Below are 135,360 nucleotides of genomic sequence, written 5' to 3' on the forward strand. Positions count from 1 at the left end.
CCGCCGTTCCACCGGAGCAGAGAACAGGAACGCTTCCCGAGGCCAATGGGGATCCCCGCGCGCTGGGGAACAGCGCCCACAGGGACCCTCAAGCGGTACATGAGGCCGAAGCACGACACGGGTCACTTTTCAGCCTTCACAGTTTAACTGGAGAATCTAATGCGTCTGACAAAACCGCCTGATTTCAACGTTCTCACCTGTAAACACCCCGGGACGGTGCTCTCATCCGCTCGCCGAGCGCCCCTGTGGCCCCTGCTGCCGCTGTGCCGCGCCACCCGCAGGCCAGTCCCGCAGGGACACCGGGGGGCCAGGGGGCGGGGCTGCTGTCCCTCAGTCCCGGGGGGGGGCTGATGGCCACCGCGGCCTCTTCCCAGGCTGCACCCCGCGGAGGAAGGGCCGTCCGCGCGGCGCGAAGAGGGGCTAGCTGCGGTCCGCCTCCGCCGGGGGACAAGCTCGGGCGCGGTCGCCGGGGTCCCTGCCGCCAGCTTCGGAGCAGGACCACGCGGGGCCTCGCCGCGCCCACCTCCAGCCCCTAGGCCAAGCGCACTACAGAAAAGTCGCGACGCTCACACACCGGGGCCCGAGCCTAGAGGCCGACCTTCCTCGCGGGCCTGAAAGAGACCGCCCTCTGGTGAACCACCCTTCCCGCCTTCCCCCCAGACACGTGGCCGGCGCTTCAGGGAGATGCCCCTCACAAACATGGCCGCAGCCCCTCGTAACCGCCGTGAGCGCGGAAGCGGCCCGGTAGGTGCCCCTCACAAACATGGCCGCCGCCCCGCCCCCTGCGTCCATCGCAGACTTTGTTGGGTCACATGCCTGGGGACGCCGGGCTGTGATTGGCCAGCCTTCCGGTGGCGTCAGACGCCGGGGCGCGGGCCGAGGGCCGCGGGGTGCAGCTCCTGGAGGAAGCGTTAGGCCGGGACGCGGGGATTTGGGGCGGTGCTGGGGGCGGCAGCGCGCCGCTCACACTCATGAGGAGCCGGAAGGTGAGGGGCCGAGGCCGGGTGGGAACTGCGCCGACGAGGCTGGCGCTCCGGCTACCCACCTTCTGGGGGAGTAGAGGAGTGGCCGCAGTACGCCCAGGGCCGAGGGGCGGCCTCTGGTCGGCACCCCGTAGGCCGCCCCGGGGTAGGGGTCTCCCAGACTACGGCCCTGGGTAAGGGGGTTCCCAGACCGCGCCTCCGGGTGGGGGCGGGATACCCTGGGTTACGCCCCCGAGTAGGGGGCTCCCAGATCACTGCCGTGGATGCGGGGGTTCCCAGAGCACGCCACCGGGAGAGCGGGGTATCCTGGGTCACGGCCCTGGGTAGGGGGCTCCCAGACCACGCCCCGGGGGGGGAGCCGGGGGAGAGCATCGTGGGTCACACCCCCTCCTCCCCGGGTAAGGGGCACCCAGACCACGCCCCGGGGGGGGAGCCGGGGCAGAGCATCCTGGGTCACACCCCCTCCTCCCAGGGTAGGGGGCTCCCAGATCACTGCCCTGGGTAGGGGGCTCCCAGACCACGCCCCGGAGGGGGAGCCGGGGGAGAGCATCCTGGGTCACACCCCCCTCCTCCCCGGGTAGGGGGCTCCCAGACCACGCCCCCTTCCCCCCAACCCCGCCACCCTCCCCCCGGGTAAGGGGCACCCAGATCACTGCCCTGGGTAGGGGGCTCCCAGACCACGCCACTGGGGAGCGGGGCATCCTGGGTCACGCCCCCCAGATGGAGGGCTGCCAGACTAGTCCCAGGAAATACCGCTGCCACCACCGAAGCCCTCAGTTCTTCAGCTTGGCCGCAGTCAGCTCAAGTGCAGAGTGGGGCGGGAGGGGACGGACGGGGCGCTGGTTCGTGCGCTGGGGACCTGGCGGCGGCCCCGGACCCACAGTTGGGTCTTGGGGTGGGGGTGGGGGTGTTTTGCCAGCCTGACATCTCTGTGTTTTATGGAATTGTTTGGCCTGTTCACATTTGAAGTTACTGATAAGACTTGGATGCACATATGCCATTTTCCTTTTGTTTTCTTTAAACATTTCTGTTTCTTGTTTAAATGGGTTAAAATGAATATTTTCTAATGCAGCATTTTAACTTCATTATTTATCCACTATTTTTTAACATTTTTCCCCAGCAGTTGCTCTAGGTTTTACCACACGCGTTGTAACTTAGTGGAATCAGCTGCAGATTTGTAGCCGCTTCATTCCAGGGAGATAGTCCCTTTTCCCGCGGCCTCGGGGTGTTGTTAACAGATTCCATCTCTTCGGTGTTAGGAGCCCGCAGTCCCCGCTCCAGTTCTCCGTCCATCTGTGGGCATTTCCTCAGCCCAGTGCAGCCTTGCTCCCACCCCTGTCCTTTGTGCTGTCGTTGCCAAACAAGGCACATTCCTTGATGAGTTGCATACTGTTATTGTCTACAGCTGCTTTTTACATCAGTTCAGAAAGGAGGTACATGTGCATGTAAATGGGGTTCTGTAGGGACAGAACCACTTTCCTGGTGCTCTCGTTGAAGTTGCATTCCCGTGGGGATCGCGGGACCTCCTTCAGTATCCCTTGTAAGGCGGGTCTGCCGGCAACAAACTCCCTCAGCTTACCTGAAGTGTCTGTTTTGCTGTCCTTTTTGAAGGATAGCTTTGCTAGAGAGAGGGTTCTTGGGGGATGTTTTTCTTTGAGAACTTTAAGTATGCTTGGCTGTATCCATTGTTTCTGCTAAGTTAGCAGTTTATTTATCTAGCTCCCTTGTAAGTGAGGAGTCGCTTTCTTCTGTTTTCGAGATTTCCCTTGTCTTTAGCTTTCGGCATTTAAACAGTGCTGTGTCTGTTTATGGGGCTCGTTGCATTTCTCCTGTTGGGAGTTCAGTTCTTGGAAATTCCTGTATGTGTCTGTGGTTGTTTCTCAATAAATTTGGGAAGTTTCAGCGATTATTTCTCTGAATATCTTTTCTGCTCCTTTCCTTCCTGGTACTCCCGTTACACGTATGTTGGTGCACTTACGTGTGTCCAGTGTTTTCTCAAAGACTTCCTTTTTCGTTCTTTTTTCTCTCTGTTCAATTCTTTAGCTGTGCTTTCTTTTAGCTCTTGAACATGTTCATAATGGCCACTTTTAAGGCTTTTTCTGATAAACTCAACCCTGGTCACTCTCATGGGCACTTCTGTTGCTGGCTTTTATTCCAGTAGAGGGGTCTGCTTTCCTGTTTCCTTGCATACTCCATGATTTTTTGTTGAAACTGGACATTTCAGATAATATAGCAATTCTGGGTTCCTGTCTCCCACCCCCACCCCCATGGCTTGTCGTTGTTAGTAGGCTTTGTATTTGTTTAGTGACTGGGCAGATTATTCTGTTGGTCTCCTGATTTCCCGGCTCTCACCAGGCGAGGGTCTGGTTGGCCTGCCCGGGGCAGCCCTGGGCACGCCCACATTCACCGTGGGTGGATGCTCTTCCTCTCCTCCCAGATCACACCTTGGCTGTTAAAACTCCCATTAAATGCCTTTTGATTGCTCAGTTGTTTTCAGCAATAGCCTGGGGCATAAATTGCTCTGCAAACTAATCTGTCACTGGGTGGCTTCTTTGAAGGCCAAGGCCTAGTTTCTATAGTCGTGTTTGATACCTGTTCCGACCCCAGGAGGGCTCCTCCAGCTTTGTCATTCCCAGCTTCCCACCTGCGGACTATCTGGCCTAAAGTTTATCTTGATTCTTGTTGTGACTGCCTTTTTTCCACATCCTCTACTGTTCTTGAGAGCCCCCTAAGGCCAGACCTTCCTGACACTCCTGCAAATGAAGTCAGTTCGGTTGGGAAGAGATTAAGAGCTCCCTGTTTTAATGTCTGCCTCTCCCTCAGGCAAAGTCTGTGAGTCGGTGCTCAGTCTCAGGACAGCGAGTGACTGGCTTCACTGCAAGACCCCTCTCATTCGGAGTGCTCTCAGAGAGGCACCGTGGGGGTAGCAGCCTGAGATCCCCTCGGCTTGCTTCTCCAGGCCTGGAGCCACCTCCACAAGCCAGGGGCGGGGGTGATGGGGCCCCAGGCTTCTTGGTGCTCTGCCCAGGGTGAAGCCTCTGTCCCACAACTGGGGTCTGGGCAGAAGGAAGCCCCCTCCTCTCAACCACACCCCTCCCCCAGGACTTAGCGTCACAGCAGGTAGGATGGGGGCAGAATGAGAAAGGCTGACGTCCAGGGGCGCCTGGGTGGCGCCGTCATTAAGCCTCTGCCTTCAGGTCATGATCCAAGGGTCCGGGATCCAGCCCCGCATCGGGCTCCTTGCTCCACAGGGAGGCTGCTTCTCCCTCTCCCTCTGCCCGCAGCTCCCCCTGCTTGTGCGCGCTCTCTCTCTCTCTCTCTCTCTCTCTCTGTCAAATAAAATAAAATCTTAAAAATCATAAATAAAAATAATGGAAAAGACTTTTTAAAAAAAGGCTGACATCCTGCCCCGAGTAGGGGGAAAGCCCTCTGTCAGCGGTAGGGCGCCCTGTGTTCTCGCCGGTGTCGGTCTAGAGTTCACATGCCACTGAGTTTTGTAGGTGGTCTTGAGTGTTTCTTCATTTGCTCTTTGCCCAAAGGACCATTTCCAAAAGCCTTAAATGGTTTTTCATACTTCTGCCAGTTCTGTAGGGGGTCAGCAGGGTTCCTCATGCTGTCCTGGTGGAGGTTGGTCTTGTCCTGCTCTTCTGGGAAACCACATTTTTGCCTTTGACATCCCAGTTTTTAACAGTCTTGGAAGGTGGAAGACCTCAACAATGGGAAGCTTTTCATTTGGGGATTAAGTGGAAGCAACCAGCTCTCCAAGGCAGAAGAAACTGCTTGATCCTTGACGTGTGGGAGCGGGCACCTTGGAGGGGGTTCCACCGTGATTGAACTAAAGCCGGCACGCCGCCAGATTTGTCTGCATCTCCCGAGTGGGTGACTGGTGGGACCCAGAACAAGCACAGCTCCTGAGTGTTGGCCTAGACGCACCAAGTTTGCGTCTTCGGGGGCCTGGAAAGTCGGAGATGAACACGCCCACCCGGGGAGCCAGGTGCACCCCGAGACTACAGTCCCTGCCTCAGAGATGAAGACAGAAGGCATCTAGAAGCACACTGCCTTGGAGAAGACCCAGGACAGCTGCCCCCCCACCCCAGCCCCCACGGAGCAGCCGAGCAGCTTCATGCGGGCAGCTCTTGGAGTTTGTATGAGGGAGAACCGTGCGAGATGACGCAGGGCAAGGAGGACTTGGAGGTCACACATCACTTGGCTAACCTCAAACAGGCTCCTCACCGGAGCCATCCTCATCTTAAAGGGGGGAGGCTGCTCTTTTGGAAGCTGTTTAAGCACCAAGCACAGCACCTGCTACATCAGTACTCGGTGATACTCGGTGATAGCAGCAGCTGTCCTCAGGGCCAGTTGTCCATCCGTCTGTCCGTCCCCCACCCCCAGCCAAGCACAGTCACACGGGAAAGTGTTGGGAGGAGGACTTGTAACAGAGAAGAGAAGACAGTTGGTGGCCTGGACGAACGTGGCCATTCCCTCCTGGAAGGGAGAGGGCTTCAGGAGGTGTGCTGGTGCAGGCAGGGAGGAGGGGCATTCTGGAACCTGTGCAGGCTCTGCTCCCTGTGTGTGGCTATGACCCCACCGCGGCCAGGCTTCAGCAAACCCTGCTGTTGACATGACGTGGGCCCAGACCCAGGGCACCCACCCGGCAGGCCCTTTACCTGGTCCAGAGCTCCTTGTCCCCACTGTGCGCACAGCTGGGAGGGTACCCTGCCCTCCCACAGGCCACTGCCTTTCCTTTTCCTTGCATTTTGAATGCTCTCTGGGAACACTCCTGGTATCTCATAGCCTGGGTGAGCTGCCACCTCTCAGGGCCTCTGGAAACCTCTAGGGCTGCGGGCGGGGATGGGGGAGACACCACTGTAGAGATTTCTAAGCCAGCTCGTCTCCTTTTTGACCACTTTCCTCTTCTTTTGAGCATGCTGCCCTTCACCAGTTCTGGGGCCTGCTGTGATGAGAGCCCTCACGCCTCCCACCTGCATGCCCACCCATCCTCGCTCACTACTCTGTGTGACTCACTTTTATTGTCAGCTTTCAAGCTGAGCTTTAAATGTATCGTTTTCTAAGTGCATGCATTTGGTATCCACTCCAGAACGGAAAAAGGAATTAGTGGACAAACTGGTGAAATTCAAATCAAGTCTGTAGTCTAGTGAGCAGGGAGGGCTGCACCAATGCAGACTTCGTTTTGCCAGATGCACCATGGGTTATAAGTTTTTTACTGTTTTAGTTCATTCCTTCCTTATCATTAGAAGACTACCTTGCATTCGGAGTAAAATGGACACAGACTGTTGATAAGATTAGCCAGAAGTTAACTGCTTTAAACCAGTAGAATCAGGACTGTTTTCCACGTATAATTTGAGGAAGGGTGAGGTGTGGGGGTGGCTTTTGTTTTTCACGTCACCTTTTATCAAGAACTTGGACACCATGTAAAAGTTAGAAAACGTTCTGAGAAAGGGTATGTGCTGCTTCTAAACACATTTGAAGTTGACTTAATATCTACTAACTCCCAGATGGAGGTTCCTAAAAATGTGTAAGGTAAAGGAGACAAACCACCCCAGGCTTCCAAGACTGTAGGAAAGAGTAGATCTGCGTCTTTTACCCAAAACAGTTTTGTTTGAATTTGCACAAGGCCACAGGTGTTTGTTTTTGTTTTGTTTTTTTTCGGAAACGGGGGTGGGAGGGACTCTCCAGCATTTTCTTCAGGTAGGAAATCCCTGTGTCCATGCTCAGGTCTCCTAAGCGCACTTTCTGACACTTTGGACCTGGTCTAGCTCACAGGTGCAGTGCGGTCCTCAGCGCGCCTCCGAGCCCGCCGTTGCTCAGCCAGGTTGGCCTCTGCTCGGGAAGCCGGCACCGCCACGTCTGCCAGGACGGTATGTCAGGTGAGCCTTGTTACCACAGAGGTGCCAGGACTTGACTGGTGGGTCCATTTTTGTACAAAATGTTGGCCCTGAGGTGTATCCGGGAAGAGTTGTGTTGCTCACACCCCAGAGAAGGCAACGGTGCTGTGATCGCTTTCGGAGAAAGGTCTGGGGCTGTGCCTTTGGAGTGCTCACCCCTCAGCGGGCATGCATGTGCCACCTCCGTCTCCACATGCACCTTTCCTAGTCACTCTTGTAATGCAGCCTCCTGCGTGAGGTCAGTTGGCAGGGGGCCACGCCCCTTCACCCCTAAGGTCTTTGAGAGGAAGGTCTGCCCACGTCTGCCGTACAGTTGCCAAGCAGCCCAGTGCCCAAGGTTGCTGGAAGGTTGAGCTCCCTCAGGTCATGCTCACGGGTCTGGTTGGGACTTGGTTTGACACCAGCAGCTAACAGTTCCACTTCCGTGCACTGCTCTAAAAACCATGAAGTCCCTTTAACAAATAATTGCTGAGCCCCTGCTCTGTGCCGTAAAACAGATCCTGCCTTTGTGCAGCTGATGTTCTAGCAGAGATGCATGGAAACTGGATGTTTTGTTGGCATTTTATAATCTGTCAATACCTGCTTCTGGAGTGCCCTCAGGAACTGCAGCGCCCTTGGGGGAACTGGCGGCGGGTGTGTGTCTGGATCTCCCCCACCCTTTGGAAGCAGTGACCTAATAACCCTATCATACGAGTGTGGCAGCAGCACCTGTATTGTTTAAGGGGTGAGAAGGAATCCTGGCCTCTGGGACTGAGACGTTCTGAATTTGCTGTCTGCCTCATAAGCCTAGATGTGTCTGGTTTCCCCTTACACTTTCCTCTTGACAGACCTCGTCACACAAAGCTGCCGACAGGCGAACTTCCAAGAAGTTCAAGTATGACAAAGGTCATCTCGTGAAGGCAGAATTACAGAAACTCGTCCCTAAGAGCGACAGTGCTGCTTTGCCCAAAATACCACCCGAGAGCCCTTGTAACAATGAGCCTCTGGGGTTTGCTGAAGACCACGTGCCGCCTGCAGGAAAGGGAGCTGGTGCTCCCGCACAGCCGGAGACCGCGGGGCCCCCCCTCGGGCCCCGCACAGCTGTGGGTGACCCTGGCCCGGCAGAGACTGAAGACGGCCTGTGCCTGCCCGCCCCCGGGGCTCTTACAGGGGAGGAGCCGCACGGCAGCCGCGCGGCGCGGGGCGGCTCAGCGCTGCAGGGGGAGCAGGCCCCGAGGCCCCCGCTGCAGACAGATGACAGTGTCTTTCTGGACGAGGACAGCAACCAGCCGATGCCGGTGGGCCGGTTCTTCGGGAACGTGGAGCTCATGCAGGTAAGACAAGTGCCCCCCCGCCGGCTGCACACTCACGGCCTGCGTGTGGCGCTGCCTCAGGACAGACTCGTGTGCCCGCGAGGGGACGACACCCCGGCTACCCGGGAGCAGCCCCACCCTGCCCTGAGCAGAGGATCCTGCCAGAGCACCAGCGTCTGCTGGGAGGCCTCTGCATCCTTGCTCGGCCCTCGGGGTGCGGGCTGGTGTGTGACTCTGGGCTCCCCCTCAGCTGTGGGCAGGACGCAGCTGCCCCAGGCTTGCTGGGCATCCTCTTCTCTCAAGTCGGCTGGGGGAGCGAGCCCTCACCCCGAGTGCTGACCGGTGCGGTGCGCTGGCCGTGCCTGAAATGTGTTTTCCTCCCCCAAGGACCTTCCACCGGCGTCTTCGTCTTGTCCTTCGATGAGCAGGCGAGAATTCAGGAAAATGCATTTCAGAGCCAAAGATGATGAAGATGACGATGACGGCGCAGAAATGTAGAGAATAAAGTACGTGGTGATTTCCTTGCATATTTAATACAGTTAATAGTTTGACAGTTTAGCAAGTGACGAGATTTATATCAGGTTTATCTCCCAAGAAAATGTATTCTGAACCAGACGTTGGAACAGACCCAGGAAAGTCCTCGTGCACAACACCAAGTACCTGGAGCGTTGACACTCGCTCCCCAGAACCATCTCTGAGTCTGCGCAGCCGCTGCTACACGCACATGCATTTTCCTGTGTCTGTGTGTCCATGATGACGGTTTGAGTCCCCCGAGGGGCGCGGGGTTCAGTGGGAGAGACCTTTCTGAAGAAAACTCCTCACTTAAGCCATTTGGTTTTGATAATACACAAGTTTATCTTCCATTATCAAAATTTGATCATTCTTGTGATTGAGTCAATGCCAGTTCTTAAAGAACTCTCCTTTATTTCTGTATATGAAGCTAATGTTTACCTTGAAAATTTTGCAAAGTACATATGAGAAAGAAATAAAATATATTTTGAAAATATTCTTAAATCTTTATGTTCCTAAAACTCTATTCCTTTCAAAAATGTTTGTGAGCCAAGTGCTCACAAACGAATCCTTTCCTGTGTTCTGTGTGTAAGGCTGGGTCACCAGCAGGGAAGTGACACCCTTGAGTGCCACCCCAGAGTGGAGAGCTGAGGCTGTGCACTAGAAGGGATGCGGCACCCCCCGCGTAGGGTGCGGGGTTCCTGAGGCGGCACTTTCGCTCCACGCAGTCCTCGCCCCGTGTGGTGACGAGGCCGTGCGCTCCTCGTGGTGTAGCGAGGTACAGAGGTTGGGGTGAGGGAACACCAGGGGGGAGCCTGGCTCCCCTACGGCCAGCACAAGGAGAGAAGCTGCCTGCAGTCAGGAAGACGGGGGTTGAACATCCTCTCATGAGGAGCAACAGTCCCTTCTTGAGCTGTGGTTGTGCCCCCGCCGCCAACCATTGTCCACGGTCAACCGCGAGAGGCGAATGTCCTCCCTGTGACATGTCCTCAGAAGGTGGGCAGTAGCCCAGTGCTGTGTCGCCTGCCCACGTCGCTCACGTCCATCTCCGCACGCAGGCGATCATCATGTCACATCCTCCCAGGCCCGGGAGAGCGGGAGGCCACGATCCTCTGACCTCACGGCAGCGCGTTGTTAGGATTGTTCTGGGTGACTCTTGGTTCCTTCCTGTGCCTCAGTCACACTTTCACTCAATCACAGGTGTGTGTTCAGAAGAGTTAGCACCTGCAGGGTTCGGGACCAGCTGCGCTTGCAGGCATCCACTGGGGGTCTTGGAAGGGACCCCCCGCCGATAACAGACATTTCTGGTTTAGTTATAACAACCTGTGAAAATGTCCCGTGAGGCACGGAGGGTACCTTACACGAAAGATCGTTTGGTTCACACAAGTAGTGAAGGTTCTCCAAACACCCACAGGAGAGGGCTTCCCCCGCGGCCCCTCCACTTCTGATGTGATCATCTTCCCATTAGCAGCTGTGACTTCCACCTACTCTGGATAATTTGGTGGTTTATTGATCAGCAAACTACTCTCTTTAATCATTTGAAGTTATTGCTCCTAAAGGCATTTTGATGGCAGCCAGGGAAAACAACTAACTACTTGAGGTTACTGTAGAAATAGCTAGTAATCATGGCACCTGGGTTTGCGGTGACCAGGCTGCCTCAGATTCCAGGAGTCTCTGTGCCCACGTACTGGCTTCTGGGAGAAGCATATGCCTGAAGCAAGCACACCCGCAGGAGATGTGTGGCCACATTCCCACCAAAATGCAAAGTGAAAACTGCGTGCTCCTAGGGGACCAACCCCTGCTCATGCCACGCGAAATCATCTGGTGTTGGGAAGATGGTACAGGTGTGTAAGTCTGCTGGTTACTCCCAGGTGAGGGGGGACGTTAGCAGGTGTCCCCTGCGGAGCCGGCACCAATCGGCGGAGCTCACGTGCTGCAGGACAGCACAACAGAAATGTCACCCTGAGGCCTGTGCGGGGTGACGTGGGCCATATGGAAGGAAGCAGGTTCAGCCCTGGGGACAAAATGAAGTTTCAGGAAGCCTATTAAAAGAGCTGTCAACTCTCACCCACTTTAGTTGTGAGTGTTTGGTGATCTGTCCTGCCTCGGACGTCTGCCAGTGTTTAAAATGAATGCCAGCTCCAGGCCCCGTTACACTGTGAACACTGTGAATTTTTAGAAACACTCTAATGTGGGTCTTCACACAACGACGGGCCCGTGGCTGGGTGAGCGGCGTAGGAACTAGGAGAGCCGCCCTGCCGCGCTGTCTTCAGCGGCCGTTGGGCAGGGGACCCTCAGACCCGCTCCTACAACTCTCAGGACTCAGGAGAGAAGCCACGACACGGTCCCGTTTATCATGGGGAAAGCACACACGGGGCCCAGTGCCGAGGAACGGCCTCCCACGGTGTCTCCCAGTGGTGGCACAGACGCGGGCCTCATTCTCCAGCCACCCGGGAAGCTGCCCCAGGCCTTACTGGGATCAGCCTCACAGGCTTGGAGTGCGCCATCTGGGATCGAAACCCCCTTCCCCCGGTCTCACCTCACCAGCCCCGGCCTTGCTCACACCCCTCACTGGCTTCCTTTGGCACTGACCCCCCCCACTCTGCGTGGCCGGCTCCCTCCTCTGGCCTCCCTGCCCCAGCTCCCCATCCTGGCTGCCATCAAAGGCTGACTGCCAGCCGCCCCCTCCCGTAAGCTGCAGGACTGGGGTCTGGAGGTCCTCCCTCTGCAGCCTTGCCGACCAAAGAGCCTGCGGCAAGTGGAGGGCCTGCCAGTACGAGGGACCTCATGCCCAGATGTCACGGCAGTTCTGCACCTGCATGTCACGGCAGTTCTGCACCTGCATGTCACGGCAGTTCTGCACCTGCATGTCACCAGACCCTACACTCCCAGCTCCTAGATTTTTCTTCCCTTCTTTTGTTGAGAACAGACTGCGAACCCCTATTTTGCAAAGAGGTTGTGCCACCAACTCTATCCTGGGAGTCTGAGGGGGATATAACTGCCTGGTGACCCCCTCCCGTCTGTAACAGTCACCCAACACCCAGGCCAAGGGCCCCGAAACAAGTAAACTCAACCGCATCGCAGCCAGGAGAGCCTCACAGCTCTTGCTCAAGTCAGACTGGATTTCCGCATCCTGCATCCCGAGGGGATGTAAGTGCCCGTCAGAAAGGTGAGCAGGAGCTCGCTCAGGAGCAGAGGGCAGTGGGGGAGGCAGCAGAAGTCCTAGCAGATCAGATCTCAGAGCCCAGCCGGGCGGGCGGCCCCTGCCCTGCTGCTGGGCTGGAGGACGGCCCGCAGGACAGCTCAGCAGACACAGTATCGGGCTCACGTCCCGACCCCCCACCGACCCCCGCCACTGGTGCGCTTCCTGCGGGGCCAGGTGAACACCACATGCTAAGGTCCCATATGCAGGACTGGCTCATCCTAAGACATCGCTATTTCAGTGAAGAAAATGGAATGATTTGCGTCATTTTTTAAAAATCACTGACCCTTTATTTTTGTCCTTATGATTCCCAGCAAACTTTTGACACGTCTACTTCTGAAAAATCTTTATTGGTTTTTACGATTATACAAAAGTAAAAATTCAAATATTACAATCTGTAGGACTTTAAAAAGTAAATTTTAAAAGATTATGAAGTAAGTGCTTATTTCAAAAACTTCCAAGTTTTATGAAATACATGATTTGGAAAATTAGCCCTTTATAATCCAGCGCACCCCCACCACGGCCCCAGGGTTATTGCTGTCCAGATGGCACGTTTCCTCGCAGACTGTCCCACGTGCACTAACACACACGTGCGACACACGCACAGGCAGTTATAAAACCAGCAGGTCACACTCCAAGTGGTGAAGCCACTGACCGCCTTGTGCACCTGACGCACAGCCCCCCGTTTCCATACTGAAACACACAAAACTGCTACACAGCTTCACATAACGTCGATGGGTAGGAATGAATCGCGACATCTGACCATTTCTGATTTACAAGAACAGCAGTTTCCTGTGGTTCAGCACAAGACCACAGAGAGCCCTTCCCCCACGGACACACATGTGGAGGGTCTCCCACTCTCTGCCATCATAAACGACACGGCAGCGCGTGTCCTTGCACGTGCTTTGTGGAATACAAACGTTTTACCCCAGATGGGCTGTAACTTGGGAGCAATCAGAAAAGCCCAGAGGATAGAGCTCTGCATTTGTCGTGGGAGTGGAGACCCACCCGAGAGCTGACACAGACTACTTGTCCCTCCAGCCAGTGCAGCCACGTCTGGCCCGACGCCGTGTCAGGCGGGGCCCCTGAGCTGAGGACAGGGCCTTGTCCCTGCAGACCCACACGCGTCCTGGCCGTGCACCAAACTGGTCCCCTGGCGCTTGGGCTCTCAGAGGTGCAAAGGCCGATTCAGAAATGCAGTGAGGATCTCTGAAGTGTTTCCAGGAGCCATCAATAACAGCCACTGGAATCCCACGCACCCAGGGGAGGAGGCACGTGCGGCCTGTCACTGGCACTTGCGGGCCGGCCGCCGCCTCTTTGGCTTCGTCTGTGGTTTGTAGATCCTGCGTGGGTCACAGCTGAGCTTGTGGGTGGTTTTCTTATGGCAGGCAATGTGGACCAACTTCAGGTTCTCCGAGGTGAAGAGCAGGCTGTAAAAATACTCCCAGGCCACTTCTCTGCCGTCTCGCTCTGTGACAGCTTCAGCCAGTGCGGGGACCACCGTGCGCTTCTTTTCTATTCTGCAAAGGAAGTGAAAGCCGGTCACTGTGCGCCATCGCCGTCCCGCGGCGCTGCCAGGGCGCCTGCCGCGACAGCACAGAGACACTCCGTATGGCTTCCGTGCGGCCGCTGCAGCTGGACCATGAACCGACGTGGGGCTTACAGGCACAGTGGTCCACACTTCAAAAGGAGCCACGCCTGGAAGCACCCCAAAGGGGCAGCATCTTGCCGTCGGCAGGAGGAAGACTGGGTGACAGTCCTTCTCGGGGGCATCACCGCGCACAGCCACGCCTGCCAGCCCGGCCCGGTACAAGCAGCTTGGCTTGTCTCCCGAAGGATGGCTGGGGCTGTGCACATCTTTAAGTCCTGGGAGGCACGCAGAAGGAAAGGGGTGGAGCCCGGTGTCCTCAGTCCCTCCTCAGCAGAACCCCAGAAATAAGCCTTCCCCCTCGTCCTCCCTGGAGAGTGCCGTGGTGAGGGCTGACGTCTGTCTTTCCAACCCTAGCCTCATGCTTGTGTGCATCCATACTGCTTTGTGTAAGCCTGTCTCACTTATAAACCATTCAAAGCCCGTGTACTAATGGGGATGGAAGCCTGCAGACCGACAAGAAGGAATCAGAAGTACCACAGCTGGAGGACCAAGGCACACAGACTCATGTCCCCACAGCACAGAGAAATGCTGAATAAAAGGGAAAAGAAGTACATACTTGAGATCACAAGAAAGAAGGGGGTCCCCCCTGCCAGAAACAGAGATGTCCATGCTTGATCTGCAGGGGTGAGCCCCCGTCCTGCAGCCCACTAGGGCTGTGGTCCAGAAAGGGGCCCAAGGGGAGAGCCGGGGAGGTGGGACGGAGACCCCACTGCAGCCATTAGTGTGGGAAGGGAAGTGGCAGGGAGCCCCGGGCTCTGGGGAGGGAGAAAAAGCCACCCCATCGGCTACCTACTGCTGCATGCCAAGAACAGTGGTTTGTGGGGGTCGGTGTGGCAGGGCTCCTGCTGACCCTGACCCACTCCTGTGGCCAGAGGGCTAACTGGGGGCCAGGCTTTCTCCCCAAGGAGCCAGGTTAGGCCCCTCCCTGGGGATGACAGTGCCCAGAGAACAGGCCCCAGTGTGCAAGCACGTGTCCGGCCTCCGCTGGTATCCAGTCTGCTGGAGCCACGTGGCCGAGCCTTATTCAGTGATGGGAGGGGTCGGGAGGACACACACTGTGCAGGGAGCGGGAGGTATGATTCGGGGAGCACCAACAGCATGACCATTTCCACGGTCACCCAGAAAGCCAGGACCCTCAGCTCACTGTTCACAGACACACAGTCCAACCTCCCGCTGCCACACATATGGGAGCCAAGCAAGAAATTAATACTCAGTTGTTTCAGAGCCACTGAAAGCCCTGGGTGTCCGGCAGAAACAAATGCAAAACCACTCTGTGGGGAAGGATAAGCCAGCACACACAGGACGTCCACAGAAAACAATCCCACGGGGCGCCTGGGGGGCTCAGTCATTAAGCATCTGCCTTCGGCTCGGGTCATGATCCCGGGATCCTGGGATCGAGCCCCGCATCGGGCTCCCTGCTCTGTGGGGGGCCTGCTTCTCCCTCTCCCTCACTTGTGCTCTTTAGCTCTCTCTCTCTATCACTCCAATAAATAAATAAAATCTTTAAAAAAAAAGAAAAGACAAGAAAACAATCCCGCTGAGGATGAACTCGGAATCCAGACACACCAACGTCACCGGGAGCACACAGCAACGGGCAAGGACCCCCGAGAAGGACCCGGGCTACAGCCTCTGAGGCAGACCACCAAGAGCTAGGGAGGGCTCCCCAAGACCACCCCTTCTTCCGACGCCAACTGTAAAGTCCAGGGCTCCCTGAGACCTCTTCCAACGCCAACTGTAAAGTCCAGGGCTCCCTGAGACCACCCCTTCTTCTGACGCCAACTGTAAAGTCCAGGGCTCTTGGAGACCACCCCTCTTCCAATGCCAACTGTAAAGGCCAGGGCTCTCCAAGACCACCCACAGGTTTGAGAGTTTGCTCAACAGGCTCAGAAGCCCCTGGACACTGTTACACTCACAGCAGTGGTTTATAATCATGAGAGGATGCAAATTAAAATCAGCCAAGGGAAGGGACTCACGGGGTAGAGTCCAGGAAAGTTCCGGATGCAGAGCTCCCGCCACCCTCTCCCCACGGAGGGCACAGACCCCCTTCAGCAGTGGCGGTGAGCACACGCGTGGGGTGGCGCCAGGCAGGGAAGCTTCCCCAGGCTTCGGTGTCCAGTCTGTCGGGACTCGGACACGTGGGCATGGCTGGCCACCCAAAGAGGAGCCTCATCTCCGGCCCCCACGGGACCCACAGCCTGCACCCCAATCACACTGCTAGACCGCACAGTGAACTATGGCCCTCGGGAGCAAGGACCCCCTACAGGACATTCCGAGGGCTTCGAGGTGACCTCCCAGGGGTCAGGGGCCGAGGCCACACCTCTCTTTGGACACAGCTCAATTCCTTACAGCCATAAAACAAATATGCTTAAAATGAATAAAGTGATGTAAAACAGAAATAATAATGAAAAAGGCTGCTTGGTCAGAGGGCATGCAACTCTTGGTCTTGGGGTTGTGAGTTCAAGCCCCCCACTGGGTGTAGAGATTACTTAAAAATAAAATCTTTAAAAAAATAAAAATAAAAAATATATTGAAAACAGATTGGTATGGAAAGGCTTGTTTTACAAAGAACGCAGAAGCACTTCCAGGAAGGAAATATGGACTCAGTGGACAGACGGGAGGCACCCCAGCTGCAGAGGGAACAAGTGAATGAATGACAGGCAAGCGTCCAAGGCGGCCCAGGCGCATCACAGACACCACGCTCTGGGGGTCCAAGCAACAGACGTAATTTCCCCAAGTTTGGGGGCTGGGGGGCCGGCTGGGGCGAGCTGAGAGTCCCTGGCTCAGAGAGGCGGCCTCTTTACTCACAGGACAGTCTGGCGGGTCAGGCCTGCCCTCGCCACAGCCACCCTGGGGACCCATCCCCAGACACAGTCACGCTGGCCATCAGGGCTTAGACGTACGAACGCGGGGCCACAGCTCAGCCCGTGGCCGGACGTGGCCAGGAACACCCCAGCAGATCTGGAGTCTGAGCCGATGCAGCCCGGGGGAGCCATCATGAGAAGGCCCAGCACGCAGCCGCGGAGAGTTCCAGAAGAGCCGGACAGGAAGAATCCGAGAAGTTGTGACTAATAAATGCTTAGGAGTCTTCAAAATCCAGGAGGAAGTTGGCTCAGAACAAGGAAGACAAGTCCCAGTCAGAATGTGAAGGCAAGATCTGCCCCCGCACACGCTCCATGTTCCCGGAGAGAGAGCCGCTCGAAAGCGGCCACCGAAGAGGCAGAAAGCAGCCGGCGCCCGGAGACCCTGCTGCCCCACCTTCCAGGTTCTGAAGGGGGACCCCTGACGCCCCAAACAAGCACGCGAGAGTCCAGGCTACAGGGACGTCTTCCAAGACGGAAGAGCACAGAGTGCCCACAGACCCGCACGAAAGCCACGCGTCTGAAATCAGAAAGGAGGCCGGAGGTCAGATGCGCAGAGAAGTCAGCCGGGTTGCTGGAGGGTGTCAGTGCCATATTTACAGAGAGAAAATATGACTGAAGCCACCGGTACTCCGCTTCTGCTGCCTCGTCTGCACACTGCTCCAGGCTGGCCTGTCCCGCCCTTTAAAGCTGGGACCCACCCCTCGATCCATGTCCCCATGCCCCAGTGAGTCACGGAAAGTAGCAGACGATGAGCTGGAGAGCCAGAGGTCATCTTGGGGTGCTCGGTGCCCTTCAGAAGGGGTGAGACCCTGCGCCCTCCCTAAAGGGGAGCTCACTCCGCGGCTCAGGCACCAGGACAGTCCTAGTACCCTGGAGGTGCGCCCCCCTCCCCCGCACCCGGGTAATGGCCGGCGGGGCCCGAGAATCTGCCTTCCTGACCAGGCCGCAGATGCTGATGCAGCTGCCAGCCCACAGACCACACCTACATGGCCCAGAACCGGAGACCATGCTCACCCCAGGCTGTCCTGTAAACAGTGGAAACTTAGACGAGACACGCCTACCAGTACAGAAATGCAGGTTCCCGAGACATTCTATTCAGAGAGTGAAGTGCTCACAGATGTCCCAAAGCTCATCCCCGTAAGCATAACGTAGGATGGCGAAGCACGGTGTGGCATCACCACGTGTGACCCTGTTACGTCCGTTCTCAAACTCAGACCTCCCAGGGAAAGGCTTGGAGCCTGATACCTATCAGAAGGAAACGCACAAACCTCAGAGGAACAGCTCCTGTGGGCGGAAGGGAATGGACCCAGAAGGGGTGGGACGGCAGCCTTGACTGTCCCCGGAACGTCCTGTATGCGCTCAGTACCATCTGACTCCCAAAAGCGGTATGGCCACTTGAAGGGCATTGGAAGACCTCTGTCTTCATAAAGCAGAGACAAGGACGTCATTATATTCCAGGAAAGCGTCTCCATTAAGATAACACAATTTTATTTCTGCCGTTTCTTAAAATGAGCTGGTACACATAGAAAAACAATCCTGCTGGCCTTCACTCATCCGGGTGAAAGCAGGAAATGCCCTACACACTGAATCAGAGCTCCTGCTCTGAGCTCATCCTGGTTGAGGAAGGAGACCCCCCCACCCCACTGAGTGCGCCCACTGGGCCCCACAGATGGGAGCTGGACGGGATAGAGGGGGCATGCACCAGGTCACACGGAAGTGGACAGGGATCTGGACCAGCTCCTCTCAGAGCCCGCCACGGTGAAGGACACCTAACCACACAGGTTAGGAGGGTGCATCTGGCAGCCCACCTATACCCTACACACTCAGAACATGGTTGAGTCCATAACCCACAAGCTCAGCACAGGAAACACAAGGCAGCCTGCCAGCCACGCATGCCACGGATGCCACGGCTCGGACAGGCCCCAGCAGCTGCTCTTTGGGTCTGTGAACTTAGTTCTCAACAACAGTCCTGAGCTCTCTGGAACCCGTACTCACATGTGGTCCAGGTTCCACGTGCTGAAGAGGACCCGGCTCTCCCTGTTACCGTAGGGGTTGATGGAGTGTTTGGATGCACAGGTGTCCACGTCAAAAGGACCCTAGGTCAAAAGAGAATGAGGTCCACGAAGTGAGCCCACTTCTTACCCACTGGTCTCCTGTCAAGTTAGAGGAGCTGAGAAGAAGGTCCCGCCCGGTAGGGGATTCAGTCTGTTTGGGGCTATCAGGAATTCTGTCTTTGGAATGGTCCCCCCCTTTTCCCTCGGGACCCCCAGGATGGTACCCCGCATTGGCCACGGGGACAAGCCAGCTCCTGCTATTGTTAGGAAAGCCAGCTTCCCGACCGTGCGCCTCCTGGGTCCCCACACCCCGACAGACCCACTGTGTCCAGCCCTGCGAGCACACACCATCACCCGCCCTCGTGGGGAATGAAGGCCCACGGCCGGCGCCCACATGCTGGCTGCTTCCTATCTGCTCCACGTGCCTTCCCGGTATTTCCCTACAATCCCAACGCAGAGGCTGGGCACCAGAGACATCAAATAGTCTGGACTGCCCGGCTTTGGTTTTCCTGCGGTCGGCATTCCTGGCCATGCCACGCCTTCAGTCACTCCCTCACAAATGCCTGCTGAGCACACGCCACGTGCTGTGGCCCCCACCCACTGTCCTGTGTTCCAGACGCCCCAAGGCTCGCAGCTCCCCAACAGAGCGCACTGCCCCCACCTCCCCACCCTCGTGCCCCCTCGCAGGGTCACTTGTCCACTCCCACCACACTGTTCTAAGGCGTCACCTCCTCCTTGAAGCCCCCCGCCCACCCCACCCAGGACTGGCCTGCTCCCCAAGGGCCTGCACAGCCTCCCAGCTCCAAGCCCACTGCCCTCACTCGCTTACAGGCCTCGGGCCTCGAGCCTCCCGATGATATCAGGGTGAAATCTTTTGTCTTTGCTCCTCCCCTATGAAACACCTGGGCTCAGGCGACTCTCATGGAGAGTACGCATGAGGTCATTCAGAGGCTAACGTGCAGTTGGTTGGGAAGGAGCAGTGTTCTGCTGGTCTGGGCCCATCACCCACGGAAGGAACTGCCCAGGCAAAAGCACTGGGAGCCCGTCTGTGGGAGGGAGGCCATCCCGGCCTCCAGGGTCTGTACCCTCAGGCCCCCAGTGGGGGGAGGAGATTTTACTGGAAATGCAAAGGGGCCCAGGTACTCGCCGGAGCCCTGGAGGCCAGGAAGGAGGCATGGGCAGCAGAACAGCCCCTGCCCGTCCTTGCAAAGGCCACCAGCTCCAAGCCCCGTGACTCGTGACCCTGGTCGGTAGCCCCTGTTGGACAGTGGTGCCTCTGTAATTTCTCCGAGTGCCCAGGGGGAGGTCCGGAACGCTGCTTCCAGCCACTGCGACCCCACCAGGTCACATCTGGCCACAAATCCTGAAATCTGAGCTGCCATCCAGAAAGCTTCCCCAGGGGGACACGTTTCAGCAGCTGTGAAACTGTCCTTGTCTGCCCATATCCCCCTCCTCCCAGCAGGAGCCAAGGGGAGGCCTCCACTCCCGGGGCAACCGCGCTCTCCCACCACAACAGCGGTTCTCAGAGGAGGGCCCAGACCAGCAGCGCCACCAGGGACGCTGTCAGAAGGGCTGCTGAACCAGCAGCTGGGGGCTTGGAAGCAGGGCGTCTTATATCGACCGTCGGGTGGGGAAGGGGGTTCCAATTCCACTGCAGTCAGAGAACCACGGGCTGAGCTGACCCTTCCCTCACACCGACACCCGGAGGGAAGCCACGGGAGGGCTGGCTCAGCAGCCGCCTGGGTGGCCCTGGGACCCATGGCGCACCTGGCAGCAGAACCAGCCTTCGGGCGTGCAGAGCCGGCCACCTGCCTTGGCGCCTCTGTCGAAGTAGCTGCCGTTGTACTGCGCCGCCCTGAGCTCCCGGCACATGATGTCCACGATGCGGGAATACTCCTCCTGAGCCTCCACGCTGACCACGGAGGCGTAAGAGTTCACCTGGAAGAAACCAAGGGCCATGGCTGAACGCTGGCGCATTATGTCCCAAAACCCACAGTCGGGCGGGCTCCACGGCCTCCGCCCCTCTGCCCGCACGCCCGCGCACCGACCTCTCTCAGGTAGCTCCGGATCCGGCTCTCGCAGCTATACCTCAGGTACCCAGACTTACTCCTGAATCGAGACTCCAAACCTGCCAGGAACAGACAAGGGCCTTCTGGTGTCCGCGGCCACAGGCTGGGCACACCGCCGGCCTCACCTGAGAAACGTGCAGTGTCCTGCTCGCAGGCTTCGGTTCTCTCTGCCTGGAGATGGTCCCCTGGCCCCCCGCATAGGCATCTAGAGGCCACGAGGGCCTCTGCTCCTGCCCCCCCCAGCCCCCTCATCCACGGAGCTGCTCCAACCTGCTTAAAGGCCAGCCCCGAGGTGGACGCACCACGTGTCCATGGCCAGGTGACGGACAAGCAAATGTGGTCCAGCCACACAGGAGAATGTGAGCCAGCCTGAGGAAGGAAGGAGGCTGTGACACACGGGACAGCACACATGGCCCACGAGGGCACGGTGCAGAGTGAAACCGGCCAGGCTCGGGACACACCCTGTGTGATCGCAAGTGAGGCCCTACGGGAGTCAGATCAGAGACCGGGCGAGTAAGCGCGGGCACCAGGGGCTGCAGAGTGGACGTGGGGGCTGGTGTCTAACAGGCCACGGTTTCAGTTGAGGAACCTGAGAAAGTTCTGGAGATGCTCAACCCCATTAAACTATGCGCTTACACATTAAAATGGAAAATTTTATGTTACGTCCACTTTTCCACAGTTCAGAAATAAAAAGGCCAGCCCCAGGGCTGCAAGAGCAGAGTAGCCAGGCAAGGCCTGGCCCAGGAACTGCAGCGGGATCAGGTCCCCCCTGCGAGGGCGGTTCTGAGCCAGCCCTCCCGCCCCCAGCCCCCTAGCTACCTTCGAACCACGGCGGGTCCTCGGCCCTGGTCTCGGCCGCGATGTTCTCGCTGATGGTGTGCAGGAGGTCGGCCAGCAGCTTCTGCCGCAGTGGAGCCTGCTCGTCGGAGAGCAGCTGCTGGGCAGCCTGGATGAGCCCCGCGTGTGGCTTGTGGAACGCGCTGAGGAAGCGACTGATGTCACTCACATCTGCCACCAGAAGGGGGACCGACAGAAAGCGAGCAGTCTTTGAGGGCCGCCACAGGATGACACGGAGCTGCCGACCGTGAGAACGGGCTCTCGCACGTCCAGCACCTCCTCGCTTCCGGAACTGCCCGACCTCAGGGATGCCCTGGGCCCCAGTCCTTGCCCAGATACCAGTGAGCCGTTCCCCTGGGCCTGCGCCTGGGTACCCGCCCCGCAAGTGGTGCGGGGTCGGATATGGAGAGGACAGCATCCAAGCAAGTGGCTGCCCTTCTCTTCCCCAAGCGAAACCTCCCACATCCTTGGGCTTCCTTCTAGACCTCCCTCTGGGTCTCCCCGCCACAGTGCTGCCCCCGCGGAAGCCTCCCCACACACCCCTGCTCATGGCCGAGCAAGCACTGAGGACCCAGTGGAACCAGAGTCTGAATGATGCCCCACACCCCAGTGGGGCCGTTCCAGGGACAAGGCTGTTCAATGCTCGAGAATCAACCAGTATCATCCGCCCTTGATGAGCTAAAGAAAAATAATCCCATGATCACATCCACTGATGCGGGAGGCTGCAGAGAAACTCTTCCAGGCCAAGGACTTGGTGAGAAGTTTCCAGAGTTCACCTGGAGAGCACGAGCATGGAAGGAAGCACGGACAACGTGGGCTTCATCAAAATGGGAAACTTCTGCTCCGTCAACGAGCCTGTTCCGGGGACGCAAAGACAAGCGACAGAGGAGGAGGAAATGCCCACATGCCACACACCTCACAAAATACTCGTATCCAGAACACATCATGAGAAAAACCCAAAACTCAGCAGTTAAAAGCTCCAATGAGAAGACAGACAAACGGACAAAGAGACACTTGCCCAGAGAGGACAGACGCATGGCCGACTAGCCCAGGGAAAGGCAGCCACACCGAGACAGCCCTGCACACCCACCAGGGTGGCTGGGACAGAAGACAGCCACACGGCCTGAAGCGGGACACGGGACGGGTGCCGCCACTCTGGAACACAGTCCATTTCTCTGTTTGGGAAAAAACCACTTGATTGAGATGGGGTCCCCACCCCTCACAACTCACCCACCCAAAAGGTACAACCCTGTGCTTCCTAGTTTGTGAAAAGATGGGCAAAGGTTATATATTCCACCGTGTGAATGCACCACACTTTGTTCACCCGTTTGTCTCTCAGGGGACACTATTTGGGGTTCCACCTTTGGGCCATCATGAATAAAGCTTCTATAGATCACGCGCAAGTCTTCATGTGGACGTGTGCTTTCGTTTCTCTGGGGTGTGCACTAGGAGTGGGACTGCAGGGTCGCAGCTGATTCTGTTGACTCATCGGGGGGGCCACCAGCCTGTCCCCCACGGCAGCTGCACACTTCACACCCTCCAGCAACGGGCAAGCGTTCCGGTTCCTCCACGTGCTGCTCACCAGCATGTAACTAGCCCAGCGGGTGTGAGGGGTTGCCTCACTGTGGGTGTGATTTGCATTTCCTGGTTGACGAATGATATCGAGCATCTTTCCATGTGCTAGTTTGCCATCTGAATATCTTCCCTGCAGAAATGTCTATTTCTGCCCGTTTTTAAATTGGGTTGTCTTTCACTGTTGGGTTGTAAGAGTTCCTTATTTACTCTGGATACAAGTCCCTTACCAGATACACGATTCGCGAATTCCTTCGCCCATCCTGTGGGTTGTCTGTTCACCTTGATGCTGTCACAAAAGTCTTACATTCTGAAGTCAAATGTATCTATCTTTTTTCTCTAGTTGTTCACGTTTTTGGTATCATATATAAAAATCCTTAGTCAAATTCAGGGTCATGAAGATTGACTGCCCTGTTTTCTTCTGAGGGTTTTAGATTTTTAGCTCTTGCATTTGGGTCATTTACCCCATTTTGAGTTGATTTTTGTATATGGTGCCAGGTGAGGGCCCGGCCCACTCTTCGGCATGTGGATGTCCCATTGTCCCAGCACCACTTATTAAAGAGATTATTGTTTCCCCCACTGGATGGTCTTGGCACCCTTGTCACCATCAGCTGATCACAGACACATCAGTTCATCTCTGGACTATCTTCTAGTCCAATGTCTTGACTACTGTTGCTTTGTAGTAAGTTTTTAAATTAGGAACTGTGGATGCTCCTCCTATGTTCTTTCTCAAGATTGTTTTGGCTATTTTGGGTCCCTTGAAATTACATATGAATCAGGGATTAGAATCAGCTTGTCGGATTCTGCAAAGGAACCAGCTGGAATTCCAATAGGGACTGGCATGATCTGCAGATCAATTTGAGGAGTATGGACATCTTAACAGTGTTAAACCTTCTGACCCATAAACACAGTATATTTTCCCATTCATTTGAATCCTTATTTTCTTGGAACAACATACATTTTATACTCTTCAGATTATAAGTTTTGCACTTCTTTTGTTACATTTATTCCTAAGTATTTTATTCTTTTTGATTCTACTGTAAATATAACTGTTCCCTTAATTTCATTTTTAGGTTATTCATTGCAAGTATACAGAAACAAAGTTGAGTTTTGTGTATCGATCGTGTATCCTGCAGTGCTGATGAACCCACTGATCAGTCCTAAGAGTTTTTTAGTGGATTCCTTAGAATATTCTATACACAAGATCACAGTGTCTGCAAATAGTGACAGTTTTACTTCTTCCTTTCCAATCTGGATGCCTTTATTCTTCTTGACTAACTGCCCTGTGTAAAACCTCCAGTACAATGTTAAAGAGAAGTGACAAGAGTAGACATCCTTGTCTTTAAAAAATTAAACACACACTTACGATACGACCCAGCAACTGTACTCCTGACATTTATTCCAAAGAAATGCAAACTTATGTCCGCACAAAAACCTGTACCTGACGGGCCACGTGGGCTTTATACGTAATAGCCCCAAACTGGAAACCAAAACGTCTCTCAGTAGGTGAATGGGTAAACGAACTGTGGCACAGCCATGTCACGGAATGCCACTCAGTGATAAAAAGGAACAGACTGCCGGTACACACACCACGTAGATGGCTCTCAGGGGCTTACTGCTGAGTGAGAAAAGCCCCTACACCGTGTGATTCCATTTCCCTCGTGATCTCGAGATGACAACGCTACAGAGATGGAAAACACACCAGTGGTTGCCAAGGATGAGGGACGGCGGGGCTGGGAGGGGCAGGCATGGTTATAAAGGGGCAGCGTGCGGGAGAACTTTGTGGTGGGGGGTGGGCTGCTTCTGTACCTTGACTGCAAACACACAAGCCCACACAGTGATAAAACGACACAGAACACATGCCCTGGACCAAGGTCAGCCTCCTGGTTTGGATGCAGCACTATGACTATGTCATCTGCACCCTTTAGGGGACACTACCTTTGTAACTTCCTATGAATCTATCACTATTTCAAAATAAACAATTTAAACTTTTTTTTTTTTTAAAGAAGTTTACCAAGTAAAAGGACTAGTGATCTCAGTGGAGAGAGGGGGATAAAGTGCCAGAGAAAGACAGACAGAAAGAAAGAGGGGGAGAGAGGGAGAGAGGGGAGAGAGAGATGGAGGGAGGGACGGAGGAGACAAGGAGGGGGCAGGTGGGAGCGGGGACGACAGCAACCCAGCCTGGTCTGCTCTCAACTACATCATGAAGTGGGAAAGGGAAGGAACAGCCAAAGATTCTCAGGACCACAACCCTGTCCTGCCCAGTCCCCACCTCCTGCAAGAGGCCATCCCAGGTGGCATCACGGTGACTCTGCTTTCTGGCTGCCTCCTCCAGAAGGACAAGGCCCCACAGAGAAGGAGCACTTGCGACCTCGGAGCACACACTAGACGTGTGACCCCTCACTGCTGACAGGAGAGTCCCGACCGCAAGGCAAAGCCACACGCACACTACTCTAGGGCGTCCTTCTGGCCCTGAGGCCGAGGAGGCAGATATCTCCATCCTCAGGGCTCCCACCTCCTTCCCCGGGCACCAGAAGCATCTCCTGAAATGTAAGCCACTTCGCATAAGAGCCACACAACCGTCCTAGGAGAAGAGCACACAGGCTTTGCCACTGGCCTACGGCTGCAGTGGGGAACCTGTCGTCCAGCTGGTGCTTAAATACAGACACCCCTAAGGAACCACTCCTGGAAATAATTGCTCTGATAAGGCCCCCAACGTGAGAGCATGCCAGCAAGCACCCACACAGAACAGACACTGAGCGCAGCTCCAGCCACCCTCGGAGCCACACGGCCCAACCGCATGGAAAGGCGTCCCTCCCTCTGGCTCTGCCTTGCCCACAAACCCATGCCCCCCAATCCCTCCCTTCCGCCCTTGGGAGTTACTAGGACAATGAACAGAAAATTTAAATAACTTAGAAAAGAAGACAAGACACCTTAAACACCCAGCTGGACAACTGGGGTCCTGGGCAAGAGGAGGGGCAGCTCCCTCTGATGCCGGGGGCTTCCCCCTTTGGAGTTCTGGGCAGGAAGACCCTCCCCTTCCCCGCTTCCCAGGCTGGTGTCCATGGCAGGCCCCCAGCACCTCCAAAGCCAGTCTGGCTTCCCCGCCAAGCTCCCACGTCCCCGCCACTTACAGCCTTGCCAGGTCTGGCCCGAGGTGAGAAGCACCAGCTCCGAGTTGTCAGGGACACTCCAGAAGTAATCTCCGGTCAGCTCCGTGCCATCCTCATAGAGGCACAGGCGGGAGCCGGCGACAGGGAGCTGCGGAGAGGGAGGGCAGGGAAGGACGCTTCTGTGTTGGGTCTCAGGCGGGCCCACCCTGGGAGCAGTAACCTGAGGCCCTTCCGTCTGCGGTCCTCACAAACGTTTTAAAAGAATCAAGAGCGGGATGCTGTCCACATTCTACAGGTGGACGAACACCTGAGACAGTGCTGGGGTCTCAAGTACCCACGTGTCGAAACAGACACCTCCTGCAGGTCGTTCTAAAACACAAGTCGTGTAAAAATGTAGACACAGTGGGGACGACTTTGCAGAATTCACCACACAGACCTTTTCGACAGGAGCTCCTGAAGGGCACTGAAAATCCCAGCCTGTTGCAGAAAAGACGCCTGACCACTTCCACGAAGCCCATAAACACAACCCCATCAAGAGCGCACGTCCCCTGTGACTGGTGTGGAGACACACCCACTCAGCGCACTCTGCATCCTAGTCGATGATTTATTAAGGAGAACATCTTACTGAAAAGGACTCAGGGCCTCTGGCTGACAAGGCGTAACCAGCATGCGGCACCACTAGTCCCTAACACTTGCTGGACGCTGATCAGCCTTATGGACGTTGATGGCAACTCCGCGCGCACCTGCACCCAACACATACACACACCCACACCCCGCGCTGCTCCAAGTCCAAGTCCAGCCCAGAAAACAAATGCAGTAAGAATCCAGTAGGAATGATGCCTGGAATCGCTGGAACAAGAGTGCTAGAAGGGCCTTCCGTGGGCCTCTTCGCTCAAGTCTTTCATCTTACAGAAGGGGGAAACTGAGGCCCAGAGAGGCCACAGGGCTGTGTCCCGGAGCACACAGCAAATGAGCAGCCGTGCGCTAGAACCGGAGTCCCAGAATCTCAGGCCAGAGCTGCAGCGATCCTCGTGGTCAGGAGAGGGAGCAGTGGTCCCAGAACCCCTCCACAAAGTCCCGCGGAATGGGGCTCAGTAACTAGAGGAAGAAGTTAGAGGCGGCGCCCGGTCCCCGGACCCTGGCCACGGGCAGCTGCACGTGGAGGCACCCGGTCCTCCCCCTCCCACCCCGCGCCAGGCACCTGAAAGTGGAGGCACCCCTTCTGCAGCACCTCCGGGCAGCTCCACCCCGCCACCCCAAACTTCTTCTGGCTGTGCAGAGCCCGCAGCCTGAACGTCTTGGGCTTCCGGAACGCGGCAAGCATCCTCAGGGCCTGCGACCCCGCCGGCGGCACCTGCTTGGCGGACCAATCAGGCGGGTCCTCGCCCAGGCCGCAGAGATCAGCTGAGCGGCGAGGGTCCTGCGCCCTGCGGGCCCTGCTTGCGGGGACCAAAGTCGCGCGGAGTGCCCCGGAAACTCCATTACCCAGAAGGCCCGGGGAAGCGGAGACGCGGCCCCGCCTAGTGCGCAGGCGCCGTCCCCCAGAGACTCCATTACCCAGAAGGCCCGGGGAAGCGGAGGCGCGGCCCCGCCTTGTGCGCAGGCGCCGTCCCCCAGAGACTCCATTACCCAGAGGCCCGGGGAAGCGGAGGCACTGCCCCGCCTTGTACGCAGGCGCGGCCTGGCCCGGGCGGCCTGGTTGTCATGAGAGCCGCGGCCGCGGCCCTGGCGCTAGGCGCAGGAGGCCGGGGCTGCTCCTCGGCGGCCGCCGCCGCTGCGGCTCGGGGGTGCGGACCGGCCGTGGACGGCGGAGGAGGCGCCACCTGAGCTCCGCAAGGCGCTGCCGAGGGGAGGCGCAGGGCCCTGGGGACCGTGCAGGCGCCGAGGTCCGGGCGGGCCTTCGGTCCTGACAGGTACCCCGAACCCCGACAACGCGCGGACCCGCGATGCGGGGCCTGGCGCATGTGGGTGTGGGCGCGGCCGGGAGAGTCGGGGGCCGGGGGCTGGGCCCGGGGCGCGGGGCCTGCCGGGGTGGGCGCGACCTAGGGGCGGGGCATCCGGCGGGGGGCGGCGAGCCAGTGCGGAGGGTGCCCCTGCGGCGGCGGCGGCCTCCGCACGGCCGGGCCTCCCTGTTGCGGGCGCACGGAGGGCCCCGGACCCTACCTGCGGCTCCGCCCCTGTGCGGGTCCCGCGCGTCCCTCCCCCTGCCCCACTGCGGTACCTGTTCGATCTCGGACAGGCTCTGTGGCGCTTTCAGGCTTTGAGATTACTTGACCAAAGGTTATTTACTCTTGAAACGTGTAGGTTTTCATAAAAAGAGAAAGTGGAAACAAGGTTTTTGTCAACTAGTCTTGTAGCAAAATTTGGGAAGTCGCCGAATTGTTGCGGTTTGATCCATAGACGTCCACGATCCTGATTCGTCCCTGGAGGGGACTTAGTGATAGACTTGGGGGAGGAGCGCCCGAGCCTCCTGGGTCCACGCGGGCGCCTCGCGTCGCACGGCGGCCGTGGTCAGCAGTTGCCGCTTGGAGGCCTGCTCGCCGGGAGCCGAGTGCTCAGCGGGGCCTTGACTCTTCCCAGAATGTCCGTGGTGATTTTTATCGTGCACTAGTAGCGTCCTTCAGTGACACCGCCAGCATCCTGTAACTCTGGAGGGCTTCCTCAAAGAGGGCGCTCGGGCACAAGGTGGAAGAGCTTCGGGAGAGGGTAGCCAGAAAGGACTCCTTTCCAGCTACTTAAAGTGAGGTGACGATGTTGCCTCTACGGTGCCCAAGCACGTCTCCTACCTGGTTCCTAAATGCCAGCGCTTTGTTTTGGATATTTGAGGCCATATAGCATATGGACACAACCTTCGTTTGGACTTCAAAGGTCCTATTTTAAGGCCTAGAACCTTGGCAGAGGGTGCGGGTGAAGACCAGGGCCTCTGGAACCCAACCAGCTGAAAACACTCTGGCTCCGGGGCTCACCAGCCGTGTAACCTTGAGCAGGGGCCTCCCTGTACCTCAGTTTCCACAGCTCTAAAGTTGTGTGACAACAAACCTATATCACAGCTGTTACGAAGGTTTAAGTGTGTATCTAGGGCTGCGGACAGTCCTCGGCACACAGTAAGTGCCGTAAGGGTAGTGTCCCAATGCAGGCAAGAGTACTATGTAAAGGAATACATGTCTAAATACAAGAGGGGCAATATAAAGGGTATTTCAGATTTTAGAATTTCGAGATATATTCACATTCAGTTGAAAACATCTAATAAGGGCCCCTGGGTGGCTTAATCGGTTAAGTGTCTGCCTTCGGCTCAGGTCATGATCCCGGGGGCCTGGGATCGAGCCCCACATCGGGCTCCCTGCTCCGCGGGAAGCCTGCTTCTCCCTCTCCCACTCCCCCTGCTTGCGTTCCCTCTCTCTCTGTCTCTCTCTCTCTCTCTGTCAAATAAATAAATAAAATCTTAAAAAAATATATTTAATAGATGCCTACTAATTTCAAGGTGGACTAGAAGTAACGGGCCCTGCTCTTAAAGCCTTTATGATTGAAGGACTTGAGAAATTCAGAGCAGGGAGCTAGAACTAAGCTTTAGTTAAGTTTGGCTGGACTTCAGAATTCGAACAGCAGATTGGGTCAGGACACAGTTGACCCTTCACCCCCGGACAGGGAGCACATCAAGAGCTCTGAGTTTGGGACACAGATACTGATGACCCCAGTTGGACTTGAGAAGGAACACAGGACAACTGGGGGGAGTGCTCCAGGTGGGGAGACCTGGCTACAGTCCGTGGTCATCCTCTATAAAAGACAGTGGGGTGGAAAAGAGTGGATTCAATCATAGTCAGTCATCTGAAAGGCAGGATCGATGCGACTTGGCACGTGATGGATGGGAGTGGGGAGGAGCAGGTGCAGGGTACGTCCAGGCTGAAAGCCCAAGCTCGTGGGAGGAGCTGCAGGGTACGGAGGACAAATCCCGTTCCTGGTGGGAGCACAGGTGGGGTTCTGCGTCACACCTGCATACAGTCACACTCAGTGTTGGTGCTTGCTTGTTGGTGCTTGACTACTGTTGCTTTGTAGTAAGTTTTTAAATTAGGAACTGTGGATGCTCCTATGTTCTTTCTCAAGATTGTTTTGGCTATTTGGGGTCCCTCGAAATTACATATGAATCCTGATTTTACATATGAAATTACGTGTGAATCTCTGAGTGGGTTTACTTTAGTGTTCCTCTGATGTACTGTCAGAAATTACAATCTTTAATGATGGTTTATTTATTCTGTTACTAATGCTTTTGTTCATGTACTCGAAGAAGCATTGGCAAGTACCAGCCAATAATTAATTTATTGATGTAGGTCATTTGAGGTTCTGAATGAAAGTAAAAGATCTAGATCATGCATCAAGCATACTAAAATAAGCAAAATCATGCAGAATATGTTTGTGTTACCTCCTTTTCAGGATTACAGCTGACAGAATGTCCTATCTCAGAGAACTTTTTGGAGAATTCTTTATTTTCTATCTTAGTGAGGGGGAGTTTGACTGGCTCAGGAACTGGAAATAACCAGAAGTTTCTGAGGAGTTTGGGCCTTAAATGTGGCTGAACCTCAGGGTTCCCGAGGTGGCTGTTTTCCCGTGTCGGCCTGCTCTTTGGCAGGACCTCCCCACCGGTGGCCGCCAGTAACCTCCCAGAAATATTCTATGGCTACAGCCCCAACAAGAAGGCTTCTCTTTCCCCGTAGCCCCAGCAGAGTCCAGGGATGGGCCACACTGGTCCCGTCTGGGTGCTGCTCTCGTGTTCCCGCCCCTAAACCAGCTGCTGAGGAGGGACGTGGAACCCGCAGACTGACCAAGCCCGGGAGCGGTGCAGGCAGAAACTGCAGCTGAGGTGCTGTTCTCAAACCAGGACAGGCAGAACCAGACATCACAGCACCCATCCTCAAAATGATATTCAACTATGAACAGTTTACCAAACAATGACAAAAATTTCATCCAACCGATATATAAATATCTCAAGCGGGCCCCAGGTGCACATCTCCACCCCTGGCATATATCTGCCTATAGTCCTGCCCTCCCTGCTCGAGCCATGCATTTGCGTTCAGCAGTTACCATGCTGTTGATTAAACTGTCCCTTTTCCCCTTATTTTTGTACACCTTATTAGCATACTGATTATATTAGTTTCTTAGTAATTATAAAAAAAAAAACTTGGTGTTTGTATCTTAACAAAACTCTTTGGTTTTGCCATAACAAAGTGCCACAAAGTGGATGACTTCGAACAACAAAAATGTACTCTGGAGGCTAGAAACCCACAATCAAGGTGTCAGCAGGGCCATGCTCTTTGTAAAGGCTCCACGGGAGGATCATTCCTGCCTCTTCCAACCGTCTGGTGCTGACAGCAATCCTTGGCATTCCTGGGCTGGCCTCCTTGTCTGTGTGCCTGTCTGTGTCCCTCAGATGGACACCAGTGCTTTCGTATCAGGGCCCACCTACTCCAGCACGACCTCGTCTTCACCCCATTACATCTGCAAAGACCCTATTTCCAATAAAGTTCATATTCACGGGTACCGGGAGTTAGGACTTCATCCTCTTTTTGGGGGGAAACCAACCCACAACACTGGTCAAATTTTTAGGACATACATTTGGAAAAAGTCAAGATAAATGGTACCTTAAATAGAGTTAGAGGCTCCTAGGGGAAACACTTAACAAAAAAACCTGGATTTTTTCAAAGTGATGGGAAAATTCTGATACCTTGTGAATTATTTTGTCTATGAGCAAGGCATGAGCTAACATGTTCAATGTTGTAAAATGTTACCAAGTTCCTTTATCTTAAAGTCTTTCCTGCCCTATAAACAGCCCAGCGCCCAGGATGCCCCACAAGATTGGCTTCGTTGTCGTCAGCTCGTCTGGACATGAAGATGGCTTCAGTGCCCGGGAACTGATGATTCACGCACCAACCGTCAGCGGGTGGAGGTCACCGAGGTGGGCCAGGCTGGGGCCGTGGGCTGCCTTCATTTGATGCTTCTGCTTTGTCTTACCACTCAGGCCTCAGAACCACGCACCTTCTGTGCAGTGATGGGATGTTGTTTCCTTCTATTTATGTTTTTAAAGAAAACTTGTTGGACCTTTTTCCCTGAAAGCATTAACTGACGTTCACTTAAGAAATGTGTACAGAGGAGGGGGAGGAGAAGGGCCCACGCAGTGTTGTTTAGCTGTCTTCCCTGGCTGCCTGCTGGGCCTCCCATTCCCACCCGTGTTCTGTGCCGAGCTCCTTAGTTTCACAGCTGTGCTCCTTGTGGGTAAGATTTTTGTGAACCCCAAACTTTAACCAAGAGCACCTCTTTCAAAATGATTATCTTGAATATCTGTACACCTTTAAAAATGCCCATTACTTGCATAACATAACAGTGGTTAGTATTTTTCTGAAACTAAGCCTTTTCCTGAGAGGTCTTCAGTGTTCGCCAAAGATAGAGTCGTAAGGGGTCGGGAGCCCAAGTGCCTGATCAAGCTTCTTGCCCGTGAGGCTGGCTCCCCACCCCGGCGCGCCCCCCCTCAGTGTCCCTGCCTCCCACGCTCCCCACCATCCTGTCACCTCTTAGTATCCCTGAAGGACAGCTTCGATTCATGCTTGAGTTCTGTAAACTACATTTGAATAACACAGTCCTAGGCCCATCTTCTGAAGGATTTGAAAAAAACATACACTTCCAAATTTTGTCCATTGTCTTTTCTTTAACCCACTTCGGAGGGGTTTTTTTCATGATCGATCACTAAGTGTCTCGATGCCTGGAGTGACCTCAGCAGCGTCATAACCCACATGCTCGGCATTTGAGAGCCGTAAATATCTTACACACCTGGAGCCACGCTCGCCCGCCATGGGGGACTGAGGAGTGTCCGTGTTGCAAGCCCGTCCTATAGCTGCCCTCCTGCCCCAAGTGCACCTCTCTTACGAGCTTTTCATCTCTGAAGACTCTGGGCGACTGCGCCTCCGAGCTGAGAGTCCATCTGATCTGAGCCCACGCGCCCCTCCTCACCGCCCACCCTCCGCCAACACCCCTGCACACCCCCCGCAGTTAGACACAGACTGCCGTGCGCTCTCCCTTCCCCGTTACTAATCGTGCGAACAGGGCCCCGGGGGCGGCGGTGCCTCCCGCTGGTGGCAGAGCAGGGGGACGAGGAGATGGGCCCCGAGGGATCGAGGGATCGGGGAGGGTGGCTGGGGTCAGGAGTTCGTTTTGTCTGTCGTATGTAATGCCTGTCAGGCGTCTGCAGGGAGATGTCACGTCACCAGCTGGAGCATAGGCTTGGACTTGGGGTGATATCTCGTTGGGGTTCCTTGACAAGCGGGAGGTTTTTAAAGCCCCAGGGTCTGATAGGCTCCCCGATGGTGACTGTAGGGAGAGGAAGGAGCCTGGACCCCAGCCAGGGGCAGTGCATGCCTGGACAGAGGGGAGGGCACCCGACAGTCATCCGGGCTCAGGCCTGTGGGCTGGACGAAGCCGGGACCAGGAGGTACACTTGTACGCAACGTCCGGGGGCTCAGTGGTGGCCGTGGTGAGAGTAAGCTGTGGAAACATGGGCCAAGCGCCCTGGAGGGGGAGGGGTGCGAGAGAGGGCTGTGCCGGCGTGGGAGCCAAGGAGGATGTGGGGTCACGGGGGGATTCTTAAAATGGGGGGCTCTAGAGTGTGTGTGTTGGGAGTGATGGGGAGAGAAAAGCCTGGGTGGGGGCAGGCAGGCTGTGGTGCCATTCAGGGGAGTGAGTAGGGGATGGGGCACCAGCAGGGATGCTGCTCCTTTCGGGGAGCAGTCCCATTTGAGGCCTGTTTTCTCAGTGGAGTGGGGGGCTCCTGGGAGAGGTGGCAGGGGGTTGGAGCATGGCCAGTGGGCAGGAGTGGGCTCACCCACAAGGCCACCGGGCCCTTTCCAGCTCTTCCACCCTTGGCTGCTTCCCTCTCCCAGGGCCTTCGACGCCCCACTGTTCTAGTAACCCAGCGCTTGCCAGCTCAGCGTACATAGTATCCGCGGTCTGAACACTGTGCTCTGTTGCTCAGTCATGATCAGATCCTGCAGCCGCGGTTCTCCAGCCCGTTCTCATGTAGGTGGTTAATGTGCTCTGTCACTTAGGAGGCAAAAACTAGAAGCTTCCCTGTGGACAGTCGTGGGCCTCTCCTGCAGACCACTGAGCATGCATGGTAGGCACTCATCACTCGGATTCCCTGAGCAGGTGGCGTTCCTAAAGCATTTGGGTTCCTGGGCAAAATCCTTTGGCTCTGTCTTTCCCATCAGTACAGCCTCTTAAGATTGATGTTTTTATCTTGTGTTGAACTTCATTTGAAACCGTTTCATTTCAGACCATTTTCCAGTTGCCAAAAGCATCGGGTGGCAGTCCGAACTGCAGCTTCAGCTCCACCGAACCTGGGGCGCTGGCGCCAGCCCCTGCAGACCACCTCGATGCATGCGGGGTGCCATGCACACAGCCGGAAACCCTCGCAGTAACTGTGTGACAAACACACGTGTTTGCTTTCAGATTTTGCCAGTTTCCACAAGAAATCGTCCTTCAGATGGTGGAGAGGTGTCGAATCAGGAAGCTGCAGCTGCTTGCCCACCAGTACATGATCCCAAGTAAAGTGGAGTTCTACATCAGCGAGAGCCTGCCCGAGTACTTTGTGCCCTACCAGGCGGAGCGGTTCCGGAGACTTGGGTAAGGGTGAGACCGAAGGCTCGTGACGGGAACTTTTGGCCCGACTCTCCCGGTGTCCGAGCGGTGGGAACACAGGGACCGCCCTGCTCCCGGTCCTGGTCAGACTTCCGTGGGGGTCAGGTGCGCTGCCTCTGAGTGGAGACGTGCTCGGTAAGCAGTACTGTTGGGGTGTCAGCACCATTCGCCTCTGCTCCTCAGATGCACAACTTGTTTCAAGAGAACGGGTTAGAATACCGTTCCTGGGCTTTTCCCAAGGTTTTTCCATTCTAGACTTGACTTGGACCAAAACCCGTTGAGTTCAGTTTTGCTGCGCACACGTGTTCTGTCAGCGTGATTCCGGTGTGTGCTCTCCCTTTCAGCTACATCTCTCTCTGTGACAATGAGAAGACAGGCTGCAAAGCCCGGGAGCTGAAGTCCGTCTACGTGGATGCAGTAGGACAGTTCCTGAAGCTGATTTTTCACGAGAACCACGTCAACAAGTACAACATATACAATCAGGTGAGATGCGCGCCCTCACCTTGACTGCTCCCCACCTCCTCACAGCGTCCCAGGGCCCTGCGCCCCTTGGCAAAGGCATTTCAAATCTTCTTTTAAGATGGTAACTTTTATGGCAGAACGTTAAGCTCTCTGGGAGCCGTGCGGTGCGGTCAGGAGCCACCACCCCACACAGCGGGAGCGCGCTGGGCACCTGGCCAGCCCGAGTGTGGTGGGCCGCTCGGGCTAACTGGACACTGCAACTCAGAGGCTTTGTGTGAGGAAAAGGATCAGTTAAGCAGTGAAATGATAATATTGTGGCGATGTTAGGTTTAAAAATCAATGTCATCTGCTGCTTTTTACAATTTTTTTCCTGTGTCTACTAGAAAATTTAAAATTATCTAGCTGGCCTGTGTTGTTTCTGTTAGGTGACACTCTTTCTAGACAAAGGCGCTAAGCTTTTGCAGGACGAGTCCCCTGGCAGGACTTGGGGGGTGACTTCAAGTCCTCATTCTTCTCCCTCCCTCCCTCCCGTCCCATCTTTCTGTCCCTTTTTCTTGTCTTGTCTTTTAGTTTTGTTTCTGGCGTGATTCATGTAGTAAAAATCAGTTGTGTCCAAAGCGGACTCTTCATTAGCATGGATATTGACAACACTCCCCACCGCCTCTAAGAGGAGTGGAACATTCCACGGTAGTTGAGGAGAGCTCTGGGGTGTAGTTCCGCGGCTGGGTCCACCGCAGTAGTGCTTGACCGTGAACCTGGAGAGTGATCGCTAACCGCTTTCTACGTCGGCCCCACCAGTAAAACCCCCTCACTTAGTTCCACCGCAGTGATGCTCAAGGGAGAGAGGGTGTGGGAGGGGGAGTCCTCCCCCTTCAGGGAGAGCCACAGACCCAGACAAACTGAGCTGCGTTAACACAGGCTTTCAGTCCGTTGTCCCGTTTACCAAGATTGAGTAGATGGGTCCCCGTACTGGACTGTGAGGGAAGGGTTCGATGTGATGCTGCGTTAAAACTGTGGAGCTTTTAGCTGTTACCGTCTTAATGTACTTTAGACGTTAAAATAACCATATGATTAGGCATTAGAATATTAACTTAACATAATTTACAAAAACTATAATAATAATTCTATAGCTTGACATTTTACAGTTAATGTGCTTTGGTGTACATCGTCCCATTTGATGACAGTAAGAGCAAGCAGTTTATAATAAAGGGAGGAAGTCATCACAAACATTTTATACTTAATTTCGATTGGTTAACTCTTTCTTAGGTTGCTCTGGTTGCAGTAAATATCATTGGAGACCCTGCAGATTTCAGTGATGAAAGCAATATCGTAAGTTTGGGACGTTTCATTCTTAAAGAAGAAAATGTATTTCTAATGAGGGGATTGATTATTTTTGTCACAAAAAGTGTCATCTTGAAAATCTTTATAAAATTCTTGAATAATTAGCAGATAATTTTTAGCAGCTGTAGTGTATTAAACTTTCTTTTACTCAAGAATTTTAACTGTCTCTCCAAAAGACTAAGATTCTCAAAGCCTGCTGACATCTATATATCACGCCACCTCTTAGTTAAGGCTTCGTGTTGTTCCTGTTTTCCTCTGAGACACTAACCAGAACTTTTTGCTCCCAAAGACCTCTAGAGAGAAGCTGATTGATCATTATCTGGGGCACAACAGTGAGGACCCAGCTCTGGAAGGAACTTGTACTGGGTAAGAATCCTCCCCACAAGGCCATCAGCTCCTAGACTCCCCTCAGAATTGCCAATTTCTAGAGTCAGCTCTAGAGGATTGAGGGTTCGAGAGCCTCTAAATTCAGTTCTGAGCTAGTTAAGCCACTAATGGGATTGACTTAAATACACTTAAAGATTAAGGTCACTGTTTTACTTAGCACATCTTCAATTATTGCCCTTTGGAGACCGCTCCATTTCTTGTGTGTTCAGGTATTACTAGAAAGTTCCTACATGCAGGTAAAAGATCTGTCGGCCATCCTTTGATATTTTATTGGCACAGACAACTTTGTAGGTAAGAATTAAAGGAATTAATTGACCCAGATTATCAGTTACCAGAGCCTTCATCTTATGTCTGCTTTAAGCCCTCCCCACTCTCGTCCACCCCATGGTGGTGTGGCTCCCACCTCCCTCAGCCTGGGGCCCTCGTGAAGCCCAGGCTGCCGGTCCAGGGGAGGCTCCACCAGAAGCAAGGCTCACTGTCCACTGGTGCACACGCTTAGCACAGCAAGTGGCTCCTGAGTGACCACAGAGAGACTCTCTCCATATTTTATGCAAGCACAAGAGCCCGGCTTAAGAATGAAGAACTTATTCATTGCTTTGGACTGCCTTGCTTCCTGTCGAGCCTCCCTGGGCCTCCAGCCTGGCTGTCACGGGGTGGATGTCAGTAGGGAGTGCTTAGAAAGTAAAGGCAGTCCCTTAATGTGTATGAAATAGTGAGGAAAGTGACCTCTCCCCTACGCAGCCCGTCTGTCTCCCGCAGACTCTCCCTGTGCCTGACAGTAACAGCAGTGCCCTCCTTACCTTTCCAGGTGGGGACTGCCACACTGTCTCTCCCTGTCCGTCGGCACCAACCCCGGGTCAGCTCTTTGGCTCTGCCCTCAGTGAAGCTCCAGCTGGTAGAACATGGGCAGCCAATCCCACTGGTCGGTTTTAGGATCTCCCATAGAAGTTCTTTGGGTTATTTGGACTCTGTTTAAATCAGTTCTTTATCAGGTTAGCCACCTGGACTGGCAGACCGCGGTTTGTCTATCCTGACTCATCTGCAGGGCTTTCCTGAGGGTAAAGAGAGAGCAGTCTGTGGAAGGCTGTGTGCTGGACCGAGCCAGGGTCACCGCTGGGGGGCGGTCGTGGGCAGGGCGAGACCGGCTCTTAGGAAGCTGCCCACACACAGCCCTGGAGCTGTGACTCCCACGTCAGATGACGTCGTGTGTTTCTTTGTAGCATTTTCATAATAAATTCTTTGTTTTCGTCTCCAGGACTTCAAGGCAAAGTAACTTTGACTTAAAAGTATAGTATGTATTTAGGTAAAAATAGTTAACCTTGTGCCAGTACCAAAGCGTGTTGCTGTTTGGTCCTCACTGAGATTAACTGATATTGTTCAAAGCTGCCAAAGCTGAGCCAACCCCCAGGCCCGGTGGGGGTGCTGTAAGCAAACAGCCTGATTTCCAGGAGTCGGGAAGTGTTAGGGGGATGTTTGATCATTCTGAAAAGTGATGTCATCACGTGTCCTGTTTCAATTTATTATTAGACAACGAAATTTTTTATGATAAGAAATATTTTCATTAAAATTTACCTGTGTAGGGCGCCTGGGTGGCTCAGTCGGTTGAGCGACTGCCTTCGGCTCAGGTCATGATCCTGGAGTCCCGGGATCGAGTCCCGCATCGGGCTCCCTGCTCAGCGGGGAGTCTGCTTCTCCCTCTGACCCTCTTCCCTCTCGTGCTCTCTGTCTCTCATTCTCTCTCTCTCAAATAAATAAATAAAATCTTTAATAAATAAATAAATAAATAAAATTTACCTGTATATAAAAATACCCAAGTCAAAGCTAACACCTGGCTTATTTTATGCAGCTGATACGGCAGACAGGGAGACTTTGAAATGTGTCCTCTGCCAGCATTTTTGTTGAGTGGTTAGGCCTTATTCGAAGTGTCAGACCCAGGGCAAAGCTGCCAGCCTGCTGTAGAATTTGAAAGAAAGAATGAAGTGGTGACCAGGAACGGGTTACTCAGATCACTACAGAGATCTTTCATTCCTGGAGGGATTGTTCTGATCCAGCCAGGACTTGGGGTATCGTGCAGCCTGACCCTGTGAGCCGAGGCCCCGGCATGGCCTGTCTGCATCTTTCGTGCTTGTCATGCTCCCTGTGGCGCTGGTGTCGAATGTGGACACCTGGACCACCTGGGACCCACCAAGTCAGCCTCTCTACAGATGGGGCCTGGCAGTCTGCTTTGGCTTGGGCTTCCCCTAGTCTACAAATGATTCACAGGCACTGTTATGTGCCCGGTGCCCAGAACAGAGCTGGGCACAGAGTCCACACTCAAAATATTTGTGGAAGAACCAATGCACCAAAGGCTCAGATGCCCCCAGTACGGTTTCAGTAATGGGTGGGGGCACAGGCTGCGGAGTCAGAGAGACCTGCCTGCACGTAAGAGCTGGGTGACCTGAAGCCCATTCCCGATTTTTCTGAGCCTCCACTTTCTCCGGCAAGAATGCTCCAGGAGCAGGTGTGGGGGCTGCCATTGCTGCACCTGTACCTCCATCATGAGCCCCTAGGGCTCCCTCTGCCACCACGCTGTCACCTACGGCAAAGTCAGCTCTAAAATATTCATTTCTCTCCTTTAGGAAATCTGACTATATTTCTCCACTAGATGACTTAGCTTTTGATATGTACCAAGATCCAGAAGTTGCCCAGATTATACGTAAATTAGATGAAAGAAAACGTGAAGCTGTCCAAAAGGAACGTTACGACTATGCCAAGAAGCTAAAACAAGCTATTGCTGATTTGCAAAAGGTACTGCTCCTGGAGAGAACAGTCCTCCCTCAAGTGTGTGAGAAGGCAGGCAGTGGTCCTGGCCCTGGTACAGCCAAGGCGTAGACCACTAAAAGCTATGGGTAATAGCGTGGGTCCAAGGGGGTAAGCAAAATAAAGTTACGGACGGATGAGCCCCTAAATAAAATGTAAATGAAGGCACACGCTCAGCCTCTTCAGACGTCATCCTCAGACGCCACATTGCCGCCCTAAAGTGGTAGAAAAACACAAGATGTTTACCGTCCCTGTGGATTCATGCAGTTTCTTAGCCGCCCCTGCATGGCCCAGCGTGGCCCCTCCTCCGAGCAGGCTACGCGGGCAGCAGCCCCGTCACCCAGGCCTCGCTTTGCACTGGCTGGGGGTGGGTGCACATTTGAAGCAGGGCGACCTCGTGTGCTTCAGGTCGGAGAGCGGCTCGGGCGGTACGAGGTGGAGAAGCGCTGTGCGGTGGAGAAGGAGGACTATGACCTGGCCAAGGAGAAGAAGCAGCAGATGGAGCAGTTCCGAAGCCAGGTGTATGAGCAGCTGCAGCTACACAGCCTGGTGGACCCCGAGCCGGTAGGTACCCGGGCAGCGGTCCTTGGGGCCATGGAGACGCCCCACAGCGCCCGTGTGTCCGCAGTGCGTGTGTGCCGTGCGCATGGCTCCGTCACACGCAGGTGCCGGTTCAGACAGGTGGCGTCAGCTGTGGGGCCTGCTGCTGGACGCACTTGCAGGCAGATCAGGGCGGAGGAGAGAGCGGATCCCGCCCCTCCTCCCCGGCTCGGCTTCCCCCGTTTGTACAATGAACTGAAGGCGGCGCTGCCCCACGTTCGCCCCATGATGGCCTCAGGAGGGTCGTGTGCCGTTAATCCTAACGGCCTCGGTTTGTTGAGACCGTGTGTCCTGGGAGACGTTCCGCCGCTCACCTTTAGCACCCCACAGGTAGCTGGTGCTCACCCCATGTGGCAGAGTCGTGCGGGACGGTGCGGACTCCGGAGCCTCACTGCCTGGGCTCCGACCTGGCCCCCTTGCTGGCGGTGGGATCTCCGGGTCATTCCTTAGCCACTCTGCCTCAGTTTCTATCTCCCGTTATGGGGTAAAAGGGGTGTGCATTAAATGAGAGCGTCTGTCCGGCACGCTTACCGCCATGACCCACAGTAACTATGTCGTGATGACACAAAACAGCCTGCTTTTGCGGCCACAGGATACACGGCCACGCCAGGGTTGGGGTCCCGCCCAGGTGCTTCCTACCCCACGCACCATGTCTTTGCTGGCAGGTACGTGTGCGTGTTTCCACGCTGGGTGACGCAGGTGCTGTGCTTGCTGTCACGCAGGCACTCCGGTGTGCTCTGTGGGGCACATGGCCACCATGGAGGGGTAGTTGAAAGGCTGGGACAGAACTGGGGGACACCGTTGATGCAGATTGCCTCTCTGCCTTCCTAAATGGTCGCGCCCCCCCCCCCCCCCAGAATGGTGTGGCAACAGCACTGGGAGTGAAGTGTCCCATTTTTCCCCAGGTGCGAAGGCCTTCCGACCTGCCCCTCCAGCCCCTTGCTCACTCTGCCAGTCCTCGCCACCAACAGCCAGTGCCGTCCCTCCCGCAAGAAGACAGGGCGCCAGAAAGCCAGTTTGCAGAGCCTTTCCTTCAGGAAAAGCCTCCAGCGCATGCCCTGGGCCCTTCTCAGCACTCCACAGTGGACCTGTCACCACGCGCCACAGACCTTCATCTCAAGACCCACGTAGGTAACTCGGTTTCAGATTGTGTGCGGTTTATTCAGCAGACACATGCGGAGGACCCACATGGTGCCAAGGCTTTCCCCGTGCAGGGGATGGATCAGGGCACACAGCCGCAGAGCCTTCCTGCCCAGATGTTCCAGCAGGTAATGACACCCCCCTGGGAGGCCCTGTCTACAGTCAGATGTGCAGGCCTCCCGCCTGCTTCTGCCCCATCAGCCAGTGGTCCGGGACACCCCATCCTTCTGAGCCTCTGCTTTCCTCTCTATAAAAATGTACAAATATCTGCTTGAAGGATTGTTTCCAGGAATAAATAAGACCATGTTTGTAAAGTGACAGAACTGACTTCGGTAGGGCCTCCATACGAGTCATGTATGGTTACTGAGCTTTGAGGATTTGCTGTGTTGTAAGTAGCAGAAAAGCTAGCTCAGACTGGGGGTCTCCTGGTCTTAGTGTCACTCGGGACTGGAGAGCTCATGTAGGTTTAAGGGTTCAGTAGCTTCACAGTGTCCTCATCACCCACTCTCTTCCTGTCTTTCCACTCTATTTCCTGTGATTCCAAGTCACCCTAGAGCTGGAGCTCTCGCGTGGCCCTCAGCTTCACGTCCGCACATTGTCCCCTGAAAGGGGCAAGCGCGTCCCATTCTGAGTTACCGGTCACATGCCAGCCTTTGAGTGATGACGAGGACCAAAGGAGGGCTTCACTGGGGCTCCAGCTGGCGGGCAAGGCGGTGCGGCCGGTGGGCTCTGGGGAGGAAGGCAGGGTGTCAGGTGGGCACGGGCCCATGTCTGCTGCAGCCTGAGGCCCAGGAAAGCCAGAGAGGACAGTACTCGTGCTGCTGGCCTCCCAGTGCACAGCTTTGAGGGTCCCTGTCATCCCCGCCGGGAGCATCTTGTCCGTGACGTCATTGCTTTAAGTCATACTCAATACTTTGGTTTAAAATGGTCTTAACGTCTCCTTTGTCAGCATGTCAGCATCTTTTGTTTCATAGCAGAGTAGATTTTAGAATATGAGAACCTCACTCGCACACATAGCATACACCCGGTTAATGTCTCAGTGGGTATTAAATGGGAGTGTCGCAGTGACACCTGCCTCGGGAAATGACTCTGGAATCTCTCTTCTCACTTAATTTCCCAAAAGTCTGCCACCTATGTACATGTTCAGGTGTGCATCTCTGTCTCTGCATGTGGATGGAAGCCCCAGGAGGTGGGGTTGTCGTGTCGCCCATTGCTTGGGCAGGGGGCCCGGCGAGCACCTGCAGGGCTGAGGGGGGACAGACAGCTGCCCGCCCAGAGCACAGGAAGGCTGTTGAAGGGTCGTTAGCTTGGCTGCCTGTTTTTAGTATACGTCTGCCAGATAATGAACACATTTAAAATGAGGCCTGATATTTATAAGTCATAAACTAAGAAAAAAATCAGAAGTCTTGTCAGGAAAAAACGCAATAACTTTTACTTTGTAAGCTACCTGTCCGCTGAACTGTAATTACTGGCGGTAAATAGTAACCGAGGCCGAATCTACATCGCTTTTCTGTTGGATCTACGGTGAGTTTAGAAAGGAATGGAAACCGTGACCTAATTTTTTCAGTTGAATCCTCCTGTACAAATTATTCTGATCCAATACAACTACCATCGTGCAGAGCAGTAGGCCTGCAGTGTAGATGCGGTGTTGGCAGGCGGACAGACCTGGGGAGCTCTGCAGCCGCCCTTCCTCCCCTGCAGCTCCAGTCCGTGCCCTATGACGAGCGGCCCCTCCCTGCCTCGCGGAAGCAGCCAGCAGTGGCCCTGGAGCCAGAAAAGAGTGACAGTGATGTCAGCGAGGCTCCCAGAGGAGGTGCGGCTGGAGAGCCGGAGCCCTTGACAGAGAAGGCCCTGAGGGAGGCCGGCCCCGCCGTGGACGTGCTGGGAGAGAGCCTGGTAGGCCGAGTGCCGAGGACGGGTGTCTGGAACGGGGAGGAGGCAGGCAAGGAGGCGCCCTCGGCTTTGTCCATGATACTGTTGGCTCCCCTTTTGGCCTCAGTATTCAGTTGAAGTCTTTCAATAATCATTAATTATACAAAACAGCAGAAACAGAAGCTAGAATTTAAGATTTTATGAACGTGTGTTCATTTAAGACTGGGTGTTTCTGTCTAGTACTGACAGAGCTGGGATTGAAAATCTGCCCCTTTCTGGAACACCTGCCCATCCCCGGGGAAATGGTGGCAAAGCAAAACAGAAGATGGAAGGGTCTCCGTATGGAAATGAGCCCAGTGGGTTTTCCCCTAGTTCCCAGCTTCCCAGTATTTCTCTTGGCGGAACTTCTCATATTCCCATGTTTTAGGGGTCTTCAGTATTCCACATTAGGAAAGGCACTTCCTTAAACACGCATACTTATTCTGTCCCACAAGAGATTTTTCTCCATGTGTCGGGTCGCACGGTGTTGGGCGGTGGGGTGGCATCACTGACGCGCCTGCTCTGAGTCAGGCCGGCCTCCGGGCTGTGGTAGGTCGCCGGGGCCTATTCCAAGACATGGTCGTACCGGGAGGACGCGCTGCTTGCCCTGTATAAGCGACTGATGGAGACGCCTGCTGGAACCCCGAAGGAAGAGCTGAAGAGCATGCTGCGCGCATCTATCTTTCTCGTGAGAAGAGCCCTCAGAGACATAGTGACCCCGGTGAGTCCCCTCTGCCCCCCCGTGGCCCCGGGTGAGGTGCCTCAGGAAGTCGGGTGGCCACGGGGGTAGCACAGTGTGTCACTAGGAAAGAAGGTTCTCTAGCAAGAAGTGTGGTCAGTGAAGAGCCTGCGCAGTCTGTCCTCACCTGGCCGCATGCCCTGCCCTTGAACGGGGTCAGCTTCCCCACGCCCTAGAAGCCAGGGTCCGCTGAGGCCCGACTCATGGGGACTGATTAAACGCTCAGTTTCTGTTTTTATTTTTCATGGAAGCTGAGGGGCTTGAGGTTATTCCTGGATTCCCCTGACTCTGAAAGGGGCCGCGAGAGTGAGCACGCCCCGGGTGCACACTGCCTGCACGTATGCAGTTAGGAGTGTTCGGGGTGTGGCCTCCAGGCCAACGTGGGGCTCTTTCTGACACTCAAGATGAGAGCACACACCTTCCGTACACGAGGCGCTGCGTTTAGAAAAGCAGTTTTCAGTTCACCCTCACCGGCCCTGCTGGCAGTGTGGAATCTCCAGCATAACGTTCACATTTGTTACTGGCGGTAAATGTCAGGCTTTCTTTGCTGGAATACAGTTACAGGAGCTCCTCTGTTTTTGCCACTTTTTTCTTAGGTTTTTCAGGCTTCTTTGAAATTGTTGAAAATGATAATTACGCAATATATTCCTAAACACAAACTGAGTAAGCTTGAAACCGCTCACTGTGTGGAAAGAACCATCCCCATCCTGCTCACCAGGACTGGAGACTCTTCTGCTCGCCTCCGAGTCATAGCTTCAAACTTTATTCAGGTACAAATTTCACCATAAAATTTGAAACAGTAAATAATGAGCCCGTTACTACGCTATTTGACTTTCTGAGTACCTTACCAGGTTCTGTCTCTCCCAAGAGCGTTATTGATCCTCCTCGTGACTCCCTGTCATTCTTGCCTGGTGCTCCGAGAGCTGAAGTTTGCCTTCGACTAAAGTATAATTTGACTTGTCTAGTATTTCTCCTCTTCAACGTATGCCAGTAACTTCTAGTAAAAATATATGGAAAATTAAACCAGAATAGAAAACTAAGGGTAAAGAGATAATAAATGTGTAATGGCCTTAATCTAGATAGTTTTGCTCGTTCAGCAAACATGCCTCTTCCAGGCCGGGTATTGTGGGGGTACCAAGAGAGGTATCTTGGTATCTCTTCCCCTGAGTGAGGCCCGTGCTTCGGCTTCAGCAAGTCTATGGATGCCTCAGATTCTATACAACATTCTGTTGGGAAGGACTCCATAGCTTTCCTAGTTTCTCAGAGGGGTCATTTTTCCAGTATGAAGAACCACTCATCTCATTTCCTTTCACCTGAGTTCTGGGGGGAATGAAAAAGCAGTACGTTGTATTTACAGGAAGGTAAAAGTAAGTGATGCTCAAGTCCTACAAGATACTCCCTCTCGGTGTGGCTCAAGATCTGGGGGAGGTGGCACCTTTCAAAAGGAACATTGAAAATGAGAGTGTGTCAGTCCTCCATTTAGTCATTTGTGAAGACAGTGAGAGGAAGGGCTGAGGAGGCCAGGCAGACTCCCCGCTGAGCATGGAACCCAATGCAGGGCTCGATCCCATGACGCTGAGCTGCAGTCGAGAGTCGGACACTCAACCGAGCCACCCATGCGCCCCCAAAACTGATTTCTTTCTATATTGCAACCCATATGCTTCGGTATTTTATCGTTACTCTTTCTGTGTCTCGCTGCTTCAATGCTAAATACATTAATTATAGAAAGACTTACTCGTTGGCAGTGGGACTTCATGCTCTCCCCTCAGCCCACCAGCAGTCCCATCAGCCAGAAACTGTGCACTGCTACCCCCTTGGCCAATCTCATAAAGACTAACACAATACTCATTTGTTCTAGAATTTTAGAAATTAGAAAACCTTTTTTCCGAAGTGGGGAAATCCTGAGAAATGAAATCTTAAGTTTTAGATCACATTTCTTGTAAAGCTTTCACTTATCTGTGAGTGATCATGGTTTTGTTTTTTATGATTTGGGGTTTTGTTTTTAATCATTATATCTTAAATAGAAATAATGAGGTTATTAGAGATAAATTATTTTACCACTATTTTTTATTCCCTATTTTTTCCTTCGATTTCTACTTTGAGGATTATACTGGAGTATACTGACTTGCCTCTAGCATTTTCTAGTACAAATTAACACAGTCATGTTGGTTTTTATAGGAAATGGCCTTGTTCAAAGAAGTTAGGTCTCTCCAAATTATTCCATCTTACCTGGTGCAGCCATTAAAAGCCAACTCTTCGAATCATCTGGCGATGAGTCAGATAGGCCTCCTGGCCCGGCTTCTGAAAGACCTGGGCACCAGGGGCACGGGCTTCACCATCGATAACGTGATGAAGGTAAGCGCACCTCTGGTGCCGAGCCAAGCACTTGAGATGAGCCTGGAGCATGGTGGGCGTCTAGTCAGTGTTCGTTGAGTGAACGAGTGAGTGAATGACTTCAGAAAACCAGTCACTGTTTCATCTAACAAAGGCTTCCTGCTCCTCATTCTGCCGCGAGCCGGCACGTACGTGTGGACGTTGGCCCGTGGTGGCGGACAGACTAGGAAGAATCCGGTCGGTAAGAGCTGCAGCGTCACTGGGGATCAAGTATCTGGACATGGAGAGCAGCAGAAACGGACGACCTGATGGAACCACAGACATCCTGGGAGAGGAGCTGTCTGCCAGAGCCAGGACTCCCCCCTCCCTAATTTCGAATGTGACCGAAGCGCACTCTGAGCGTACAGCCGGCGTCTCAGCCGGACGAGGAGCTGCAGCGCCCCCACAGCGGCGCCTTACGGCGCAGCCCATGCATCAGCGCTCCGCATTCCTTCCTGTGCGCGTGGGAAGGGAGGCCTCCCTTCTCCGTGGATTCCACATGTGCGTCGACTCGGAGACCTGGACCAGGTCCTCACGTAATCAGATGTGCCATCAGGAAAGGCAGGGTCATGGCAGGCCGCTTGCACTCTTGTGTTTTCTCTCCGGACGAATGATTTAGACGCTGACGTAAGCCAGCCTTTCAGACGCCCCTCCCTAGACTTCCGGAGCTCTGCGCCCCACTTACGCCACGCTTGGCCTCGTCTCACTCCTTTTTCTGGTTCTTCTTCATCCTCCTGATCTCGTTAACTTCGGAGTGTCCAGGCCTCCTCTTCTCACTCCTGTGCACACACCTTCCCTCGCTGACCTCACCTGCGCCTTCCCACCCGTCCGTGGAAGACACAGTTTCTGCGTGTGCCCTCCCTGGACGCCTGACTCCCCCTGCAAGCCGTGTCCGCCCCGCGTCCAGATGGAGCGCCTGCCCTCCTCACTGACCTGCTCCCTCTCAGCCTTCCCTGTTGCCTCCAGGAAATGGCAACACCATTCTTCTGTTGGCTCAGCAAATGCCGTGGGCTCTTCCTGCGAATATATCCAGACGCCGACCAGCCTCCCAGCTTCCCTGCTGCACGCAGGTCCAGCCCCCGTCATCGCTTGCCTGGTTAGCCACTGCCAGCTCCCCAGGGGACTTTCCCTTCTGACTCGCCCTGCAGTCACATGGACCAGCCTGTGTCTTGCCTCCAAGTGCAGTCTTCTTGTTGCCCGGCACAGAACATGAAGCCTGCCCCGCACACATGAATGCCCATTACCTGGCGCCCCGCTGCAAGACGCCAGCCTTGGCGTCAGTCCCGGTGAGCTCTGCTGCAGCGGCGAGGCGCAGGGAACGTTGGTCACTCTCCCTTGCGGCCGATGCAGCTACCAAGGAGAGAGGGTGCTCTGCCCCACGCCAGCCTTCAGGCCTCCAACTCCTTCCAGTAGGACGCCACCAGCTTTCTCACACGACTCAGAGATCACCGAATGGAGGAAGCGAGTGGAGGGTGGTGAGGGGGTCTTTATGGGCCGGGCCGCTCCTGCCCACCCTTCCCTGGACCTCAGCGCACGGGGCCAGGGGAGGCGGTATAGGTGTGCCTGGGGGGGGGGGGGGCAGCCGGCCTGTCGAGCACGTAGCTGTATTTGTCTGTATTTGTGCTTGACATCACGCCTGCGTGCTGGAGGGGTTGGTTACTGCAGGAGCGAAGTCCCCGAGTGGCCAGTGGGATTGGGCTCTGGTGTGTATGCAGCAGGGCTGGCTGCACGCAGAGCGGGGAACACGCATCCTCTCCACGGATGAAGTCCGCTCAAAGCCCAACTGGATAATGGAGGTTTGAGAGACAAGAAGGATGTATGAAACGCCCCCTTAACATCTAAGAAGGTGAACTGGCCAGAAATGCCTCAGGTCAGGTCACTGTGCACTGCCCGGAGCCCCCGGGGCACCTGTCATGGCGAGTCTGGCATGGGGCCAGTCAGCATGCTTCTCAAGGCTGCAGGCACGTGACTACACAGGAAGAAGGGGTCCCAGAAGTGACTTAGTGATGGACACATGGGGCAGGAAAGCCTTGAGCGAGGTGACAGACAGGAGAAGACAGTGTTGGGTCCAGAGTGCGCCAGAGGCCCCGATGGGGTTGAGGAACTATCTGGGGAGGGAGTACTAGAAAAAGTGGGAAAGGTGGGAGGTGCCCATCAGAGGGTGGGACTCCTGGAGGCAGTGCCGTCACCTGGGGTACAACCAAAGGCCTGTGGCAGGCTGAGACTGTGGGAAGTGAGAGCCCCACAGGCAGGTGTCAGTTTACTGAGCGTGGTATCGACAGCGTGCGTTGGGACGAACGTGTCATGGCACAACGCTGTAGAGCAGCGGGAATGGATCGTGATGGACGAACGTCCTTGACAAAGAAATGTGGAGTGGGAGGAAAGAAAGTTTCAGAAAGATGAGCACAGTATACTATTTAGAATGTCAGACAAAAACCCCATGTGTGTACCCAGCACGCGCGCACGCACACACACGCACGCACGCACACACACACACGCACGCGCATGCACGCGCAAACCCCTGTCTGGGCGGGAGCGCACAGGCCTGCTTCAGGAGAGCCGTGCCCTCTCAGAGCACGGGAAGACCGTGGGGCCCAGGGGGCTTCTGCTGGGACTCACACCATCACCACGGTGTTTCATTTCTTAGAGATCCAAAACAAACATGGCAAAATCATAACATCGGTTAATGTGGATGGTGGATGCGTGAAGTTTCTTTTATTTCCTCTTCTCGGTGATTGGAATGTTTTATAATATTTAATATGAAGTCTACAGAAGGATATAACCTAAAAAATGTTTGTTGGCATGTTAAACGGAAAAAAGCAAAACACAAAGTTATATATAATCCAACGTGAGCTCCGCTGCGTGTGTGAGGGAAACATGGTGAGAAAAACTCAGTGTCGTAATAGCCAGAATTCTGTGGGTGTTGTTCTTTTCTTTTTCAAATTTTTATAATGTGCCTGTATTTCTTTTATGCTGGGGAAAAATAAACTCTGTTGTTGTCAGAATCAGTAACCACAAGAACCCCTCCCAACTTTATGTTTAGTTTTCAGTGAGCACCCTGGAGCACAGAGTGTATGAGGTTCGCGAGACAGCGGTTAGAGTTATTTTGGACATGTATAAACAGCACCGGGCTTTTATTCTAGAGTACCTCCCTCCCGACGACAACAGCATACGCAAGAATGTTCTCTATAAAACAATTTTTGAGGGATTTGCTAAAATAGATGGCAGACCTACAGAAGCTGAAATTAGGGTAAGTCAACTTTTATGAAATTATGACTTAATCCTCTATTGAAGTTATTTGGTCACGAATAAACCGACAGATCACTCAAGGAGCTTCCTGTGCAGGAAACCAGGGAAACCTTGTCTCCCTGAGTTCAGATCCTAGCTCCTCCACGTTCTGCCTGTGAGACTCTCAGTTTCCCCATCTGTAAATAGGAATAGTGACAGACGAGAGGACATGTGTGGTTCTATCTGTCCGTAAACATTTATCAGATTGATTTGGTGAAGGTACTTTGATCCCAGTTATATTGTTAATCTTAGTGACTGTCATAACTTATGAAAAACATAACTCACATGCTGTAACGTTCTCCCAATTTCTAAGACTACCCTAAATAGCTGTTCTAATGGAAAAATAATTTTCATACCAGGCACAGAAGAAAGCAGCTACAGAAGAAGCAGAAAAACGAAAGAAAGAAGAAATTAAAGCTTTACAAGGGCAGTTGGCCGCACTCAAGGACATTCAGGCCGAAGCCCAGGTTGGGAAAGCTACTGTATCCTTCACCCCTGCGCGTTCGCGGACACCCTGACTGCTCGTCCCACGAGACCCATGCACGGCATGCTTGCTTTCCTTTCACGGCGTTATGTAGATGAGATCTGTAGGCTTTGTTGCTTTTTTAAAACTGGTTTGGGCTTACATAAAAGGAATCTTCCATCAGCTGGTTTGAATTAGATACTGACGCCAGGGAGTGCTGCTGCTGCTGCTTAGAGAGGAAGCCCCAGGGCTACAGGGCGGAGGTGGGGGACAGATTTCTTCTTCGGAGCTCCTAGCCTCCCTCAGAGGCAAAGGAGGAAAATAGCTTGTATGTGAAGATCTGATTCCCACGCGTTGAAGAAGGCAGGTTTCAGGGAAATGTTCCCCCTCAGGAAGCCCCTGGTCCTCAGCCTCTGGGAGACGCTGTCTGGGGGGTCGGAGAGTGACTGCCCTGTTTCTGGGATTTACAGCAATTTCACGACGTTTATTTTGTCATTCACGTCCTTCGGTTGAAAGAAAAGGGGAGAGGGAGTGGGGAGGAGCTCATCCCGGAGCATGAGGTTTCAGGGGTGCGGGAGGAGAAGGTTCCGGAGTGTGCTGCGCGGCACCGTGCCTGTTGTTGACGGGACCACACTGCCCGCCGCAGGCTGCTAGGAGGGTAGACCTCGCGGTGAGCGTTCTTGCCACGGCTCGGAGAGAGAGAGAAAACACAACTGAGTGGGTGTTGAAGTGCCTGTGGCCCAAAGTCACAGTGATGATCTGGGAGGTACTGGCAGCTGCGGCGAACAGGACAGAGCCGGAGGGCCGTGGAGGGTTTCCTGGGGTGGGGCCTCACACCACGGAGTCAAGGGGGGCTTGGTTTTGTTTTGTTTTTAAGGTTTTATTTATTTTGAGCAAGAGAAAGGGGGAGGGGCAGAGGGAGAGGGAGAAGCAGGCCCCCCGCGGAGCAGGGAGCCCGACGCGGGGCTCGATCCCAGGACCCGGGACCGTGACCTGAGCTGAAGGCAGACGCTTAACGGCTGAGCCACCCAGGCGCCCCGCAGGGGTGGTTCTTTAAGACATTCATGTTGGGTCCGGTTCTCACAGCTGCTTGCTAAAGCAGGTCCGGCAGGTACTCGACTTTCCCTAATGTCATACAAATAGAGACACAAATTTATTTTATGTATTTGTATTTTTTAGAGAGGGAGAGACGAAGAGCATGAGTGGGAGGAGGGAAGGCAGAGGGAGAGGGACTCTCGAGCAGGCTCCACGCCCAGCGCAGGGCCCGACACAGGGCTCTACCCCACAACCCTGAGGTCATGGCCTGAGCCAAAATCAAGAGTCAGACGCTTAACCCACTGAGCCACCCAGGTGCCCCAATGGGCAAACAAATTTTTAAAACTAAGGCGACTTGCCCCAAGGACAGACCTCTCAGTGGTTAAGCCAAGACAGCCGGGCTGTGCTGCTAAACCCCTCTCTCCTCCCCAGTGCAGCACCGGGCTGCAGTGAGCCCAGCCCCAGATGCTGTGGGCGTCCCTAAGGCCACGCGCCGCCCCCCCATAGATGTCTGTGGAAACAGTGCTGGGTAGCCTCCTCCTCCAGCTTTCCCGGAGCGCATTCGCCAGCTCATCTCCATTCATTACATGTTTGCTGAGTACCTGCTCTGTGCCAGGCACTGTGCTGGGCTCTGGAAATAAGCAGGGAACACCACCAAGTCCTATCCGCCCCACCCCCACAGGGCCACTGCTCTAAGAGGAAGAGACAGTGAAAGAAAGAGCAACACAGGGTGGACCGTGGGGCGGGGGGCGGACGTGGGCCCGCTGTCCTGGAATGATTGCTTAGGACGATGGAGTCTCTTTGTTGCTTTTATTGTGGTGAAATATTTGTAGCATACTTCCCAGTTTAACCATGTTCAAGTGTGCAATCCTGTGCCATTAAGTACAGTCACAGGACTAGCACTGTGCCCTCCATCCAGCTCCAAAGCTTCTGGGAATGACAGTATTTTTAGATTGCCTGATTGCTCCCGAGTTTTAGAAAAAAAGATTTGAAAATTACTGATCAGTTTTCTAAGCTATTCAAAGCATCCAGCTTTCGGCATTGTTGACATTGTCTCCCTGCAAAATACACAAACCCATCTCTCTGTCTCTTTTTTTTTTTTTAAAGATTTTATTTACTCATTTGAGAGATAGAGAGACAGTGAGAGCATGAGCAGGGGGAGGGGCAGAGGGAGAAGCAGACTTCCCCCTGAGCAGGGAGCCTGATGCAGGGCTCGATCCCAGGACCCGAGATCACGACCTGAGCCGAAGGCAGACGCTTAACCATCTGAGCCACCCAGGTGCCCCCAAACCCGTCTCTCTTAAGAAGAGGTTTTGATGCCTGAATTCCAGTCCTGCTGAGTTTGCTTTCTGTGTAGGCACATAAATCGCGTGAGCCCCGTGCCAGCTTCCTGTTAATCTACTAACCCTCCCCAGCTCTAAGATTGTGTTCTGGTGTGTGTGTCCTGCTCCGTGCTTGGCTGTGACGTAAGTCACTTACTCTGACATGAAGCTTGATTCTCTACAAATGCAGCAGACGGTACCCATGTTTGTAACACATCCCTTAAATGCTACGTGTAGGGCCACCCACTGTCCCTGTTCTCTGAAACTGAAAGTCTGGGAAGGCCCTCAACCCCCCACCCCCAGGCTGGGCTGGTTGGTCCTCAGGGGTGCTGTGAGGCGCTCACCACACAGTTGGGCTTTGTAGGGCCGATGGCAGTGTTCAGAGAGCCAGGGAGGAGACGTGCTGACGCGGCCGCCAGAGCTCTGGGGCGGGGGAGAGCTGCAGCAGGAAGGCCTGAGCCCGGCCACGGCTTGCCACCAGCAGGGCCGCTCTGCTGCTCATAAGGGACCCCTCTGCCTGCTCCACAGCTTGGCGCTCCCCTGCGTCCTTAGCACCCCAGACGCAGGGTGTCTGACACAGGGCAGGAGCCTGGCGGGAGGAGCGCGGCCCAGCCCATCAGACTGAGGGCTGCCTCAGCGTGGGAACGCTATGGCACGTTACCCGTTTAGTCCACAAGCGTGCTGGGGACAGTGTGCGCCAGAGAACAGAACAGACAAGAGTCTCCATCGTTGGGGACGCTCGCCTCTTTCAGGGGCGTCGGATGGTGATCAAGATACACAAGTGAGTGCGGAGCCCAGGAGGGGCTGCTGGCTGACACCTTGCTCTGGAGGGCCTCTCGAGGGGAGAGCCTAGGCAAGAGGAGGAGAGGGCCAGAGCTTGAGCACCAGGCCTTTGAGGGACGGCTGGAGCCAGGTCACAGTAGGCGCTGCAGACTCGAGATGAGGGGACAGGTGACCTAGGAAGCTGGCTGAGGGTCTCAAGCAGAAGTACATCGGCCTGCCGAGGCATTCACAGGCCCACCAGCCACTGCGTGGGAGGACCCCCAGAAGCAGGCCCCCGGACCCGGCAAGATGAGGCCTGGGTGTGCTCGAAGTCCAGCCTGGGACTTGCTGGCGGGCTGGTGGGGGCTGAGTGGGGAGAAGGTGAGACGTCAGAGGTCTCTCCGAGCGTGTGCCTGGGGCTCTGGAGCCTGATCTGCGATGGTGCGGGCTGGGGCAGCGGCTCGGCCTGGTCAGGAGAAGCTGGGTCCTGGGACCCCCAAGGAGAGAAGGCTTGAACCCTTGGTCATCCGCACCGGGGGCTGTGAGCCCGGGAACCAGGAAGAGCGTGCCTAGCATGAGGAGCCAGGAGCGGGGAGGCGGCCGAGGAGATGGGGCTCCTGGGGTGCCCCAGGCATCCATGGAGAAGGGTGATGGTCACGTGTTGCCCAGAGCCCATGGGCGCTGCGGAGGGTGAGCTACTGGGAAGCGGCAGCAGAGGCAGGAGCCCGTGGTGGGGCTTGTGAGGGGAGGACACACATTTAGACGTTAACGGCTCATAGAGCTCTGTTACTTGCTGGTAAAAAGTCTGAAAACAGAAGAACTTATTTTTGGCATCAGAATGCGTCCTGGACAGACTCTCACTGTGCAGCCATCTGTCCCTGATCTTTCTGTTTTTGTTCTTAGGGGAAAGAAGGCCCCTCGGTGGAGGCGGAGAGTCAGGGTAGGTACTGGGCATGGGGACTGTCTGCAGCGGCCACCTCATTCCCTGAGCAAATATCCAGGGAATGTAAGATTAACACAAGCAGGGGGAGGGGCGGAGGGACAGGGAGCAGCACACTCCCCACTAAGCGCGGAGCCCAACACGGGGCTCCATCCCACGACCCCGAGGTCATGATCCAAGCCAAGATCAAGTGTCGGATGCTCAACCACCTGAGCCACCCAGGCGCCCCTCAACTTGGGTGCTTTTAAATGTATTTCACATCAAACTGATTATTAAAAATTTGAAAATAATTTTTACAGAAGGTTATTTTAAATGCTTTCTATTTTCGTTTCAGACACACAAGGAGGGAAAGCAGCACCCCCGCCAGCTCCAGAAGTCCCAGATAATCACTATTTGGATAAGTGAGTAGAGGTTCTTTAGCCTTTGCTGTGAGGGTCGAAGGGCTTGCCGCATGCAGGTGCCGCGAAGGAAATATTTTCCCGAGCCCGGCAGGATTATATAAGCTAACTGGCTCTTCTCGGTCATTCGTAAAGGTAGGGAATGGCCCTCCGGACCGACAGGCACTCCCCCCGCCCCGGGAGAGTCAGGATGCCTTCCCCGCTTTACTCCCAGAGAAGTGAGCAGCCCGTTTGTCAGAAGTGCTGTTAAAGGCACAGAATATTGTGACAGCAAAATACTTTTCCCTGTGCAGCCACCACGGCAAATCTACAGGAATTTCAGTAAAATATCTTTGTTCTTGTGACTTAAATAGTGTCTGTGCTTGATTATGCTGACAGTTTAGAATTTGAAGGGACCTTGAGCTAGTTTGTCACAAACACCCGCTCTTCCTACTGCGCACTAGCGCACTGTCCCCCCGCGGACCCCAGGCCGCCCGCAGACAGGGGAGGTGTGCGTGTTTCTAGACGACCCCCCGTGCCTTCATCTCTGGCTTCTGTTCTGTTCCAGTTTGTGTATCTTCTGTGGGGAAAGGAGTGAGTCCTTCACAGAAGAGGGGCTGGACCTGCACTACTGGAAGCAATGTCTCATGCTGACGAGGTGCGCCCACTGCAAACAGGTCAGTCCCTGCAAGGACAGCCCGAGCTGCGGCCTTCTAAGAGGAAAAGACCTGGGGAAGATAGCTGAATGGAGAGCCCCCTCTGTGTGTGCAGTTGGTGTGTTCTCACTGATTCTCACCGAAGTACGTAACGCATACGTAAACGTGCACACACACCGCAGAGTTCGCGTGGGTTCTGCTGCAGACCACCACAGGAAAACAAAAACCGCACTAAAGCCAGTCAGTGACGTTTTGGGCTTCTCGGGGCACACACAAGTTATGTCCGCACTGTACTGTGGTCTGATACGTGTGTGACCGCGTGGCGTCCAAAAAACAACGTAAGTACTTGAAAAATACTTCACTGCTAAGAAATGCTAGCCACCGTCTGAGCGTTCCGCAAGCCCTACTCACTGACCGCAGGTCACCATGACCAATGTGATTATAACGAACAAGTTTGAAATACCGTGAGGACGACCAAAATGTGACACAGAGACACACAGTGAGCAAATGCTGTTGGAAAGATGGCGCCAACAGCCTCACCCGCTGCAGAGTTGCCACAAACCCTCAGGCCGTAAACAATGCGCTATTGACGAGGTGCCCATATACAAGTCAGAAGTGTTTGAGCCCCTGAACCCCCACAGAATTGTGCCCCCAGCTCCCCAAGCCTCGAAGCCACCACCTCTCCCCCCAGAGTCACCACCGTCCCGATTCCCAGCACCACAAGTCAGTGTTTCTTGCTTTTTGAGTTTATGTAAGTGGAATCCTACAAGCTGTAATTATTTCATGTCATGTTAGCCTTCCTGCTGTGTAGCAGTCATTGTTTGAACAGTCCACAATTATCCCCCCATCCTACTGTTTTTAGAAATTGGCTGTGTCCAGTTTGAGGCTACCATGAATAATTCTGGCGTCTGTCTCCCGGTGCACCTGTGAAGGCACCATTTGGGGTGCACCCCGGGGGTGGAGTGGCTGGGCGCGCCCCCACTGGGCTGCAGGGCTGACGCAGGTGGTGCTCGGAGGGGCCACACGTCCACGCACCAGCCCGGGCATGGGGGGCTGCTCCCCATCCTCACCACCTCCACGCTTTCTGCGGATGGTGAGGTGCGGCACCTGTCCATCTGTCCGTCCATCTGCTGGCTGCTCAACGGCCCTCTTTTAGAAAATACCTTCTAGTCTCTTGTTCATGGGTTGTTTTTTAAGATTTTATTTATTTTTACGAGGGAGAGAGAGAGAAAGCGGGGGGGCAGTGGGGGGCAGGGGCAGAGGGAGAAGCAGGCTCCGCACTGAGCAGGGAGCCGGACACAGGACCCTGGGATCATGACCTGAGCCGAAGGCAGACACTTCACCAACTGAGCCCCCCAGGCGCCCTCTGGTTCGTGTTTTAAAATAGATTGCCAGTCTTGCTCTACTGATCTGTGGTCATTCTTGCTGTGTCTGGACCGGAGTCCTTTGCCAGCCCCAGATGCCATAGCCGGCCTCTCCCGCTTGGGGTCCAGCCTGTCCGTCATCCTAATATGTCATTTAAGTTTAACGTTGTCCACCTTGTCCATCTTTCTCATGGTTGACACTTCGTGTAGCTTGTTTAAGAAATCTTCTCCTACCCCCCAAATTTTTATCTCTTCTCTGATGCAGTGGCCTTTCTTTTGATAAAGGGGGAGAACGGAGAGAAGGAACTTCTTGCCTCTGCCTTGGGGCTCTTGCAAGCTCTCGCGTGGGCAGACCCCTCCATACCCTCAGGCAGGCAGTGCAGACTCTAGACCCCGATGGAGGTGCTGGCTTCTCCAGCAGGGTGTGTGGGTCTGTGGCATGAAGTTTCGTCATGCATATGAGTCACTCCTGCCAAACGTACCAGCGTGGCAAGGGAGTCTCCTACCACTCTTCCTGCGCACACTACAAGTGTGAGGGAGCTGGGATTTGGAACCCAGAGGGCCACACGGCTAAGCTGTTCTGTGGCTTTACTACACGCGTCCCACTGGAATTAACCATCACTCCTCCAGCCTCACCCTTAGCCGTGGCCTTTAGGCGCTGCCACAGTAACATGATGAGAGGACACAGGGTGTTAAGCAGAGCACCAGGAAAGATGGCACAAGCCCTTTGCGCTAGCGGGGTGAGGACTGAGCGAAGGTGCGCGAGCCCGGATCGTGCAGGCTGGCAGGGGCAGCACACACTGCAGTGTTCTCGGAGACGTGCTTCCTTCTGCATTTCGGAATGCAGGTGGTGGAGATCTCCAGCCTGACGGAGCACTTGCTGACAGAATGCGACAAGAAAGATGGGTTTGGAAAGTGTTACCGCTGCAGCGAGGCTGTTCTGAAGGAAGAGCTGCCCAGACACATAAAAACGAAGGAGTGTAACCGTGAGTGCGGGCCCAGGCGGTGCCCTCCATGTCCCTAGTGCCCCTGGCCTGGGGGGCCCCGCTGCAGAGGGGGTGTCCGGTCAGGTGTGTCCTGCTCCTCGTGCAGATCTCACAGGAGGAACTAAATCTTGTCTTATTGACACCATTTCAGCTGCCAAACCAGAGAAGCTGGCAAACCGGTGCCCTCTGTGCCATGAGAACTTCTCCCCTGGAGAGGAGGTGAGGGCCTGACGTGGGCAGGGGGCGGGGGTGTTCGGGGAGCACCCCGGTCTGTGGCAGCGCTGCCCGAACAGTTACTCTGTTTACCTGCCTGCTCAGGTGCTTTCCTCCTCCCGCAGCGCCGTGGACCCTCTGGGGGGGCGGGGGGCTCAGCTCTTGGCGGGGGGTGAGTGTGAGGGGCTCTGGCCTCCGTCTGGCCTCTGCGCTCCTCCGCGTGCTGGGGCCCCAGATGGCGTCTAGGCCAGACCACAGCACGCCGGTCCCCTCTCATGACTGAAGCCGAGCCCGGCACGGCGTGGAAATCCCACCTCTCGGGTGCCTGCAGTCTCTTGTCTGGAACCCAGAGGCCACACTGGGTGTGGGGCCCTCACCCCGCCGCCCCCCCGTCAGCCACGCTGACTCCACCCACAGCTCCGTGCGCTCCCCAAACCTACACGGTGGCACCCAGCCCCTGACAACACTCCGTCTGCTGGGTCGGTCAGGAGCTGCAGCTGCCCCTGGTTTCGGCTCTGGCGGAGCTCATCGCGATTGTTCCCTCGGTTGCCTGGTTGACTCACTGTGTGCCTCCTTTGTTTCAGGCGTGGAAAGCTCACCTCATGGGCCCCGCTGGCTGCACAATGAACCTGCGTAAGACCCACGTGCTGCCCAAGGCTCCTGTTCTGCTGCCGGGTAAGGCCCGCGCCTTCCTGCACGTCGGTGCCCGCATGGCGGGGTCCCCGCTCTCCGTTGTCACTTAGTCTTTGTGTCCTGTCTCCGGCTCTTAGTGAGGAGGCTCACTGCCTGACCAGAACTCTGTCAGCACTAGATGCTTGCACGATCCTGCCCTTTCTGGAGGCTCCCCAGCAGCGTCATGGAGGCAGCAAACCCAGCCCCCCAGGTGTTCTTAGGGTGCAGACCCTGTTCTCGGCCTCTTTCTGCATCACCAAACCAGAGTACTCAGAAACACAAAGTCAAATGTAGATTCACAGACAATGCCACTACCTGTTTTATAAATCATAATTTTCAATATTTTATGTCAGATTTAGAACGCCTTGGAGGAAAATATGGTATTTTTCATTAGAAAATTGTTCCCAACCAAAACACTGTTGGATGCGTAGCTTTATGTTTGGGGTGTGTAAAAGCAAGAGAGTCACCAGCACGAGTGTGAGGAGACGTGGGTCCTGGGCTCCGTCCGTGCCAGGCGCCGTGCCGAGGGCTGTGCGCGGCTGACAGGGCCACCCCCCTGCCGCCCCCACAGCAGCCTCTTCCATAAACCAGGAGTACGGGCACTTGGAGGGGCCTGCCCGGGTTCCTCCGCCCAGAGACGAAGCTCTAGTCTCACGGCCGCCCCTTTCTTCATTTCTGGAGCTGCGCTTCTGAAGCCAGCAGTTGGCAACCGGCTCCCTTCTCTTCCCTCCATCCCTGCCGTCAGGCTCCTCTGAGCTCCTTCCTTCCTCTGCCGGTTCACGTGCACGTCCTCCTCCGCCGTGCGGCCCGCCCTCGCGCCTGCCCTGCTCAGCCCGGGCCCTGCGGGCGGGGGGGGGCCGCTGTGCCGTCGCCGCGGCCACGCGCTCTGCTCGTGTCTCCGTCTCCCTCCTGACACGGTGCCTGTGTTCTGTGTGTCTGTGTGTCCGGCAGGTAAAGGCCCAGCCACGGCCAAATCGGGGCCCTCAGGATCAAAGGTTGGAAGCAAGATCCCAACCCCGAAGGGACTGAGCAAAAGCTCTGGCAGGACGTACACAAAGCAGTGACAGGACACGCGTTCTGTCTCCTTTGTCCCCACAAGGGACAGAGCAAGTTTCCTGACTGTGAACCATCTCGCCTAAAACCTGTCCTTGGACATGGTGACCCGTCCACCGCCGCCGCTGTCCCCCCGCCCTCGGCCCCACCCGTCCTTAGCTGTCGCGCCCGCTGCACAGCCGACCGAAGAACCTGCATCCCGGGGCTAGGACCAAACCCCCCGCGGCTTCCAGCAGCCAGGCGTCCGACCTCCCAGCCCAGTGGGGACAGAAGAGCATCAGCGTGTTTGAAGGGCACCGACAGCCTCGCCCGGGTGGGTCAGGCTGCGGAAGGTGTAGTGTGAGCACAGCGCTCTCCCTCACGGGCTCGCCGTCGTTCCCGTAAAGGCTTCACTGTGAGCCTGGTGCATGTTGGTCCCCCTCGCCCGTGTGGCAGCACGCCCTCCGGGCCTTGGCGCCCCGGCAGTGGGAACCGGCCGGGCGGGAGAGACGGCGTGCGCGAGGCTCTTCGGGCGCCCTCCCCCGCCCCTGCCCGGCGCACCGTCTCACCCGTGTCCGCGGGCCCGCGCTCCGCCCTCTCACAGGCCACGGCGCGTGGCTCCGCCCGCGGCACTCGTGAGGAGCGCCGGGGCCCGTGAGGAACGTGGGGTCCGCGGCAGTCCCCCCGGCTCCGAGTCAGGGCTGTGCTCAGGGCGCTCACGTCCCCTACACGTGGGCAGCCCCCAGACAGAATTATGAAGGGACTGTCCCCTAATTGTGCTGAGCTCACCTGACCACCTCGGTCGAGCAACCCTGTCCTCAGCCCTAGAGGCAGATGTGGCATTGCGGACGCTGGCACGGAGTAGCTTCTGCTTCATGTACATCACAAGCGAGCCTCCAGCCCAGACCGCAGAGCGTCTGCCTCGGGCCTGTCGTGCTGCCCCTCACACATCTACGCTGGAATTGGGACCGTAAGTTGGTCCTGGGATGCCCCGAACACCAAACACCACTTCAAATGAGGAACCCAGACCTCGCTCCTGGCCAGCCATCGGGCCCCCCGGGCAGTGGGCCCGCGCACGTCCCCTGCAGGCGGCTGTGGCAACCAGCCCGTGTGCGTCAGCAGTCTGCTGGGAGGCGCCCCGGTGTGTCCCCCCGCGCAGGGCTGTACTCCCCGCCGCCGAGCTTCCCCGGGGACCCGAGGCAGCTCGCCCTTCCTTTCCCACCGTGCGGCCTCACGAGCGTCAGCAGGCTCTCCAAACACCAGCGAGAACTGGGTGCAGTGGATGAAATGTGGACTATATGATTAGTGCGTAAGTATTCTGAGTTCCCAACCGTGTGAGACAGCAAAGTGTATTTTAGAAGACCCCTAACAGCTGTTTGAGTGGTGTACTCCCTGAGGACGTTCGTGACTGTGAATTTGCACGACTCTCTCCATCCTGGGCGAACTAATACCTTCTCATACACAGCAAGAATAAGACTGAGAGAATTACCTTTAAAAACAATAACCAATTGAAAAATAAAAAGTATATGGGGAGAAATAACATAAACCTTCAGTGGACAGAGCAGAGTGCAGATGCCAACCGATGACCCACGAGCCTTCCTGGCCTGGGAACAGCAGCTCAACCTGCCGGCCCGTCCTCCGCGTGCAGACCAGCCGCTTCCGTAACCAGAGCAGTGGTGACACGGGTTAGTGAAGGAACCATTCCTTCCTCTCCGATCAAAACTTTCAAATATCTGTGTCCTATTTTCTATGTATTATAACATGTAACTTAAAAAAATATTTGTAAAAATACTTAATTTTAGTGATTGACCAAATCGGGTGCATTTAAGACCAATTAGCGTTGTTGGTTACGGAAGAATCGTGCATTTATGTTGAAATGATCCCTAGCAGTAACTTGTGGCCACTGAAAGCCTTACAGAGTTAGAGACTATTAAGGAACCACAAATAAAAGATAAAAAATTTGGAAGGAACTGTAAGATCCCTTGGCCATTTATAAACAAATATGTAAATTTGGAACAGGAATTAATAATTGACTTTTCATTACTGAATATGTTGTGGATATTTAACTATTTATTTCTATTATTTTCATATTTCAGAATATTTTATCAAGCTAATTTAAAAAAATGTGTATAAATTTGGCATCAGAATACACATGTAAATACTTTTAATGAAAATTTGCAACTTTTTAATGTTTTAACATAGTTTTCTATTTGTCTTTATTTCGGGTACCAGAATTATAATATCTAACTAATATATTTTTGTTGTTACTTCTGGGGCTAGGGGTCACTTCACCCTGAGCATATGAACATAATAAAAAGATCACTAAAAGAGCATTTTGTCCCTTTTATTTCAAGATTAATATTAAAAGGCAAACAGAGTGCAGTCCACTCTGGCACACAGGCTAGGGGCTCGGCCGGGGGAGGCGCGGAAGGGACAGAGCCCGGCCCCACGACGCAGGGTGTGTGTGGACATGACCTTCCTGCTGAACAAGCTGAAGGACCGTCAGCTCCATGTGACTTGGAGGAAATGGTGGCCCAGCTTTACCCTGTGGGAGGAAACCGGAATGTGCCTCAGACGGCCTCACGGTGCCCACTGGACATCTCCACGCTTGGCCCCCTTGGCCAGAGGGACGGCGATCTTGCTTTCAAATGAGTAAAAAGGCAGGATTTTCTCTGTTCATGTGTGGAGTGACTTTAAGCTCTTAGCAGTTTGGGGAATTGTAAAATCGCTTCCATTTTGAAGCTGTAATGTCCACGAATACATAGTAACGTAAAGCTGAGGGCACTGCGGTTTTGACGGGACAAGGACTTAGAGTGTTCTCTCTTGTCTGGTGACTAGGGCACCTGCGTGGGGGAGGAGCCAGGTGCGCCGCAGCGTGTAGGACGAAGGAGAAGCGCTCCCCTCACCCCTGCCCAGGTGCGGGAGGAGGAGGAGCCCTTCCTTCCGCGGGCTGCCGGAGAACTGGCTGTTCCTTTGTGCCGATGAGTATTCGCTCCTAAAAACCAGGTCCACTCCAGAAAGCTGAGCGTGTGGTGGTGTGTGCGCAGAAGGCTTCCTGGCTCTCAGCCGCTCCGGGGGGCCTCCACCCACCCTCCCCATCAGCTGGGCTGCGGGCTGAGCCCCCTGCATCTGCAACGCTATTGGAGTAGTGACCCTCCGAGCTGCTCCCCTTGGGGTCTTCCGAATGCTCACGAAGACCACGTGGGGCCAGTGAGGTTATCCTCAATGGCGGACAGGGATGCTGGCTCCCTGGAAGGCAGCGGGCCCAGATGAGAACCCTGGATCCTGACAGACCCGGGAGGCCTGTGAACAACATCTCATCCCTGCCTCAGTTTGCCCTCTATGGAGCGGAGCCGAGGAGAAGGTGCTGATGAGGCCCGACCTGGCCAGTGGGTCTGCAGGTTTGGGGAGGGAGCCCGCCCCTAAGCTGAGGGGCGCCCCCCAGCCCTTCATCCCTCACTAGGCTGTACCTGCAAGGGGTAGGGAGCAGGGAGACTGAGGCACGGACCACCACCTGCCCAGAAGGCCTCAGAACTCCACCCAACTTCCCAGGCCCCAGGCCCACCCACCTGAGCCCGCTAGTGCTGGGATTGCAGGGGAGGGGCAGGGAGAGTGGGGAGGACTGAGGTCAGACACCTCGTTGGGTGGATTTCCTTGTGCACAGAAGGAGCTCATCCCCAAGCAACGCCCTTTTGTGACCCTGGTCCTGCAGGTTGCGGACTCACCAGGAGAGGCGTCCCTGGTTCCTCTCAGGGTCCTGGGACCAGTCCGGCAAAGGGAGGGGTGCAGTGTCCTGCCTGGAGGTGGGGGACATTGTGGGAACCACTGCCAGGGTTCTGGATAGAGATCTTTCTCTCCCCGTGGGGTAGGGAGCACCTTGGGGGTGCTGTTTACACAAATTCCGGGATCCTAGAAGGGGGTGGAGGGTTCCCTGGGCGGGGGGGGGGCAGGAGGGCAAGCCTGCGGGTGTCCAGCTCCAAGCATCAGCCTGGGCGGGGCCAGGCCAGGAGCAGAGCCAGGGACAGAAAAAAATCACCTCTCATGTTCTTCCTACTGAAAGTTTTAAAAGTTTTGCTTTTTAACACTGCCATCTGTAACCTACTTGGAGATGTTTTGTATTTTCTGTTCCTGAATGAGACAGAAACTTGTGAAACAAGACACAAACACAGCAGCTGAACGATCAATGATTTGACTCTATTACAATCATGAAGTCTGTGTCAAAAGGCGCGTCAAGAGGCCTTTACAGAAATAGAAAACCAGAAGAACACGTTTATTTACAACATGCAACCAACAAAGAATTCGTACCCAACAGACACAGGGAATTCCTACGCATCATTAGGAAAGGGCCAAGCAGGCCTCTAACCTGGCTTTGTGAGTGCAAATAGGTAAGTGATTCCAGAACACAGCACTGCAGCGTTCTGCAGCTGCAACAAGTTACCGCGAGGGCAGGGACCCATGGCGCACGGGAGGGACTAAGATCGGGGCTCAGCTGGGTGCCGGGCTCCCGGGGGGAGTCCACTCCTCAACATATCCCAGCTTCCAGAGGCCCCCACTTTCCCGAGCTCAGGGCCCCTCCGTTCAAGGCCAGCCACGCGCCCCAACTTCTCACGCCGCCATCCCTCTGGTCCTCGGTCTCTGCCTCTTCCTCTTCTGCTTGTAAGGACCCTGTGATCTCACTGGGCCCACAAGACCGTCTCCCCGTCTCAAGGTCCGTCTGCAACTACAAGTCCCCTGTGCCATAAAACCTACTGCGTTCACAGGTTCTGCAGACTAGGGCATGGACCTCTCCGGGGGCCGTGACTCTGCCCACCACACATGTAAGAACACCACACGCCTAACACCTACTTCGCTTTTCAAAAAGGCGCTCACCACCTGGAAGATATGCGGAAGAAGTTAAACAGAGATTAGTGATGGCAATACCAGAAAAAAAAAGAACAATAGTAGCGTATCGGTGTTTATTTCACATAAAAGCAGTATTTTCACTAAAAATGGTTCACAATTCATATGCTACAAATACCAAGGCAACTTAATATCCAATGCATTTAAAATAATGTATCAACAAATCACAAACATTAAATGAACCGTAAATTCATAAAGGTAAAGATGGAGTAAAATTAATCACGCAATAGTTAAGTTACAAGGATAAAATTTATAAAAATATTTAAAATACACTAAACAATACGCAAGTGGAAAAATGCAATGAGTAATACACATTCTTAAATGAAACGCTATTTTCTTTTTCGTATATGTGTGTGGAGTTATTCTTAGAAGATTGTAAGCCCTAAGGGGTGAGTGTGGAAGCAGCTGAAAACGTCAGCAGCGTTCCTGGTCTCCGGCTGTTGAAAGCAATGGCCCAGAAGGAACGGGATCCCATGATCCTCAGGGGCAGGGCATAGGTTAGGAGCTAGGAAAGAATGTAACCCTCATCCCCCCCACTTCCTGCTCCTCCCTTATCCCATGACTGCCTCCCTGCGTGCCTACCCGTCGTTGGAGAAAAGGCAAGCCTGCCTCAAGATATTTGCCATCCCTTTGTACTCCTTTCCCACACTTGGAGGCATCTGTTCTTGCTTTTCTGATAAAATAAAATAAAATAAAATAAAATAAAATAAAATAAAATAAAATAAAATAAATAAAAGCCATGTGCAGAATCCAGCTGAGGCAGTCCTGCACGGCCGCTCAAATGGTTGTCTGAGGACTTGAGTTCAGTGCGGGACGACATTTGGCGCCCGAACAGGGACTTTTTCAGGACTCGATATCCTGCACGTCACTCCTCAAGCCCGAGACAGGACGTGCGCTCATCCAGGTAGGAAGTACAGCCCTTGATGCCTGTGACGGAGTGACAAGTGAACTCACATTTTTCTTTCTTTCAGGCGTGCAGGATTTTACTTTGAATTTCTCTCTGATCTGTTTTTCTGTCTGTTATAACCGTGTTAGTTATGGGACCACCTTTAAGTAGGCAACAGGCTGTCCATAAGGAGCAACTACGTGTGCTTCTGCACTGTACAGGATACAAAGTAACTGATAAGGATTTAATACGATTGTTGTCAGTAATAGGTCAGCATTTCCCATGGTACATGCCCTAGGGCTCCTGTTCGGTTGAGGACTGGGAACGTGTGGGCAGATGGCTGAAAAATGCACTGGGTCCTGTTACAGATTCTCATTTGCATACATGGGATCTTTGCCGGATAGCTATCCACTCTTTACAGAAAAAAACCAGCTAAAACTGATTGGCGAGACCTCATTCCTCCCCCTTCAGATCCGCCGACGTGTTCCCCAGTCACGGCAACAGCCCCATGAATGTAGCCCCTACCACCCCGCCGGAGGCTCCAATAATATCCCCCCCCCCCCCGATAAATTGCCTCCTCCCTCTCCACCCTCCCTAGAGGCAGAAAATAAAGCTGTTGAGGAGAGTGCCTCCTTTCCCTTGGTAGAAAAGATCTTAAAGGAACACCAAAAAAAAGGAAGCCCAAGAACAAGAAGGCTTTATTGGAGCACGTCCTATCTTCGGAGACCAGGGACAAGCTCCACGGCACGATCACTTAGCGTCCCCGGGCCTCAAGGGGCTTTGTCGGAGCATCCGTGAGAATGGGCTCTCAGGTACTTTCACAAAGAGTATCACAGAAGGGATCGGCGGTGGGTAGGAGATGACCCCTTGGGACTGGAAAACATTGGTCAAAATGGTTCTTAACACTGTCCAATATTCTTTACGGCTGCAAGAATATCGAGGTGCTGTTCAGATAACTGCCGTGGACAACTTGACAAATGACATACCTATTGGAATTGAAAAGTTATTAGGAGAAGGGCCTTAAGGACTGTGGACGCCCAAGTTGCTATGGATCGAAGGGCATTTCCGCAAATAGCAGACGCTGCCATTAAGGCACGGTCCCGGATTCCAGATTCTCCTACCCCATCTGGCTCGTTCGCTACCATTCAGCAACGAGCCAGTGAACTCTATATAACTTTTACAGAGAGATTGCAAACCGCTATAGCAAGGCAAGTGGATAATACTGATGCACAAACACTTCTAACTACTCAACTGGCTGATGAAAATGCCAATCAGGACTGCCAAAAGGTGAAGAGGCCAGTGCCCCAATATTGCGGAAATGATCCGAGCCTGCCAAAATGTGGGCACAGAGTCTCATAAGGCAGTATTGCTCACCTCTGCTTTAAGACCTCAAAAATACTTTAAACGCGGCAAAGAGGGACATTTTCAGAAACAATGCCGACAACAAGAGCAGAAACGTCCCACTCAAAAATGCCCCAAATGTAAAATGGGATTATCGCTGGACTAACCAATGCCCTTCCAAATCCGACTCGCAGGGAAACCCGCTGTCGGGAAACTTGAAGAGGGGCGCGGGAACCAGCGATGCAAGCCCGGAACCAATCCTCAAACCCAAAAGCCCAAATGTGAAATGTCAACGCAGAGGAATGGACCCCCAAAACGTCCAACCACCCCTTCAGCCCAGATGACACCGAGTGATAGACTTGGTCGCCGCTGCTGCAATCAGCACAGGATGGACCTGCCTCTTGCTTGTGGTGTGACCCTTAATACTGTTGGGGAAGTAAAAAGGGCCCCAACAGGCATATTTGGTCCTTTGTCAAAAAGGTAGGAATGATTTTTGGGGCGCTCTAGCGCAACTATGAAAGGCATATTCGTTCTCCCCGGGGTTATTGATTCCGATTACAGAGGAAAAATCCAAATAATGTTGACTTTCTTTACTTATGCAGAAATATGGGCACAGCCTGAAGTAGCACAATTGCTTCTGCTTCCTTATTGGGCCCCCAAATAGTCAAAATATACGAAGACATGATAAGGGCTTTGGCAGTACCACTGCGAGGCGTGAAGCCTTCTGGGCTGTGGCCCATACAGGACACATGACCCACCTTACAAATCACAACTGCAAAAAGAACTATTAAAAGCTTAATAGATCCTGGGGCCGACGTAGCTGTCATTCGAGCCCAAGATTGGCCGACAGAAATTCCCCTTGTGCCCTGTTCACAAACTCGTACCGCAACAGGGGGCCAAGACGGTCCCCTACAAAGTAAATGTCCTGTTGTATGCGTTGATGTGGAAGGGCACCGGGCCATTGTAAGACCTTTTGTTCTAAAACATCCCCACTTCTCTCTGGGGAAGAGACTTCCTAAAGCAATGGAATCTTCCCCTACAGACAAATTTATCCTGACGGCCATCGCTACAGAAACCGCCCTCACTCAAGCTGTCTTGGAAAAACCAGGTCCCCCTGCTTGGGTGCAGCAATGGCCTAGAAAAGGTGACAAACTAAAACACCTACTAACCCTAATGGAAATAACTCGTGAGCATAGAGAACCCTCTACCAGCCCGTGGAATGCTCCTATCTTTTGTATCCGCCCAAAATCAGGCAAATGGAGATTGCTACATGATTTACGGGCAGTTAACGCTCAAATGATTCCCACGGGGCCCTTGCAGTTTGGTCTTCCAAATCCTTCCTTACTCCCTTCAACTCAAAATCTCATTGTGACTGATCTCGAAGATTGCTTCTTTACTATTCCCTTGCACCCTGAGGATAATGAAAAATTTGCCTTCTCTGTCCCCACGATCAACAATCACAGAGCTGTACAAAGACACCGATGGAAGTATCTGCCCCAGGGAATGATGAAGAGCCCCACCCCCCACGTGTCAGTCTTTTGTTGTTAGTGCAGCCTTTTGACCTGCCAGAAATAGATTCCCACAAATACCTACCACTACACGGATGATATACTGCTTGCTTCAGACAATAACACCTTCTCCATACATTTTACAATTTCTTACTGATTCAGTCACTGCCGCCGGTTTGCTCATCGCTCCTGAGAAAATACAAACAGCTCCATGGAAATATCTGGGGTACAAGCTCATGTTGCAGACAGTCACCCCTCGATAGATCGTTATCCGTTTTCCGTCTTCCATCGCCACTTAACGTTTAGCTCACTGCGGCAATTCCTCGGACACATTAATCAGCTGTGTCCCACTTTAGAAATTCCTACTTGCCAATTGACCTCCCTTTCAACTTGGAGATCCAAACCCTGCGTCCACATGATCAATGACGCCTCGAGCAAAAAACAACTAGATCTCCTATCCCAATGACTAACCTCTGCTTCATTAGACCGCAGAGATCCCTCTGCCAGCATAACTTTCCTTGTCTTGAACACCCCTCACGCCCCTACGGGGATAATCTGCCAAGTCCTGCCTGATAAATACCTTGTTCTTGAATGACTTTTCGTCCCGGTGCAACCCAAACATAGGGTCGCCTCTCACCTCTCTCTGATTACAGCTCCGAGAGATCGGAAAAGAATAATTCAGCTAACTGGCTTTGATCCCCGATCTATCTACTTAGGCATCAGCAAAGAAGAAATGGATAATCCATGGATACACGACAAAAAGTTCCAAATTGCAATGGCTAATTTTACTGGTCAATTTATCTTCTCATTGCCCTCAGATAAACATATCCAGAACCTCAAATATTTCCACCTGTTCTCCTACTCTCTCACTTCTAATAAAAACAGGGGAATACATGAAAATATGCCTGTAAGCCTTTACCACACCCACTCACAGAGCAGAATTGGCTACTGCCATTCTTGCTCTGAAGATCTCTTCTCAAACACCTATTAATCTAATAACAGACTCCCAGTTCATGGCACAATTATTGACGGAGCTCCCTACCACCACTCTTCACACACACACACACACACACACACACACACACACACACACACACATTGATCGCCCTCTACTATCTATGTTTCTTGAAGCTCAGGCATCGTTACAACACAGGTTCTCCCTGTTGTTTGTCCTTCACAGGCGCAGTCATTCTCATCTCCCGGTCCTCTTACGGAGGGCAACAATGGTGCTGATTCCTTACTGACCGGATCTTCATTCTCCTCTGCCTTGGGTTCTCACTCCTTTTTTCACCAAGGGGCAGGGGCTTTGGCTACACAGTTTTCTATCTCTCTTTCACAAGCAAAACACATCATACACTCCTGTCCCGGCTGCCAACAATTTTCTTCTGCTCATCTTCCTGGAGGAGTCAATCCCCGTGGTTTATCCACAAATCGACGATGGTAAATGGATGTGACCCGTTTCCCCTCATTTGGATGACTACAATGGGTACATGTTACTATTGATACTTAATCTGGATGTCTATGGGCCTCCGCTCAGAGCAGTGAAGGCTCCTCTCATGTCATTACTCATCTCTTGGAATGCTTTGCCATAATGGGCATCCCCCAAAAACTGAAAACGGACAATGGCCTGGCTTGTACGTCCCATCACATGACCCAATTCCTAAATGATTGGGGAATCACACATTCTCCTGGCATTTCCCCGAAATCCTCCAGGTCAAGTCATTGTCACACGTGCCAATGGTATCTTGAAACTACTTCTGCATAGAAAAGGGGGGGATTGAGGCCCCCCAAATGAGAATAATGAAGGCACTGTTTACTATTAATCACATACAACTAGACAAACATTTTAATTCGGCTCATTCAAAGCATTTTCGGGTTGAGGAACCCCTTCCCAAACTGCAAGTATGGTACAGACTGCCCAATGGGGGGCCACAATGGAATGGCCCGGGACCTTTACTCACGTGGGGGAGAGGTTACGCTGCTGTGCTTTCTCCACAAGGTCCGATGTGGCTACACGCTCGGCTGACTAAGCCTCACCATGAGCTGGCACGAGGAATTCAAACGCCCGCTTCCATGCTTCAGCCTGATGTCGGTAACCCCACCACCCGGCATGCCATCGGCCAAGGAAAGGAAGAATGAACCAACACCTATCAACGACATCTCATGGGGTGATGTCAAAGGGCCCACAGCTATTTTAGACATCATGGCTGCAGCCGCTACCACGGCAACCGCTGCTGATCTTTGGCTGCTTCCCTCCAAATGGCACAAGTGCATTCACATATGCAAAACACTACAACCGATTTAGAAGAACAGGTCAAAATTAACAAATTTGGTTAGGAGAACATCAACAGGCAGTGTGGACTAGATCCCAATAAACTTGTGACTTGGAGTTTACCTCCTACTCATTACTTCGATTCCCTATAACAAGACTTGGGGGCAACTGAAAACTCATCTTTTTTTTTTTTTAAAGATTTTATTTATTTATTTGAGAGAGAGCATGAGAGGGGGTAGGGCAAGAGGGAGAAGCAGACTCCCCGCCGAGCAGGGAGCCCGATGCGGGACTCGATCCCAGGAGCCTGGGATCATGACCTGAGCCGAAGGCAGTCGCTTAACCAACTGAGCCACCCAGGCGCCCTGAAAACTCATCTTAATCAAGCCTTTTCCTCCTCCTTGAATCTCTCCATTGAAAATATATTTTTTTAAGATCTTACTTATTTGTCAGAGAGAGAGAGCACACGTGCACACTCAAGCAGGGGGGTGGAGTAGAGGGAGAAGCAGACTCCCTGCTGAGCAGGGACTCCATCCCAGGACCCCGGGATCATGACCTGAGCCGAAGGCAGACCCTTAACTGACTGAGCCACCCAGGCATCCCTGTCCATTGAAAATCTAAAACTTAAGTAACAAGCACAAATACAGGAACTCCAACAAGAACGTCAACAAGCTACCATTAATACTCTCAATGATATTTCTACCTGGCTCTATCCAAAAAACTGGTTCTCTGAGCTCAATCTCCACTCTTGGTTTTACATGGCTATACTGCTTTTAATAATCTCCTTTCTCGTTATAGTCATCATGGCAAGCCTCCCATCCTGTTCTGCCTAGAGGACCCGAAACACACTTGTAGTGACCACACAGATCCTTGCCACCCCCTTAAACAGCCCACCTCTATATCCCACTAAACAAAAAGGGGGACTGTGGAGTTATTCTTAGAATATTGTAAGCCCTAAGGGGTGAGTGTGGAAGCAGCTGAAAACGTCAGCAGCGTTCCTGGTCTCTGGCTGTTGAAAGCAATGGCCCAGAAGGAACGGGATCCCACCATCTCCAGGGGCAGGGCATAGGTTAGGAGCTAGGAAAGAATGTAACCCTCATCCCCCCCACTTCCTGCACCTGGCGATTAGTAGCACAAACATCTCGCTCCTCCCTTATCTCATGACTGCCTCCTTGCGTGCCTACAGGTCATCTGGTAAAATGCAAGCCTGCTTCAAGATGTTTGCCATCCCTTTGTACTCCTTTCCCACGCTGGGAAGCCTCTGTCCTGGCTTTTCTGATAAAAACCAAAATAAAGGCTTTGAGCAGAATCCAGCTGAGGCTGCCTCTGGCAGAGGCAGTCCTGCACGGCCGCTCAGATGGTTGTCTGAGAACTTTATTTCAGTGCGTGAGGACGTACGTGCTGCTTAAGCGATGACTATGTTGTCTTTTTTAATTATTTTTAAAAGAGGGAGAGAGTGTGTGAGCAGGGAGGGGCAGAGGAAGAGGAAGAGAGAATCTCAAGCAGACTCCATGCCCAGCGCAGAGGACACAGGGCTCAATCTCAAGGTCGAGAGATCATGACCTGAGCCAAAATGAAGAGTCAGCCGCTAAACCGATGGACCAAGCCACCCAGGCGCCCCTGGACTGCTCAGGGTCAGACCCGGGTGGGGGGGCCATCACTGCTCAGGGCCCTCTCTGGGGTTGGGGGGGCATCACTGCGTGGGCATGGGCCAGGACCTGGAGGGGGGCGGGGGGAAGGCGATCACTGCTCAGGGTCGACCCGGGTGGGGCGGGGTGGGGCTTCACTGCTCAGGGTCGCGCCCGGGTTAGGGGCGCCATCACTGCGTGGGCCCAGACCCGGGGGTGGGGGAGGCCATCACTGCTCAGGGTCGGGCAGGGTGGGGGTGGGGGTGGGGTGCGGCGACCCGGTCGTCTGTGGGCCCCGGTCCCCGAGCAGCCCCAAACGCCCGCAGAGGCCCTTCCCTCCACGAGACACCTCCCCGCCGCTCTTCTCCCGGAGGCGCCCGGGGCTCGTGCAGACCCCGCGACCTCGCCCCTTCCGGCCCGGGCCGGAAGTGACGCGTCGTGCCCCGGAAGCGCCCCTGCAGCGGCGGCGCGATGGCGGCGGCGGCGGCGGCGGCGGCTCCCGCGCCCGAGGCCTGGCCCGAGCTGGAGCTGGCCGAGCGCGAGCGGCGGCGCGAGCTGCTGCTGACGGGGCCCGGGCTGGAGCAGCGGGTGCGCGCGGCGGGCGGGCGGCTGCCGCCGCGGCTCTTCACGCTGCCGCTGCTGCACTACCTGGAGGTGAGCGGCTGCGGGAGCCTGCGCGAGCCGGGCCCGGGCCTGGCGCAGGGCCTCCCGCAGCTGCACAGCCTCGTGCTGCGGCGCAACGCGCTGGGGCCCGGCCTGAGCCCCGAGCTGGGCCCGCTGCCCGCGCTGCGCGTGCTCGACCTGTCGGGCAACGCGCTGGAGGCACTGCCGCCGGGCCAGGGCCTGGGCCCCGCTGAGCCGCCGGGCCTCCCGCAGCTGCAGAGCCTCAACCTCAGCGGCAACCGGCTGCGCGAGCTGCCCGCCGACCTGGCGCGCTGCGCCCCGCGCCTGCAGACCCTCAACCTCACGGGCAACCGCCTGGACTCCTTCCCCGCCGAGCTCTTCCGTCCCGGCGCGCTGCCGCTGCTCAGCGAGCTGGCGGCCGCCGACAACTGCCTCCGGGAGCTCAGCCCCGACATCGCGCACCTGGCCTCGCTCAAGGTCAGCGGGGACCTGCGGGGCGGGCCGGGGCCCTGGAGGCGTGGCGGGGAGGGAGCTGCGCTCGGAGCCGGGCCGCCCTCCCGTGCCGGGGCCTCCAGGCTCGCGGGCCTGGCTCCGCTGGCGCTGCGTTCTGCGACCCGTTGTTGCGTAGTTGTTAGCAAGCTCGGCCCCCGTCTCCGGTCGGGAGCAGGTCAGCAGCAGGGCCCCCTAAGTGTCTCTAGCTCCAAGCACTTGTGATTTTGTGACCGTGGTGGGGAGGCGGCCCCCAGGCAAGGCTCGGATGTGAAGTAACAGGCATTCCCGTAGTGCGGTTCGCTCCCTCAACCCTGACCACTGCCTTCCAAGGGAAGAGGTGGTTATTCCTGTTTAACAGATGCCGGAAGGGGTTGCTCACAGTCGACAACAAATACTTTGGGTTTTCCTCTAGACTCCGTTGTCCAGGAGCTGCTTGCTTACTCCTCCCCAGGCCCCAGCATAATGCTGGGCGGGACAGGTGCCCCTTAAGCCTGCTGAGCAGGAGTGGGGAGGATGGAAATTTCCCGGCCACTCCTAAATCCAGTCTAGAGGCTCCTGTCCAGCACTGTCTCCTCTGTGTCTTTTGTCTTTCTATTTCATCCTTAAAAAGGCAGATCTGTATTTCTTCTTACTCCTACTTTTCATCCTTTTAATGCAGGCTTTCTTAAGCGGTAAAATGTGTCTACGGTTCAACTGCTTTATTTCAGCAGAAGTTACTCTTAAGATATTGTCAACTGATCTGACAAATATGTCTGTGTACAGATCTAAATGCGTGTGCGTACGCGTGTATGGATGTGTGTGTACGTGTGTGTACGTAGTTAAGAGAAAGGGGTGCCACGTGCTTGCTGGCATTTGCGGCGCGAGGCTGTGGGGGTGACTCCCGGGGCACTGTGGTCATCCAGGGCTGGAGGCTTCGCTTTGTGGCTGAGGTGTGACAGATCACGTACAACCCCGTTTACTCCATCTTCCCATCTGTCAGATCTCTCGGTTTTCCAGAAGGTTGGTGTACGAGATACACCGCTGAGTACAGGTCGTGTGAGTGCAAAATCACTTGTTCTACTTCTCTTCAGATCCAGAATGTCTTCCCGGTGGTTAGGTTTGTTTTGAGTGTTCTGTACTACGTGTGTGGCACCCACCAGTGATGTCCGTGGCCTTCATGTGTCCTGACTCTGTCGTTCAGGGGATGTCTCCTCTGCCGACCCTCCGCCCCCCCGCTAGGCTTCCATCGATCTCTTCCACGTGAAGGGGCCTGTCCCTGTCGTGGAGGGTGTGGCGCCAGAGCTAGCTGGAATCTCTTTTGGATTTCGATGTCCTCTGGGGGCCTTTCTAAGATGATGCCCCCGTGCACCGTGCCACTAGAACGTTGCTGCACACGCTGGGGTTGTGCGAACAGACACCCCTGCAGCTGCTGTGGGAAGGCAGCTGGGGTGCAGGAAACTGAGCTCGGAGGCAGAAGTGTGGGCTCCCTCAGCGTCTCGTGGCCGTGCCGCTGGTTCCTGCACTGGGTCCTTGCCCGTGGGAGACTTGCGGGGACGGCCACCATGCCACGAACGGGGAGGACCCCAGGACCGACCAAAGCCTTGTGCGGGAACTGCGACAGTCGTTTTACGTACTGACCGGCCCCCTCCCGGGGTGGCACAGAGCCACTGTGCTTGCTCGGGTCCGGAGTTCAGCTGGCGGCGAGCGCAGGGCTGGGCTCGGCGGGAACGCTGTGCTGGCTGCTACTTCCCGGGACATCCGGGCGCCGCTCTCTGCCCAGCAGCCTAGTGCACTTGTTCGTGGCAGCCCAAGGCTCCTGAGAGCACAACTGCAAGAGGCGTAGGCTTGGAGCTGGCACCTGGCACTCCCGCCGCGCCCGGCAGATGGGACGAGTGAAGCCCCGTCCACGTTCCTGGGGAGACTTCACGCAGGAGGTAAATTCCTGGGGCGCACGGCTCCTTAGGAGCCATTGGAGTAGCCGCACACAGGCCTCTGCCTGTCCCTCCCCTCACTTCCAGAGTGCTCCCTCCCCCAGGTGGTGGCCCCAGGTGGTGGCCCCAGGCCTGGCTGCCGTGAAGGCCCGACCTTCGTCCCCACCCTGGCAGCCGGTGACAAGGAAGTCCTAGAGATGGCCGAGTACTGTCTGTGCCAGACTTCACCAGCTGGTTAGCAGCCTGTACTGAGCCCAGTTCTGTCGCCGTCCTGCTGTCAGGCTTCACAGAGAAGTTGAACTTGGATTGTGAAACCTCTGTCCAGCACCCAGACACACTGAAGTTTAGAAGCCCTTCGTCCGCCTTTATCTTCCCGATGGGCTGCTTGGTGCCTGGGTGGGGTTTGGGTCCCCTCCGGCGGGCGTGCCCGCTGGAACGAAGACGGCTCCTAGCGCCCCTCTGGAGGTGGCGTGTTAGTCTCGGGGTCTCACAGCCAGGGATTTAGCACCCCTTCCCCAGCATACGGCTGGCCCTGCAGCGGTGATGTTCCCAGAGGCGCTCGGCGGCCCAGGCCCAGTGCCATCTGTGTGACCTGCAGGAAGGGGGTAAATGGGGTCTTCGTGTGTCGCCTCCAGGCACATTTTGGGGCGCTGGTCCACGTGCAGGTAATTCTACTCTGCGTTTTGTACCCTTTGGGGGTTGGGACGCACAATCTGAACTCGGCTTCCTGGTCAGAGACCTGCCCTCCTGCAGGAGTTGGAGTCCGCACTGATGTTCCCTGTCACCTCAGGGCTCCTCCTGAGGCTCCCTTGTTCCTTTAGTGTCCTTTTCTAGGCGTGAAACCCCACTGAGTCTGCCGCACTTACCTGCTGGTGTCCACATTTCTACAGGGCCCCCAACTTCCAGAACCCCGATCTGCCGCTTCCCCCTCCCCGTCCACATTCTCCTGGGGCCCAGCCCAGGGCCTGAGCTGCCCTCTGGGCCCTGACCGCTGCCCCTGCTTACTGCTCTGAGATGTCCGTGATTTGCCCGTTGTTAGCCGTGAAGGAAGCCCCCTGACCCGGGACCCTCACACCGTTGGCACTGTGGTGGGGGCGGCAGCCAGGGAGGTGCAGCCCCCCAGTCTCCCTTCCTCGCCGGTTCCTCCTCTGCTGTCAGCACATGGCGTCCACCTGGCCGGCCTCCTGCAGCAGTGACAGTGACCCCGACGGAGTCCTCCAGCTGGCCTGAGCCCTTCAGACAGTGTGGCGGACCCCAAAGCTGGTGTGTGCTACCCCAAACCTGACCTCAGAACACCAGCCCCTCGCAGCCACTCACAAGCTCCGAGGGTGGGGCTGATTCAGTTCCCCTCCCCCACCCTCCCCAGCCCTGCTCGAGTGAGAGGAGAAAGGCCTGGTGAGGCACAGAGTGACCACAGCTGTGGGAAATCGTGTTGCCCGCAGCCCCTTGGGGCCACTTGGTCCCCCCAAGGGGACTGACGGCCAAGTCTGGCTTACGTGCTTCCTTCCTCTCGTTGTCCCCGGTCCTGAGTGCAAGCTGGAAGCCGGTTCCAGCTGCTCGCTGTCTCCTGAGCCCTGACAGAGGCTTCGCAGCGGCACCAGGTGCTCGCCCGGCCGTGGGTTTGTGTGCTGGCCCTCGGGCTTCAGCAGCCGCAGGATGGCCTCACTCGCAGCCGGGGTCTGACTCGTCCCCACTACCAGCCAAGCAGGCGGCATCTTCTGGATCATCAGCCCCTGCTCCCCTTTCAGCTCGTGACGAAATCCCTCACCAGTCTTGTTGGGGCCTGTTTACGTCCCAGTCAGGCCCAGGACTGGTGCTGGCCTAGCCCACCCAGGACACGTGTGTGTGTGTGTGTGTGTGTGTGTGTGTGTGTGTGTGTGTGTGTGTGTGTGTGTGTCAGGCCCAGGACTGGTGCTGGCCTAGCCCACCCAGGACCAGTGTGTGTGTGTGTGTGTGTGTGTGTGTGTGTGTGTGTGTACACACGTACGTGTACAGCACGGGGAGGGTGGCTGCCCTCTCACCACAGCTACAGGAGGGGAAGCAGAGGACCTACCCCAGACCCACCTACTAGAAGGCGGCTCCGTCGGTGTCCCTCCTGCCCAGCCCAGCTCTGGCGTGATGACCCCGCAAGGTGGCTGTTCTGATGGTTTCCATGCCGTCAGCGATGCCGACGCCAGGCGTGCATGTTTGCCAAAGCCCAGTCATTAGTAGTGATGGCAGGTTCTTCTGCACGGGCCGTAGCATTTCACGAGCCTCCTTATGGCGCAGACAGCAGCGGCCCTGTAGCCTCCTGGGTCAGGATGGGGGCCGAGAACCCAGGCCAGCGTCAGAGCCGGTGCGCCATTCTGCACACAGGTGGAGTTGAGCGTGCTGCATCGTCTTGCTGGGGGCTTTGTATTTCCATATGAAGAGGAATGCTTGTTACTCATGCTGTGTTTTCTTTTTAACTCATTTAGTTAAAAAATGTGAGCACCATTTTGTGGGGAACCTGTTTCTCATCTCAAGTACTTAACAACCACAAGTTCTCGTTCTGTGCTCTTTTCTCTGTCACCTTCATCCATTGGGATAGTTGTCACCACAAGGAACCTTGCAGGGAGCAGGAAGCGTTTCGTGGGGGTTGTTGGCAGCCATCACGTGGGCTGTGTGGCCGCGGTAGCAGGTGTCAGTCTGGGTGCAGAGCGGGGGACAGGCCGTGTGGGGTGGGGCAGCGCTCGGGGAGGCAGTGTGTGATGGCAGGCCCTCCATCTCCTTCCCAGATGCTGGACCTCTCCAACAACCAGCTCAGCGAGGTCCCAGCAGAGCTGGCCGACTGCCCCAAGCTCAAGGAGGTCAACTTCCGGGGGAACAAGCTGACGGACCGCCGGCTGGAGAAAATGGTGCACGGCTGCCAGACCAAGTCCATCCTGGAGTACCTGCGCAGCGGAGGCCGGGGTGGCGGGCGGTGCAGGGCCAAGGCGGACGGCCCGGAGAAGGAAGAGGCCCGCAGGAGACGGCGCGAGAGACGGAGGAGGGAGAGTGGCGAGGGGGAGGGGGAGGGGGTGGACAGCGCCAGCAGACTGCTGCTCCGCATCCTGCACGTGTCTGAGAACCCCGCCCCGCTGACTGTGCACGTCAGCCCCATGGTCAGGGACGTCCGGCCGTTCATCGTCGGGGCCGTTGTGAGAGGCATGGACCTGCAGGCTGGGAACGCGCTCAGACGGTTCCTCACCTCCCAGGTGGGTGCATGTGGCCCAGGAAGGGCAGGGGCAGGGCAGGTGTGCAGAGGCGCAGGGCAGGTGGGCAGAGAGGCAGGGCACAGGGAGGGTGGGCAGAGGGGCAGGGCGCAGGGAGGGCAGGCAGAGGGGCAACGCGGGCAGGCAGAGGGGCAGGGCGCAGGGCGGGCGGGCAGAGGGAAAGGGCGCAGGGTGGGCAAGCAGAGGGGCAGGGCGCAGGACAGGGGCAGGGCGGGCGTGCAGAGGTGCGGGGCAGGTGGGCAGAGAGGCAGGGCGCAGGGAGGGCAGGCAGAGGGGCAGGACAGGCGGGCAGGGGCGCAGGGCGGGCAGCGCGGGGCGCTCGGGCACTGAGCTCGGCGGGTCTCACGTTGCAGACGAAGCTTCACGAGGACATGTGTGAGAAGAGGACGGCAGCCACCATCGCGACCCACGACCTCCGGGCCGTGCGCGGGCCCCTGCTCTACACCGCCCGCCCACCACACGATCTCAAGGTGCCAGCACGTGCCCCTCCCCGTTGGCACCTGTTTTGCGTTTCCGTGAGGCGCGTGCTCGTGACGGCGTGCCTGCGCTCCGAGGCAGCATCTGACGCTGCCCCCGGCGAGTACCTCGAGTCACACACAGGCCGCGTTTGCGGTTCGTTGGAAAGTACACTCTTCAGAGGAGGGAGTTATTTCAAAGTGGTTTCCTTCATTTGCTCAGCTTTCACCAAACACGGGTTTATGTACTGACTGCAGAACCCCTCATATGGGTTGACTTGAGTGAGCTTGGTTTGTCTGTTACTCCCTGGGGTGCGGCGGGGTCCCCGCGGGCAGTCCGGGAGCCCAGCCTCAGGCCTGGGAGACGCCATGGCGTGTGGCGGGTTGAAGGTTAAGCCCAGCTTCGGCAGTGCCGGCGTGTGTGGCAGGTCCCTGAGGGGCCTCTGGGGGCCCCACGTGCCCACGCCACCATCACAGGGAGAATGGAGGGGAGAGCCGAGAGGGGACGCTGTGCCGACGGCCACGTGAGCAGGGGACCGGCAGCGTGTGGTGGCCGCGGCTGTGAGGAGAGCTTCTTCCATCCGAGCTCACCACCAGGTGTTCACCCCGCAGATCGTGCCCTTGGGGCGCAGAGAAGTCAAAGCCAAGGACCTGGTGCGGCAGTTACAGCTGGAGGCCGAGGAGCATAGGAAGCAGAAGAAGAGGCAGAACGTGTCGGGCCTGCACAGGTCAGTGGCGAGCCTCCCCTCGGGGCGCTGCACCCACCCTGCAGGGCACACCTCCGGCCTCCACTTCACTCACAGGCTGCCATAACTTGAGACTGTCCCTTACAGACGTTAACATCTCCCAAACCTCGTTCCCTGTGCTGTCAGGGACTCTCGTGTGGGGTTAAAGGAACCATGTCAGACAGGCCTCTTCTCTCGGAGCAGGGGCTTGGACGCTGCTTTGGGGAGAACAGGCTTTAAGTGCGCAGGCCCTTCGTCGGGAGGGACGGGGGTCCTGCCCACAGCACGTGCACAGGGACGGGGGAGGGCAGTGCAGTCACCCTGGTGACAGCAAAGCCATCAGGCCTACAGCGTTTTGTGCACGTCACCAGCGCCTCGGGTGGGGTCTGGGTGGCCTGCTGTGCGAGGCCCACGTGAGGACAGGCTTTAGCACGTCTTCCTCCCAAGCTCGTAGGTGCCTGGTCTCACACTGATTAGTCTCAAGAGCTTGCATTTGTCCAGTGTGACCCGTAGGTGTGCGTTCCCATAGTTAGGCCACCTCCGCGTTTTTCCCTGCAGATATCTGCACTTACTGGACGGGAAGGAGACTTACCCCTGCCTCGTGGACGCGGATGGCGACGTGATTTCTTTCCCACCGATAACCAATGGCGAGAAGACGAAGGTAGGGCATGGCCCGTGCGTGTTCGTGTGTCTGGGCCTGCTCTGTCGTGATGGCCCGTCCCCACACCAGACCGTGCAGGCCCCATGCTGTGCTGCCCACAGAGGCCCCCAGTCCCCAGAGCTCGTGTCCCTCTCAGCGCGGTGGTGCACCGGGCGTCACCATGTGTGCGTTCCCGCCTCTGCCTCTGTTTGGAAAGGGGACGGTCCCAGTTTGCTTGGCGCCATTTTTTATAAGTTTTTCCTCAGAGCACTTGCTATTGTCTCTGGTAACTGTATTCTTCCCTAAAATCCCTCTGATTTCTTTTTAAGATTAAGAAAACAACTTCTGATCTGTTTCTGGAAGTGACAAGTGCTGCGAGTCTGCAGACCTGTAAAGAGATCATGGACGCCCTCGTGCTGGTGAGTCCACGCTCTCACCCGGTCGGCACTCTGGCCACCGGGACGGACGGCACGCCCTCCGTCTTCTGCCGTCCCTCGCACGCACAGCTGCCCTGGTTTTCTCTAAAAGGGTATTTTTCCTTTGCAGAAAATGGCAGAAATCAACAAGTACACGCTAGAAAATAAAGAGGACGGATCACTTTCAGATCCCGAAGCCGACGCGGCCTCTGGACAGCCTCCGGGTCCCAGCGGGAGCCCAGGTGCCACAAAGGCTGGGAGCGCCTCCCTGGTGGTGGAGCAGGTCCGGGTGCTTGACGAGGACGGGCACCTGAAGGTGGTGTACCCCTCTAAGACGGACCTGGGCCTCGCCGCTCCTCACGTGACCGTGATCCGCTGAGCCCTGGCCGCCGCGTGCCCACCAGCTCCGCCACGCGGTCCTCAGCTGCACCTGTTGTGCTGACGTTAAGTTATTCCTTACGTTCTCACCCCGGTGGTTTTTAAGATCCACGCCTCTGTTGGGTTGTCTGGACGGTTCCGTCCTGTCGCAGTGACGCCACATTGCCACGGACTTGAATCGTTTTGCCTTTCCAGCACCAAACTGTTTTACTAAAGCTTTTTACGAAATTACTCAAATATCAGAATTAAGTGTTCGAAACATTCTGAGATCATGTGAACACAGCAAACACCTTTATTCAGGGGAAAAAAGACTCAGAGGTTTGGACATTCAGCTCTACACTGGGAAGCTAGACGACGTGCGCTTCAGTGAACTGCACCACCATTGTTTTTCTACAACACAGCAGCTTTTAAACCCGCACCGTGCCGGCGGCGCAGCCTCAAGATACGGAGTGACGTCCCGTCCCTGGCTTGCGCCAGGTCGTCATCTTTTTATGAAAAAAATATTTTTTAGGTGACCTTAGAATTGGCAGAAGCATTTTTTTCTTCCTGTTGCGGTTGGATGCATTAGGGGTAGCGCGACAGAGTCCCCGCGTGCGCCCCCGAGAGAGGAACAGACATCAGAACGCACAGCTCCGGGCTCGCACGCAGTTCCCTGTTGCGGAATTGGCTTCCGCGGACCGGCCGGGACGTTCTGTTGTCAGCCCGCTGGAGGACAGACCCGGGGATGGCCGCGGAAGGTGAACTTTGAAGCCATCAACCAGAGCGCAGCCAGGTGTGAACAGTTCTTCAGCATTTTGTGTTTTAGGTTATTTCCAGTTTTGAGTGTCTTGGGCCCTAGACCGTGAGTTTGCATTTGTTTCTGTGCGCAGGTACCCCTCCCTGGCCACGGGGTAGGTGGCGTTTACTGACCTCCCCGCTTCATGGTCTGAGAGGGTTACGAGACACTCAACTGGCTTTTGGTATTTAGTGACCCCGTCGGTGTCACGTTCTGTGACCCGCAAGAGACAGTTTGTGTGTTCTGCTGACTTGGGGAGCGTTTGCAAGAGGCTCGGTGAACCCATGCATTTAGCCATCAAAACCAGACATGGGGTTGGGGGGCAGCTCACGAAGGCTCGTGGTTCTCCCAGAGCTCGGCCAGCCCGCTTTGTAGGACCCAGCACAGCTCTCTGGGCACCTCCTGGCCTTCCCTTCGGTCCCTGGGCTGAAGGAGGTGGGCCAGATGGTGGCTTTTCCTCGTTTTGTTAGCCCCAAACCTACCAAGCATCCGTGCCGGTGGCTCTGGCTTGTCATCTCATGAGCCCTGGACACTCAGGGTGGCGACTGCTGTGGTGGCCTGGCTGGCGTGGGTCTGTGGCCAGGGGGGGAGGGGGCACGTCCTGTCAGCTGTGACCTCACTGCTGGCCCATTGCCTTTCTGACGCAGCCCAGCCCCGTGTGAGGTATGCAGATGTTTGACTTACCACCGGAAACCAGACGTCCTTCCTCTTTGCCGGCCCAGCCCACTAATAAACGTCATTTAATATCTGTGTTTCTCCCCAGTGAATGCTTTCTTGGCAGTATTTCGGGGTAGGTAGTGACTTTGGGGAAACAGAGGACCTGAAACCCCCCTTCCCAGCCCAGATCTTGCCAGCAAAACACAAGAGGGGCTTGATCACAGGCTCTGCCCAGAGAGGCTGCTGGGCCCTCCAGGCCTGGAGCGGGAGGTGGACCCCCTCCCAGGGCACCTGCCCCCCCGCAGGTCTCACTCCTGGGTCTTACGTGGGAGGGGAGACTGCCTGACAACTCAGCAGGGTGCTGTCACCTGTCCCTGGCCAGGGCCTGGGGGGCCACATCTGGTGGAGGCAGCTCACAAGGAGGTGATACGTGGCCCAAGGGCCTCTGCCTGCAGTCTCCCCACACAGAGGCCTGGCCGCTGGTGCAGCCCACAGAAGGAGACACGCATGTCCACCAGGGAGTGGGCTGGCGCACCCTGCTCTTCGTCCTGCGACTTGCTGGGCCTCGGGGCGCACAGAGCATGAAGGCCAGATCCAGATGGCTTTTGTCATCTGTTGTTACCCATGGGGTTCCCCCCAACCCAGGGAGGTGTTTGTGAGGACCCGCGGGGATCACTGGGCAGTGCTGGGCTGAGCTGGGGAGGCTCTGAGGACACCGCCCCCAGACTGGTTCCCCATAGTGCCCCTTGTGCGTGGACCAGACCTGCTTGCTGCCCCACCTGCTCTGTCCTCCCTCCTCAACGTGCTCCAGCCTTGGCCCCCAGCCCCTCCCGTCTCACTGGTCCATCAGCAGACTCGGTGCATCCTGCCCAGGGGCTGCTCAGACAGTGGGACCCCGAAGCCCACAAGGCGTTTTGGAAGTCAGGGAGACCAGAATGGCCCCAGGGACGACTGGTGGGTGGGCAGCCGCCAGGGGCCCTCCTCTTTTCTGTCCAGCACCCTGGCCTGGCTCTTGGCAGAGGCTGCACCCGGTCTTGGGGAGACCCAGCCCCTGCACCTCAGGAACTACCAACGTCCTAGAGCCCATGCAACCCAGCTGTGCCCCCCCACCAGTGCCCACCCTGTGGTGGCTCCAGCAGGGGCACCAGGGTAAGGCTGGCCAGATGCGGGTCGGCTGGCACGCCCCCCTCAAGTGTGGCTGAACAGGGCTGGGAGCGGGGTCTTCTTGGGGACGGGTGCTGGGGCCCGGAGACTAGGGCTGGCTGGGCCAGACCTCTGCCCCTTAACCAGCATCCCTTGTCCCCAGCCCACAGCAGACCCCCATCACTACTTGGGAGACCCCAGTGCAGGCCAGGCCCACCAGGCACCACGCCCTCCTTGCGGGCAGAGCCAGGGACCCCCTGGGCGGTGCAGCCGTCCCTAACCGGCAAGCCAGTCTCGCGGGGTCTCTGCCCTTCCCTGCCAGCTTGGCCTCTGACAGGCAGGTTTGCCATGCGCCCTCCGGTCTCGGGCTCCACGAGGACACTGACTGTCCCTCACCCCCCGCCCTCAGTTCTCCGGGAAGAAGCATCTGCTAAGGTGTTTCTGGCAAGGGTCTATGGGGCCTGAGACGTGAGCCTGTAGTCAGTAGGTGGGGGTGGACACAGGGCCCCGGAGGGCACTTCCTGGGAACAAGGCAGGGGGGCCGGACTGAACCTCTGAGCCGAGAGGCCTTGTCCGCGGCCGGTCGGGTGAGGCAGGAACAGGCCCCGCCGGCGGCCAGTCCTCGGGCCTGCCCCCAGGGGCTCACGGCCCACAAGACCGGCGCAGCCAGGCAAAGACACATTCCAAGGCCCAGAGCCAAATGGGAGGGAGGACAGGCCCTTCCCACAAGCCTCCCACTGTTGTCCAAGTGCCCTCCAGCTGGCCTCACGCCAGGCAGGCACCTAGGCTCCTGCAAGAGGCCCTCACCCATCCTTCATTCAACAGACTTTAATGGCTGCATTGGCACCCAAGCTCCCACAGGGCAGGGTGGGGGAAGCGCCCTCCCACTGGATCTGCTCCCTCGGGGGGAACGGCCAGTTCACTGCAGGGAAGACTGGGCGGTGGGTCCCAGACAAGGGCTGAGGCCTCTCTCCCCACCCTGGGGGGGTGGCAGAGGGACACACACGGCCCCCTCAGAGCCATCCGCGCAAAGCAGGAGTCAGAGGGCCCAGAGAGGGCAGGGGCCTATTCAGGGCCCCACGGCCCCACAAGTTCCCCTCAGGAAGGACCCCTCCCTGGGGCTGCCGGGCCTGGGCGCTCTGCAGGGGCTCTGGAGGCGTGTCCTGCAGTCCCAGCTCAAGCTGGCCCTAGTCTCCTGGCCATTAGTGTCTTGGGCTGGCCGCCTGCGCCAGGCATGGGCACCTGTGTCCCTGTTCGCCTGTGTGCCCATGTGCTGGCCAGTGACCTCGGCACCCTGGGGTCTGTGTGTCGGGGGTGGGGGCGTGCGTCTGCGCAGAGAGAAGAGCCTTCTGTACACGAGGATCATGTATATGGGGTTCAGTGTATACAAAGGGGGTTCTGGCGTACAGGGTGTCCACCCGAGCCCATGTCCCCACGCACGGCGGCCAGCCCCGCGCGGGTGTGCTGGGCAGCCTTATTTGCACTTGTGGACGTAGTAACCAGTGAGGTAGCCGAGGATGAAGACAGCCCAGAAGAGGGCCACTCCGCCCAGCACCTTCATGGCGATGCCCAGCCTGCCCGAGCACAGCTTCCGGGAGATCCTAGGGAGAGAAGCGCCCCCACGTGAGCCCCTGAGTCGACCGGGGGGCTAGGCCGGAAGGGAGCGGGCCCTGGGGCAGGTGGACCCCGGAGGAGGGTGGTCTGTATGGACCGCTGACTGGGGAGACGGGGGGGGGGGGGCCCAGCGAGGGAAGCCGCACACGGAGGTGCAGGGCCCCGGGCGGCTGGGACTGTTGGGGCTGGGCTGGGGGGGGGCCTGCAGCGTGGAAGCCGCCAGGAGGGGACGAGGAGGTGGAGGGCTCCTCCTGCGGGCCCTCACCTCTCCCAGCTCCAGGCCTCCTCTGTGCTGGGCCCAGCCACCACGTGGACTTCGTCGCGGCTGCGGTCATCCCACCTGCTGTACTGGACGCCGCTCTCCTGGGGCTGCATGCTGCGGGGGCTACGGCAGAAGGTGGGCTGAGGCGCTCACGGGCGGGGAGACCGAGGCAGGCGTGCAGGGCCCTGGTCCCGGTGACGGCAGCGGCTGGGGCTCCGTGTGGAGCTGCGTTTAAGGCCAGGGTCCGCCTGGGGGTAGGGGCGGGGGTGGGGGGGCACGACCGTGGGCTGGCTCCTTCCCCCGAATCCTCTCACCTGGCTCACCAGGGGACCGGGATGCCAAGTGGTCCAGCCACTTGCCCAGGGTCGCATGGGAGGAGGCCAAGCAGGCATTCTAACCCAGGGAGGCTGCAAACCCTTCCCTCAGGAATGCGAGAGGCTGTCTCCACCCAGCCCAGTCCCGGGCGCGGGGGGGAAGGAGAGGGCCTCTGGCAGAGCCGAGGCCACCCTGGAGGACAGCACAGGATACCGTGGGTCCTTGACCTGATAACTGCCTTCCTTCCCTCCCTATTCCTGGCAGATAAGGCCCCGGAGCGTCTCCGGAGGCTGGGAAGGCAGGGGATGGGGCGGCGGCTGGTACGGCCTGTCTGGCAGGTCGGGAGAGGCCTGGGGCGCCAGAGCAGCACCCCAGCGTGTCCAGTGTCCTCTGGCCTGTCCGACTCGCAGCCCCCCGCCCCCGACACTGCCTGTGGGAGAAGCCAGAGCCCGGGGGGCACCTGGGCCTGCTGGGAGTCCAGGGGCTGGAGAGGCAGGGGCCTCTCTTCTAGGGATCCCCTCCCACAGAATCCTGGAGACAGGCTTAAAGGCACAGTGGGCCACTGAACGGCAAGAGGCCAACCCAGAAACTCCTGCGACCTGGAAGTTCTTAAACCCCTGACATGCCTCCGTGTCGTCCCTTTCCCCAACCCCAGCCCAGCGGGGAGGAAGGAAGGGAGCTTGTCTCCGAGCCCCAAGGCCTGCCTGTCAGGTGGGAGCCCCTGCTTTGCCACAGCCACTCAGATCAGGGGCCGTTCTCAGGCCCGAGGGACGCCAAGTGTCTGCAGAGTGTGGGCTGTGCCTTCCCAGGTGTGCCTGGGAAAGGGGCTCTGGACCGACTCTGCTAGCTGTCTACCTAACGTCCACCCGCTGTCCACCCTGGAGCAGAGTCCCACTCTGTGCCAGGCAGCAATGTGCCACCCCAAATGACAGCCAGGGAATAAGACAAACTTAATACCCTGGCCCCTGGCCCCCCAGGTCAGCCGGATGAGGGCAAAGTGCTGGGGTGTAGCAGAGCTGGGGGGTTCTTGCTTTCACCAAGGAAATAGCAGCCACTTCTTTCTTCCTGCCCAGGCGTGATGGCCGGAGCGGCAGCAGCCACCTTGCAGCCCAGATACCCATCCAACACCAGCCCTCATCCTGTGGACTCTCCAAATCCACACCAATTACCCGCCCTTGGGCTTCTTGGTGAGAAGAGTCAACCCCCACCTGTTCAAGCCTGGGTTCCTGGCGTGGGCAGCAGAAAGCATTTCCAACTGATGGAGACTAGACTGGCTCTCAAGTCATCTCAGTTGGACAAAGCCACTAGAAGTTGGTGGGGTGCCTAGAGCTGGGATCCTGGAGGCCTCAATCTCCAACCCCCACCTGGAGACACCCGCCAAGCTGTGGACCCTCTGGGCGTACTACGGCATACCTTAGACCCTTTTGCCCCCAAAGCACCTCCGAGGAGCCCACAACTTACAAAGGGAGAGTCCTGGCGTGGGGCCCGGACTCCGGCGCCCAGAAAGGTGGTCAGATGGTCTCTGCCCGGCCAGTGGATCTCGCCCGCCTCCTCCCGGGCCGCAGGTCAAGGTCCGAGGTGCAACCGATGCCTGCAACCTCAAAAAAAAAAAAAAAAAAAAAAAAAAAAAAAACAGAACATAAAGAAAAGGTGAAGAAGAGCGGCCCTTCGAGGAGCGGTAAGGGGGTTGGGAGCGCTGGGGTGTCCAGCGACAGCAGGAGCCGGGCGGACATTTCCCGCACGGGCGGCCTGGGGTCGCTCGGCCGGATCAGCGCTTCCCCCGCCGCCCACCCCGCAGCTCCAGGACTCCCGGGCGGCCGCTCGCAGGGCAGGGAGGCCGCGGCCAGGCCCACCTCCTCCGTCCGCCTGCACGAGGAAGCTGCCCCCGACGCGCGTCCCACCAGCGCCTCCGCCTCCTGCCCTCCGCGCCGCGCGGACGTGTCCGGGCCGGGAGGGGCGGGGCCTCGGGGGGGCGGGGCGGCCTGGGGGCGGGGCAGGGGGCGAAGCCCGCACGGGGGCGCCGACCCCAGGCCCCAGGTGTTCCGGACGCGGCCGCCGGAGGGCGTGCGTGCTGCAGGGAAAAAGGCTTTAGGGGCCGCAGGGGAGAGAGGGGGCTGCCGGGGGGAGGGGGCAACATGGGAGAGGGGGCCGCAGGGTCACGGGGTCGGTAGAGGAGAGGGGGGCCCCCTAGGCTAGGGTCTGCAGGGGAGAGGGCCTGCCCGGGCGACAGGGCCCTCAGGGGTCCCGGGGGGAGGGGGCGCGGGTCCACCCCCAGACCGTGCAGGTGCGGGACTCTGGTGCAGAGGCGGGCCCTGGAGCCTCCGGGCGCTCCTGAGTCTGATCCGACAGGCGAGGCGGCCCAGCCGGGGCGCCCCCCGGGGAACCTGCGCGGAGTTCCCAGCTCGGTTCCTCGGGTTCCCGCACTGGGCCCGCCGCGAGCGCGAAGCAGGAAAGGCCGGGTGCGCGCACAGGTGGGTGGGGGTGGAGGAGGAGAGCAGACGCCGCGGGCGGGTGCCTGCATGCAGCGCGTCGCTATGGCCAAAGCCTGCGGGGTGCGGGACGCACACAGGGTGAACTGCGCAGATCAGAGTGCCTGGCCTCCTGGAGCTTCCACTCCCGCAGCAGTCATGGGAACAGGAGTAGACGATCGCCTCCACTGTCTCCCAGAGGGGTCGCAGCCGCGAAGTGGTGCCCCAGCCAGGGGCGCCCCCACCGCACAGGTTTGTGCCGCAGGTGTTGGGAAGGGGCGGATAGGCACCGGGTCTCAGGCCTCCTAAGCCTGGGGCCTCAGGGGTGGGCCCTTGCTCAGTGTGGGGGTCTCCCCAGGAAGGAGCCAGGGGGGCAGATGGGGGCTGTGGTGGTCGCGCAAGCCCCCACGAGTCCCCCCGGAAGACGGAAAAGCTGAGTCCGTGGCCAATGGCAGAGTTTAATTCTAAAGCGAAAAGGCCGGGCTACACAGGGCTGGCTCCCTGAGCTGGGTGCCGGCCTCCGCTGGGCTGGCTGGCGTCTGGGGCCCCGGCTGGGTCTACTTGGAGGTTATCTTCTTGGACTTGTTCAGGGAGGACGAGGCCTCTGTCTGCTGCAGGGGAGGCACTCTGGCGCCTTTCTGTTTGAGCTGATTGTAGTAGTCGTCTCTCTCAGAGATGATACTCTGCAACAGAAGCCCGGGCCCTCGGTGGTGGGGACCGCGCCTCTCCTCCCCCGGGCGGGGGGGGGGCGGGGGCGCAGCAGTGGTGTGCGCTGACCTGACCGCCGGCTCTCCAGCGGAGGAGGCTCTGGTCTGTAGCATCTGCTAACTTCTGGGCTGGAAACACTCCCCACCTCTGCTGATCCCGCCCCGGCGATGAAGCCACAGAACTCAGCCCGACACGGGCTGGCGTCACCTCTCCCCTGAAGCAGCACTAAGTGCACTTATGTCCTCTGAGGATGTCGAGTGGCCCAGACCAAGAGACCTCAGAGGCCATCGAGTCTGTCCCTCAAGTCCCTTCTGTCCTGCGCACAGGGAGATGGCCAGCCCCTCCCTCAGCTCTGCTGCTTTGGCACATCACTGCTTTGCATGCAGCAGAGGAAAGGGCTTCTTTCCTGGCTACTGGCGGGTACTGATGACTCCTCCCATCCCTCTATCCTTCCCTCCCTCCTCCCTCTCCCCCACACCAAACAACAGGAGCCAGGTTGCAGAGACCTTTGCAGGCTGCAGAGACCTCTCCCCAGGTCCTCTTGCAGGTCTTCCCCCTCCCCAGACTGTTGCCACCCTACAGGGGCACTGTCTCCCACGACATAGGAGAAAGGAAATCAGGTCTCGGGGAAATGTGGGTGCTGGAAGGTCATAGGCACCTGCTGGGGTAAAGGACCATGTCATGGGAGGCTTGGGGCGTGGGGACAGAAGCGGCCCCTAGTGAGAGTCCATATGGCCCTGCACAGAGCACGTGACAGTCAGGGCTCTTCTCCCAGAGCCCTCCCCCCACCATGCCCAGAAGGCAGACAGGCTCTCTCCCAGGTGCAGAGGGAGGCTCTACTGCTCAGTGAACTCAAGAGCCAGCCCACAGCTTGTCAGCCAAGGCCCACGGGGGTGGTGGCTTGCCCCTGCCAGCCCCAAAGCCTGCACTATTTCTCCTGCACCACCCTGTCCCGTGAGGCCTCTGCTTGGGGTCGTCAGGATGACAGCCTGAACCAAGGCCAGGGAAGGGGGGCCACGCTGGGGTCCTGGCTGCGCAGACGAGGATTCCAGCTGAGGCCACGCTGAGGTGCCAAGAAGCATCCCCAAAGAGGCTGAACTGGACAGAACCTGGCGGGGCGGGGAGGGGGGGGCATGTTCCTGCTGCTGGAGAATCTCCAGGACCCCAGCAGCTTGGTCCCCTCCTCACTGCACCCGGAGCTGAACGCTGAGAGCAGCCTAGCCATGGGGAGATCTGGTCCCCTCTGCCTGAGCAGAGAGCAAGGATGATCCCAGGGGCACAGTGAATGGTGACACAACCAGGATGAGAATGGGGGTCCCCTCAGCCCCCTGCCGCGGATCAGCAAGCGTCACCCTAGAGAGGCAGCCTCAGGGACCAGGAAACAGCCCAGCGCTGGATATACCTGCAGAGCTTCCAGAATGTCATTGTCAGAGATCTCAGTGGCAAAGGACTTGACCCCGGAGGTGCTGAAGGTGGCCTGGATGATCTTGTTTCTCAGTCTCTCAAGCTGTGAGCAAAGAGAAGGAGGGGGCAAATCACGCCCAACCCTGAGTGAAGCCTTCCAGAAGGTAGATTTGTCCTCACTTTTCGAAGCTTTAGGAACTGGAAGTGTTTGGAGAGGCCAGCTGGTCTGCCTGTGAGCTAGAAGGTGCCAGATCAAAACTCAGACCCAGGGCGGCTGGGCACCCAGGCTTTAAGACTTTCTACTATTTTTTTTTTAATTGAAAAAGTAAAACCTGCACAAGGCTTAAAAAAGAAAAAACAGTACAAGGTCTCCAAAGCATCCCCCAGGCCATCGTCCACAAGGGAGCTGGCACTCCCTGCCCCCAGGGGAGACTCCAGGATGCCCCTGGGAACACCCTGCAGGCTTATCAGCCCCTCACTGTTGGCACTGCAGGGAACACCTGGCCCTCCCTCCTTTTCTTGGGATGGTGAGGCAGTCCTCAGTGGTTTGCATTAACCAGCCATGAATGGGGCGGTAACCAGGAGTTAACTAGGACGGAGCTGAGGCTGTCTAGTCTTGCTGCCATCAGCATCATTGTGCTGATATGCATTGTTCATCTCCTCCACTCTGAACCCCAGAAGCACTCAGATGGGCCCCCAAGTTATGGTGGCAGCTCAGCACCCGCTCCTCACCCTCAATGAGCAGAAGCCCTGATGATGCAGAAACGTCCCGTGAGAGCCGGCCTCAAGAGAGTTTGCATTGCCTCAAAAGGGCTGCAGGCCGGTCCACTTTGCCCCTGGGACAGCGTTGAAGTGACAGAGGGCATGTTAGGAGCCCCTGGACCTTGGGTGGGGAGGGGGTTTCCTTTCTTTCCAATGTGGATTGGTGCCAGCTCTGCACCCCATACTGTACTGGGTGTAGGGGTTACCGAGGGAAGGGGGGCCCGCCCCCTGTACTGGAGGTGACTGCTGCTGGGCAAGGGGTGGCAGTCACCCGGAGTGTCCGGCCACAGTGCCCCACGCCCGGGCTGCTTCAGGCGTCACTCACGGGTCACGCACCACTTCCAGAGGACCCCAGACCTGCCCCCACAAACTTTCTCAACACAGCATTCCAGGCGCTACCAAACTGAGGCGAGAACCAGACCGATGATGCACCATCCCCCGCTCACACTCTAGCTGGGAGGACTGCTGGATCCCAAACACAGTTTTAGGAGAGACAGCGAGTGGCGGGCGCTCATTGATGCTGCCGAGCCATTCAGCGGGAGGCTGGCTCCTCCGGGCGGGAAGAACACACCCCGTTACAGCAGGCACTCTGGGGGGGGCAGGGGAAGGTGTTCTTTCAAAAGCCTACACGCACAGGACTTTCTCTTTGCTGGTTTTTGGATTCTGGTCGGCTCTTCGCCGATTTCCTTTTTGGCCTGGGTCCGTCAGCAGAGGGCACCTCGGTCTCCCTCTGTGCCTTTGCTCACGTGTAGCATGGGGGCTCAGATATGGGGTCGGGCTCTCCACATCCCAGCACCACCCCCACGCAGCTCTGGGGGCGCCAGAGGGTTATTTCGCCCCTCCGGCTGCAGGCTCCTCCTGTGAGCAGTGAGGACGCTAAGAACACCTGCTTTACCAGCTTTGTTCACGAGGTTAGACTTCACTGAGCAGCTTAGAACGGTGCCCGACCCCGGCACGCACCCCGGAAACTATAAATAGATGGCGTACCCCTGGCCCCGGAGCGCTCCTTCCTGGCCGGCTATCCAAACCCTCGCACCCCTTCACAGCACAAGCCAGACACGGCCCGTCCCGCCCAAAGTGTGCAAGCCCCATCACACCTACGGTCTCTCCGCCACCATTTCTGGAGCGCCAATTCTGTGCCGGGGGCGGGGCTACGCGGGGGAGTGAGCCTAAGCCCCCGCCTCCTCGGCGCACGGCCCGCCCCCTCGGCGCACGGCCCGCCCCCCTCGGCGCACGGCCCGCCCCCTCGACGCACGGCCCGCCCCCCTCGGCGCACGGCCCGCCCCCCTCGGCGGTGGGCGGGCTCGGGCGCTCCGCACGCGGGGCCTACCCGGGACTGGGCGCTCTCCAGGGCCACGCGGGCCTGCTGCTCCGCCTGCTGGATCATTTCGTTCTTGCTCAGCATCGACTCCTGCAGCCACTTCCATCTCTGCAGGTGGTTCTGGTTCTGGCTCGCCTGGGCCTGCAGCTTGCTGACCGTGGCGTCGAACTCCGAGATGATGTGCTCCTGCTTTTCGAGTTTGCTCTGCAGCTCCAACACTTGCTGCAGGGGAGCCAGGGAGGACAGGGCAGTAGGCCCACCTGGCCCAAACGGGTCACCCGTGTTCCCCGCCCGTCCTTCCCCCAAAAGACCGCCGGCCCTCATGGAGCCAGCAATGGCAAGGAGCTTCTGCATGCGCTCGTGCTCCTGCGATTCGCTCACCGGGGTGCTGCCTGAGGTAGGGGGCCCCGACTCACTGCGAGGGTGTTTCCAGCTCCTCTTGCCCGCGCTGTCAGGACTTACAACAAGAACAGCCGTCTGGCTGTTTAACCACACCTGGCGGTCACCTGGCGGAGAAGAATGTTGTCCTTCTCGATGATGCCCATCATCTCTTCGTGCTTCTTGTCTTCCCTGAGGTTGGAGAACTGGAAGGCAGACGGGGGAGGGGGGTGGCTCAGGGGGACTCGGGGGCTATACGACAGATGGAACACTTGCATCCAGCTTTTCTCCCTGAGCCTCAGTACGATGAAAGCAGCGGGACTTCTGCCAAGGACAAGAGGGGCAAACACATGGGGAGCTGGAGAGCAGGGCCCGGAAGGCCAGATCCTAAACCAGTAGGGGTGGAGAGTTGAAAACAAGCCCAGTTCACGCTTCTGGTCCTCAGATCTCAGAAATTGGTGGTACAGGTTCTTCTGGATCTGGAACCTAACGTGGGGAGGATCAGTGGATACTTCTCCAGAAACTAAGAGCGGCAGACCCGTCCCTGCCCTCAAGCACTGGGAGCCTGTGCTGTGTTCACCTGGTGAGAGGCTGGATGTCGGGGGCATAGCAGAGGGTCTCTGGCGAAGGAGGGGCCAGGCGCAGTGGAGGGTGGACCCCCCAGGCTCCAGATGGGGGATGTGGGGGCCAAATGTGGATGCCCCTGCTGTCTTCCCATCTTGGCTCCTAGAACACCAGCAGCTAGGCCTTCTCATTCCAGGCAAGAAACTTCCAGGTTCCCCGAAGAACTAACAAGACAACCTTCGAACGCTCGGCTGAGGTGCCCACATGTGCCCGTGCGTGTGAAGCACAAACTTACTGCCACGTGCTCAGAGACCCCACTCAGCTCTGGCACAAGTGAGGCCCTCTGATGAATGACAGACACCAAGACAAAGGGACCCAGGGCACTTGCAGGCGATCAAAGATTCAGGAGGTTGAGCCCAGCGACCGTGAGTGTTCCGCGGGGGATATAGACAAGACACTGAACCGTGAGACAAAAGAAGAAAAAAGGACGTTGGAGAACAAGAGAGGTCTCGGAAGCCATCCGTGCAACAGAGAAGAGCACGGGAGGCGGCTGTGGATAAAGAGCCGGGAACAGGGGCCGTAGAGCAAACCACCCAGAGATGGGACAGCAAGAAGAGGAAGAACAGGGCTCCGGGGACACCGGGAGGAGTGCTCAAGAAACAAGACGGAGAGAGAAGAAACAAGGTAACATAACCTTCCAGGGCAGAGTTTCAGGACACCTGGGACAGAGAGCCCAGTGGTTTTCCGGAGACGCAGCAGCGCACCCAGACCCCGGTCCCAGGCAAGCGAGAATTGGGAGTACCCAGGACTGCCCCCCACAGCAGCCTGGGTTGCTCGGGCCCGTGGGGCAGTACCCTCACTGTGGGCGCAAAGCGCTCTCCCGGCTGTGGTTCGGCATCCCACCAAATTCTGTTGACGTGTAGAATAAGGACATTAGCAGAATACGGTGCCCCCACAAATTTACACCCACTCAATTTTATCAGAAGACTACTGCAGGATGTGCTCCAGTGAAAACACGGGAGTAGATCAGAAAAGGAGGAAACTTCATCCTGTTTGGCAAAACCTGTGTTTGAGTCCCAGGTGGGCATGAGCTGCTGGCAGTCATACCCCGAGCGTCCCATCACGGTGGGACGGCGCCGGTGGGAGGCCGACCTGCCGGTGCTGGGGGCCCCAGGCGGGGCAGGAAAGAGGGAAGCGCTCGATAATGCTAGGATGGAGAAAATTCCAGAATGGGTGTTAGAAGCATACTGTTTGTAGGCCCGCAAAGTGATTCCTAAAGAAGAGTTGAGAGCAGTCGCCCTGGGGGATGGGCACACAAGACGGAAGAGGTCGGGACCCGCCCCTGCTGTGTGACAAGCCTGCGGGACTATTTCATTCTTTAGGTTGTGTGCGTGAATAACTTTGATGAAACAAAACACGTAGCAAGGGGTGGGCTTGGCGGAATGGCGGCCTCTCTAAGTGTGCGTGCGCTCGACCCTGGGACTCGAGCACGCGGGGATGCTGGAGAAGGGACCGGGAGCCAAGCAGCCCAGGGAGGACGGTGCGGGCCAGGGGGCGTGGCGTGACCCAGGACAGGCTGCCCCAGCTCGGGACGGTGGGGACGGGCGGGGCTGCTGGTGCCCGCTGCGTGACGGGCATGGCCACCTTGTTGGACATGGCTTGTAACTGCTCCCTCCGCTCCTGGAGCTCCTTCTGCAGGGTCTCGTTCTTCGTGTTCAACATGTGCAGTTGGGATTCCTGGAAATCCACTTGGCGTTGTAAAGACACGGCGGCCCCTGTGTGAGCCGTACGTGGGAAGGAGGGGAGAGAGGGCAGGGGCTAGGAGGCCGAGACAGGGGGGCTCTGGCCCCAGGCTGAGGGCTGCCACCTCCTGCCCTGCGTCCCTCGTCCCCTGGGCCACCCTCTATCCTGTGGCTCCTGGGCCCCCAGCGCCCCACCTGTTGCGAGCGAGTGTCTGGTCCTGGTGACCTCCAGCTCTGTCTGCAACTCCTGGATCACGTGCTCGTACTCCTCCAGCTGCGCTATCAGCTCCCGCTCAAAAGCCTCCTCCAGGGAGTGGGAGCTCCCCCTGCGCTGGTCCTCCTCCTCCTGCGCCTGCTCCTCCTCCTCCAGCTCCATCACCTCCTCCTTCTCCTCCTCCAGTTGCTCCTGCTCCTCACCCCCCTCCTTGGGTGCGGCCCCCTTCCTGCCTGCTGGGCCCTTCCCTTCGCCGTCCGCCCTCTCCTCTGCCTCTGCGTCTGCAGCCTCTTCTTCCTCGCCGCCAGCTGCTTCCAGGTCCTGGCCTCTGCCGGTCACGGCAGACTCCTCCTGAAGCTGGGAGAGGGAGGGGGCGCTGGGCAGGCAAGCAGGGGGCAGGGAGCACTCCACTGGCCGCCGTGCCAGCGCCCCGCCGCACCGTCTCGGGAGACCGCCACTGCCTGGCTCCTCCCTGCACCTGTGCAGGGCGGACAGGGGAGCTGGAGTCCCTTTTCCGGGAGCTGCTCTGCCCCCCTGCACCTGTTCCCCTCAGGTGTGGCTGAGGGACCACGACGCGGAGGTGCTGGGAGGACGCCGCCATTGCCAGGCAGCCCCGGAGATGTAGCCTGGGCCAAGCCTGCCTGCTCAGGATCCCGGCGGCCCGCACCTGCCTCCAGTGCTGCAGCTCCTCATCTGGGAAGAAGGTCTTCAGGATGCTCAGCCTCCCGCTGGGCTTTGGCACCGGCTCCTGCAAGATGGCCACATGAGCCTCAGCGTTCCAAACTGCCCCCTCAGCTCCCCTGGCTGATGTCCTGAGACCCATCCTTCTGGAAGGGGACAGCACCCTCTCCATGTTGCAGGGGAGAGGGGGATCAAGTGTCTTCCTGCCAAAGGTGCTGTGTTGGTGAGAAGGGGGGCAGTGACCGGCAGATGAGCATCCCTGGGGGACGGTGATGGCAGATGAGCAGCCCTGGGGGGAGGGTGACCTGCAGATGGGCAGCCCTGAGAGGAGGGTGATCGGCACATGGGCAGCCCTGGGGGGAAGGTGACCTGCAGATGGGCAGGCCTGGGGGGAGGGTGACCAGCACATGGGCAGCCCTGGGGGGACGGTGATGGCAGATGAGCAGCCCTGGGGGTGACAGTGACCTGCAGATGGGCAGTCCTGGAGGGAGGGTGACCTGCAGATGGGCAGTCCAGGGGGGGAGGTGACCTGCTGATGGGCAGCCCTGGGGGGGAGGTGACCTGCTGATGGGCAGCCCTGGGGGGGATGGTGATGGCAGATGAGCAGCCCTGGGGGGAGGGTGACCTGCAGATGGACAGCCCTGAGGGGAGGGTGACCGGCCCATGGGCAGCCCTGGGGGGAAGGTGACCTGCAGATGGGCAGCCCTGGGAACAATGTGATTTCTGGCTCCCTTGGACCCGCCCCAGGGAGTGGCCTTGCAGCAGTGGGCACCCCCACTTTGTTCCAAGAGTGGAGGGCCAGCCTGCCATGCCCACGTTGCATGTCCCTGTAGGCCCAGTGCGGGCTCAAGCCTCTCTAACAGCCCCCGGGAGGCCAGGGAACAGGGAAGGCAAGCCGATGCTCCCAGGCCTCTTCAGACTCCTGCTGCCCCTGCCTGCTGGTACTGCACCATCCGTGTCCAGGCAGCTTTCTCTGGTGGCATCTCGGGGATTTGGTGATGGTCCGAGGCCCCCACCCCACCTCACATGTGCCCCTAGCATAATGCCAGGCTGTATCCTCAGGTATGAAAGAAATCAGGTTTTAGAAAGACCGGGTGACTTCCCCACGAGGACCTGCCTAGTTTAGTCCTCTGCCCAGACTCCCTGCTTTATAGGCAAGGACACTGAGCATCCTGCAGCCAGAACAGATCAGGCGAATCCGGGCCACCAGGCCCACAGGGCCCATGGCTAAGCCAGGTCGGGAGACTTCACCTGCAGGGGGCCTTCCGTCCTATGGGATTTCAGAGGGGCTGGCCCTCAGCTTACAGGTGAGGAAACAGAGTCCAGAGAACAACACAACCTGTCCCAGGCAGGAAAGCAAGCTGGCAGCCAAACACAGGGGTCTAGATGTCCAGCTCACGGCTCTTCTACCCACGAGGCCGTGGCAGCCTTCCCGGATGACGGGGCGTTTGCTGGAGACCTGAGGGCCACCAGGAGCTTTGGACACTTTGGATGCAGAGCCTGCAGCCCGGGCCCTGCACTCACCTTCGTGCACTGGCATACCCATGTCTCCCGGCCCTTGTTTTTAAGGAGGCATTTCAGCATTTTCTTCAAGGCCTCCCTCTCCTCCTGAAGGGCCAAGACCTCCTCATCTTCCTTCTGAGGTGGCACCTCCATCGCGGACAGCCGCTGCACTTCCTCCCGCAGCATGACCAGGCAGTGATCCTGGGCACAGAAGCATGGGTAGCCCCTGGGTGCCACACAGGCTCCCCCCCAGCCCCCGGCCCCCGGCCCCACCCTCTCTGGGCGCCTGCAGGAAGAGCAGACCTGGAAATCCCAGCCAATCCTGCCCAAGGGCGGGGACCAAGTCCTTGCCTCGGGAAACTCCTGGCAGCGTCCCTTTCAGGCCTGGTCCTGGCCAGCCCCCCAGTCGCAGTGGGGGATACTGTTCTTCTGCACGGCCCCACAGCGAGCCAGCAGCACCCTCCGAGAGCCACCCCCTGGGGCTTGCAGGGAGCCAGACCCTCTGCCCCTCCACCTTCCGTGCTCAAAATTCCAACATGTTTGGATAGCTGGAAATGGAAGGACTTGCCATCGGTAGCTCCGAACCGGGAGCAGCGTAAAGGAAGGCCCTGGGCCCGCAGTGCACCCCCACAGTCCCAGGAGGGAAAAGAAAGGAACTCAAAAGTCCTCCAAATGTTTGGGATTTAAGTGCCAGGTTCCTACGTGGTCCACGAACCAAAGAAGCAGAAGGCACACAGGAAGTTAGAAAATGTCTTAAACAGAGCGATAATGAACAGTGTCAAGAGGTACTGAGACTTGTGGGGTGAAACTGAACTGCGGAGAGGACAGTCACAGCGCCGTGCGCACCGGGCAAGCAAGGCAACCAGCACCTGAGCGTCCATCAGAGGGGTCCAGGAAAGAGCTGCGGGCTACGGTGGGAGGGCCCGAGCAACCAGGATGGGAACTGGAGGACCCAGCTGGGAGCGGGGCAGGGGGAGGGGCAGGTGCGGCAGGACTGCGGGGGTCTCGGGTACGCGGAATTATTCACACGGCTAAGCTAAAATAACCTGGCAGAAATCACCCTTCTTCCCCTGGCTCGTGGTGATTCAGACCCAGGCACCTGTCCCACACCAGACAGTGGTTGCTGGAAAGGGGATGCTCGTTTCCACTGGGGCCGCTGAGTGGACACCATGCTGCCATGTCACTGCAGGTGACTCTCTGGCCTCCGGTGGAGACTCGCTGCCTCTTCAGCTCAGACCAGGTGGAGATGAGAGAAAGGGAAGCCTAAGGACAGCTTCCAAGCTCCTGGAGGCAGCCAAGCGGGCAGCCCTTCTCCCGGCCGCTTCACACATGTGAGCTTTCCCCTTCCCACGGTTTGCAGAGAACATCCTTTCACATAGACCTGTGTGGTCCTACCGCTTGATAGCCTCAGGCTTTCCCCGACGTGAAATTGCTTTCCCCAAAGTGGTCACAGGATATCGACACTTCTAAAATCGTGACATCTCTCAGAAAATGCAGAGTGTCAGGAGTAAAGGTAAAATGAAGACTCGTGGAGCCACACTATCTGGGCTTTGCGCACCCACCAGCTGCCCAACATTTTGTGGTGCTCATTTCCATGACTGTCATTAAAGCCCCACCAGCTTTAAAACACCACCAACAACAGAAGGTGATTCTAAGAAAAGAGAGAGAGAGAGACGGCCCAAGTTAGCACTGTCAGGAATGGGAAAGAGGCTCCCTCTCCTGCAGAAATGGGGCGGGGGGCGCCTGGGTGGCTCAGTCGTTAAGCCTCTGCCTTCAGCTCAGGTCATGATCCCGGGGTCCTGGGATCGAGCCCCGCATCGGGCTCCCTGCTCGGCGGGAAGCCTGCTTCTCCCTCTCCCACTCCCCCTGCTTGTGTTCCCTCCCTCGCTGTGTCTCTCTCTGCCAAAAAAAAAGAAAGAAAAAGAAATAAAGAAATTAGAGGGTTATGAAGAGACCATTATGCACAGGATCAGGCTAATAAATCTGAAAATTTACATGTAATGGACACATTCCTCGAAAAACATAGCTTTTCCAAAGTGAAACAAGAGGGAGGAGGAAGCCTGAGTATCTTTCAAGGACGTGAATTTCTGACTTGGAAAACCTGCCCCGTGAGGACTCTCCAGGCACACATGGCCTCAAAGATGAATTCTTTGCCAATCTCATGCAGACTCTTCCAGAGAATAAAATAGGAAAGAGAAAATGCCTCCCAATTTTTTGATTGTTTGTTCTGAGGCCAGAATTACTCTGACACCGAAAGTAAACGAGGGAATTACAGACAGGTAAACTGTAGGCCAGTCTCTGTCACAAAGATGCAGAGCGTAACATCACAACGAGTCCACTTGTAGGTAGATCTTTGTATACAAGCTGATTATGACTGTTTTCAAGAATATATTCTCTTAAGTGGAAATAGTGGGTCAAAAGCTATGTGGATGGTTGACATCATGATATGTGTGGTCAGCTGCATGCTGAGGGGACGAGATCCATGCCAGCTCAACCTGCCACACGCTGGGATGAAGATGCACAGGGGCCAGAAGGTCTGGAAAACAGGTGAGTCACGGGGGCCTAAGGAGGGTCCTGGGCGTCATTTTTGGCCGCATCTGGAGACCTGCTTGGACAGCTAACCAGATACCCCAACAAGAGCCCTGGGGGGCTGGCCGGGCCCTCCTATCCTGCCGGACGTGGAGCCGGGGCATTAGGGTCAGGCTCTCTGCCCGGGGCTCCACACGCATGTGGCCGTACCTTCTCGTGGATGACAGAGATGTACCAGGGTAACTGCTTTTTTGGGTGGCTCTGCGCCAGGACCGGGCTGCTGGGGACCGGGCCTGTGATCTGGGATCCACTCCTCTTCCGCAAGTAGTTGAATTCACAGGCACTCTTACTAAAGGGAAGGAGGCACCCTGTGGGGAAGCCGCGGGGCGTCAGACTCGGAGTGCTGAGCCGCCCTGGGGGCGTTCCACGGTAGTTTCCCCCTCGCAAGACGCCCCTGGGAAACCCTTTGCTGCCCAGCTGGGCTCCTCCACGCCTCCTAGTGCTGACCCCCATCGTCCATCCCTCCCCACCTGCCCCTGCGTGGGTTGAAGAAATGGAGGGAGATCATCAAAGCAGCCCTTGGAGATCCCCAGAGCCTAGGGGTCAGAACACCAGGGGTCACAGTGATGGCCCAGACATTTGTGAGGGGTTTCCTCACATTCAGACAGAGGAGACCTTTGTGTGCAGAGATCATCTTTGGATAAACCAAAGTAAGTATATTCATGCGTGGGAACAGTGCATTCTACTCAAGGAGGGATGCATCCTGTGTAAGGGGCATAGGGTCGGGCAGGTGGTCCTGGGAAGGGAGTCCCATGGGGGCATAATCAGGGAGACCTGGGGAGAGCAGGGGTCCCAGCAGGTTCAGGCAGAGGCCTCAGAGCTGGCCTGCCAAGGAGAGGACCCCAGGGGCATGCTCGTCCCAGTGGCGGCAGGCCCTGCCCTCACCGTCCACCTTTGTGTCGGAGCCCCGATGGCTGCAGGACGGGTCCTGGGTCACCTTCCAGGAATCAAAGCCCGTGCACAACTCCTCGGGCACCTCGGCTGAGGTGGATGAGCCTGCAGAACGTTAAAAATGCTGGCTGACGACAGCTAAGGCCACGTCTTCACAAGACCTCCTGGGCAGGGATGATGATTTCATTTCTTTTTAAACTTCAGGTAGGATTAAAGATGACTTTTGTCACTGGATGTATGGGATTGAACCCTGGGACTAAATCGAACCATGATTCTGTCCTCCTGGCCATTTGTGTGCCCACGTGGAACAGACCGGGTGCAACTTCATCTCTGCAAATGGATGCATCCCCTCCTCTGGAAGGACCCTGCATTCTCATCTGTAAAACTGGCTCGGCCTCAAAGTCTCCAAGAGGCCCCTCTACCCCAATGGGCAGACCCCGTTTCCCCTCGGCCATCATGAATCATGTCAGTGGCGGGTGCATGCAGGACACAGTGTGGTCTCTCAGCCCATCCCAGCCCTGCCCAGAATTCACGGACCTGGAGTGCTGGCTGCTCTCTGAGGTTCCATCCCTGAGAAAGGGGAGCTTAGGGCCAGAACGGGTGGGGGCTCCTGCTTCTGACACGAACAAGGCCCCCATCGCTAGCCACAGGCTCTAAGCTTCCATTTCCCTGTCCCTAACCACAATGCCATGTGTGGGGACATGGAACCAGTGCAGGCCCAGGAACTGGGAAGTCTAGGGTGCTGTCCGGCCTGGGCACTGCCCCCCGGTGACTGCTGAGTGCCTGGCTCCTCTCTCAAAGCCTCCTGTTCTCCCGGATCAGAACAGTGTGCAGTCACACCTGACGGTGGTTGGTCTCCTTACCAGGATTGGTTCCTATCTTTGGCCTCATGACCTCTTTACTGCAGCTTCTAGAATTTTGAGCCTTCTCCCTCTCCCCTACCCCCAACCCTACTGAGTCTGGTGACTGAGACAAGAGAAAAGCAAGAAGGCTTTTCCTTCCCCCCTGCCCCCCCTGCAGCCAGGTCTTGCTGCGTGCTCCAGCTGGTGCTTCTGCATGCACAGTGAGTTCCCACCACTGGCCACCACTCTGGCTGACGAGCACCAGGAAGGTTACCCCACTCCTCCAGGGAGGGAGGTGGTTTCCATGTGGGGGCCTCCCCGTGGGTGGCTCTCACCGTAACGAGACATAGACGTGGCCTTGGTGCTGAACTGAGGGCAGCCAGGGCGCTTGAGAAACGCCTTTCTCAGCTCCTCTAGTTCGGCCATGAAGCTGGTGTCCTCGGGGCCGGGGGCTTGCTTGTATTCACCCTGGTGGAGTGGGGACAGCAAGACAGTGGGAGAAGAGCCCCTGGAAGCCACGTGCACCGACCGCAGCCATCTGCCCTGTTCCCGAGAACCACAGGCTTCAGGACAGGCACGTGTACCCACTGGAGAAACCACCGGCATCCACCTGGGGGGCCGCGGGTGGCTTTCTGGTCTCCTTGAGCTCATGGTAGATTCAGGAGCCTCGCAGCTGTGCTATCCCTTCCTTGTCCTCTCTTCCCTCGACTTCACTCCTTTTTGAGACACCCCCCCCACCCAGGAAGGCTCAGGGCAGCCAGCCATCTTCTCTCCCAGGCTTTCGGGTTGCCAATTCTTTACACTCCCAGAATTGGCCCATCTTCTTCTGTCACCAAAGCATATTTGGAAGGCTGCAGCGGGCGCCCAGGCCCTGAGGCCTCCCATCAAGGGGGAGAAGCAGGCCAGCCCTGAGTTAGCTGTGCCGTGGCCTGGCCGTTCCCCTCCGGGACCCCACACCTTCTTCCCGTAGAAGCGGCTGATGGTCTGAGCCGACTTGCTGAGGGAGCGCTGTCTCCGGCGAAGTTTCCACTCTGGGACCAGGTTGTTCCGGCTGGCCACACACTGGAGGAGCATCAGGCCCTTCTCCATCAGGTTGGGCACCACGCTGTGCTTCTTTGGCAGGCTGGCTCCGCCAACCGGCAACATCCTTGGGGCGGGGCGGAAGGACTGGAGAATGCCTTGGATGGACGGCCCCTGTGGGCCTCTTTGTCTGGAGCAAGGTGTCAAGGGGAGCAGGGGCTCGAGCGTGGACCTGCCGCCGGGCACAGCCCTGGACACGACCAGCTTCGGAAGCTCCGCGTCCTGTGGGATCCTGGGAGGGTGTACGGCATCACAGATGTCTCCATAGCAACAAAGCGTGTCATTCGTCTTAATTTGCTGGGATTTGTCTTCACTAGGAAGAACTGTGTATCTCCAGTTGCACTCAGCCTTCTGACCATGCGAGGAGGTTCTTTCCTCTGGGGCAGCACACGGCGCACACCTGCACGGCTGACTCCCCTCGGGGTCTGGCGTCTACATCTTGGGACTTTTGTCTTTTAAGTACTTCTCCATCTCTATCCCTGATGCAGCTGTCACCACTCAAATTTGTCACCTTTCCCTTGCAATAATCTCCCCTGAGTTTTTGTGACAGACTCTTAGTCTACATTCACTCCTCTACATCCCTCCCTGCCCCGTGCCCAGCAGCCCAGCCCACTTCCTCACCTGCACTTGCTCTTGTCCCAAAGCTGCGCTTGGTTATCACTGCCTGAAACAAGGAGCGTGCTAGGCACCCCGGGTTGAGTGAGGATTGAGGTGGCCCCCTGCGTTCCCGGAAGACCCCTGGCATGGGTACCATTGTCCTCACCCACCCGCAGTAATGCTCTGCACCTTCACACCGTGGAGTCCTTGAAAACAGGACCTGTGCAACCCCCCGTGTCCCGCCAAGCATCTGTGAATTTGCTAGCACACAGTGAGATGCACCTGGCATTCTGTGTAGACCTGGGTCCAGGCATCTGCCTGCAGTCCTCCTCACGTATACGGGTGTGCACACAGGTCTGTGCAAACATCCCCCACATGCACACATTCACACACAAAGCCCAGCCTGTCTTGGATGTGAAACCACATTGGATTATGATCGGACCCGAAGCAGGGAGGCCGGAAGGTGGCTGGAGCCGGACCGCTTGAGTTCAGATCCCAGCCCCAACATATTAGTATCTCCTTGTCCTTGGCTAGTCCCTCCACCTCTCTGTGCCAATTTGCTCATCTCCACAGCGGGGATACAAATAATACCCATCTCCTAGAGTCGCTGTGAGGATTTAATTAGGAAACAGAGAGAGAGAGAAAGAGAGAGAGAGCTTCCTGCCATAGGCGGCACCTAGTCAGTAAAGCCCCCCCTGGGGACTGTCATCATTGCTACGCTCCTCACCCCGCCTTTGGCATCCCCTTGCTGCCTGTCCTGGGGAACTGGGAGCACCTGGTAGGTAAGAACGCGAACAAAGGGGATGATAAAAACAAGTCGTGCTGACCCCTGCTTTCACCCGTATTTCACCCGTATGCCTTGTCAGCAATCTGGATGCCCCGGAGGCCCTACAGCAAATTCCTTCTACCCTTGCCTTTCTCCCTGTCATTTGGCGCCTTTGGTTTTTCACTGATTTCTCACTGAGTGTCCGCCAGGCACCAGACACTGGCTGCCCTAGGCCCCAAGGGCACCACGGAGTCTGCCCCACAGCCCGCGTGGCACTGTGACTGAGGCTTTTCTTGACCTTGCGTCCTACCCTTGCAAGGCCGCTGCTGGCTGGATTCAAGAAAAATTGCTCTGACCCTGGTTAGAATGGAAAGGAAGACTTAATTCCGGGACTGCAACAGGGGAGAGGGATCGAAACTCAACGCTGCATGCGGCGGGCCGGTGGGGCTTCAGCCCAGGAGCAGCGAGAGGGGTTGTGGGTGGAACTTGCCAAGAGGGGACAGCAAGGGTGGGGGCATTCTCCCTGAGGGCAGGCTGAGCTCTCAGACGCAGGGCCTGGCCATCAGGGGCGCGGAAGAGGAATTCGGTCATGGGCCAAGGGTCCAGGGACTCTCTGAAAACGGGCCTAGGGCTCTTGCTGAATCTGGACTTGGCAAGGATCGACAGGGGGAGGCCGTGAGGGAGGCCCCGGCGAGAAGAGGGCTCCGAGGGGTCTGAGGAAGGTTTGGTCAAGGACAGAGTTTTTGTCAGCTGTCGTCGGTCAGGGACCCAGGCTGACCAGGCTCCACCTCCATGACCAGTGTCTGGGCCTGGGTCACGGACGCAGGAGGAAGCAGCTCTCAGGGCCCCTGGCCTGGAAGTGAGGCCCTCCCTTCCGCTCACATTTGACCCCCAAAGCAGGTCACCTGGGGTGTGGCATTACAAAGGGGTGGGGAAATGCAGGCCTTCCCTGATGGGTTGCATGTTGAAGTCTTAACCCCAGGACCTCAGCATGTGGCCTTATTTGGAAATAGGGTCTTCATAGAGGTCATCAGGGCGGGTGCTGATCCATATGACTGGTGTCCTTATAAAAAGGGGAAACTGACACAGAGACTCACGGAGCGGGAGGTCTCCTGAGGGTGGAGGACTGGAGCAAGGCATCTATTAGTCAAGGAACTGCCGCAGAAGTAGGGACAGGTGAGGAAGGGGCCTCCCCTGTAGGTTTTCCAGGGAGCACAATTCTGCTGACACCGAGACTTTGAACTTCTGGCCTCCCAAACTGTGAGAGCATCCGGTTCTGTTGTTTAAGCCCCCCGGCCGTGGTGCTTTATTACAGCTGCCCCAGGAAGCTAGCACACCCACCACGTGCTGGGACGTTCGGCCCTGAACGTCGGCCCTCGTGGGAGCTGCACGGACGATCACCACGGACAGGAGACACGCCCCAGGGCTGGCTTGTGGACCTGGCAGGGCGTGCAGTGTCCAGGTGGGGATGGGCCTCGAGGCCAAGCACACCCCTAAGAGGGGCATCCTGCAGTCTTTGAGGGGAGCAGGGTGAGGAGGACCCTGAAAAGCTTCCTCTGGGAGGCACGCCGAAGCTGAGTCTTGAAAGTCTGGTGGGCGGGCTTGGGCCACTGGTGGTGCGTGAACTTTCAGGCAGAAGCAGTGAAATCCTGCAGGAGCTGAGGCTCCTCCCTGGCTCCGGGTGGCTCAGTGTGCCTGCAGTTTACAGGGACCGAGGGCAGCTTCTCAAACTGTGTGCTCATGGGAGTTGCCTGGGGAGCTTGTTAAAATGCTGATTCCCATTCACCAGGCCAGGAGCAACTCCTCACCTCTGTGGGCGTTGCCCCCACCCTGGCACTGAGTACCCTGGGGGCGGCACCCCAGCCCTGGTGCTGCACCAAACCTACCTTTGACCCCTGGCAGCCATCCACAGCTCTTGCGCCTGTTCAGCCTCCAGAGAGAAGGGCTGCCTGGCCCTCCGAGGGGCCTCCGGAAACGTAATTCATCCACGCCGGATGGCCTGCATCTTAAGTCGACTTATCCTGCACATGACCCTCAAATTTATTGAGGAACCGTGGAGACATTTTCACATGATGCAGTGATAAACCATTTCATTTTTACAGATTCATACCAAAAATCCACCAATAAAGTATGCAACACCAGCCACGTGCTTAACATGCTTTATTTCTCCTAGTCTATGGGAGCCCTGATCAGGCTTCCTTTCATCCTTCCTTTGCCCTGACAAACACGGGGGTCTCCCGTGTGTCTCCTGTGTGCCTGGCTCCACGCTCCCAGCTGGGAGACGGTGGAAACTCCCATCTGCTGGGTCCCTTCTCTCAGGAGGCCTGCAACCCGGAGATCATATGAGGAGACGAACCAAACAATTGGCTCCTTGATAATGTAGAGTTCCAAATAGAATAGTAATCACTCTGGTTGCAGATTAAAAAGCTAGAGGAGATATTTGCATACCCGTAGTCACAACAGCATTACTGACAATTGCCAGAAGCCAGAAGCGACCCAACGGTCCACTGACGGGTGAAGGGATAAATAAAATAGAGTATGGCCGCCGGATGGAATAATACTCAGCCCTGAAAAGGAAGGATGTTCTGAAGCATGGAGGAATCTTGAGGACATCATGCTAAGTGAAATAAGCCAGCCATGAAAGGACAAACACTGTGTGATTCCACATATATGCCATAGCTAGAGCAGCCAAACTCACAGAGACAGAAGGTGTGAGGGTGGGGGCCAGGGTCTGGGAGCAGGAGTCGGGGGTTAGTGTGGAGTGGGTAGAACTTCAGTCTTGCCAGATGAAAAGCGTTCTGGAGATGGACAGTGCACAACAATGTGAACGTCCTCGATACCACTGAACTATATGCTTAAAATGGTCAATTTTGTGTTACTTCTATTTTGCCATGATTTTATTATTTAAGGAATAACTTTTTTAAAGGTGTTTCCTTTAAAGGAAAGGTCTCCTCTGCCCTTTCCTCCTTCTCTAGCAGATGGAGAGGCAACAGCATGAGAAGAGGTTGGGAAGGGCCCAGAAGAGCTCTCCGGGTTGTCACGGGCTAAATGCCAGCAGTGCGTGTTCTAAGGTCCTCATCGGCACCTGTCGGCTCCCCGCGTGTTTTGAGCATCTCCCGTGAGCCTGACCCTATTCTGGGCACTGGGATGGAAAGTGCTAGCCTAGTGCTTGCTCTTCTTACATTGCAGCGGAGGAAATGCAAAAGCTGAGGAGCAGACACACAGACACATTTCGGCTTGTGGTAAGGGCTCCGAAGGAGAGAGATCCACGGGGGCCGAGGGGGAGGTAGTGGCAGATGCCGTGGGCAGGCTGGAGAAGATGGGCTCTCACGGTGATGTCAGGGCCCAGAGCTGATGCCAAGGAGTCCATCCCCGGAAAATCAGGAAGGAGAGCATTGCTAGCACAGAGCTGCTCACCAGCTGGAGGCAGCAGTGAGCTTGGCTTGTTCCAGGAACAGCGGAGGCCAGATTCTTGGGACCTGGATGCCTCATGGTGGGGAATGGCTACGTGGAGAGTGTAAGAGCTTTAGGGGTACAACCAGAATCCCCGAGGGTGAGTTCTACTGTACTGGTTTCCTGGGGATGTCAGACACAACACAGTAGGCCGGGCTCACACAACACACAGTTCTCGAACACTTCCCGAAGTCCAGGATAAGATGTCAGCAGAGCTGTTTCCTTCTAAGAACTGTGAGGGAGAACGTGTAACAGCCTCTTCCGTAGCTGCTAGGGGTTTGCCGGTGATCTTTGACTGTAGAAGCATCATCCCCACCTCTGCTTCATCTTTGCATGGCATTCTCCCTGTATGCGTGTCCGTGTCCAGATTTCCCCTTTGTATAAGGACGCCAGTCATACTGGATGAGGCGTCTCCCTACCCCAGTAAACCTCATCTTAACTCAACCAATTCCATCTGCAATGACCCTACTTCCTAATAAGGTCACATTCTTAGGTATTGGGGGTTAGGACTTCAACATGTGAATTGTGGGGAGACACCATTCAACCCATAAGAACCTCCCCTTGGGTGGGGGATGGGGTAACTGGGTGATGGGCATTGAGGGCACGTGATATAACGAGACAGGGTGTGACATGCAACTGATGAATCACTGAACTCTACTCTGAAATTAATATTACACTTTATGTTAATTAACTGAATTTAAATAAAAAATAATAAAGAACCTCCCTCGGATAGCAATATTAAGTGCCGGGGGTTCTCCAGACCCGATTCCTCAGCCCCAGAGCACCTAAAACATGCCTGGTGCCTAACAGGCGCTTGAAAACATATGTGGCTGAATGAAGTACCATTTCTGGCTTCAAGGACCTGAACGAAAAATGCAGCAAGCGCTGAGGGCGCTCCAGTTTCTTTTCATACTTCAACTCCGTAAATATTTAAGGGCAGTGGAAATGTCAGCCTCATTTTAGGTGCTGGGGAGAGTGCAGTGACGTCTCTGACCCCGCAGAACTTACATTTTATCCTGAGACATTTGGCTTCACCTTTCTGGTTGCTCAGGTATGACCCAAGAAGGCATCCAAAGTTCAAAATCCAGAAACGAGGCCAGATCACAACTGGACAGCTGCTTACCCAGTATCCGGTTTTCCCTTTAAACAGAACCTGGGTTTCATGCCTGGCAGGAATTAGCCCAGCTAAGACAACATTCCTCAGCTGTGCAAAAGAAGGCCCTGGGCTTCCAGAGAGGCCTTTAAGTGGGGAGGGGCTTGCTCAGGTTCGAGCTGTGATCTTCTTACCTTCCATTTTCCCATCTTTAAAGCAATGTCCAAAGTTCCAGACCAGGAGTTGACCTAGAGAATGAAACCATTTGGCTAAGAAAGGCCAAGAAAAGAGAGAGAAGCCTGGCTCCCGGCTGATGATCTCCCAGCCCTCAAATGCTTATCTCAGGACATCTTTAATGACACAGAAACAAGACCCCAATCATACAAGCTTTCAGCGGGGCGGGAGTGGAGGTGGGAAGGTCTTCTTTTTTTACTGGCTGAAGGAAATTCATGATATGATCCCTTGCAAGAAAATTATATAAAAAAATAAATAAATTCACCACCCCAAAATGCTTTCAGATTACTTTTGCAGCTATACAGGAAATTATAAAACAAGACTATTATTGGGATGCCTGAGTGGTTCAGTCAGTTAAGCGTGTGACTTCAGCTCAGGTCATGATATCGGGGTCCTATGATCAAGCCCCCTGAAGGGCTCCCAGCTCAGCGGGGAGTCTGCTTCTCCCTCTGCCCCTCCCCCCGCTCATGCTCTCTCTCTGAAATAAATAAATCTTTTTTTAATTAAAAAAAAAGCCGATTATATTTGGTTACCGGAAATCCAAAGTGGAGTTCAATCAATAGAGAAGTCAGTATGAAATAGGGAACTTATCTCGGGGCAGTCAGTCCATTTCACTCCATCACGCAAACCAATCAACTTTCTGGTCTTGTCACCTCGAGAGAAAAGGACTCGATTTTCTCCACATTTGGAGGGTATGTTTAGAGCTGGCTTAAAGAAAGGCGGGGTAGCACCAGAAAATGTATCTTGGAAGGGGTGCAGGCTAGCGCCCTGCTCAGCTCGGATGAGACAGGGAGCCACACCTGCGGATGCTCGCGCGCACCCAAGGCCGCGCAGGTGCCCGAGTCCAGCACCCTGACGGTTTCAGGGCCTTCGTTCATAAAACCCCAGAGAAATTCAGATGCCCCAAAAGCCTATGATTTTTGTTACTTTATAAAAAGCTTAACTGCAAAGCCAATTTTTGCAACGATAGACCTTTATACGTGAAAAAGCCCTCTCGCCGATCAGGGAAACCCTGTAGGGGGAGAGGCTCGGCAAATAGAAGCCCAGCAACCGCCCAAAAGTGAGGGCGGCGGGAACCTGGAGACTTTGGCCGTCATTCCACGCCACGCCCAGGCCCCGCCCCGCAACCGGAACCTCGCCCTTCCGGGAAGGGCTTCGGCCCCGCCCCGCGCCCAGAGTCCCGCCCCTCACCCGGAGTCCAGCCCCCAGCCCGCGCCCCAGCCCCGCCCCACTCCGACCACACCCAAGGCCCCCGCCCAGACCCCGCCCCTCACGTGGAGCTCCGCCCCCTCACAGGGGCTCCCGGCCCCGCCCCGCGCTTCCGGGTCCGGGTCGGTGCCGGGGCGCAGGAGCTTTAAACCGCGGGGCGGTGGCCGGCCATACTCCCGGTCTGGCCCTCAGCCTCCACTCGTGCCCTGGGGCACCTCCGGCCTGCGGACCCTGTCCTTCCCGCTGGCCTCGGGTGTCTGCTCCCGCCTCCCCAGCGCCATCAGCTCCTCTACCACCGGCGCCCCGTCTGCTCCGCTAGCCACCTTGCCGTGTCCCCGGCTCTCCAGATGAAAGGGCCGTCCGTCCCTTCTAAGCAGGCCGACCGAACACTGCCCTCAGATGCCTCTGACGCCTCTCGTCCGGCGGTGTCACCAGAGCCCCCGGCCCCCTTGGCTGTCTCTGGGCTGCGGAGCGTGGAGTGGGTGCCGGCACGTGCTTTCCGTTGTTGATGGCTCCGTGACGTGGCGCGAGCCGGCAGAGCCGGGTGTGTGGCCGGCCGGGATGCGGATGCCCATCCCGTCGTCAACGAGCCGCGGCTACCGACGCCGCTCACTTACCACCCGCCGGGGGCGGGCACTGCGCAGGGGCTGAAGACTCGGCCCCCAGTGGGGCAAAGTCCTCGTCCTGTGCTGCTGGATTTGGTAGAGAGACAGACAAGGAGATCCCACGCCACGCCAGCGGCACTGGGCTCCACGAGAGCAGTCAAGCTGGGGAGGGAGCGGGAGGGTGGAGAGGCTCCGCAGAGCGGGCATTCGGGCAGGGACCCGAATGGGTGAGCCTGCCGCGCAGGTATCTGGAGGAGGCGCTGATCTGGGGGGTCTGGACAGAGAGGAAGCCAAGCCCGTCCTAAGGCCCGGAAGGAGGCCCTGTGGGGTTGTTCAAGGAATAGCACCGCAGGCGAGCTGGTAGGAGTGTAACGAGCTTGTGGTGAGGGGTAGAAACAAGGTCAGGGTGGGGGGCCCACGCGCTTTGGGTTGTGTTTAGAGTGTCTTGGGGAGCCCCCAGGGGACCGTGTGTGGAAGGCTGGGGTTTTGCAAGCGTTGCCCCAGCGGGTCCTTGCACTGATTTGGAAGACCCCACCCTAGTGGGGCCAGGGGCAGAAGGAGGCAGGGCATTGCAGCAGTTCAGGCCTGGACCAGAGTGGCAGCATAGTTGGATTTGGGGTGTTCTGAATGTAGAGCCTTTGAGACCTGCTGAGTTCCTCAGGCCCAGGTCCCTAAGTCGTGCAGCTGAGTGGGACCTGAGCTCTTTTCAGGGAGCTGTGTCCAGCCGCTGAGGGTAACACTACGAGCCGGCAGCATTCTGGACTCGCCTCCAGAGCCGCCTGGCATGATGGCAGCAGCCTAACTGGTGGTGTCAGGTGCAGTGCCACCAGCCGCAGGGGAGCAGGGCTGGTCCCCTCCCAGTGTGTACTGTCACGGGGCTGGCTGCCGGGTTTGCTGTCGGGCTGACGGCTCCTGTCCACCTGTGTGACTCTCTCCTGAAGCCATAACTGCTCTGTGAAATCTGTTCCTAATTACCATGTTAAGGTTTAATCCTGACTTAATGCACATAGACCATTCTGAAAATGTTCAGCTGAATGGTGTGCAATAATAGTCTCCTCTTTATCTCCCGAGCACGTTCGTGAATATTTAAAATTTGCATGTTTTTGGAAAGCTGCCAAATTGTAGTTTTAGATTATATATGATGCTGTCTTCCTAGTACCTCCCTTCTTGACTTAGGAGAGTCCGCATCCTTATAACTGAATGTAGAATAAACACATTTGTACGTGACCCATACATGGACAAGTGCCTGAGCTCCACACGTTTTTGCAAACTGAACAACCTGTGTGGCCAGCCCCCGGAATGTTCCTTGTCCCCAGGACCCCCTCGGGCCCCCTGCCAGTTCAGACCCAAGGGTAACTGCTGTCAGCTGCGGAAGGAGCTCGGCAGATTGTTACTCCGACAGTCTTACTAGTGTTGGGTATGTGGCATTCTGGCTTCCTCAGAGGCCAGCGGTAAGTTAAATCCAGCGGCCAGTCGTTTGCCTTGAGGGCAAACGTTGGGATGCTGTTGAGGTGACCCAAGTCAGAAATCCACCTCCCATTGCTCTGATTGATTCCCTACCCTTGCAGCAACACCGCATCTTGATTCCTGGGGCATCCAGTAAGGTGAAATGAGGTAGCGCGAGTCCCCCAACTTGTTTCCACGTTGTTTGGGTCATTCCAGATCCTTTGCCTTTCCGTATACATTCAGAATCTCATCTGCGTCTACGCAAACATCCTGCCGGGATTGTGATGGGAATCACTCTGAGTCTGCGGATTGGCCTGGGGAGGACCGACACCCTCACGGTAGGGTCACAGCCCATCTGTGCCTTTATTGCTGTCTTCCTTGATTTCCTTCATTACTGTTCTGTACTCATCAGTGTCTAGATCTTGTGTTTTGTCAGATGTTTTTGGTGCTATTGTAACTGTGACTTTTGTGGAGATTTATGAAGGGAAACCTCACTGAAACGGAGTCCCACACCTACCACTCTGGCCCAAGAGTGCACCTTGCACGTGGGTACTACTTTTCTGCCCCAGCAGGAGGAAGGAGAGTCTCCTCGCCCCCTCCCCAAAAGCACAGCCAGTGAGAGTCTGTCACGGCGCAGACAGTGAGAAGCCCCTGCACCCTGCGCTCCCAGTTGACTTCGGTGGACCTTTCCTTTACACAGCCCCCCCCCCAGCTCTCCACTCCTTTATAACGTGTACCTCTCCTCTGCTCTCCAGACCTGCCTGTGGTTTCCCTGTCACCTGCTTGTCCCACGTGGCAGTTCTCTGCTGTTCCCCGAAAACCCATCCTTTGCTGGTAAAATAACTGGCAGTTTTAGTTTTAAGGTTAACAGTTTTTTAATTTTCTATTTCCATTGTTTGTTGCTAGTGTATAAAAAATACGACTGATTTTTGCATAAAAAATTGTATTCTATGACCTTGCTAAACTCCCGTGTTCCATTCATTAGCTTTGTTGTCGATTCTCTGTAGAGATGATTTTCTTCTTTTCTTTCTAGCCGGTATGTTTTTCTTTTTCTTGTCTAATTGCGTTGGCAGGGACCTGTCCTATGACGTGGAATAGGACTGAGAAGAGCCCTGTGTTGTGTCCAGTCTTAGGGTGAAGGCCTTCGTCTTTCACCACGAGTATGGTGCCAGTTCTGAGTTTTGTCAGGTTGGGAAATTTGCTTTCTGTTCCTACTTCACTGAGGTTTTTTATGACGAGTGGATGTTGAATTTTATCAAATGCATTTTCTGCATCAGTTGAGACGATGAATGATTGATCCTCTAATATCCAACCAGCCTTGCATTCCTGAGAGAAGCCCACTTGATCGTGCTGTATTACCCTTTTTAATATAGTGTTGAGTTCCATTTGCTAAATTCCTGTGAAGAATGTTTCTATCTGTGTTTATGGGAGAGGTTTGTCTATAGCTTTTTTATAGTGTCTTTAGAGGGTTTTGGTTTCAGGGTAACGTTTGCCTCACTGAGTAAGCTGGGCATGTTCCCCACCCCCTAGCCCCCAGTTTCCTGGAAATGATAGAATGGGCACTAATTTCTAAACATATAAAAAGCCATTTTTGAGCTCCCTAGGGTGAGCTGCCACAGACCTACAGTGCTAGTTTGCCAGTGCCCGCCTCACTGTAACTTTTATCTGAAGCAGCCTTTTTCAGTATTCCATAAGAGGGGCTTAGGCTCTTAAGTCATAATATTTCTTTTCAGAAACTGTGGGCTGACCATTGCTTATGGGAAAGAAGTTCTGGAAGTACTCCCCCTCAATGCCATCAGTGCAGCCGCTGATGGCTGTTGGGGCCACAGGGAGAAGACAGGACCAGGCAGGGGCAGCTGGATGGAAAGAAGGGTCTGGGCCAAGGACTGAGGCAGTGGATGGCAAGGTGTCCCAGGGGCAGAGAGGCATGGACCGCCGTGTCATCCCGAGCTTCGTGGGATGGGGGACAAGGGGGGCTTGGGCAGGGCACCACAGGATTGTGCCTAAGTGGGGGTGATGAGGCCTTGGTCTCTCAAGCCCTCACTGGAGGTACCTGGTGGGTGACACCCACCAGTGCCGGGCGGTGAGCGGGTGTTTGGGACAAGGAGCCAGAGGCCAGGCCAGGGGTGGGGAAGGCCACCGTGTGGGGCCTGCTGTTTCTCCATCTCAGGAAGTCCGTTCTTTGTCTGGGCTCGAGTCCCCTTGGACTTTGCCTGGAGAGCAGGGCCTCCAGAGTCGTCTGTTCTCATGGTCCTCCATCCCTCCTCCCGTTCTCTCTGGGGTCTCTTCTGCCTGTGTGCTTCACGTCCCCACTGACCCTGAGGGGCCAGATCCAGGCCTGGCCCCTGTTTGCCCCTGCCTGGAAGAACCCTGCAGGAGGCGCTCCGTCTCATTTCCCGGGGCTCCCGTCTCCACGGTGGGTGGAGTAGCCCACGCTGAGTCCTGTGTGACCCCCCAGATCAGCTTTTCCCGCCACCGGCACTGCTGGCTGGCTGTTTCCATGCCCGCCCTGAGGCCCGGCCGCAGGTCCCCTCTGCCTGCCGGGCACCTGCACACGCGCGCACACGCTCCCATGCTCAGCTGGGGCCGAGCTCGCGCAGAGCTGGCTCCCCTCCCCGGCCACGCCCCCCCTCCTGCGCCCACCCTCACCTTTGGCTCCTCTTCCGTCACCACCTCACATCCTCTCTGTCGTCGGCAGCTCCCGCGCGCGCTGCCTGGCTTCCCGCAGAGTTCATCCCAGGGCGAGCCCGATAGGATGGAAGGCGATCAGGCTCCCCTCGCTCCAGGTAGATGCCACCCTCCTTTCTGACCGCGGCCCTTCTCGCTGGTCCTCAGGGCACTGCCCCTCCTCGGGGCTTTGCCCTTGCCCTCTCCTTTGCCTGGATGCGTCCATCCCAGGCTCTGTCCTAGGCTCCTCCGGCCCGCTGGGGCTTTCCTCAGATGTCACCCCACAGGACTCTTGCCAACCCTGACTTAGCGGTCTGCTCCACTCCTCCCCCCAAAGAGCGGTTCCTGGGGCCCTGTGGGTGGGGCCGGCCCGTTGGCTGCGGACCTGCAACATGAAGTGGTTGAGGCCTCTGGTCAAGGCAGAAGCACCACGAGCGATACTGAAGCTCAAAGCCGGGACCGGCCAGGGATCTGACAGTCCGACCATGGGGGCTGTTCCCACGAGAGGTGCAGCCCATGGTGACAGGCTCTGCACTGCAGACTGGGACGGGGGAGGCTTCAGCAGCCGAGGGGGCTCCTTCCTGGTGTCACGGCTCATTCAGGACTTGACAGCAGAGGCTGGGGTCTGTTTCAGCCACGGCCTGGTACGTGAGGGAGATGCTTCCGGCAGGAGCCCCCTCAGCGTGGGGACTGGGGGTCAGGGCAGGATTGACCATGTAGGCTCAGTGGGCTGCAAGCTGTCTCCAGGGGAGGAGCAGAGCCGGAGGTGGCTGGAGCACATTGGAAACTAACGGTCATGTGCAAGAGGCAGGCTGCAGGGTCCGCTGGGCATTTGGGGCAGCTGTAGCGGTATTTAGAAACCAGGCAGGTGTCTGAAAGAACCCGTGCAGGAGGCAGGCACGGGTACAGCACTGTTATGGGTACGGCGGGGTGTCCTGATGCACCACTAGCCCGTCGTGTTCTTGCTGGCCTGCGGACTTGGTCTTCAGAGGTCAGCGGGGAGACGAGCGGACGCCCTTCGCCTCCCGAGGGGCATGGAACATGTAGCCAGGCCTCCTCTTTTCCTTTTGGCAGCTACGGGGTCATCGCCAGGATGCTCCCAGAACAAGCGCGCCTTGCAAAGCGGCCGGTCCGCTTTGAACCCAAATCATCTTTTGACCTTAGAGTGCAACAGATGGGAGATGTTTTTACATGTTTGAAGGAATTGGCTGTATTGCTCGTACCCTACTTAAAAAAACATGTTTCTGAACAAAGATACAAAAAACACCCTTGTGCTGTAAGTGTGACTGTGTTCATTCCTCAGAGGCTGCCTTTCCTTGTTTCCCATCTGGTTCAGAGGTGTCGGAGCGCTTGCGATTGGGATTCCTGTCTCAGTGATGGGGTCAGGGCATGTTCTGCTCAGCCCTTGACGTGGGCCAGGGATAGATAACAACTCTGGGGAAAGGGATGGGCAGGTTTTGCTCAGAGGCGAGTGTGTGAATGAATGGGCCCAACCAGAAAGGTGTGGCTGGGGCCCCGGCTGGTACACCCAGCTCCACCTGGCCTCTCCTGGACCCGCCTGGCCTCTCCTGGCCCCTCATGACCCCTCCTGGCCTCTCCTGGCCCCTCATGACCCCTCCTGGCCTCTCCTGGCCCCTCATGACCCCTCCTGGCCTCTCCTGGCCTGCCTGCATGTGGTGTCCCCGCAGAGCTGTCCCTGCTTTAGTGAGTGCCGGTGAGCGTGGGCATGGCTCCATCTGGCCTTTGTGTGTTTTCTCTTCTGCTTAGTTTCAGCCCGATGTCTAAATGACTTGGGCCCCCCTCCAGGTTGAACAGACTCAAGAGGCCTTGACACAGGCAGGGCCCCTGTGTCCCACAGCCTAGAAATCCAGAAAGCTGAGAACTGGAAGAACGGAAGCTCATGTGGCCTCCGGCCTGAGTTGAGCGGCCGTAAGCTCTCTGCTGTCTTCTGTGTTCTAAGTTTTGCAGAGAAACGTGAATGTGCTCGCCTCCAGGCAGCTGGGAGGGTATTTGTGGTCTACCCGTGTCCTGTGTAACCTTTCTGAAGTCAAGACCTCCGGCCCCCCTTGGATGAGGGTTCCAGAGGCCGAGGCCGAAGTAAGGCCTGTGAGGTCAGGCAGCTTTCGCTCTTGTGACTCCAGGCAGCCCTGAGCTCTTGGCTCTGCAGTACCCACAGCCTCATTCCGCTGAAAACACAGGAGAAGCCCAGTGGGGCTGCTCAAGCCTGGCGTGGAGGCTGTAGGTCCCCCCACCTGCCGGGAGCTGCCTGCGTGCACAGGTTATCTTCCTTATCTGAGTTACTCAGAGACAGCCTTCGGAACGTGCGCTTTATTATGTTACAAAAAACAAAATTTCCCACCAAAACACAGCTAAAAAAATAACACATTTTCCCAAGATTACATTACCAAAAAAAGTTAATATCATTGGAATAGATCCATTAATACTGCTTGAAGACGCATCAATTACATTAAAAATGTGGGTGATATATATATATTTTTTAACCTTAAAGCGTTAAAGTGCTTTACCCTATGGAAACAGAGAACTGGCTGTCTGCATCGGAGATGCTGACCTGTCCCTGATCCGTGCATGCTGAGGGCCTGGGCCGTGGAAATGACCGCTCCCCAGCAGCCCAGCCCTGCTAACGAAGCTCTGCACACAGCCAAGCTGTGGGGGCAGTGAAGGGTGTGGGGCAGGACAGCCCCCCCCCCCAACCCCCCAGCAGCGTGCTTTCTGGCCTGAGCTCAGGCCGGCTGGTGTCGGTGTGGACGCACAGTCCACTTCATTCTCTGGGCTGCTTCCCATCCAGAGCATTCCCTCCTGCCTCTTCACCACTGGAAAACCCACACCTTCAGAGTTTATTCGTTCTTGATTCTTGAGTTCTGTAGAACCAGAGTTTCAAACCTATGGAGTGTTGCTCCCGTCAGTTTGCACGTTCTCCTAAGCAGGGCCAAGTTTCTACACAATTGATTCTTGTGGCTTGTTCTCCCCAAAGGCCCTCACCCTCCAGCACAGTGGGAGAAAGGCTCCAGGACAGCGCGTGCAGCCTGGGGCCCCCATGGGAGGACAACCTCCTCCCTCCCCCCTCGATGTTCGGGGCTCTGCCTGCCCTGCACCAGCCCTTTCCAGGGCACCTGGGGGGGTCTCTGTGGCATTTCCTGCTGGACTCGGGCCCACAGGAGCGTGCCTCGGAGACAAACGGGGGACTGGGCTTACCCGCATCCGGCCGGGTCCGTGGGAGTTGGGGGATGGGTCCCAGTGCCTGAGGTGGAACAAGGGGGCACCACTGGGGTGCCCCAGCGTGTGGCTGCAAGAGCAAGTGCCAGAGTCTAGCCCAGCCTTGAAGCCCAAGAAGCAGGACTTCGCCTATTTGCTCATTGGTAAACCGGCATGAGCAGGGTACATCTTTCCCTGGCCTTGCGGTGTGTGTGTGTGGGGGGGGTGTGTGTGACAGAAAACGGGGGGGGCATGGGCAGCTGCACATGGCCCCCAGTGGCCCTGAGTCTGCGGCCTGTGACTATGGGCCTCTGCGCAGCGCATACCTTGGGGAAACTGCAGATCCCCGTGCACACGGAGCCCCTCTGGGCTAGTGAGCAGAGCCTGCTGCCCGTTGGAACGAGCTGGTTCTGTTGCCCCGGTTAGCCCTGGCTGGGGCTCAGAGCTCCCGGGTGCGCGGTGGAGGGGGAGGGATGGCCGCGTCATCCCAGACGCGGCGCTCACAGCGCAAGTGATGCTTTCACGTCAGTGTAGACTGGGGATGAGAATGGCATGACTCTCCAAGGTGAAGTCCTGGTCTGGAGATGGCCCTGAGGCCAGCTGGGGCTTCCTCCCCCTGCTGGCCAGTCTCTGAACCACCATGCAGCAAGGAGCACCGCTCCCTCTTCCCAGGGCTGACATGGAAGAAGGAAGCCGGTACTTAGCACCCACTCTTCGTCCAGCGTGGAAAGGGACGGAGCTGGAGTTCTGAACAGACACCTCTGAACACGTGGCCTGAAGAGTCCGTCCTGCCTTCTCCAGAGAGGAAGGCTTCTCCGGGGGGGGCTCAGGGCAACAAGAACAAACCTGAAGGGTGCTGAGGGCTGTGTCTACACCTTCCCCGTGGCCTGGAGGCTTACCTGCCTCAGTGGGGACATCGGTAGAGGACCCACACATTCCGCAGGCGCGGCGAGGGAGCAGGCTGTGCTTGGGAGGTGCCACATGCCCGCACGCAGGGCAAGTCTCTGCTGACCTATTAGGCCGGCCTCCCTTCATCCCGCCTGCCTGGAACAAGGTGGTTTGCCTCGTTACCCATTGCCCACATTTCTCTGGGGCCCTGTGTCCTGCCCTGGACAGTGCGCTCAGTCTGTCAGTGTGCTGGCCACAAGGGCTCATGAGGTTCCTTGCAAATGAAAATGGCCCCACGCCTGCCCCCAGCCCGCTGATGCCTCGGGGTGCCTCATGAAGGTCTGCCCCCTGCCCCCTGCCACCCCCAGGAGGACAGGAGGGCCCTCCCAGCACCGGGCCTTCCTCTGAGCCCCCGACGGGTGCACATTCCTGCCGAGTGCTCCCCCTGCCTGGGAGGGGCTCTCCCCACAGCCCTGAGAAAGGTGACCCACTGCCCTGCTCCCAGTTTGCCAGTGTCGCCAACGGAGTGGAGCTGTCCCAAGTGGAGACCTTCTCAGCCAAACAGCGGGCGGACCTGCCCTGCCCCTCCACGGCCCCGTCCAGCACCTGGGAGCGAGAAGCTGACCCTTGCCTGGCTTGCCCTCTACTGGGAAGCCAGGAATGCCGACGGGTTGAACCCTGAAGGGAATGTCAAGAATGAAAGCAAAAAATAAAATAAAAGCTGACCCACCAAGTACAAAGGGTATCATTTTATCAAATATTGACAATTTCCAGTAGTCTAACGAGCACGCTGTCCACGTCTGTGCCGAGAAGGTCACCGAACGGAGGCGGCTGTGGCCAGTGGTGTTGGCATGGGTGTTGGCTGGTGGCACCTGACCAGAAGTTTCCTTGCCTCCCAGGAGGGACCGCACACGCGGCAAACGCACTCCTTCCTCGGCCCCTCCAATTCCAGGGAGGTTCTGGCTTTCCTCTTTGGGCAGGAAGTGGAAGGTAGCTGCAGTGGTTTGAAGTGAGAGGGACAGACTGACCCTCAAGTCCAGCAGAGGGACCCAGCCTTGAGCAGAGACAGGGTCTGAAGCATCGACCCCAAGATAAACATGTTTTAGATACAATCCCGGGGCCGCTCATTGCCAGGAACCAAAAGACTTAGAGAAATACTTTTCGGCAGTCTGTCAGCAGAGGCGAGCCTTGTATTCCGAAGGACCTCGCTGGGGAGCAGCAGAGCCCTAAGGAGGACGAGGCCCGTGGGGGGTGGCGCCGGCCCTCGGGGGCACCCCCCCGGGCACAGCTCCAGTCCCCGGACACAGCAACCCCGCCGTCCAAGGCGCTGCAGGGTGGACCTTGCCTTTTCCCTGGGCACAGCCTGTGGGTCCTGCCTCCCTCAGCAGTCTTTGACAAAAAGCGAGAGGAGACCAAACACGGCTTCCCAGGGACTCCGGGCCCCGGCCGCCGCCACTGACCCGGCACCGTGCCCTCCGCGCCCACTCTCCTGCGAACCCCGGCCCCTCAGTGAATCTCGCTCTCCGTGAACTCCTCTTTGATGGACTGTTTTCGGGACTTGCAGTCCGGGAGGTCGAAGCCGAAGTCGGCCCACTCGTCAGGCCCCGAGCCCCCGGCCGGAGCCCCGCGGTTGGGGATGGTGATGGTGTGGCGCACACGGAAATGCACGGCCTCCATGACCCGCTGCCGCTGGAGCTCCCCCGAGCTGCCGATGGAGATAGCAGAGGTGTTGCTGCTGGAGCGGATCAGCTGCTGGGCGCTGTAGTCGTGGCTCTGCTTTAGGTCCTGTAGGCCCCTCCAGATGGTCATCCGGTACTGGTCTGGGATCTTCAGGGCGCCGAGGTCCTGCACGAGCCGCGGGCGTGCCACTGTCAGCGGGCCCTGCCCCGGCCCGGGCCCAGAAGCCCCCTCACCCCCCAGCCGGGGCCGGGGCCGGGGCAGGGGCAGCTAGTGCTGCATGCATGAGGCCGTGGCCTTCTGTGACCGAGAGCCAAGAATGGGCGTGTGCGTGTAGGGGTGAAGCCATTCCTGGGCTCTGCGGACTGCGGCCCTGACCACCGTCAGAGTGAGCGGCGGAGCCCCTCCACAGCAGGCCCCGTAGGAACCAGAGCAGATCATCGAGCCCCTGTGCCCTCCCCCTCCATGCCAGGCACAGGGCTCGTGTGGGTGAGGGGCACTTACCATGCACTGAACTAGCCTGGCAGGGGTCGGTGGGGACGGGGAGGGGGAGGGCATTCATCCCAGTGACTGGCCCCAGTGCCTGCAAGAGGCCTGCAGCCCTGGGTGGGAGCTGAGCACCAGGCTGGGGAGCAGGGGCTCAGGAGGCTCCCGGCCGCTGAGCTGGACCTGCCCTGGGATCTGGGGCTGGCCCTGTGTCTCAGGGCTCTCGAGGCTTGAGCTTCCCTTGGCTAACCGTGCATTATGGCTCAAGGTAGCCCTAGGCTGCGAGCAAGTGACGTCTTTCATGGTTTAGGAGGGACTCGCTGCTGGTATCTTGTCTGACCCAGAGATGAGCCATGCCATTTGCTTCTGGCCTGGCATGATCTGAACCCAGGACACACAGGACGTGTCTTGCCCTCTGTGGGCCTCAGTTTCTCCCCATGTAAGTGGAGAGCTGCCCCAGCTCCAAGACCCTTCTGGCCTTGGCAACTCTCTGTGCTTTGGGAACAGCCTGTCCCCCAAATCAAAGGCAGCCGGGCCGCCGGGTCCACGGGAGCAGTCCACTGCCAGGGCCCCGGGCGGGGGTCCCATTCAGCCACTGTCTGTGCAGCCGACTGCGCCCGCGCCTCGAGAGCTGACTCGGTAGGAGGCCAGACGTGAGAGAGGACGTTGGGTTTGGTCTCGGGAAGAAGGGTTTTTGCAGATTTTCCCCCTCCCCCGGTGAGAGCAGGAAGCAGAGTCCCAAAAGTGGAGGACGGCCGTGCCCTGGGCCAGGGCGCTGGGCGCTGGGCTCTGGCCTGTGGGCAGGGCGCCTACCTCTATCGTCAGGTTCTGCAGGTGGTAAATGTTCTGTAGGCCCTGCGACGTGAAGTACTCGATGCAGTTTGGACACCCCAGTCCTGTCAGGAAACTGCGGGGAGAAGGCAGGGGTGGAGCGGCTCTCACTTCCAAGCACGCGCTCAGCTGTGCAGCCTGGCACCCCTGCCCGCCTGTGGCCGCTCCAGGAAGCCCCGCGTTTCGTGCTTTCTCCCGAGCACCTGTTGGGTGCTCTCTCCTGACCTCCCCGCTGCTGCTGTCCGTGCTCGAGGTGGCAGAGCGGACGTGCCTGAGGACGGGCAGGACAGTGTGCCGACTGCCCAGCAGCAGCCCACATACCTGACCAGGCTGGGGTCGGCGTGGTAGGCGGGTGGTGGGGTGCAGTGGGACCCCGAGACCATGGACTGGGCGCCGTGGCTGCCGTTCATCTCGCCGCTGGTCGGCAGGGCGTGGCCATGGTTGTTGAGAATCCCGGGACCTAGGAGAGGGCCAGCCGGGTCGGGCGTCCCCCGCTCTGCACGACCGGGAAGCTAGCATGGTGCAGACCTCCCCACAGTGGGGAGTGGACAGAGGGGACTGTCCGCGGCTGTGCCTCCCGTCCGGGGACAGGAACTGCCGGTGGGAGGCGGCCATCGAGAGCCCCGAGCTGGGCAGCAGTGTCTGCAGCCAGAGCTATACCCTCTGTGCCTCCCCAGCCCGTTCTGCAACCCCCCGACCCGGGCCACTCACCCATAGGCCCCAGGTTGGGCCCGGCCGCTGAGCTGTGTGGGGGCGGCTGGCCCACCAGCTGGTTGACGGAGGGCAGCTTGTTGACGGCCCCGTGTGCCTTGTTCATGGGCGAGAGGACCGGCCCGTAGGAGGCAGGCTGCAGGTGGTTCCTGCTCGGACAGCCACAGCTCCCGGTCATTTCCACACAACACCCCGCCCTGCTGGGGGCCTCCCTTCTCACCCATGTTCCCACCCAGACCTGGGCCAGACAGCCCCTGGCCTGCCCTCCAGCAGGGAGGCTAGAGCCAGCTCCCACCGCTGGAATCCGTCAGTGGGGCCGCCTGCTGATCCCCCTCTCACCCCGCCCCCCGCCGCCGCCTTGCAGTCAGTGGACACTTAGGAGGCCCCGTGGGAGGGGCGGAGCCATGCACAGAAGGCTCCCAGGAGGAGGGCCGCCAAGTGGGGGCGCTGGGGGCCTGTCCTGGTGGGGGTCCAGGCCAGCGGCGGGGGGGCGGGGTGCACTCACGGCCTCTGCAGGAGCTGCTGCTGCTGCCGGTACGTGTCGACCAGCTGCTGTGGTACCAGCTCCATCAGCTCCAGGCTCTCCTTGACCTTCATCAGGATCTCAAAGTTCTCCCGGCCCCGTACCTGAGCACAGACGGGGGGGCCCTCTGCACAGGCGCCTCTGGGACCCTGCGGCCAGGGAACGTCCGCTTCTCCCCTCTTCCCCAGGAGCAAGTCTGGGGCCCGGTGAGCGCCCACCGTTCCTCCCATCCCCCGGGCTCTGCACACGCAGGCTGCTGGGACGGGGGCACCCACCAAACACGAGGCTCTGAGAATCGGACTCATTCTGGAATGGAAGAGCCGTCCTAGCAAAGCTGGTGGGTCATCTGACCCACGTGCCAGCCGTATAAGCTGGGCTCACAGACTTCAGGATTCCGTGACCCCTGACACACTGTCCCCCTGGGGGGGGCTGCCCCCCCCCCCCCGTCGCAGCGGGACTTCTTGCGTGGCGGGAAGCAGCACACAGAGTCACTTCCCGGCACGGTCTGGCTGCCTGGGAGCTGCTTCTCCTGGGCACCCCGCCCACCACCTGCAGAGCCCAGGGTCTCAGCTCGGAGCACGCCAGGGCCACTCCCCGCCTGCCCCCGGCTGCCCCAGCACGGGCTTTGCGGACAGAGGACACGCACGTGCATGTAGTACACGTCCTCGTCTCCGAGCCTCCTCTTCTTCACGTTGGTGCCCAGGGCAGGGACGGCAGCGGGGCTCTGTTTGAAGGCTGGAGGGGAGGCAGGCCACACGCAGGTCAGGCCGGCAGGATACCCACCACCCGGTGTTGAGCTGCCCAGAGACCAGTAACCCATCCAAGAGGGGCCGACCCAGGGCGGGGCCGCGCTGGATGGAGCTGGAGCCAGGGCGGCCACGGGCTCGCGCCCCGAGGGGTCCAGCGCTGCCTGCCATCGTGGCCCGCCCCGGCCCAGGCCGCTCACCGCGCTTGCTGGCCGCCCCGTGCTTTGCGGCGCTCTCGCTCAGGGCCTGCTGCTCCCGGTGGTGGTCTTCGTCAGCTTTGCGGTCTCGGCCAGGACAGGCGCAGATGCGGCCCTCAAAGGACCGGCGGCCCAGCACCTGTCCACTGGCGGGGGGCCGCGGGGGCGCACAGCCAGAACCATGAGCCTCAGGGGCCTACCTCCAGCCTTGCCAGCCCTGCTCACCCTCCCCACCCACCTCGCACAGGGGGGTCTTGATGAGCCAGGGGGTGAAGGCCGAGCTCCCAGCCACTCTGGGACACCAGGTCCCTTGCCATCCTCCCAAAGCCCAGCTCCTGCTCAGGTAGCCACTGAAGCCCGGGGTGGGGGTGGGGGATGTCCCTCCTTAAACTCACCTCCAGGGCAAGCACCATCCCTTACCATGCCCCAGATTCATGCGCACCCCCAGCAGCAAGGCCCCGAGCCCCCAGTCCAGCCTCCCCCACCCCACACGCCCAACAGACTCACTCCCGGGTCTCCAGGGTGATGATGATGAGGATGGGCCGCCGGTTCATGCCCCCCACACAGCTGCTGTTGCACATGAAGTTGTACAGGATGGTGGTGAATTCTGTCCCCACCTGCACACGGCGGGGGGGGGGGGGGACGGCTGTGCTGTCAGCCTGCAGGCCCCAAACCACTGAGGTGGGGGCTCCTGGGCTGGGTCCTGACTCTGAGTAGGCATGGGGTGGAGGCAGCCCCGGCACTGTGGTCCTCTGCCATTCATCCATCCACCTGCATGCATCTACCTTCTGTCCACCCATCCATCCATCCATCTGTCCATCCATCCACCTCCATCCACCCACCCACCTACTCATCCATCCATTCGTCCATCCACCTGCATGCATCCACCTCTATCCCTCCAACCCATTCACCTGCATGCACTCATGCCCCCATCCAAACCATCCACGCATCCGCCTGCCCGTCCATCCATCCATTCAGGCGTGCACGGAGTGCCATGCACCATGCTCGCTCTCGGAGGCACAGAGTCCTGTGGTCTGGTTGCTCCAGCCATCTCCCCTAACACAGATTAGAGATCAAGCCCTGGAGGCTGGGTGTGGGCAGCGGGCAGGTGCACAGGTTTCTGTGGGCACAAATGTGTGTTCTGCTTGCTGTGGGATCTCCTGTGCAGAACGGTGCACGGCTCTGGCAGAGGGATGGACCAGAGCCATCTGAGTGGACCCCCATCTCCAGCTCATGTGCCGTTTCCCAGGGAGTCTGTGGACAGCTGAGGCATGAACCCAGGACTTTTGACCCCTGGGCATCCCAGGACCACAAAATGGGCAGTTGTCATGGTCTCCCTGGGTCAGGAGCTAAAACTCGGTTGCTGGCGTAGGCAACCGGCCTTTCACAAAACTGCTGACACATGGCAGCCACCAGGGGGCGGGAGAGCCCTGCTTTCCTGGACAACTCTGGCAGGTGAGCATTGGCTGGGGAAGGAGGGCCGGCAGGGGGTGCCCGGGACGCCCGAGGGGCCAGGTACAGGGATGGGGTCTGAGTGCAGTCTGGGGGCCAGACCCAGATAGAGGAAAGGTGGAGGCTCACTGTGCCCACTCACCCTGGGAAGCATGGCACACAGGGCCCAAGCGGGCGGCACAGCCCCTGCCCCCATCCCACCGCCAACCCACCATCCCCGCTCAGCCCCCCACCCCCACTTGACTCCACCCCCAGCTTTTCACTCTAGCTGGGCCCTCAGCAGAACCTTCTGCGGCCTTTGGGTCACAGCAGAGCCCTGGGGGGGGCTCTCCCCTGGGGGGGCCCACCTCCCACTCTGGCCCCATCCCTCGCCTCCAGACCCTGCGTGCATCCTACCGGCCTCTCTCCCACAGCGGGAGAGGGCCCGAGGGGGTCCCACCTAGACCTGCACACAAGCGGTCAGAAGTGGGTGCCAGGTGCCAGGGGGTGGGCGGGTGAGGGCGAGGAGTTTGCTCCGTGGCAGGACTGGAGATGCTGGGGCCAGCAGGGCGGGCTGAGGTGACCTGAGTGCTCCTCCTGCCTACCTGCGGGGGCTCGTAGGGAACCATGACACTCTGCCTGCCCGTGACGGGGTCGTCCACATACTGCGAGAGATTGTTGCCCTCCACGCGGATGAGGTGGCTGGCCGGAGCAGACTGTCCTGCCGGGAGGGGACACCGCTTCAGAGGGGTGCCCAGCTGGGGTCTGGCCACCCCTGTCGCAGCCAGCTGGGGACCACGGTGGGGGGGACTCAGGCCAGCAGCCTGTGGTCCCGTGGGCACCCTCCCCTGAGGCCCCAGGTGCCGCTGGGCTGGAAGGGGGCTGGGGAGGGGAGATGCCGAGCCCACACCACCGGCCACTGCCACCCCCCAGACAGGAGGCCCGAGGCCAGCCCTCCCCTTCCCAGGGTGCACTGGCCGCTGGGCACGGGGGCTGGAGGTCTCACCCTCGTTGAAGTCCCGCCCGAGCTCATGGTTGGGGCAGCGCTTCACGACCTCAGTCACGTGCTCTGCCTTCTTGTAGACGGGCATGGCGCGGACGATGGTGCCCGGGGGCGGCGGGGTGGACACCTTGATCTGGATGGGGCAGGTCTTGGCAATTTGGCAGTAAAGCTTCTTCAGCAGTGGGGAGTACTGGTGGTGGGGGGGGACAGGGTTCAGGCCCAGCCCCGACTCAGCACCCTGGTGCGGCCGCGCCCCCACCCCAGTCAGGAATCCCGCCCCCAGCTCTCCGAGGACCTGCTCGCCCCTGCCCCTTTGCTGGATACCTCCAGCCGTCCTTCCAGTGGCCCCCTCCAGGCCCCCCCCCACACACATGGCAGCACCTGGCCGGTTTGGGTGCAGGGAGAGCAGTTGGGCTCTCTGGATCTCACTGGCTGGAGAGGTTAGCACGTTACGTCCATCTTATGGGCGAGGACAGTAAAGGCCGGAGAAGCGAGTTGCCTCTGGAGAGCGGGGCTGGGAGCCAGGTCTGCCCTGCCAAGCCCGGCTCTTCCCACCATCAACCTTCAGTCCCGGGACCCGCAGTGGTTGGAAGCAGGGGATTTGCAGCATTGTATCTCAGTTTTTAAAAACCCAGAGTTAGGCTTTTCTGGTATTTTGATGAGAAATGTGTAATTGTGAGACAGCCTGGGTACCCCTATGCACCGAAGCTTCAGGAAGGAACTCCCTAGAACAGCAAGTCTGAGGGGTTGAGCTCTGCAGCTTGGTATGGACCACTGGCTTGGGGGGGTCCTCTGACCTCAAAGCTCTGGTCCCTGCAGCCTGGGACCCTGTCCCAGGGAGGATCAGCGCCCAGGGGACCCCGTCACCCACCTAAGGACCCTGGCCAGCTCTCATGAGTTCAAAGGTGACCCTGATGGTGGCCACAGGGGTGCCCATTGGTTTCAAGTTGACTGGCTTCTGGGGACCCATCTGTGCTCCTCATGTCTCCTTCCCTGAGGCACACTGGGCAGTGTTCCTGTCCTCAGACTCACAGGACGCTTCCTGTCCCCGCCCCATAATCCCTATGCCCCCCACAAAGCCCCAGTGACCTGGAGTTATCCCAGCCACAAAGCCTGGAGGGAGCCCCATCACACCCCACCGCGGTACACCCAGGGAAACCATACTGAACCAGGGACACCGCTAGACAGGTGTCCAGCTGGGGTCTGGCCCCCGCCACGTGGTGCATCTCAGCAGACTGGGGAGCACAGACTGGGGCTTAGGCTCACAGCGGGAACTGTACCCACCATGGTATAGTCAGGGCAACTGAGGCTGGATGCCAGAGCGGGCAGCAGAGCCAGAGCTGGTCTCAGCCCACTTTTGCCAAGGAGGCTGGGGGGCCCTGACACCCTCATCCTGCAAAGGTAAAGCCCCCACCAGCCACCAGAGCTCCCTCTCTGGCCATCAAGGGACACCATGGACCCTCAGGGACTCATACCTTCAGCAACTGCAAGTATACAAAACCCAAGGGGTGGCAAACACAGAGATGGGGCTGACCCACAGCCCGAGAACGTGGGGTCCCCAGAGCCCTCAAAGCCCTTGGTCCCACAGTATGAGCCATCCCTCCCCTGATGAGCTGGCAGGGGCTCTGTCCCGGAAACACTCACCCATCCCCAGAGTGGAGTCCAAGGAGGCTTGGGGGACAAGTGGGCTGGGGTCTCCCTAGTGGTGTCCTCGGGGTGTTGGACCCTGTTCAATTTTCCCGTGGCGCAGAATTCAGTACGCACCCTTCCCACCCCCATCACAGACAGGAAATGAATGCCCCTGGGGCTCACCCCTTCACAGGTGCTCCACTCACCGGGGTCCCCAGAGCCCAGTGCAGCCTGCCACCCCATACCTGGGACCCTCACCTCTGGGGGGGAAGCAGAGTCCCCAGACCTGTTTAAAATGCAGGAAAGAGGGGCGCCTGGGTGGCTCAGTCAGTTGAGTGACTGCCTCCAGCTCAGGTCATGATCCCAGTGTCCTGGGATCAAGCCCCGCATCAGGCTCCCTGCTCAGCAGAGAACCTGCTTCTCCCTTTCCCTCTGCCTGCCCCTCTGCCTACCTGTGCTCTCTGTCAAATAAATAAATAAAAAATATTAAAAATAAAATAAAATAAAATGCGGGAAAGAATGATCCCGCACAGCCCTGAGGCTGGGGGTGAGGCACTGCTGGGAAAAGCAGAAAACAGGGCTGCCTAAGGGCAGGCTTGGGGCCACAAGGGGAGGGGGGGCTCCCTGCTTCTTGTTGTGGGGGTCAGTCCTGCTTCCCAGGGGGTGACCGCTGACCTCTGCTGCCCCCATCAGTATAAATGCTGCCACTTCACTCTCCAAAGCAGCAGTGTGGGGGATAAGCTGGGCACCCTACCCCAAGGACTGTGCCCAGAACAGCCATAGCCCAGCCCAGAGCAAACACTAGGCGCCAGCCAGTTCAGCACCCAGCTCCCTGGTCTGCCCACAAGTGAGGCTTCAGAACTGGTCCCTGACCCTCAGACAATGTGCCGGTAGAGTGTCCGGCAGGGAACTGCCTGGCAAGCATCCTGGAGGCACACCGAGAGACTCAGCACAAGAGCAGTCACCCAGGGGGTCTCCCTGGTGGAGGAGGCCCCCACAGGAACCATGAGCCTTGGCTGGACTGCAGGGGCCCAAACACAACTAATGACACGGCAAAGCCAGCAAGCGTTTGTTGAGGGCCTACTGTCTGCCATGCCCTAGACTCACTGGAAACTGGGCTGAGAGCCCCTTCAAGCCACAGAAGAATCTAGACTTACTGGAGGCTTACACCTCAAAGCCACGCAGCCCTGGTACTGGCCGGCCTCAGCTGGTGACCAGTGGGACCGGGCCCTTCTGCAGCAGCTGGTACATTCCAGAGGGCATCCCTGTCCCCTGCAGGGTCAGCGAGGACCCCAGGAGGGCCCGCAGAGGTGTCCAGTGAGTGAGGTGACCTGGGGCTGAGAGGTGGCCTGCTTCCTCCGTAAGTGAGGGTGGGGGTGGGCAGACACGCTGAGAAACAAGCCTGGCCTGGGAGGGGCAGGTCATAGTCACGGGTAAGCAGTGGGAGAATGGCCTTTGAGATCTGGCTCTGGTCCTTGGCCCCTGGGAGGCTGTAAGCCACTGGACAAACCTCTCCGAGGCTTGGCGGGGGAGGGGCGCAGTAACTGACTACACTTAATACCCCTGGAGGGTTTTCGCAGTGGACTTATTAGTGTACCGTGGTCATTCCCACGTGAGATGGTTCCTGGCCCCTCTGTGAGCAGGCGGAGAGTGCCCCCAGGGGCGTGAAGGCCCTGCAGTCCCCTCCCCAGAGCGACCACCCAGCGGCTCCCATCAGTTAGTCACTCGACCTCCTGCTCCTTCCGCCTCCCCACCACCCTCCGCAAGGGCCAGGCGCCTTGGCTCACCAGCCAGCAGGGATGGAGCAGGACTCCAGGCGCAGCCCGGGGCTCCGAGCCCCTCTCTCGAGGTCCTGCAGCCCAGCGGGGCGGGGGCGCCCCAGGGGTGCTCTTCGTGTCAGGAGTCGGGCCCGAGGTCCGGGGGCGGGGGGCAGAGTGGGGGGAACAGCGGAACCCGCGGCGGCGCGGGCGGCGGGCGCCCCGCCCCGGGGAGGAGCCCCAGGGAGCTGTCCGCGGTACCGGCCCGGGAGCGGGCTGGGCGGTGAGCGCGGGGCCGCCTGGGGTGGGCGAGGAGAGTGCACGCGGCTTCCTCCCTCTGCGTCCCTGGCGAGGCCACCACCAGCCTTGGGCCTGACCCCGCTCCCCACAGGGGTGTCCCCAGCCCAGGTCCACCCCCAGCTGGCTGCTAATGTGGCCTCGGGCGCGTGCACCGGCCAGCCCCATCCCTGCAAGGGGTTGAGCCCACAGAAGCCCGACCTTTGGGGCGGTTGGGGTTGAGCATCGCGGCTGAGGGATGCCTGAGGTCTGCCTATACCTGGAGCATCTGGCTGGGCTACACGGGCAGGGGCGGGGGCATGAGCCCCTACAGCTCCACCAGCTCCGTCCCTCCTCCCGTGGCTCCTGGGCCCTAGGCCCTGGGCAGGTAGGGAGGAAGACTCCTGGGTCCCATCTCTTCTATAGAAAAGGTCACTGGAAGACGCTTCCTTTCCCTCCCTCCCTCCCTCTTTCCTCTCCTTTCCTAGAACCGCTAGATGGATGTGTTTCAACAGATTCTGAGCTGATAAAATCTTATTTATCTTCGGCTGTTGACACAGAACCGTCTGGACTTGCCTGCTCCGGGATGCGTGTATTCCTCCGCGCTTGCAGGATACGGTTTGCCCAAATGCTGGTGTATGCCCATCCCTCCCCTCCCCCACTCAGACCCTCCCCCTCCCTCCCCCCATCACAGTCCACGATGGGCCGGGTCTGGCTGGGAGCCCAGGGCCTGGCAGGGCTGGGCGGGGGTGGCGGGTGGCAGGCGCCTCGGCTCTGTGGCTGTTAATTTCCTCGCACCCGCTCCCCAGCAGTTGGGTGCCCGGCGCGGGCAGGTTTGGACAGGAGGAGAGTGGGGAGGTGATAATAAGTTGTCTGTCATTTTCCAGGGACGTGTAGCATCTTGCAAACCGCAAATACCGTTAACCAGCTTGGGCGAATCTGTTACAACAGATTCTGGAAGATGGGGCCTGCCGGGGCCGGGGGGGGGGGGGGCTTTTATTTTTTAAATGATTTTTTTTTATAGCCCACTTTTATCTGCTTCCCGTGCGTGCATGCGAGTGTGCAGGGCACATTTCTGTCCTCTCTCTGGTTATGGGCCCCTTTGAGGACCTATCCAAGGCCACAGACCCATCTCTTCCTAGAGAAGCTCTGTGGGTTCACAGGGCGACCCCCGAGACCCACAGGGAGCCTAGGCCCACGGCCCCCATTGACAGACCTGCTGGGTCCCTTTCTCCTTCCAGGTAAGGAGGGGCCTCCAGGGGGGGGGAACACAGCCACACTGCTGCACCGCCCCCCCCCTGTGGCCTCTCCCACCCCGCGGAGGGCTGCTGGGAGCATGGGGTGGGCTCTGATACATGTCAGGGAGGCCTGGGCAGGACAATTGGGAAGCTACCAGCCTGTAACAATCACCCCAGCCCACTTTGGAGCACCCAGGGTCAGGAAGCAGTGAGGGTCCGGGCACAAGGAAACCCACAGCCAACACCCCACCTTGGCCTCAGGCCTGCTGGTCGGAGGCTCCGGGGAGCTCAGCCGCAGCCAGTGCCTGCAGACTGATGAAGAAGCTGCCGTGATCCCCCGCGAGCTCCTGGCTGGGGGAGGGGACAGATGCATCCGCTGACAGACTGGACAGTGTGGGCTCCCCTCGCTGGGAGCCCAGAGAAGGATAAACTAGAGGCAGAAACAGGCTTTGCAGGTGCCCAGTGACCCTGACCACTGTCCAGGGGCGTTCCCAGAAGTTGCTATCTGGAGAGGTGGACCTGGGGCTGGCGGGGACACCCCTCAGGAGCCAGGCAGCTTGCCCCACCACATCCTAGAGCCAGGTCCCAAACAAGAGGGCGGGGGCCCTGGGACTCGCGGGATCTGGAAGTGCCCTGGAAGGAGAGTGTCTCCCTCTCAGCTGCACCCCCAGACCACAGGGCCTTGGGCCTACTCAGTCCCTTGTCACACACATGGCAGCAGGCCAGCAGGGACAGCCCCCCGTGGCTTCTGTCCTGGGCTAAGATCGGGGGTGGGCAGCCGTTGTGTGTGGAGCTGACCCAGGAGAGAGGCGGATGGACACCAGGTCTGCCGTGCAGAGGGAAGGAAGGCCCGGGGGGGGCCGGTGAGTCGGGAGGGGAGGCCCACACCAGCAGCCTGGGCAGTGGGTGACACAGTGGGCCCAGAGGGGAGGGGAGGGCCCCAGGGGGTCTGGGGACACGGTGAGGGCTGCAGGACAGACTGGGAGACAGTGAGCCCCGAGACGGGGTGCAGTGACCCTGTTTCTCCACAGGGCCCCCAGGGCCACCCTCGAGGCCACCACTCACACTGACACCTCCTCTGCGCCAGGTCCATGCACACATGGTCTCCACCCTCAAGGTCATGCACTGTCACTAGAGCGCCGCTTCCAAGAGCTGCCGGCTCAGCAGCAGGGGTGGAGCAGCACTGGGACCCCTAAGCTCCCTTTGTCACCACCAGGCTTGACCCGGGTCCAGGAAGACTCAAAGAGGCACGCAGGGGGACAAAGCAAGGACATGGGTGCCAGATGTGACATGCCTGGGGTCAGGGGCAAGGGGACCAAGTGGGGGGACCTGCCTTTGGCCTCAGTGACCTGGGCCGGGCAGTGTGGGAAACTCTGGGCCTCCATCCGGTCCTTATTCTGTAACCCAGGCCTGTCATCCGGCCTCCCCTGGACCTCAAGGAGGGGACCTTGGGATGGGGTGGGTAAGCAGGACATGTCTTTGGGGACACAGCTGGGCTTGCAGAGAGCACCAGCACTCCCACCAGGAGCCACCCTCCTGCTCCAAGGGCACTAATCTCCCCTGCATCTGAAGCACCAAGATCCACCTCGGCCGGGTCCAAACACCAGTTCCTCTGCCCATGAACTTGGTTTCCGACTTTGCCAGCTGGAGAGCCCGTGCCCGTCTGTCCCGGCCTCCTGGAGAAAGCAGACACTCCACTGGTTGGCCTGGTGGGGAACACGCTCTGGCAAGGCCCCAGCAAGCAGGGCTGAGAGCCAGCCCACAGAGCTGCACGGCATGGGGACGGAGCGGGGAGGCTGGCCAACCACTGGGCTCTGCTCACCACAGAGCGTCCCCTCAATTGCCAGGAGAAAGAGCCCCCTATGGCCCTCACCCCCACCTGACTTGTGGCCTTTGAGTAGGCTTGACCTTGTCCATGCAGTGATCATAAAGGTCAGCCCACCTGGGCAAGGCGCTGGGGTCAGCAGCATCTTCTGCTCAAAGGATAGTCCTGGGATCCTCTGCCTGTGGGCACACTGTTCCGGACACCACTCTGGTCTGGTGAGCGCAGGCATGATGGGCTAGCTCCTTCCCCCAGTGCCCTGAAGCTTCCAGATGGCCTGGGGCTGGAGCTGGCCCAGCTGCAGGTGGCTTGGGAGTGGGGGAAGCTGGCCAGGCTGTGGCCACAGGGGGGGCAGCTGCCGCGCACACAGGCTCTCCTGCCTCTGATCTTTCTGCCCTGGAAGCTACAGGTACGTCTCTGGTTCCGGACCTCAGTTAACATGTGCCCTCCGGCCAGGGAGCGGTGCACTTAGTTTCTTCCCTCTAAATAAACTCCACTCTCAGCCAGCAGGAGAGAAACCCACTGCATCTCTAGTGAGCTCCGGGACACCCTGGACACAGGGCGGCGGGGGCGGTGGGGGGTGGGTGGGTGTCATTTTCCAGCTCTTAAGGCAACCATTGGCTGGAATCAAAGTTTTCACTGAAACTTGTAAATATCCAGCAAAGTATGTGGGGCAAGGAGAGTTTTGGCTCCTAAACATCTGATCCCCCTACAGAGGGCAGTGGCTCCTGGTGCCCACGTGGCCTCATTTCATCCCCCCCATGAGGAGCGGGGAGAGGCTGCCGCGCCCCAAGGCGCACGGCCATGGTGGAGGAGGCAGGTCTGCGATCCTTGGGGGACCTTGGGCTTTAGGCCACCGTGGGGCCCCCAATAACCTCTGAATGTCCACTTCACTGAAGCCGGAGTGCTAGTCACTTTTTTAAGGGGGGTTCTCCTGCCCTAACAGGAGCATCACAGCCCTGCGGCCCGTCTGGTGGGGGGGCCTGGGGGGGGCTTACGCACGCAGCCCGGACCTGCCCCTCCCCCTCAAGGGAGCTGCTCCTCTTTCCAGTTGTGACACCCTAGATTTCTGCCCCTCCTATTCCTGGGGCTGCCTGGACAAAGCCCAGGTGCGGCCAGGGGGCTTCTCCACCTGGAGGCCAGGGGGTGTGGCCACGGGAATTCTGAGACCTGGGGTCGGTGAACTTGAGCTTGGCTTCCAAGTTTGGGATCTGAGAGAATCCTGACACAGATTTCCCCCACAACTGACCACGGAAAAGTTTCACTGGCTGCTCAGCGGAGACCCTCACCCAGAGCCGCACAGAGCCGCAGGTGCAGGATGCCCAGGAGACGCTTCCCCCCCATAAAGGGGCTACTGATCCCGGGTGGGGGGCCAGGCCAGGGAGATGCTCAGGGGGAGGCGGGGAGGGGCCGGTCCTGGGTCTGCTCCCGACTCCAGGCCCCAGCCCCTCCTTCTTGCTCTGCTGGTCAGCCGGGAGTGTTCTAACCATAAAGCGTTCTTGAGGGATGGTCATTTGTCAATCCGTAGTGGCAGCGAAGGCGGGCGGCCGACTCTCCCCTGCGGTGGGAGTTGTCACTCACTCGTTGGCAAACAGGAATCGAGGCTCCTGGGGCCCCGGGGGTCAGCCTCTCTTCCCAGCGTCTCCCTGGGGTCCCGGGGCATCCCGGAGCGCCCCTACACTCACAGGGGGTGCATAGATGGCCTCCCCCCACCCGCTGCTTGACGAAAGCCAGGGCTCAGGACGCCCGCACCTCCTGCCTTTCCTGAGCCTTGGTGTCGTCACCATCAAGGCTGCTGGGAGGGCGGCCCTCTCCCACACACTGGGGTGGGGGGTGGGGGTGACGGCCTGGCCCCACCACAGTCAGCACCGCCAGACAGACATTCTAGAATCTATGGAACCATACCCATTTTGGGAACGAGTCCCAGAAAATAGGATTCTTCATAAAACACTGA

General features: G+C 57.3%; 7 protein-coding genes across 34 annotated transcripts in view; 3 read left to right on the forward strand and 4 right to left on the reverse strand.

Moving 5' to 3' along the window:
- Positions 1-866: 866 nt before the first annotated feature.
- CUNH1orf174 (chromosome unknown C1orf174 homolog) lies at positions 867-24,029 on the forward strand. Of its 4 annotated transcripts, none has more exons than XM_073903448.1 (5): positions 867-986; positions 6,761-6,871; positions 7,717-8,202; positions 8,569-8,687; positions 24,011-24,029. In XM_073903448.1, the coding sequence occupies exons 1-4, from the start codon at positions 972-974 to the stop codon at positions 8,677-8,679; spliced, it is 723 nt and encodes a 240-aa protein (XP_073759549.1). In that variant the 5' UTR covers positions 867-971; the 3' UTR covers positions 8,680-8,687; positions 24,011-24,029. The 4 variants fall into 4 exon arrangements, with proteins under 4 accessions (XP_073759549.1, XP_073759548.1, XP_025712795.1 ...); XM_073903447.1 differs by lacking the exon at positions 24,011-24,029 and adding an exon at positions 8,796-9,195; XM_025857010.2 differs by lacking the exon at positions 24,011-24,029 and having other exon boundaries at positions 8,569-9,195.
- DFFB (DNA fragmentation factor subunit beta) lies at positions 12,161-27,542 on the reverse strand. 4 transcript variants are annotated; one of them, XM_073903446.1, is made up of 8 exons: positions 27,252-27,542; positions 26,072-26,198; positions 21,348-21,536; positions 20,508-20,587; positions 20,227-20,397; positions 18,401-18,501; positions 17,674-17,821; positions 13,241-13,413 (listed from the first exon to the last, which is right to left on the reverse strand). In XM_073903446.1, the coding sequence occupies exons 1-8, from the start codon at positions 27,372-27,374 to the stop codon at positions 13,375-13,377; spliced, it is 978 nt and encodes a 325-aa protein (XP_073759547.1). In that variant the 5' UTR covers positions 27,375-27,542; the 3' UTR covers positions 13,241-13,374. The 4 variants fall into 4 exon arrangements, 2 of the variants coding, with proteins under 2 accessions (XP_025712659.1, XP_073759547.1); XR_012381391.1 differs by having other exon boundaries at positions 13,292-13,413; positions 17,674-17,825; XR_012381392.1 differs by lacking the exon at positions 13,241-13,413 and adding an exon at positions 16,821-16,922 and having other exon boundaries at positions 17,674-17,825.
- Positions 27,543-27,696: 154 nt separating this feature from the next.
- On the forward strand, positions 27,697-61,916 carry CEP104 (centrosomal protein 104). Of its 6 annotated transcripts, none has more exons than XM_073903452.1 (24): positions 27,700-27,963; positions 28,400-28,487; positions 30,766-30,905; positions 31,872-31,997; positions 34,541-34,714; positions 35,074-35,212; positions 36,458-36,520; positions 36,822-36,898; positions 39,538-39,706; positions 40,127-40,282; positions 41,224-41,586; positions 43,160-43,354; positions 43,923-44,090; positions 44,705-44,878; positions 46,287-46,463; positions 49,525-49,731; positions 50,129-50,236; positions 54,255-54,291; positions 54,626-54,692; positions 55,237-55,345; positions 57,536-57,674; positions 57,826-57,893; positions 58,472-58,562; positions 59,511-61,916. In XM_073903452.1, the coding sequence occupies exons 4-24, from the start codon at positions 31,885-31,887 to the stop codon at positions 59,621-59,623; spliced, it is 2,907 nt and encodes a 968-aa protein (XP_073759553.1). In that variant the 5' UTR covers positions 27,700-27,963; positions 28,400-28,487; positions 30,766-30,905; positions 31,872-31,884; the 3' UTR covers positions 59,624-61,916. The 6 variants fall into 6 exon arrangements, with proteins under 6 accessions (XP_073759556.1, XP_073759553.1, XP_073759551.1 ...); XM_073903450.1 differs by having other exon boundaries at positions 58,472-58,558; positions 59,504-61,916; XM_073903454.1 differs by having other exon boundaries at positions 27,701-27,963; positions 41,224-41,445.
- Positions 61,917-72,578: 10,662 nt separating this feature from the next.
- Positions 72,579-82,532, forward strand: LRRC47 (leucine rich repeat containing 47). Its single transcript, XM_025856584.2, has 7 exons — positions 72,579-73,223; positions 77,905-78,363; positions 78,735-78,851; positions 79,449-79,564; positions 80,120-80,222; positions 80,531-80,620; positions 80,748-82,532. The coding sequence occupies exons 1-7, from the start codon at positions 72,594-72,596 to the stop codon at positions 80,994-80,996; spliced, it is 1,764 nt and encodes a 587-aa protein (XP_025712369.1). The 5' UTR covers positions 72,579-72,593; the 3' UTR covers positions 80,997-82,532.
- Positions 82,533-84,932: 2,400 nt separating this feature from the next.
- Positions 84,933-87,720, reverse strand: SMIM1 (small integral membrane protein 1 (Vel blood group)). Of its 2 annotated transcripts, none has more exons than XM_025856684.2 (4): positions 87,615-87,720; positions 87,223-87,359; positions 85,450-85,569; positions 84,933-85,171 (listed from the first exon to the last, which is right to left on the reverse strand). In XM_025856684.2, the coding sequence occupies exons 3-4, from the start codon at positions 85,557-85,559 to the stop codon at positions 85,045-85,047; spliced, it is 237 nt and encodes a 78-aa protein (XP_025712469.1). In that variant the 5' UTR covers positions 85,560-85,569; positions 87,223-87,359; positions 87,615-87,720; the 3' UTR covers positions 84,933-85,044. The 2 variants fall into 2 exon arrangements, with proteins under 2 accessions (XP_025712469.1, XP_025712470.1); XM_025856685.2 differs by having other exon boundaries at positions 87,223-87,352; positions 87,615-87,705.
- Positions 87,721-88,311: 591 nt separating this feature from the next.
- CCDC27 (coiled-coil domain containing 27) lies at positions 88,312-103,149 on the reverse strand. 4 transcript variants are annotated; one of them, XM_073903449.1, is made up of 13 exons: positions 102,786-103,149; positions 102,164-102,296; positions 100,981-101,091; positions 100,246-100,403; positions 97,528-97,707; positions 95,990-96,070; positions 95,304-95,679; positions 95,011-95,141; positions 92,931-93,008; positions 92,434-92,646; positions 90,522-90,578; positions 90,340-90,444; positions 88,312-88,912 (listed from the first exon to the last, which is right to left on the reverse strand). In XM_073903449.1, exons 1-13 carry the CDS (start codon positions 102,972-102,974, stop codon positions 88,787-88,789), a joined length of 1,938 nt encoding a protein of 645 aa, XP_073759550.1. In that variant the 5' UTR covers positions 102,975-103,149; the 3' UTR covers positions 88,312-88,786. The 4 variants fall into 4 exon arrangements, 2 of the variants coding, with proteins under 2 accessions (XP_073759550.1, XP_025712737.1); XM_025856952.2 differs by lacking the exon at positions 90,522-90,578 and having other exon boundaries at positions 88,315-88,912; positions 102,786-103,148; XR_012381393.1 differs by lacking the exons at positions 88,312-88,912; positions 90,522-90,578 and having other exon boundaries at positions 92,920-93,008.
- A 14,142-nt stretch (positions 103,150-117,291) lies between these two features.
- The window catches only part of TP73 (tumor protein p73), a 65,710-nt gene continuing 47,641 nt past the window's right edge, over positions 117,292-135,360 (reverse strand). For 11 of the 13 annotated variants that reach the window (XM_025856171.2, XM_025856169.2, XM_073903457.1 and 8 more), the window contains 10 exons: positions 126,688-126,874; positions 126,287-126,402; positions 124,758-124,867; positions 124,254-124,396; positions 123,954-124,042; positions 123,290-123,411; positions 122,785-122,933; positions 122,395-122,533; positions 122,056-122,149; positions 117,292-120,924 (listed from right to left, as the gene is read on the reverse strand). In XM_025856171.2, coding sequence (XP_025711956.1) covers positions 120,586-120,924; positions 122,056-122,149; positions 122,395-122,533; positions 122,785-122,933; positions 123,290-123,411; positions 123,954-124,042; positions 124,254-124,396; positions 124,758-124,867; positions 126,287-126,402; positions 126,688-126,874 — 1,488 coding nt within the window. In that variant the 3' untranslated portion in view covers positions 117,292-120,585. Of the gene's footprint in view, positions 120,925-122,055; positions 122,150-122,394; positions 122,534-122,784; positions 122,934-123,289; positions 123,412-123,953; positions 124,043-124,253; positions 124,397-124,757; positions 124,868-126,286; positions 126,403-126,687; positions 126,875-130,100; positions 130,600-135,360 lie in introns of those variants that run through there. The other 2 variants (XM_073903456.1, XM_073903461.1) reach the window with 2 other exon arrangements.

Source organism: Callorhinus ursinus, unplaced genomic scaffold (genome assembly GCF_003265705.2).
Source record: "Callorhinus ursinus isolate GAN/ISIS: 27379988/994484 unplaced genomic scaffold, GSC_fseal_2.0 scaffold18, whole genome shotgun sequence".
NCBI lineage: Eukaryota > Metazoa > Chordata > Mammalia > Carnivora > Otariidae > Callorhinus > Callorhinus ursinus.

What these genes read in the sequence shown, in the direction of transcription:
- CUNH1orf174 (XM_073903448.1), top strand. An exon ending in CTGCCAGGACGGTATGTCAG is followed by an intron (nt 6,872 to 7,716) that starts GTGAGCCTTGTT and finishes TCCTCTTGACAG; the next exon opens with ACCTCGTCACACAAAGCTGC. An exon ending in GGAACGTGGAGCTCATGCAG is followed by an intron (nt 8,203 to 8,568) that starts GTAAGACAAGTG and finishes TCCTCCCCCAAG; the next exon opens with GACCTTCCACCGGCGTCTTC.
- DFFB (XM_025856874.2), bottom strand. Translation starts at nt 27,374, where the DNA reads ATGCTTGCCGCGTTCCGGAAGCCCAAGACGTTCAGGCTGCGGGCTCTG. An exon ending in AGGGGTGCCTCCACTTTCAG is followed by an intron (nt 26,199 to 27,251) that starts GTGCCTGGCGCG and finishes CCCTCTCCGCAG; the next exon opens with CTCCCTGTCGCCGGCTCCCG. An exon ending in AAGGCTGGTTCTGCTGCCAG is followed by an intron (nt 18,502 to 20,226) that starts GTGCGCCATGGG and finishes CTTTTGACCTAG; the next exon opens with GGTCCTTTTGACGTGGACAC.
- CEP104 (XM_073903450.1), top strand. Translation starts at nt 31,885, where the DNA reads ATGCCCCACAAGATTGGCTTCGTTGTCGTCAGCTCGTCTGGACATGAA. An exon ending in GAGCGGTTCCGGAGACTTGG is followed by an intron (nt 34,715 to 35,073) that starts GTAAGGGTGAGA and finishes TCTCCCTTTCAG; the next exon opens with CTACATCTCTCTCTGTGACA. An exon ending in GCCTGGTGGACCCCGAGCCG is followed by an intron (nt 40,283 to 41,223) that starts GTAGGTACCCGG and finishes ATTTTTCCCCAG; the next exon opens with GTGCGAAGGCCTTCCGACCT.
- LRRC47 (XM_025856584.2), top strand. Translation starts at nt 72,594, where the DNA reads ATGGCGGCGGCGGCGGCGGCGGCGGCTCCCGCGCCCGAGGCCTGGCCC. An exon ending in CGCACCTGGCCTCGCTCAAG is followed by an intron (nt 73,224 to 77,904) that starts GTCAGCGGGGAC and finishes TCTCCTTCCCAG; the next exon opens with ATGCTGGACCTCTCCAACAA. An exon ending in AACGTGTCGGGCCTGCACAG is followed by an intron (nt 79,565 to 80,119) that starts GTCAGTGGCGAG and finishes TTTTCCCTGCAG; the next exon opens with ATATCTGCACTTACTGGACG.
- SMIM1 (XM_025856684.2), bottom strand. Translation starts at nt 85,559, where the DNA reads ATGCAGCCCCAGGAGAGCGGCGTCCAGTACAGCAGGTGGGATGACCGC. An exon ending in GAGGCCTGGAGCTGGGAGAG is followed by an intron (nt 85,172 to 85,449) that starts GTGAGGGCCCGC and finishes TTCTCTCCCTAG; the next exon opens with GATCTCCCGGAAGCTGTGCT.
- CCDC27 (XM_073903449.1), bottom strand. Translation starts at nt 102,974, where the DNA reads ATGTTGCCGGTTGGCGGAGCCAGCCTGCCAAAGAAGCACAGCGTGGTG. An exon ending in GCCGCTTCTACGGGAAGAAG is followed by an intron (nt 102,297 to 102,785) that starts GTGTGGGGTCCC and finishes CCACTCCACCAG; the next exon opens with GGTGAATACAAGCAAGCCCC. An exon ending in ACAACATTCTTCTCCGCCAG is followed by an intron (nt 92,647 to 92,930) that starts GTGACCGCCAGG and finishes GCTCCCCTGCAG; the next exon opens with CAAGTGTTGGAGCTGCAGAG.